At 33.8% G+C, this 144,179-nt stretch overlaps 1 protein-coding gene and 1 long non-coding RNA gene across 2 annotated transcripts; both read right to left on the bottom strand.

The window, feature by feature from the left end:
- Positions 1–22,532: 22,532 nt before the first annotated feature.
- On the bottom strand, positions 22,533–31,028 carry LOC143679373 (uncharacterized). Its single transcript, XR_013173698.1, has 3 exons — positions 30,870–31,028; positions 28,719–29,018; positions 22,533–22,726 (listed from the first exon to the last, which is right to left on the bottom strand). It is a non-coding gene; the product is annotated as an uncharacterized LOC143679373 (long non-coding RNA).
- Positions 31,029–34,693: 3,665 nt separating this feature from the next.
- LOC143679374 (uncharacterized) lies at positions 34,694–84,212 on the bottom strand. Its single transcript, XM_077155841.1, has 4 exons — positions 84,107–84,212; positions 83,819–83,895; positions 71,153–71,280; positions 34,694–34,993 (listed from the first exon to the last, which is right to left on the bottom strand). Exons 2-4 carry the CDS (start codon positions 83,830–83,832, stop codon positions 34,767–34,769), a joined length of 369 nt encoding a protein of 122 aa, XP_077011956.1. The 5' UTR covers positions 83,833–83,895; positions 84,107–84,212; the 3' UTR covers positions 34,694–34,766.
- Between the last annotated feature and the right edge of the window lie 59,967 nt (positions 84,213–144,179).

A 144,179-nucleotide genomic window follows, 5' to 3' on the forward strand; every position in this document is an offset into this window, starting at 1 on the left:
GGAAAGGAGACTAGAACCCAAAGGAGTCTGAGATATTTCTCTGAGGGGAAAGATTGGGCAAGAGTGGAGAAAGGTGTAAAACACAAATCTAGTTGCAAAGGAGTTCAGACTCAATGATGCCATTTATACAAAGTTTCAGAAACATATAGAATACTCCTGTGTATTTCAGGATATAAAAATATTTAACAACATGGGGCATTTTCACAAAGTGGGCAAAATAAAGATGTACATGGGAATGAAACACCAAATCTGTGATACTGGCTACTACTTGAGGGTAGGAAGCACAAAGCTTCAAATCCATTTCTAATATTTTATTTCTTAATCTTGGGTGTGGTTCCATGGGTGCTACAGAGGTTAATGTTAGTGTTCATATAAGTATTGCTAAAGATTTATTTGCAACTTTAAGTAGTAAATGGACCTCATCTCTAAAATCTAGATGAAGAAGTGGGTGAAAGGTCATCAGAAGGGGAAAGGGGCTCACTGATTTGGGAGAAAGGCCTTATTTCTACATTTAGTTAAGATTATTTAGATACTGTTTGTCATTAATAATTTCTTCTCCTAAATGGTATAAAATACCTCACAATATACCTTACATTAGCCTCCCTATACCATGAACTTCTCACTGGTTAGAACCTTGAGGGGTCTTAGTCACATTTCTCTCAAAGAACAACTACCTCCAGTAACAAGTGGGCCTAAAGCAAAGCTGTGAAAAATGGGGTAACACTTGTGTCCCCAGCTCTTTTGTCACTTTTTCCAATGCCCTCCTTTTCACTCTCAGGCACTGACTTCTTCTTCCTCCGACTCAACTGTCATCTCCAGATATCTAATAACCAGGCTGTCATATAGACGTGCCTTCCCTGGGAGCACCCCCGGCACAGATCTTTTCTTTATTACTCTACCCCTTGCCTCTGTTCAAATATTTTACTTCCTCAATCTCCTGACTTGAAGTGATACCTAGTTAATGATACAAATTTTCAGATAGGTTTTGACACAATACTATCTTACAATACACTTGTCTCTGAGAAGTCCTGTGAAATAAAAAAATGAATAAATAAATAAATAAAAAAGAATATTCAGAACTACAATTTGGATCATTTTCAAAGAAATATGTTTTTAAAAAATCATCAGATCAATTCTATGAAGAAAACTCAGAGCGCCGCAGGAAAGAAAAACCTCTTTCTATGACTAGACTCCAATACTATTTGAATATGATATAAAAATCAACAGCTAAAAGCAAAAGAAGAAAAAAAAACACAAAATATATAATACACATACATATTTCAATACCAAAGTATGGCAAGAAAATAATACAAGTTATAGAAAATTTATGCAGAGCATTTTATAATTTTTTTTTCTTTTCTATTTTGCATGGGCAGTCACAGGGAAATGAACCCGAGTCTGTGGCTGGGCAGGCGAGAATTCTGCCACTGAGCCACTATTGCACCACTTGATATTATTTTAAAAGTTGGGAATTAATAAGAACATTATATAAAACCAAAATCTTGTGAGATGCTTAGAGGAACCCTTAGATACATACATTTTCAAAAAAGATAGAAGATTTACAAGCTAAACATCAACTCAAGGAGATGAAAATAAAGTCTGAACCAACCCCCAATAATAGAAGGAAATAATTTTAAGGTAGCAGAAATTTTAAGACCTGAAAAGAGTAAGCAGTGAAACATCACTACCTACTCCATCTTTTTCTTCTTGGTGTTTGAACCATTCCTATGACAACAAAATCATTACCAAATATGACTAGTTCAAGAGACAAACACACATTGTGAGCCAAGTTTTTTGCTCCTTATGTTTAACAATATGTGTTAAATCTATTTTCATGTCATTATTTATACATCTATCTCATCATTTTAAAAGTTTGCCTAGTATTCTGTTTGATAAATCTACAAAAAATATATTTTAAATATTCTTGTATGAATGGGCATTTAGTTTGTTCCTAGTTAACTAATAGAATACAAACATATATTAGGGCACCATCCAAGAAAAATTGCTGAGTATAAGTGGATATGCAATTTTAGTTTTAATGTCTCCAGATTTAAACAAAGGTAGTGAAGAGATTTTATTTGTGACAGACGTATCCAGTATATTTGATATAATTAGAAATGACATTTGAAATTATCCTTAGTATTTGTACTGGTCTGAAAGGATGTATGTACCCTAGAAAAGCCATGTTTTAATCCTAATCCCATTTTATAAATGCAGCCATTTCTTCTAATCCCTATTGAGTACTGTTTGTTTGAATCTGTAATTAGATCATCTCCCTGGAGATGTGACTCAATCTAGAGTGGTTGTTAAGCTGAATTAGGTAGAGACGTGTCTCCACCCATTCGGGTGGATCTGACTTGTTTAGTGGAATACTATAAAAGAGGAAATATTTTCTAGAAATCTGGAGATTCTGAGAGAGCAGAACAAATTAGCCATTAGAAGCAGAGCGTCCACCAACCAGCGACCTTTGGAGATGGAGAAGGAAAATGCCTCTCAGGGAGCTTCATGAAACAGGAAGGCAGGAGAGAAAGCTAGCAGATGATGCCTTGTTCACCAAGTGCCCTTCCAAATGAGAGAGAAACCCTGACTGTGTTCACCATGTGCCTTCTCACTTGACAGAGAAACCCTGAATTTCATCGGTCTTCTTGAACCAAGGTATCTTTCCCTGGATATCTTAGATTGGACATTTCTATAGACTTGCTTTAATTGGGACATTTTCTCAGCCTTAGAACTGTAGATTAGCAACTTATTAAATTCTCCATTTTAAAAGCCCTTCTGTTTCTGGTATATTGCATCCTGGCAGCTACCAAGCTAGACAGATTTTGGTACTGAGAATGGGGTGCTACTGCAGTTTGCAAATACCAAACATGTTGGAATGGCTTTTTAAATGGATAAGGGGAAGATTTTTTGATGAGTTGTGAGGAGCCTGATAGAGAAAGCCTACAATGCCTTGAAGAGACTATTGGTAGAAATGTGGACTCTAAAGATACTGTTATAAGGCCTTAGACAGAAAGGAGGCAAGTATTATTGCAAATTGGAAGATAGGCAATCTTTGTTTTAAAAGAGCAGATAATCAGACAAAGTTGACTAGTGGCTTTGGCTGGAAAGCAGATTTTTAAAAGTCATGAATTTGAATATTTAGCAGAAGAGATTTCCAAATTAAATGTGGAAAGTGCAGCCTTGTTTCTCCTTGCAGCTTATAGTGAAATATGACAGGAAAGAGATAAGCTGAGAATTGAACTCTTGGGTACAAAGACACCAGAAATTGATGTTCTGGAGAATTCTGAGCCTCCACCAAGGGAGACCTCAGAGAATAGTGCCCCACCTGAGGATAAGGCCAAATGTGGAACCAGTCAGTCATTTCAGAAAAAGCCAGGATTGGACATGGAGCTATCCAGGAAGGATTTGTGGAAACTCCTTATGTCTGATGGGCATGATCCAAGGCTACTGCATAGAAAGCCAACAAGAGTGTTGTGGGATCTTTATAAAGAGAACCACTGCCAGTCAGGATTGAGAGGAACAGAGAAGGGACACATTGGAGGAAAAATAACTTCAAAGGCAAAACCATGGAAGCTGAGGTCTGAAGTCAAGAAGCCTCAGTCCAAGAGAGCAGACCCACCCAAACCCATGGAGAGGGTGAGTTTGCCCCAAAGGCAGAGAGTGGGCCTTCCACCTCATTGCAGTGGAAGAGTTGGCCTGCCTCAGACCTTGGAGAGGGTGCAGCACATTCCTTGGGGTTTGAGGAGAGCCTGGCTGCCACCACATGTGGGGTTGAGCATGTGCCCCAGAGATGGCAGAGAGCCCAGGTGCAGCCCTGATGCTCGGAGAGAGTGGAGCTGAGAAAAAGGTGGTCTCCCCAGTATCCCCCAAGGTTGCATTCAAAGAGAGGCAGGGCTCTGCATAGGCCTTTGGAAGGGGTGGGACTGCCACTTTCTAAAGCCCTGAAGATAAATGATCCTCAGACTTTGAAATCTAATGGACTTTGTCTTGTGGGTTTTTGAAACTGTATGGGTCTGTTGACCCCTGTGCTCCTTCCTCCCTATGGAAATGGGTATGTGTATCCTATGACTGTTCCTCCTTTGTGTGTTGGGAGAAAATAACTTGTTCTGAGTTTTACAGGTCCAGAGCCAATGGAGAAAATTTTGCCTTAGGACTGTCTATGCCTTTAAATAACTTTGATGAGGCTTTGTACTGATTTTAATCTTGTATTAATCTTGTATTTGAAATGTTACTGGAATGGTTTAAGGTTCTTTAATATTGTTATAGAATTAATGTATTTTATGTATGGGAAAAACATGTCCTTTTTAGGGTCCAGAGGGTGGAATGTGCTGGTTTGAAAGTATGCATGTACCCTAGAAAAGCCATGTTTTAATCCTAACCCCATTTTATTAATCCAGCCATTTCTTCTAATCCCTGTTAAATATTGTATGTTTAAATCTGTAATTAGATCATCTCCCTGGAGATGTGACTCAATGTAGAGTGGTTGTTGAACTAGATTAGGTGGAGACAGGTCTCCACCCATTTGGGTGGGTCTTGATTAGTTTACTGGAACACTATAAAAGAGGAAACATTTTGGAGAAAGCTGGAGAATCTGAGAGAACAGAACAATGTAGCCATGAGAAGCAGAGAGTTTACCAGACAGTGACCTTTGGAGATGAAGAAGGAAAATGTGTCCCAGGGAGCTTCATGAAACAGGATGCTAGGAGAGAAAGCTAGCAGTGAGGAGAGAAAGCTAGCAGATGATGTCATGTTCGCCATGTGCCCTTCCAGATGAGAGAGCCTGACTGTGCTCACCATGTGCCCTCTCACTTGAGAGAGAAACCCTGAACTTCATTGACCTTCTTGAACCAAGGTATCTTTCTCTGGATGCCTTTGATTGGACATATCTATAGACTTGTTTTAATTGAGACATTCTCTCAGTCTTAGAACTACAGTTCTACTAGCAACTTTTTAAATCCCCCTTTCTAAAAGTCATTTTGCTTCTGGTATATTGCATTCTGGCAGCTAGCAAACTAGAACAGTATCTGACTTATAAATACAAAAATGTAATCATCTTTGTATTTTTTCATATCATTCAGTAATTCATTGGATTTTTTGTATATATATACTTTTAAGCCTTCTTTGGCTCATAAAATTGGCATCTAATTGACATCAAGTGGTTAAGATGTATATACTAAAAATAATTTTGAAATCATGCCAAATATATCTGTATAGTAGTTTTCATAGAAAAGTTGCATAAAATTAATTAAAACTCTTTTTAAAATACATAATTCGCATTAGATTTAAGTAGTACATTGATTTGGCAGAATATGCAAATGAGGAGGTATACAGCAAATTCATATGTGTCACTTAATGGAAATAAATTTATGCATGTACTACTACACAGTATGTATATAGTAGTATGTACAGCATGTACTACTCTGAAATACAGTGAAGCAGATTAGTTTTGTCTATTCCAAAACTTAGTATAAATTGAATTATACAATGTAAACATTAACCCTGCTATGTGTGGTTTCTTTTGCTCAGATTCTTGTCATTCACACAAATTCACGGAGTTGCATACATAACTTTGATTCCTGCATAGTGTTCAACTGAATGAATATTCAATTTTTGTCTTTGTTCTCCTGGTGATGGACATGTGGGCTCTTCCCATATTTGGATTATTATGAATAAAATTGCTATAAACAATTTCAAACAAGTCGTTTTTGAGGACATATGCTCTCATTTGTTGTGTGTGTGCACCTAGAGACAGAACTTCTGGAGCACAACATAAGCATATGCTCAAGTATACTGGAAACTGACAAAATATTTCATAGTGGTCCTCGCAGTTTATATTCCCACAAAAGTATATGAGAGCTTCAGATGTTCCAAGTCCGCTCATTCATTTAGTTTTATCAGTCTTTTGAATTCTAGTCATTCCATAAGGGTATAGTGATAATTAAGTATGATTCAAATATTCATTCTCATAATATTGTTAACTAATGATGTTGAGCAACTTTGAGAAATGCTTTGAAAGTTTTCATTCATTTTTAAAATCTGAATTTTCCAATCATTTTTATCAATTTGTAGGAGTTCCTTAAATATTATAAATAATAATCATTTCAAAAATTCATTGCATTTACATTCTTCTACTCGGTGATTTGTCTTTCCAACTCCTTAGTGGTATTTTTGATAAGCAGATACTTTTTTATTTTTATTAAGTCAAATTTTTCTTTTACAGGTTTTGAATCCTGTCCAGGAAATATTCACCCAAATCAGTGTCACAAAACCATTCTTCTTTACTTTCCTCCCAAAACTTCACAGTTTAAAATTCCATGTTTAGATGGAAAAAGTTAGTTCAAGTTAAATTTTATGTATGGTGTGAGTTAGAAAAAAAGTTAATTTTTTAGCCATAGGGATATTCAGTTGTCTCACACCCATTATTAGGAAGATTTTGCCTTCCCATTGAATTTCATTGGTGTCCTTATCAAATATCAAGTGACTATACATGTGTAGGTCTATTTCTCAAATGATATTTTTCTATTCCATTTATCAATTTCTGTACACTTATGCCAACATCATATTCTTTTAATTATAGTATTTTATACTAAGTTCTAAAACCTGGTATTATAATTCCTCCAACATTATTTTCCCTCCTCTTCAATATTATCTTAGGTATCCCAGATCTTTTGCATGAAGAGTAAATATTTATATGCTTATATATTTAAATACCTCTAAATCTATATGCATATTTATATTTTATCACCTGGTATTCTGCCATTCATGAATATCATATTGCCCATTGATTTATTAATATATTTAAATATGGAAATATACTTCCTTTTATTGAACCATGAAAGAAAGACCCATTTGCTATGCTGAATAATCTTTTGAAAATCATCTGGCTTCTACTCTCTAATATTTTATTTAAAATATTTGTTCCAGTATTCACTAGTGAGATTGTTCTGTATTTCCAGTCTTGGCATCAATATCATACTGGCTCTGTTAAAGAAATTTCAAAGCTCATTATTTTTTTGCAGGGCTCTGAAATAGTTCAAGTAACATTTGGCATTATTTGGTCCTTCACTTTCGAATAATTGGCTTTGAAGTCTAATGCTTTTGGAGAATGTAACTCTGACAACATTGCCATTTGCTTCTAGACTAATTGTTCAGTTTGGATTATCTACCTCTTTCACTTCCAGTGGCAGAGAGAGTTCAAATAGTAATAGTAATACTATTAATTTGAATAAATAAGTCAAAACAGGATTTATTCTATTAATAAAAATGGCTTTACTGAGAACCAGATGTAAGTAACTAGAAAATAATATTTAAAAATTTCCATTCAAAGCATAAAAGTAAGTAACATCAAAGAATAGACTCAAGAAAATCTGCATAGTTACTGTATAAAGAAAGAGACAACATTAACAGATAACAAATAAATATGTTCATAAATGGGACACTATTTCTCTGGATGAACATCTCAATATGAAAAACTGTAAATTCTTCCAAAATTAGTGTAATCATTCAATTAAATTTCTACAATTTTAAATTACTTTACTTATAACATCATAAGATTATTCTAAGGTATATCTGAAAGACAATATATGCAGACATAGTCAATATGGTGTGAAAAAAGAACCATGCAGAAGAATTTGCCTTATACAATATCAAAATGTATTCTGTAGCAATGTTAATCAAAACATTGTGTTATTAAAAAACGAATAATCATAGAATAATGACACAAAATGGTATTATGAAAAAGACATTTTCTAATAGAGAAAAACTAATAACTCTTCATTGTTCTCCATTCCACATCTTAGAGATAAACACACATCTTTATCCTATATCAAAATATACATGCGTCTGTATATACATACATGTATAAATTTTTTTCATTTTTAAATGTTTTTTATTCTAAAGTACAACATATATAAAAAAATTTTCAGTGTAGATTTAAACAAGTAGTTAAAGAAAAGATTTCAAAGTTTGGTATGGGTTACCATTTCACATTTTCAGATTTTTCCTTCTAGCTGCTCCAAAACACTGGAAGCTAAAAGGAATATCATAATGGTGATTCAGTAGTTTGCTAAATCTTATCCTCTCTGTCATAACTCCTCCTGTTTTTCATTTGCAAGTTTTTTTAATTATATAGTATAACATATATACAAAAGCAAAGAAATAAAAAATCAATAGTTTTCAAAGTACTCTTCAACAAGTAGTTACAGGACAGATCCCAGAGTTGGTCATGGGCTATCATATGATCCTCTCATATTTTTCCTTCTGGCTGCTCCATAATATAGGAGGCTAGAGGGCTTAAATAATAGTTTTTTGTAGGTAGCAGAGTTTAGACTACCTGTAGACATACCAAAAATTTACTTCTGAGGACCTCCTTTGTTGCTCAGATGTGGCCTCAGTCTCTCTAAGCTCAACTCTGCAAGTGAAATCATCACCCTTCCCTTTATGTGGGACATGACATGGAGGGGTAAAATTCTCCTTAGTGATGTGGGAGATGACTCCCATGGATGAATCCAGATCTGGCACCGTGGGATCAACAATTCCATCCCGACTAAAAGTGGGGAAAGAAGTGTATTTAATAAAGTATCAGCGGCAGAGAGAATTCAAATAGTCGAGAGTCTACTCTGCAGGCTTCAGTTAGACCTTGCTACTTATCATAACCCCTAACCAGGACCATTCCAGCCAATCTTAAAGAACATCTAGGGCAATAAATAAGATTCCACAAGGGTTCCAGGCACTAGAGTAACTTTCCAGAAACCTACAACCTCCAGATAGTTCCATCTTCCTACCCCATATTAGTGACAGACCCTTCCAATATGAAAAATGTAGAACTGCCATAGCCCAAACACCCTAAAAAGAAGGATGGAAAGATCAAAGGTGATGGTGGACTTAAACTGAGAAAACAAGATTTAACAAGCAAATATGAGTGCTGAATCAATAAATTGATATCTCTTTTAGTCTCTAGTATTTTAGAGCAGCTGGAAGTAAAAACCTAAAACTGTGGAACTGTAACCCACATCAAACACTGAAATATGTTCTACAACTAATTGTGGTGCTGTGTTTTGAAATTTATAACTTTTTTGTATATATGCTATTTTTGATTTAAAAAAGATGGAAAAAAGTTGATTGTGATGAAAAAGGCATATTTTATGATTAAGAAAACTTTGAATCAATGGATATTGGAAATTCTACTCTTTAAGAGAATACCTATTAATAATATGACTATATTTCAAAAACAGAATTAGGTGCATACAATATAATTCAGAACTAAAGAACAACATTGTGAAAGAGAAGGTGGAAATAATCCCAGGCATATAAAAACAAATTAGTTAATGCTTAAAATGGAATAAGCACCAGCCAACATAGTCTAAGCACTAGCCAGTCAGGCACAAATAAGAGAGAATTAAGCATCATCACTAGTACAGAAATGACAAAGCCATCTTATCCTTTATATCTCATATTTTTGTGGTCCTTTATCTCTTCCTCTTCTTCTGGGAATCCCATGACGCCGATATTGGCATGCTCGATGGTGTCCCATAGGTTCTTCAGTCTCTGTTCTTTTTGTTGTCATTCACTTTTTCTTTTTTCACCTCAAGCTGAACAGCTTCAATTGTCTTGCATTAGAATTCATTGATCTTTCCTTTTGCCTCCTCCAATCTACACTGCAAACCTTCCATTTTTCACCTATGTTATCCCGCTTTTGAGTTCCAGAATGTCCTTTTGCCTCTTCTTTAGAATTTCTATATAATTATTTAGGTTTTTATTTTTTCATATATTGTTTTCCTGATTTCCTTTAGTTCTTTGTCCATGTTTTCCTTTAGTTCATTGATCATATTTATGAGAGTTGTTATAAGATCTTTAATCAGTTTTTAATTCCAGAGACTATGTTTCCTCCAAAATATTTTCCATCAAATTCTTCTTTTTCCTTATGACTAGTCTATATGCTTTTGTTTCCTTGTGTGCTTTGTGAATCTTTTTTAAGAATTCAACATTCTGAGTATTATGTGTGTTCAATCTAGATTGCTACTTCTCTCAATCTTCAGTCCACTAGACTGAAAACAAGAGAGGAAGGAAGGAAAGGAGGGAGGAATGCAGGGTAGAAAAAAGGGGGAAAAAAGCAGTGAAAGAGAGAGGGAAAAATGGAAATAAAAAAAAACACACACACACAAAACTGAAAGACAAAACACCCATAAAGTTTACCAACAAAATTAACAAGGAAAAAAAAGTATGCACTGCCTCATCTAGTTTCTCATGTGCTGGTGGGAAGCCAGATGCTGCTGCTTTTGAAACTGAGTCCTAGGCCACCAGTGTTTTTCATACGCCTCTGGGACCTGCCAAATTCACCAAAAATGCAAAATAGGTCAAATAAATGGGGGAAATAAAAACACCACTCTCTCTTCTCCCCTAAAAAATGAAAGAAGAAGAGAAAGAGGTGTTATCAGCTCTTTATGTTCTAGAAGATGCTATTATAAGAGCAAATGACATTGTTTCTGAGAGAAAATGAGGCTAGGGTCAGTGTGAGGGCCTCAGGGTTCTGCCAGAATAATCAATGCAAGAAAGAGAAGGAAGAAAACCAACCAATGAAAATGGGCATGGGGGTCTTTAAATCCTGGTGAAGTTGTTGGGAGGCTGGAAGCACTGCTGCCTCCAAGACTGAAACTGAACCCAGCTTCCAAACAGCTCTCTTAAGGATCCCTTACACCGGTTTCTGTTCTCAACCATGAATTTTAGAGGAGGAGACTTCCTGTGCCAGCCCCAGCTCTAGCCAACCTCTCCTGGACTCTGGGCCGATTTCCTGTAGCCATAGCTCTTTCCACTGCTTCGGCAGAGGAGCTGAGTAGAGGGGTCTGGTCATTGATTAGTGACTTCACATACATAAGCTAAACTCTTAGCAGCCTTTTGCTTCCCTGACAGCCCTCTAATTGTTCTAAATGTCCACTGTGGTTCCAAGGTTACCACCTAGTTAATTCCAGTCTCTTCTTCCAGTTCTTCCCTTGTTCCAGTGGAGAGAGTGATTTGTAAAATTTCCTACTCTGCCAATTTGCACCTGTGTTCTTTGCCCATCTTTTCAATGTATCTGTTCTGTGAGATAAGTAAAATAGCTTGCACAATCCCTGGCAAATAGTAAACACTCAGGACTTAGGTTTCATGTAGGAAATTTAGTTCATTTCAATACACAAAGTCTTCTGAACTTCCAGAGCACTTGGACTAAGTTCAATTAGATCAATCAAATGTATATTGATCATCTATTATTAGCAAATACTATGCAAAAGCATTCTACATTTTCATTTTATATTATTTCAATACTCTATGATTTGCATTTTCTCATGTACATTTACTAAAACCAATAAATCATACTTGATCCTCTTTTTTCTCCAACTCTTTAGTTTTTTAGAATAAAATTGTACTACTTTCTACATAGCAAGATTCAAAAAAATATGTATTAAAATAAATTTATCAGACGGGCCATGGCAGAGTTCTCCCCTGCCATGCCAGAGACCGGGATTCGATTCCTAGTGCCTGCCCATGCAAAAATAAATAAACTTATCATGTAGCATTTCTGCATTTTTTTTGCTTTGACTATTTAACTGTACTCAATATTTCTTTAGCAGTCATCTAGTCATATTAGGGGCAATACTAAATATTTGGTGGTGGTTATTTTATGTTTAGATTTCCAATGTGGATGATAGAATTAGATGATTTCACACTCCTTGACCTGGTTTCTCTTGTAACTAAGGATGCATTTTAGAAAATATTGAACAAATGTAAACTTTGGACCCAGAGATGTGGAAACTGGACCTTCAAATTGATTGGATAGTCTTTTCATTAATAATAGTATCCCATTCAATTTGCCAAATCTCATAGGGCTCAGAGTATGTATCTGGACTAAAGAATGTCTAATAATTAGTTAATTAGATTTTTTAAATTTCTATTTTATATGAAGATAATCATTATTTAATAGCATAAATATCTGAAGCTTTTGAAGTATTATAAATTTAGAAAACAATAGCTAGTTTTTTGCAAGTATGTTTTTTGTATATATTTGTAAAAATTTAAATATTTTATGCTTGCAATAAAATAAATTTTATGACAGATTTTTTCAAGTTAATTGATTGTAATATTGGATATTTGATAATAGATACTTTCATACTAAAGAATTGTTTCAGTGGTTAGCAGAAATGCTTATTTAAGTTTCAACGGGGAAAAGGTAAGCCTATGGGCAAAACAGATGCTTAGTGATAATTTATATGGATTAGTAATTTATTCCACAAGTGTTGACATGCATTGGAATATTTGTCAAATCATTCTTACAGATGGATTTTTCATTGGCATTTAGGGAGATTGCTACTGGCAAATGTATGGTGGCTAGTGTTAACGTCCCCACAATGACTCAGAGCTAACGTCATACATTATCTCTCGCTAATTCTAAGAATCAGTACATTATTCAGCTGTCACACAGCATGTCAGTCAAAATTAAAACACTTTATTAAGTGGTATCATTCCTTTATTTTTTAAAAAGTTTCTTGATGAGAATGAAGGAATAAGTATTAGCAAGTTGTATTAAGAACAAGTAATGGGAGGGGCTGATCAGTCTCGTAAGCATATTATTTGATACTGTGCTTTATTTTTTATGATAGATGTTGACATCAATGCAAAATATATCTTAGATAATGAAAAAATACCATTATTTTAGATTTCCTATATATGTATTCAAATTTCACAAGTCAATTACGAACAAATATGGTCAAAAAGAGTTTTTTTATGTCACCTGATTACTACTGAATGGTGTGTGAGAGTAGATATTCCAATATTTTTGAAAATAGATGGCCTATATTCAAATTTTATAGGATTTTTTTCTGTATATTATCTTAGTCATATTGATAATCTGACCTGATAATTTGTATAATGCAGTTCTACATTCTTATCTCACTGATATCTACTAAATAACGCATTCATATAAAGATCTTTTTAGGTAAGTTAACTAATTTATGTAAAATATTTACAAAGTTGCCTAGTACATAATAAGTTTCTTACAAACTTTTTATTTGCTTTTTCAGAAAGCAAATCTAAGATAGGAATTAGTGCCCAGGATGTTTATTACACAGTACTTTTGGGGTGAAAATTTGTGTAAGGGAGAATAGAATGAATCCTGCTTCATTAAGCAGGAATGGACAGAAGGACGAGCTGAGCTATGGTGCATTTTCAATAATAAAAGTGTTGATCCAAGAGGGAGTTTCCCTCAGAATGGTCCCAATTTGGGACTAAAATCCCTGCCATTGTAGCTGATCTTGGAGCTACAACAGTCTTTCTCCACTAACTATTGTAGATTCCTCTCATGCTCAACCAGAAAGTTTGATGGTCTTGTGGGCTTTACCACATGGCATGAGCTAAAACCCTCATTCCTGAGAGATCTGAGCCCTGGGTCACATGACTTTATTTCATCACTACTAATTCTGAGCCCACAGGATCTTCTTATTTCATCGGCACTAGATTTATCCATTAAACATCAAAATTGGGCAAGAAGAATAGCAAAAGGCACCAAAAGTGGCCCTCCTTCATGTTAAATACATTCTTTTCTGCCTCCTTACTTTTGCTTAATAATTAGGCTTAATTGCCCCTGACAAGACTCTGACCCCATTTCTTGCCTTTTGGGCCCATGACCATAATCAAACCTTGAAGTGCTCAGGTGACAATAGTATTTATGATTCAATTGGCTTTTGTTATATGTCCTGCTATGGAATGCTTCCCCTCTGGGATATAGAAACTCCAAACCCACAAAACTAAGAGTGAGTAAATCACAGATTCCCCAAATGAATCTCTCCCAGTCAGGCAACCCACACTCAATAACTATTCAACATAAGGGATAAATGCCTGCTACCACCACTCCAAATATGGAAAATTTTGAAAGGATTTTTCCACTATACCAGCCAAAGATATTGCTGAATGTGCATTACAGCTCAGCTTGTCTCTATGCCCAATTGTGCATCCTTACAATCCCTTTCACTGGTAATGATAATGGTAAGTGGGACTATTCCTGATTCTAGCTCTTGGATTTTGAACCATGTATTCTTCCTACTGAGACACATCACCATATAAAAGTCTTTGACATTTTGCATCCTGGAAAATGGATCCTGTTCTTATAAATTATTGCCACTGAGCTAGTACCTTGGCTACTGATTTCATTGGCTGCTCCAGTGCTCTATTAAGACATCCAATTCTGGATGTTATCGTATTGAAACAATCATTGAATATCATAGTCTTAGGCAAATTCCTGCATCTTCTTTGTGTAAAGTGTCCCTCTTGAGCTAACATGTTATATGAAATCCCATGTAGGAAGATCAAACACTCTGTAATTTAAGTCTTAAGAAATGGGTGCTGCCTGAGGCTCTGAATGCAGAAAATAAGCCATGTACTCAGAATATGTATTTAACCCTGTCAAATGAACTACTTCCTTTTCTGGGAAAGGAGGTAACACACATTCATTTTGCCTCCATGTATTATGGTCTCTTCAAAGGTTAAAGGTGCAATGTCTGTCTTTTTTGCTGGCAGGTTGAACATTGGAAGTGACAGACATTTTACCAGACTTGATAAATGAGAATCCATGCTGCTAGGCCAATGAACAGCACCAATCCTGCCACCATGGTTCACTTTATTATTGTGCCTTTTGTGCTAACTCTATCGTGGTCACTAACAGAGGCTAGCTACCAACAACTGATGAAGCCATTTTGTCTACCTAGTTCTTCAGTTCTTTTCCATGGTGGATTCTCTCTGGTCAAATTTAAGATGCAAAAGGAGGATTTTCAACTTTCATAGTCATTCCCCTATGTTTATGGAGAGAAGAGGAGGAAAAAGGAAGATGGTTTTATTCATTTGTAAAAATAGAAATATAACACTACCTTTCACATTTTAATTAACATAAAATAGGTTTTCATGTGTAAGATAGAATGGTTTACAGTTTTCTCACACCAGATGGAACTTCAATACTAATAATCTGAGACACACTAATTACTAAAACAAAGAAATGGTCTAAAAATTAGATAACAAAGATGCATATATTCAAAGGAAATGTTTTATTTTTCATGAATGCAAAAAATAAATAATGACAGTATATTTATTTTCAATGTACAGAGGCAAATGTCATGAAGGAGGCCTTGATTCAGAAAAATATAAGAAACAAATAAGCAAAAAATTACAGTTACATAATTGTAGAGGATATTTGAATCACCCAAGAGAAAATAAAGATATGAGCAAACAATCTGCACATTGCTATCATAAATTATATGTCTCCAAGGCAACTGCTAATCATCTCTTCTTGGACATTTCCTACATGGTCTGCACAAAGTCATTTACTAATTAGTCCCTCTCTCCAAAAGAATTTGATTAGTAAATTGTCTGAAATATAATTATATAAGCATTACTTAACTATTTAAAATCAAGATACAATGAATATTTTCATGGTAGAAAAAAATCTGCTTTAAAATATGAGTCCATAGAAAACAGTCAAGAAAACTGCATAATCATGGGATTTAGCAGCCTTATCAGTCAGCCTATTAAAATAAAATCGATGATCAGATGTAACCGGACGTGCACACATCCATGTATGTGCACCCATGTACATGCACCTGCACACATGCATGCATACATATATTGGATACTCTGAAATGTTTAGGTGATTCAGTGTACAATGTGATGATTTTTTTGTTTTTATTGGTTTGAACTTATATCACAAAACAAAAGAAAACAAGAACAATGCTTATGTCAATTTTTTGCTCTGTTTTACAAAATAAGATTTATGTGATTCTACTTTCAAAATGTTTTACTTCTTTAATAATCTCCCTTGTTTCCAACAATTCAGAGTAACTTTAATAACTATATTCAATTTGATATCACTCTTCTTTAATAGCCTATTTCAACAATGGGTTGCAAGCTATATACCATTCCTGCTTCTAATTGTTTTATACTATACGCATAGGTCACTATAACTAACTGGAGCTTTTTTTTTTTTTTTTTTGCATGGGCAGGCACAGGGAATTGAACCCAAGTCTCTGGCATGGCAGGTGAGAACTCTGCCACTGAGCCACTGTCGCACTGCCCCTAACTGGTCTTTTGAAAACACAAAGTGGTGACTATTACAAGAGCTGTCTGAAGAAACTTTCTTGCTTCTTTCTCACCTATCAGTCATCTGGGAAAGGATATAAACTAATTGTTATACCAGTCATTTATTCCTGAGCAAAATTTAAAAAATCCAGTTCACGTAAGTTATGTATTATTTATACAATGTAATCATCAAAACAATTTTAATCATCCAGAATCCCCTCTCAAATTGCTACCAAGAACTTGAAGTCATGAGTTCTAGTTAAGCTGAACACTCTTTTTCAACTGCACTTTCCATCACAAACTACTGTGAAAAAAATAAAGTGAGAAGGATTTGTGTAGTGAGATATGAATGAGTGTGACTGAAGCGCAGTGCAACACTAAGATGAGAGAACGATTTAGGAGGGAGGCTACTTACAAAGATATGCTGAGCAGTCAGACCAAAAGAAAGCCACTTTCAAAGATCATGCATGACTCAGATTCTAAGGGTTGTGGTGGCTCAGAGTCCATAACAGCTAAATAAGTTTAATTTTTTATCAACTCTGCCCAACAGTTATAGCCACAAACTTCGTGCCTTCGTAGGAAAGTAGTGATCATTGCCAAGTGTGTGACATAATTGATGGTTCATTGCTATGCACTATGTTATGAAACATGTCTCTGAATCATGTGTCAATGACAACAGGGAAACCAGAGAACAAGTTGCTTTTCCCCAACCTGCACAGTGGTAGCAAAATTATGCTGTACATGCGGTTAGTCTGAATTAAACATAGTGGTAAAATGTAAAGGACAGATCCCTCTATAAGTAAAAACCCAAAAAGTTTGTACCATTCACTGAGAGATAAAGAAGATTATAGGTTTCCAAGGGCTGGAGCAGGATTGTTGGGAAGTAATAGGGAGTTATTGCTTATTAGGTATAGGATTTTAATGTGGGGTATGGAAAAATTTTTGGTAATGGATGTTGGTAATTATACCCCACATTTTGAATATAATTAATGCTACTGGATTGTACACTTGAAAGTGGTTAAAATGGGAAATTCAATGTACTATACATGTTACTACATTCAAAATGTAACATTTTTGCCAAATACAAATGCAAACTCTCCAAATCAATCAGCAAGTATGGAATAAGCATTCCTTATCAATAAGTCATATTTTAACATCTTCTGGTAACATCTATATTATTTTTTATCTACTTTATTTTTCTCCTGTATTCAATACTTTTTATTTTTCAAATATTATCAATATTTATTCACTTTAAATCTATGCATTTTACATGAAGAATGCATTATATGTCATTTCTCTTTTTATTTTCTGTATATACAAGTTTTTAATATTGCAACAATAAATTTTGAACTTATTTCCCCAGGCAAATACATAGTATTTAAGTTGCATTTTGAATTTAATAGACATTTGTGGATTTGCCTTGTAGCCTGACAAAGACTTTTAGTGTTTGCTGTCTGTCCCCAAAATTGATCCACTGAATTCTGAGAATTAAGTGACCAAGCTACTTACAATCAAACCTGGGAAAACTGAAATGCATACTCTTGTTTTGGGCTTTCATAAAAGTTAACCTTTAAACTTATTCAGTAAAATGGATCAAAGCAGCACACCTACATATGCTATATTTTATTTCCCAGATCTGAAATGTCCCATTGTGTATTGTGTGTTTCTTTTAATGGGCTTATGTAAATGGAGCTGCAAACTGTATTTTACTTTGTAAGGGCTATCCTTACATGTCTCCTCCTTCACTCCCCACACAAAGGAATTAATTGTGATAAGCTAGCTATGCCTTCAAGTGTTTAATTGTTCCACTTAGTTTTGCAATTCATCTAACAATGTAGCATTTCTATTATTTTGCTATTTGGTGAAAAAAATTTGGTCTCTAGAGCTTCAACTTCTCCCATCCTACCATAATAACACCTAGTTCTAAGATCAAGAAACCAAGACGATTTTTCTCTTAATTGCTGAGTATGACTATTTGAATAGCATATTCGAGATGGAAAAGTACTCATACTCATTGGGTGAATATAGAGGCTGCATGGGGAGATGGAATCAATTCCAAAATTCACTTTGACTAGAAAATCATAGTGGTTTTCTGCTGAATCACAAGATATTCAGAAGTAGACCACTCAGAAGTAGATGGCTCAGAGACATAGCTGGCAATCAATCAAATATCTAGAATTATTTCTACTCTGAATGAATATTTAACTTGATAAAAAGGACTACTGGGTCTCTGACCTTAATCAAGTCTGGAGATGGATCAGGTGAAGGCTCATAACTTTCCAGTTAGATGACTCATGTACTCGTGCCTGTTCTGTTTACATTAGACCTAGATTTACGTGTTGATTATGCAAAAATAAAATCATGATCTTAAATGGTTTGTCATCTCATTCTGTTCTGAAAATCATAAGATTTATTAATCACCACCAATACCTCATTGTGCCAAAATATTCTAATTATGATTCCAGCCCTGTTGCCTATTTGGTAAATATGTCCACCTTTCCTATAGGTATGAGTGGCTGCTTCTTGGTTGCTCACACTCTAGGATTCCATCTTTCCCAGGCATATCAATGAATCCATTTGAAGAGGTCACACCTTCAATCTTGTCCTATATAGTATTATCATCACAGTTTTTCAAAGGCTTGTTTCTCATGTCATTGTGAATGAAATATTTTCTTGAAACAGCAGGCAATATTATAGGATGATAAAACAGGTTAAATGTAACAACTTCCTTCTAACGTTTTTATCTCCTCAAGTTTTGGAGGTTCTTCCACTCTAGCAGAAAGAGAAATTACAGGCCACACAATTTATATTATCATAGATTAAGTTTGAATAAACTATTCTATCTACTAACCAAGCAAAGAGAGAAAACCATTCTCAGCTGCATACACTAGGGTATAGAATTCATAATCTTTGGTAATTTTCTTAAGCTTTCATTTCCATAAGGCAGCTCAATCAAATATTTTGCTTTATTTCATTGATTTCATATCCATTCTCTCTTTGTTCTGAAGATAATAGTAATATAGTACCCTTTTATCTGTAAACTCTATTCTCGATCAGATATTTCTTTGTCCAATGAGTGGCAGTTTGAAATTTCAATGCAATGAGAAATTGTAGAAGTAGGGATAGAGAGAGATGTAATCTGTTGCAGATGTCTGAGAAAGACATCTTATTACAAAATAAGTAGGAATATCCTTAAAAAGAAAGAAGAGAGGATTCTTATACTGGGAAGGAAGGCCCAGTGGCATTGGGAGGTTGTAATAGTCCGCATCATTAAATTCCATACAGATGTCTTCATTTACTTAGCAGGGTTCAATTCGCCCCAACTAATTTTCAGATGAAAGACCTGGTGAAACTGGGCACTGAAAATGCATTATAACTCAACTACCTGCAGGATTAGACTTTGTTCCTGGTTTTGTTCACATACCTCACAGAGCTACAAAATAATAATAATAATAATAATAATAATAATAATAATAATAATAATAATGTAAGTTATTGAAGTCAGTCTGGTCTTCTGAGAATATTTTAAGCTAATACTTTCAATCTTTGAACTTGTCATTTTTTAAAACTCTAAAAAAATTGTAAGAATAATTCATTTACCAGTTCTTACATGCATTTTCACTCTAAGGCTTTATCATAGCAGCTATCATATTTGCTAAAGTTCAGCCTTCAATAAGAACTTCATTTTATGCTCCAAATATGATGATTAAAATAATTTTTTTTGTCACTGTATAATATGAATAGCTAATATCCTATCCACAAAGCCAAAGAACAGTTGAACATCTTCAAATCTAGCTAGATAACCAAACCCAGATCTCCTTATGGTTGAGTGTTGCTAAAAAAAAAAAAAAAAAAAAAAAATCATGGTACAATTATTCTATTGGTCAGGCTAGAGATGAAAATAAAATCCATTTGAGATAAATTTAGAATTATGGATTTATCTCATATTATTAAATAGCTTGCTGAATCATTCAGATGACTGGAGAAACGTATTCTACCCTGAGCTTTCTACTGATGAAGCCACACCTCTGAAATGGGTTTCCCTAGAAGTTACTACCTGTCACAGTTAGGAGTTGAAGAATCAAGAGTCCTGCCAAAGTAGGAGATTCCTGCTACAGCTACTGACTCCAAATCCATGACCATTCTGCTATAATCAGAAAGTTATCCGGTAAATTGGAAAGTTGGCAGCACCTCACCGCTTCTGGCATAATCTACAAAATGTATGCCTAGCACTGTTCCTTTGTCCCCATTTGTCTCAGTTCAAAAGCTAAATTTATTGGGATTCTATCTTACTGATGAAATCTCAAATCAAAGTAAGATTTTCCAATGGGTTCTGAAAACTAAAGTTTTTAGTGTTCCAGTTACTGCATATTAGAAGGTAATGCTGAATGTTTTAAATGAGATATTCTTAAATTATTTCCAAAATTTTAAAATCTCTCACCAACTAGTAGAGTCTTCTCATTTCTCTTCATTATTGTACATTCACACCCTTCCTTTATTTTAAATACTAACAACAATTTTCCTGAATTTTCTGGAAGTAAGAAAATTAAAATACACGCTCAATTCACTGAACCCCTATAAGACAACTTCAAAATTGATGACTTCACCAAAATTAATGACCTTAAATTTTCTGGAAGAATCATCTGAGCAAATTATTTGTATTATGTGCCTTAATTATTACACTGGATGCCCTACAACTCACTGCCCTATAAGTACTTTGGGGAAAGAGTTATGCCAAATTTCAATATGTCAAGCTGTGATTAATCAACTTTGTTCCCCAAAAGATTAAATTACTACTGCAAAAGGTCAATAAATGCTAATGATTGTTATCTGAGCTTAGAGCTATGAACAGAATTCTTAAAAAATGATTTAGAAAAAAGGAAAGTCATTTTGGAATAAATGAGTGCAAAGTTTGTTGCTTTTACTGGTAAAAACTTTTAATTTATGATTCAAGAGACAATTACTGAATATCTGCTTTTTAGAAGATGTTGTTCAATGAAGAACTGAATTACTCCTATGAAATAAAATTTGGTGTCCATTCTCACTGAAACCGAATGGAAAGAAATTAAAACTGCATTTTTTCAACCAGCATTTACTACTATTGTTCAACCAGCATTTACTACTATTTAATACTGGGGCACTAAAACGAAGAAAGTAGAAAGAAGATGCTTCTGTTGTTCAATAATAATAGACTTGAGAAATACTTTTGTTAATTCTCATCTATACTGTGTTATCTGAATAAGATTTTAAACCATTCCCAAATGAAGAAATGGGGGCTCAACAAGTTATTATTGTCACAAAGTCAGAGTTTTTTTTTTTTTTTTTTTTTTTGATCCATAGACTTTACACAGTACCAAGTTTACAAACTGATAAGCGGACATATCTTAGTACACATCAATAGAAAGAAAAAGGATTTTGAATGGCTAAATTAAACAGTGATTTGTTTTTAATAAAAACATTAAGGAAGGGGGCGGGCCGCGGTGGCTCAGCGGGCAAAGTGCTTGCCTGCTATGCCGGAGGACCTCGGTTCGATTCCCGGCCCCAGCCCATGTAACGAAAACGGAGAAACAAAATACAATAAAACAAGAAAATGTTTAAAAGATGTTTCCCTTTCTTCCTCTCTTCCTTCCTTCTATCCTTCCTTCCTTCTCTCTGTCTTTCCTTTAAAAAAAAAAAAAAAAAAAAAAAAAAAAAAACATTAAGGAAGGATATATAGAATATGTGGTGATTTTAAAAATGCCTAGATCTGTTTCAACAAGTAGAAATTTAGAGAAAAGCATGCACAAAGACAAGGCATATATGTGCATTGCACAATCAAAGGAGCAAAAGCTGTGTTAGCTATTGCTTGGAGAGATAAACAATGGAAATTTATTGGAGAATTCAGTTCCTTAATGATTGCGCATGGAAGTCCTGGAGGAAGATGGCTACCCTGAACCTATTCATAAATTCCAATGAGTTGATGGGGAGAATACCCAGGCTGGCTTCTAAGTTTAGGCAGTTCTCATGCCTGTGCAATGTGCATTTATTAAAATCACTAGTGTCAATAGTATTCCATTCAATAGAGATGGCATAAGATTTGAAACATGCTGCATGCATCAGCAACACATGACCTGTGTTCATCTCCCTGTAAAGTCAGAGACTTCTTTTCAGCTAGTTGTATTAAACACTGACACTTTTTTTTTTTAACTCTTAGGACTAGAAGAAGACAAAAACTGTGCTAGAAGTCGACCTTTATCAGGAGCGGTGTGCAAGTGAATGGTCACTGAATACAAGCTTTTGAATCGAAGTACTGTGTGCAGATAAGAAATACAGTTCTTTGCTATGTGGAACAAACCCTGATGACCAAAATACTTCCATTTCAGAGCCCTATTGATGGGGGCCATGTAAAGACCAATATCAATTGTGAAACATGCACACAACTGCTTTCTTACCTGGGGTCCAGAATGAAAGCCTCATCTTCTGAAAAGTGGAGTTCTGGGTAGGCATATTTTACTGAATTACCACCTGAGATGAATGCAGTTTCATCCATACAATTCTGTGAGTTTTCTGATCTGCCGTATCATCCCTCTGCATATCCAGGCCTCCTGCAAGGACCCAGTCAGTGAAGTGATTGCTTCAACTAAGCCAGACATTTCTGGAAGGAAAACACCACAGATCCCTCAGAATTAAACCAGTACATGGAATAGCAGCAGGCTGGCCAGTGATCCCTTCCTCTGAAAACAGCAGACTTTATTAAGCACTTTAATAAAGAAAAAGTATAAGATAGAAGAGAGAGTTGCACATTGAAATCTGTGATACACACAATATGACTTTGCTAACCTCCTCAGAAGATAGCAGCAGTTCATATATTTGCAGTCTAGAGTCTGCATTATAAATAGATAAAGGACATAAAGAGATAAAGGAAAAGGAAAAAGTGCACTCACACAGGCATACACAATCTTCCAATACCCTTCTGTTCCACCACCTTTGTGCTGTGCTTGTCATGCATTGCATTTTTAGATATTGCTTGTCCAAAACCATGGATTTATCATTACATTTTGTTCATTAAAGTCTAGATTCTCTAAGAAGTAAAAATTAGACATAAAACCAAAAACACTGCAGTCCTGGCATTTTGTAGTTGCCCATGTAGTTACATTTACTGGGATTTGTATTTCTTAATGTACTTTCAATCTACTGTCTAATGTCTTGAAGGGCCAGTCTAGTCAACTTCTTCAACTTTTCTGACCTGAGAATGTATTAACTTCTCCCTCATTTTAAATGTCTGTTTTTCAGGTTATAGAATTCTTGATTGGAATTTTTTTTTTATTTCTTTCAACACTTAATATTTTATCACCTGAGTTCTGATGAAAAAATTGATAATTAATCTCATTGAAGATCTTTTGTACATGGTGGGTTCCTACTTTTTTGCAGCTTTCAGGATACTCTTTTTGTCTTTGGCACTAAACAGATTTATATTAAGGTCTCTCAATATAGGCAACTTTGAGTTTATCCTGTTTGGAGCTTACTGAGCTACTCTGATGTGTCTTTTCATGTTTTTCCAACAAGTTTTGGAAGTTTTCAGCAATTATATCTACACATATTCTTTCTGGCCCTTTCTTTTTCTCCTTCTGGGACTCCCATAATGCATATATTGGTATGTTTGATGTTGTCCTACAGTTATTTTTAGGCTCTATTGATTTTATTCATTCTTTTTCCTTTTGCTCCTCAAGGCTGATAATTATAATTATCTTAAATTCAGGTTCATTGATCCTTTCTCTGCAAGCTGCAATCTGGTTAAGCCGCTCTGAAAATTTTTTACATTAGTAACTTTGAATTTCAATTCTTCAATATTTCTATTTACTCTTTTTGGTAGTGTCTATCTCTTTATTTAAATTTTATTTTCATAGAGTTTGTAAAAATAAATCTATCATATAATTTATCATTTCCTGATTTCCTTTAGTTCTTTGTATTTTCCTTTAGCTCTAGGCATATTTAAGAACAATTGTTAAAACTCTTTGTCTGACATGTCTAAAGTTTGGTCTTCTCATGGATGATTTCTAATGTCTTTTCTTACTTATTTGCATGGACCATCATTTCTTGTTTCTTTACATGCCTTGTAATTTTTTGCTGCACACTGGACATTTTAATATTTTAATGTTATATCACTGAAATTTAGTCACTGAGGTATCTGTTTCTTAAGCTTGTAATCATCCCATGATTTGCCTGAGATTTCCTTGAATGACAACAAGAACGACAAGTCAAGTCCCATCTCAGCCTTTTTCTTAAGAACTTAGCTATCATATCAATGGGTCTAAAAACATCTAAGGCAAAAGTATAGAGTCATCCTGGGCTTTTCTGTGCATGTGTCTTTTTGGGGACATATAGTGTGGCCATAGGAATGACTCCATTTAGATGTATCTGTATGTTTCATTTTCTTGTAACAAAGTCCTTCTTCCTGGTTCTCATGCTATATTGTGTGTCTTAATGTTTGTAATTCTTTATCCCAGTCAGCATACACTGGATTTAAACAATTTGATTGCTTTCTACAGAGCATTAGCTGCCCTGAAGGTTTCTTCTACATGCTCTAAGAAGTGAATATGGATGGATAAATCTCCTCCTTCCAGAACTGGAACTAGAAACCCACACTGAGCTGTGAAAGAAAGTTGTGAGGGGAAAATCCAACAACAGTACCATCATGTTTTCTTATGATTTCCAAATTGCTATTTTCTTGATTTAGTGCAAGAAACACAGTTACTACAACCCTTTAGTATTTCCCAGAGCTCTGCCTATTTCTGCTTACTGTTAACTTTTCTGTGGAAATATGGAAACCTAGAGCATCTCATTCTACCATCTTAGTGACATCATCCCTCAAACTTATAGGATTTTTTTACATTATATAATTTTGATGAACAAATCAAGGAAATTATAGGATTTTGATGCTATTATCAAGGTGCTATGCAATTGTTTGCTTGAAGGACAAACAGGATAATGGAAATTAACTGTAAATTTATACTATTAAACTGGGATTTCTAATGGAACTAATGATTTATTCAAAGAACACTTGAAGCAGATATTCAACCTAAAAGACTGTTAAAGAGGGATGATTAAGGAAATTTTGACTGCAATAAGTTTGGACCAAAGAATATGTTTAATAGACACTTAATTCAAACCCAGCAATATTTAGAGTATAATTGACTATCATATGTAGACAAACAGGGGGACTAAAAATACTTCTGATATTTCTAGCTTAGAAGAATGAAAATGTTTTGAATTGAAAAAAGTCTATAGAGGAAAGAAAGCTTTGGATAGGGATGATAAAAATACATCATTTGAGTCATATTTGGATTTGCTTATACAGATAGAGATATCAAGCAGGGAAGTCTGAAATTCATAAAAGTCAAAATATCAAGAGGCAGAACAGAACTTTAGACTTAGAAGCCATACATATAGTGAAGATAATGGAGGTGGTTAAAGTGAATAAAAATACTATGCAGAGTATTTTAAAAGGTGCTAAAAACAGAATTTTACAAAATTTCTATATTTAAGAATCAGGTATGCATATGACTGAGTGGGAAACTGTGACTAAATGAAGAGCAAAAGTAGAATACTAAGAAGTATTCTGAGTATGGTAAGAGGATTTTAAAAAGTGGGATAACAAGCACACTCACCACTTCTCCCTGTCTACGTGGGACATGACTCCCAGGGGTGTGGACGTTCCTGGCAGGGTGGGACAGAAATCCTGGAATGAGCTGAGACTCGGCATCAAGGGATTGAGAAAACCTCTGGAATGAGCTGAGACTCAGCATCGGGGGATTGAGAAAACCTTCTCGACCAAAAAGGGGAAGAGAGAAATGAGACAAAATAAAGTGTCAATGGCTAGGAGATTCCTGGTAGGGTCAAGAGATTATCCTAGAGGTTGTTCTTGTGCATTGGATGGATTTCACCTTGTTGTTCAAGTGTAGTGGAGAGGCTGGAAGGAACTGCCTGGGGGGGGGGGGGTAAAACTGTGTTCCAGTGGTCATGTTTCTTGGGGATGATTGTATGGTGGTGTAGCTTTCGCGGTGAGACTGTATGATTGTGGGAGCCTTGTGTCTGATGCTCATTTCGTCTAGCTTGTTGGCAGAAGAATGAAACATAAAGATGAATGGTGGGGGGAACGGATGTTAAAGTGGATTTGGAGTGGAGTGCTGGTGGTTGGTGAGGTGGAGGGGTGGGGAGTGTGGTTTGTGTGAATTTTTTCTGCTTTTTTTCCTTTTTCTGGGTGGATACAGGTGTTCTGGGAGGCAGTCATGGTGATGAATGTGCAGCTGTGTGATGATGTGAATTACTGATTATATATGTGAATGGAATGATCAAAAGTTACAAAAATTTGCATTTATTTGGTGTTTTTGGTATTATAAAAAAATAAATAAAATAGAAAGTGGGATAATTATTTTCTTTGAAAGTGCAAATACCATGGTGATTTGAATCTCTTAAGTTAGAATCAATAGTAGATTTGTAGGGACATTAAAAATCCTTTTCAAAATATGCTACTTAGAATATGTGACCCATAAGATATTCCACTCACATCAAAATGGAAATAAAAAGTCCATGCTTGAATTAGATTAAGAAAAACTACACTCTGTACTTTAGTTGGTGATTCCCTACATGCATTATCAGACACAGTCTTTAAGAAGCTCGAAAGTAGAAAACTACATGAAATTTACATTTAAATATAATACCTCAAAAATAATTTGAAAACAATCCTCTTCTTTTTTTGCATACAACCTATTAATACTTCAAAATTGCTGCATTAATGAATAAGTAGTAAATAACTCCAAGCTTAATACCATTTTTTATCATGCATAGCAATTGAGGGAAGATAGTTTTGGGATGCTGGTATTTGAGAAAGTTTTACTAGAAAGAGAAATTATGTAATGTGGACCTCACAAGGATATTTTTTCTCTAAATCAAGTAAATGAGAATGATTGGTTAAAAGGCATTTATGTAAAGAGTTCCACTGAGAAGGTAACTTGGCTGCTTTTTGCATAAGTCCGATTTACTCAATGTTTATTTTAAAGTTTAAAAGAAATACTTCTTTCATTAACATAAGTTATTATAAGATGAAGAGCTACAATATGGAAATTAATTTCAAGAAAGTATGTGAAGGAAGATTACTTTCATTTGTTTCAAGATATTGGCATGTATTATTTCCATTGTGCATTAAAAGGAAGATTAAAATTCCAAGTGAGAGAAAGAGTAACTAGAAAGAGTAATATTTATAGTAGATTTAAAGAAGTTAGATGTTTTTAATACCTTAATATTACAGAAGATCCCAGCCTTAGACCTGAACAGCGCTGACTCAAATTTTCCTATAAACATTTGCTTTCTTTTTCTGCATGGGCAGGTACCGGGAATTGAAAATCAAACCCGGGTCTCAGGCATGGCAGGCAAGAACTCTGCCTGCTGAGCCACCATGAATCGCCCCCTATGTACTTTTATTTTACTATTTCCCCACAATCTTTGATGTCATTTGCACTCTTCTAATTGGTCAGGTCAAAAAGTTCGAAGTCAACCATGTTTCCTTACTTTCTTCTGCATCCTTCATCCAATCTATTAAGAAATCATGTTGGCATAGTTACTGACAGGAGACACACAGTGATCACAAAGGTGGTTTTCCCAGGGCAAGGTGATCCATTGTATTTGGGATCTGCTGTATCTACAACTTCCCCACAAAGCAGGCACTACATAATTTGTGTTGGTGGGGGTTGCTTGCAGGCTTCCCCTGGTTAAAAAGAAATCATGTTTGATTCACCCATCCTCACCAGCCCCCTACCTAAAGCATGGTGGGAAGTTCTGGTATCCCTTGCCTGGACCACTGCAGTAGCCCCTTAAATCTTCTCTCTGCCACTTCATGATGAGGGAGAATACCTTATAACGTATTCTGAACCTTGCAACCTGAAAGATCTTTTAAAAATATGTCTTGAGTTCAAGATTCTCCAATAACTCCCCATTTCACTATTAATAAAAGAATACTTATAATGTCCATAAAATCGTTCCCAAGGCTCTACATCAGCAGGCTCTCAAGAGAGGGTGATTTTGCCCTCACTGGATATTTGGCAATGTCTGGAGCCTTTCTTGTCACATTATGGGTGCAGATAGGGAACTCTAGTGGCACCTAGTGGGTAGACCAGTTGGAAAAGCCCAAAAACGCTACTAGAATGCATATGATAGCCTTCTAAAACTAAATACAATCCAACCCAATAGTGTTGCGGTTGAGAAGCCCTGACACATTGGTGGACACCCTTTCTTTATTTAGATTCCATCTCCTTACTAATCCATCGCCTGGTCTTTACTCACTCCACATAGACACTCTGTTTTCCTTGCTTTTCTCAAACACTACAGGCCCCTCTTTTATTCACACATTGTACTAGTTTTTGCCTCTACCTGGAACCCTTTTCACCCAAATATCCAAGTACCAAATTCCTTTTATCATCTTCAAATCTTGTTCAGATGACATCTCTTCAGTGAGGCCAATACTGACATCATCCTTAACATGTTGATGGCCCCAAGACTTACAGTGTGCTTTCTCTGGTCTACTAATTGATTTTATCATAACCCTTAACATCTTCAAACATATTATATACTTAACATATCAATACACTTACAGTGATGTTTTGTCTTCTTCTGCCAAAATATAAGCTCCTTGATGAAGGACATCTTGATCTGTTTTGCCAGCTGATTTGCCCCAAACATCTTCCACAGACCAGGTACTCACATATTTTTTCAACATAAGTAATTTAGTTTCATTTCATTCCTTTTACTTCCAAATAAATTTAGAGTATACCTTCTTACTAGATTATATAAAAAGATGGTGATTTTTGTCTTTCATCTGGGTTGACTTGATTTGTGGCTAAACATATTCCAGCTTGTTTACTTTCACTTCTCCCTGCAAAATGATGAATTTCCTAGAAAAGACATTATAACTTGTTTTTCTCCAATGTTTACGTATGGGGAAAAATGGTCAAAGTTTAAAAACAAAGGGATTACTATTTTTTAAGTTCAAGCCAAAAAGATTAGAACCCATAAAACTTCTTTGTCAATTATTTAGTAGACTTATCCCTTTAAAAAGTCCAATGTTCTAAATCAATTGTCAGAAATTTTGCATTTACATATTTATATATCGGTAGAATAGCTCCATGTAGGTCATTGCTACTGCAGTAGGAGACAAAGCATTTGGATATTGGAGACTGATTAGCTGCTAGGCTGTGCTTGTTAACAGGCGGAACCATCAGTGAAGATTATATTTGCATATTTCTTTTCTTGTCCAGGTTGACACACATTTCTCTTTGCCTGTCTAATGCTATTATCATGTTTGAACATTCTTGTTCTGGGAATTAATTTTCCAAGGTGTTCTGTTTGCTCTACTTCTTCATCCTATTTTTGCTTCTTTTAAAATATATCTATATGATTCTGTCATTAACTAGTTAATTGCTCAAAATTGTGTTTTCTTTGATGATGTTAGTTTTTACTTTGAGTTTTACACAGACTTCTTAGAAACGAAATGGTTATGCTTTGATGAAAGAATGCCATGCTCTTTCTAGTATTTATAATTTTGCTATTCTCTTTGTGCAACTTTAAATAGCATGTTTACTACTCCCAAAACATTTATAATTTGTTTATTTTTCACCTAACACTTTCTACTCTGACTTCTACTGTAGGCAACTATACCTATACAGCTGGCATCAAACACAATATATATTAGTCCTTATAATTACTACCTACAGAAAATTTTTACATGACTATAAAAAATGCATCTGCAATGAAAATATGCATATGAATAAAAGTTTAAAATATGTAATTGATGCTTACACTTTAATAAGAATGTTTTCAAGGATATTAGAGGAAGGAAAAATGGAAAAGTGAGTGAGAGAAATTTCACTCTCTGATATATTCTCTCTGTTCCCAACACTTAACAATGATAAAGAAAATATAAAAGTAAAAACAAGACATCACACCCTCTCTGAAAATACAAAATAATAATCTCCTTTGATCAGAAATTTAAAAAGAATCTCAATATAATACCTACAGTTAAGGGCACCATCCTGTAGTGCTCTGGATTTTGAGATGGGCAAAGATGGTATGTTTTGATTCTTACAAGTTAAAGGGGACTAAAAATATTCCACTCTAAAGAAACTATTCCTAAGGACTGAAGAGGGTGAAAACAATGTTTTGTCCACACATGTTTAGACTAGATTGAGAGATTCCAACTCAAATCCATAATTTTGTAAGAAAAGATAAGAAATAGTGGTGGAATTGAGGAAGGCATTACTTAGATTTCCAGGAGGACTCCTCAGTTCCAAAAACTGCAGACCATATATTAGGAATGGTAAATAAAAATAAATTTATACCAAATGAATTATAGTATTTATGAAACATCAAGGATAAAAAAGGAAAAATCTTAGAATCTCCCAGAAAAGAACAGATTACATACAAAGAAGAATATCTGACTGAACAGAAATCTTTTAGAGTGGCACAGATGCCATGAACAATGGAGATGCATTGTCTAATTCCTGGAGAAAAATCCCTGTTGTGATCCCCCTCAGCCCCATCACTATTCCACCTTGAGCTTCTATAGCACCTATCATGTAGTATTTGTTTACTTCATTTTTAAATTAGTAAGTATCAAGTGAAACATTCAGTTTCACCTGTGTAGAGACAACTATGACATCAAATTTATAATTTTGTGAGGCATGAACTAGAGTACTGAAAAGGGAGTGGTAGAGAAGTTAAACTTTTACACTGCATGCGGCATGTACCTCTCAGCATGGCTTCACAGTTATTCTTTTGCCATTGCTTATGCTTTAGCAGTAGATGTCAATTTGCTTTGGGGATTTATCTCCAAAATCAGTAGGGAGATAAAAGAAATGCCAAGGTTTTACAATACTTTCCTACATGTCATGAGGCATACAAGTGAATAATACATCTTCTCTGAAGAAGGCAAGAAGTTCAGTTATTTATGTGACAATACATTAGAAGTGAAAAGTAATGTTCTAGAATTCAAATGATGTAACAGTCAAATTGCCGCTCACATATGTGTATGGATATTTACAGATTAATATTTATGCACATTCACACACATATACATATTCATCTATGTAATCTCTGTATATATAATATCTCTTTTTCTTTTCTGTTTTGCTATCTTGCTGGGATTTCTGAGGAGGTAGTACATTTCTTTGGTTTAAAAGCCTAATTTGTTGATAATATGATTGTGGAGGAAATTCAGAAATCAAGTACTCAGTGTAAATCTGAAACACCTGCAGATTCAAAGTTAGCGTTACCTCTTTGAGCAGCTGAGAAACCTGTTGATTGCTAAGGAGAGAATATGGATAATATATAATGGAAGAAAATAGTTTTAAATAGCACCTCTTTCCATACTAGTTCCAAAACAAAGAACTATAATAGTTATTGGTATTTATTCCTTGTTTTAATATGAATATTTGGGAGCATATATTAACCATTTTGTTTCTTTCCTCTCTCAGTCCCCTGCCATTTGACATGTTTTAATGGAGTTAATTGTGTATCCCAGGAAATTAAGTTACTGAAAATATTAAAGGGAGAATATGACTCAATAAGAATAATAAACAGCTATATAGACAGATAAAAGAACAGTGACTTTTAGGGAGACTGTTAGTGTGTTTTCAATTGTGCAAAAATGATTATTTCACATTAGGCAGATGAATAATTTTGCTATTGACTTTATTTGGAATTTAAGCGTGGTTAAATGTGGTGCATATTGCTGTCAAATCGGCAAGGGAGGAACCTTAGTGGATTTGAGGTGTGTCAATTTAGCTAAAGTAGGATTGAGCATTCTCAGAACATCCTTGACGGCATAGTTGCAGGTTAGTGTGACCCACAGGAAGCATTTTGCACACAATTGGATGGCAGAAGTAAAAACTCTGCGAAGTAGCAGACTTTTTAATGCTTTCTTTTTAAATGCTTTTTTATGTTTGGAAGCTCGGTACAGGGCATCAAGAGCTATTACAACCCATGCATGTTGCTTCTAATCTATAGCCTCACTAGGTCTCAACAACTCTGGGACTAGTCAGATGTTTCAGCATTTCAGAACCCTAGGCAGGCATGTGCCACACCCGAGGCAGCTGCTGGATCCACAGCCCCTTCAGTTTCTACAACTCCTGGGCCATGTGTGTGATGAAGAAGCACCAGCTGCTCCTGCGAGTTCTTTGAAATTCTGCAGATTATCAGAGAGCAGTGTAGGTTCCAGCTTGTCCTCTCAGTTTCCACTTGGTCCATGGTCCTCTCCACATTACAACCAGATAGTTCTCCAACTGCCCACTTTGATAACTAGATGCCAAGCACCAAAACAATAGCAAAAGTCAAACATGAATGTTTAACCAACTCTCACAATTGCAAAAAGAAAAAAAAAAGTCAAATCCTTATAATAAATCCCTTCATTTATCATTCTTGGTAATTCATCTTCTTTCATGAAACCTGACCGATACCATTCTTGAAGTTCAAATGGTGAAGTAACTATATTATACAATGAAGTAATACGTGCATATGTGTGTGTCTTTTGCTGAGTATTATTTGTTAATTGTTTTGCTAGACACTCCCAGAAGTTGGTGTGTCCCATGTTACTAGAATGATTCAAAGGTAAAATGTACTGGAAATATTATAGAAGAAATTGATAATTCAGATGCCCTTATATGTAATCTGCATGCCAACTGCACCTAAATCATACCTGGGCTCTGATGTTTGTTAAACTGAAAGTATATGAGTTAAATTTTTAGTTTGTCTATAAGAAAAAAAAAGGAACACAGAAAAAATAAATAGGATGCTATATAAAACTAATGGCAATATTAAGAATGACTGTTTCTTATAGAACTATAAGTAAATAATGAAGATATTTTCAATTCAAACTATATTAGAATCCCATTATAAGAAATACAACACAACAGAAAATCTCCCTGTAGAAATACGTGATGAATCTTTTTGTGTTCATTAGTTTTATATACTTAATAAAAATGTTAACAAAAGCATATATTAAATTCCATCTATACGGAAATATACTTTTGATTTTATGGAATGAAATAAACTCCTAATATGCAAAATACTAGCTGTAGAAAGAAAAATTTGAACTTAAAGGGGCACTACTAGTGATTCCTATCTGAGAACTGTGAAGTCATAAGTCAGAAGTTAATCATTGGTTTTGATCTTTTTCATCAAAAAATAATCTAAATATTTTCGTTAGAAAATGACAAAATTCTAAATATTTCTGTCTTGCTTAAGTTGTTTCACTTTCATGAACAATATTTTATGCATATTATTTGTCATAAACAAGATGCTGATATAGGTAAAATGGTGACAGACTATTACATTGAAAATGTTCTTTTCTAGCAGTATATATTTAACCAATTCCCATTCCCCAAAATCAGTGCATCACTATTGGGCCAATTATAAGTAGGAACATTTTGGTGGCCAACGCTCAAGATGGTCCTCACTCGCAATTAATTCTCCACATTGTAGCAAGGTTGTTCTGGGTGACCAGTACTATATGGCAGAAATGATGGTATGTGACTTCCATAGTTGAGTTAAAGAAACTAGAGCTTCTCTCTCAGGCACACCCTCTCTCACACTTTATCTCAGATTTCTGGCTTTTTTCGAAACCACATTACCAGCAGCCTTATGAAGAAGCTCAAGGAGAGACCAGGAACTGATGCCTCTTGACCACAGCTACACAAATAACTGCGAAAGAGAAACCTCCAGCTCAACAAACAATTGAATGCTACCTCATGTGAAACCTGAGCCAGACCTTGTAGGTAAAACACTCTGAGATGGCCGACTCTTAGAAACTATGGGATAGAATGAAAGATTGTTTGGGGGCAATTTATAATCCAAGAAAGGATAACAAATACAGGCATGTTTTTATTAGACTGCTGGGAGCCTGAAACTAAGAAGAAAGATTTCAATATAACAATTTATCTGGTCCGTGTAGGAAAATTATATTTATGATTAGATTTTCATTAACACTAGTGTCAAATAGGCAAGGTGATTATATTAAGATATGCCATATTTTTTGCTACCTTATTCTTATACTTAGTAATCTGAGTCCCAAGAAAATAGAACATTGAGCTAATCTTAGACATATTCCACCCTCAAAAATAGGTGGGAAAGTTATAAAAGTATAAATATACATTTTTACTAAAAGTGCAGGCAAGAAACAGATGAACTAGCAATCACAATTTCAGAGAAAGTAATTCATCAAAAATAGTAGTTTGCCTTTCATTAACTTTAGATGGTATATTAATTTATAGGACTCATTAAACATTCTTAAAAATAGTTCATTAAAGAGGATGCAATTTTATGATTCAATTTATAATGCAAAGTGTATATTTGGTTCAGTCAAACTAACAGAATTTAGGTATAATTATTTTTTGGTAATTGTTCAATTACTAAGCAGAAAAATATATTAATCTTTTTTGGTTTACACTGGATTATGATTGTTAATAAGTTTTATGACATTCTAAATTTTTTCTTGGCAATTGTATCAGTCTGTGTTAAGACTGAAATACAGAAATTACTCCAGTGTTTTCAAATAGAGAAGAATTTAATGCAGGAAATCAGTTGCAAGTTGTTAGAAAAACTGCAGAAACAAAAGGGAAATGAGATTTTTCAGAAGTTGGTTGGCTCCTTCAGCCCTTGGCAAGTCTGCCAAAGACAATGCCGCTCCAGCTGCTGCCTTTAAATCCTGCTGTATAGATCAAGAAGCAGGAGTTGCATAGAAGAGCTTGGGCTCCTACTTCTGTGGGTTTGCACTGAGGTTGCTTCCTCCTGCTTTCAATGCACCACTGCATGCTCACATCAGCCTTCTGTAGGTGCCAATGAGGTTGCATAAATGTACTTCTCAGGTTCCCACCATCTATGCAATATGGACACAATCTTGAACAAGAAGGGAGAGAACTGAGGGCAACAAACACATAGCAGGTAGAGCAATAGACAATTCCTAATGATTACACAAAGGTACATTTTGGATCATGAATACAGCATATATGTATGCACACATTGCTTCCGATATGAATATATTTACATCATTTCACATGCAAATGTGTCTAACCTTATGAAACTTAGACCTTTACTTATTTCTAAAATTTATGACATTCATCTAAATCTGGCTTTTTCCCATCTCAATCCCAACAGATTCCTTACTAAAGTGTGGTGGCTTGAAGCTAGGTACCCCAGAGGAGCATGATCTTAAACTTAATCAATTCTTGTGGGTGTAAACCCATTGCAAATGTGATCTTTTGATGAGGTTATTTCAGTTAAGGTGGGTGGCCCAGCTGAATGAGGAAGGGTCCTAATCCTACTACCAAAGAACCTGTTGGGAAGGTCACCGAGAGAGGAAGCCCCAGGGAACAGCCAGAAGCTGGAACTCAGTTGAACCGGGAAAAGAAAGGAGAAGCCAGGAGAAAATGAGAATGCCATGTACATTGCCATGTGACAGAAAAGCCAAGGACCAAAGATGGCTGACAGCTAGCCCCAGAATTCCAGAGTCTACCAGTTAAAAACATTGTCTTGATAACATCTTGATTTCAAACTTCTCCTAATCACAAAATTGTTAACTAAAAAATTCCCACTGTTTCGGTAATCCCATTCCATGGTATTTGCTTTAGCAATGAGGAAACTAAAACATCAGGGAGCAACAAACACATAAACAAACAAAAGCAAAAATAGTCACCAGAAGTAAATCACCTAACTTTCTAGGAAATTCCTATACATATGTCTTATCCACCCCCAATTTAGCATATGTATCTAAGATGATGAAAAACATGTCTTCTGTAGTATAATATTAACCCCAACACTTATCTCATGACCTCCTTCTCTGCTAAGATGTCACTTCATCAATTATCTGTTACCCACATGATCATATTAATCTTTGCCTCTATTATGATTCCCAGCTACATATAAGCACTTGAAATTTAGTTGCACCTTAAGAACTTTTTTTTAACTAAAATGCCACTTATTTATATGCTCCTCTATTTCCATCCTGAAATAGTTGTTGAAAATTTTTCCCAATCTCATATGTCCCACTTTCTCATTCATTTTTCATTCTCTGAACCAAAACCATTTACTATTACATTGAAAGAATTTTGGAAAACAGTTCACCAGTGACTTTGTTTTGTATGTTTTGAGGATTACAGGGGTTTTATTACTACAGCTTTCGATATATTGGTCCAATTCTTGTTTTTGAGGATTTCTTCTGCTTCTAAGAAAACACTATGCTGCTCGTTGTTCTGTGTCTGTGGATTTTTTTCATACTTTTCTCCAGATTTTACCCATTCCATAAGTGTTTTTGACTCTGAATGTTCTCTCCAAAAAATCTCACCTTATCTTGTAACCTCAGCTATTCTGTGCCAGATTTCCCCAAGCTAAATCTTGGTTGGTTAGTTTCAACTCCAGGTATCAAATTGTTTTCTGTGTATAAACCATCTGCATGCCCAGATTTACTGCTCAACATAATATAATAAGAATAATACTTCTAATTGAATCCCTTCATATTTTTGCTATGCTGGTGCACATCACTTCTAAATGAACAGCACCGCCATTGTCATAGCTGTGAAGATCAGACACTTCATGACAGCTCCATGATTTATCTACCCCACATGAATTGATTACTAAATTCTGTCTATTCTACCTCCTTAGTATTTCACTGAGCCACTCATTTCTTTACTTTTCCACTGCCAGTGGCCTTCTTCATGGATTACTTTGGCATGTGTAACATAATCCCTCTGCCTTCAATCCTTTCTTCTTCTGATCCATTTTTGCTGTTGTCACATGGATGATATTTATGAGAGAAAAAATATAGCCAATCACTCCCCTGATCGACTTTCTCATTGACCTTAAAAGGTATTTAATATCAAGTTCAAATTTATTAGCTCCAAAGACTGGCCTGGAAAGACTATTGCTTCTCTTTATCACCTTATTCTGTATTGTCTTCTGCATATCCTACATATTTGACTCATGGAAATAACTTGAGTTTCTCAAATGATTCATTCTGACCATCATCCAGGTTGCAATCTGACTTAACCAATCTCTTACCTTCCTTTTGTACCTGTATCCACATTCCCTGCTATTGCTCCAGATCAAAAATTACCTTTTCCTTAAATGCATCTCTGTCTTCCTCCATCTCCGGCTATAGGAGGTGCTTATCCATAGAACCTTGGTCACAAATCGACAATAAAATTTCTAAATTTTGTCGCAAATTTCTGGATATTTATTCATCTAAATTCATTAAGAAGAAATATTGCATATTATTGATCTTTGAATAACTCCATGGTCTAATAGAAGGATTAGAACACATAGATGAAAGAGCAACTGAAAGAATAAATATTTAATTAATGGCACACGTATTTATTGGTCAGTTCGTTAAAGCATCAATAGGAGAATGGTATGTACTTTAAATGTAGTGAATGGAATAAACTCTTGCAAACTCTATTTTTTCAATTTATTCAGATTTTGTAGAATTACATAGATTTGAGACTGATAGAGAAAATTTAAAGAAAACCAGTGTTCATATTTTATTACAGAAATGGCATAAGAAATAAAAGATTAAAAAAGGCAGCAAATTAGTGGAAATGCCAAGTGTACATAGATTAAATGCCTTTGATAAACTTCTGAAATTCACCTTAGAAAATATATCAATGTAATTTATATGGTAAATAAAAGCTATTAGTTTATAAAAACTGAACTTCCATATTTCACTAATTGTTAAAGAGTTTTCAGTTTGACTTCCAAACAAGTAAAAATCTTGTTTGATAATTTGTTTCAACTTTCCTTTACCAACATTTCTCTGATGACTGATAGATGGAAAAAGTGAATGCATTATTATTCATGTACTAAATAAAGCATGTTTAATTACAAATTTTCGTTACTAATCTCAAAGCAATTATACTTATTTGTATGTAATTTTCTTTCTAATTGCCTGAATAAATTAGTGTTAACACTACACTGTTTTTTTATTTCATGTTGCCTATTGTTTTCTTTCAAAATGTCAACATTCTGAAGATGCTTTTCATCGAAAGAATTTCATTTTCTCTGACAGAAATGATTATTTGGATTTTATTCTGCTTTCTGACAAGTTAAAAGAAAATGACCAACAATACTAGAGACAATTATTTTTATTTAATAGACTTTTCCAGAGATGATAAAAGAAAGAATGAGAACAATTTTAATAAATCAAACAAACTAAATATAAATTCATTCTTTTGTATTTCTAAATTGGTCTTAATGTTGGCATTTGGGAATGCATTTTTGTTTTTATTCAATGAAAGTGCTTTAATATGTAATAAATTTTTGACAGTAATTTAGTTTCAGTAGCATTTTTTCCAATATTTTTAGAGGATTAATTTTTGGAAGCTTTTTTTGTTAGAGTCATCCATTTCCAAGATCCCTGCGTCACCTGATAAGAAATATTATTTTAAGTGATATTGGAAAGTTCTTAATGGTCCATTAATTACTGCCAAATTGGAGAGATGAGGAAATAAGAGCATGTTCCAGTCAGCAAATAGTTAAACAGAATACGTGTTACAATAATCTCATGTAGGGACAAAAAAAAGTGAAATTCATGTTAAATATATTCACATTTAGACAGTTAATGTTCAGTGCAGAGTGAATTCAAAATGGTACTAATTGGTCAGAATAATTTGATCAGAAAAAGTTAAATCTAGAGTATTTTAAATCTAGAATACTATTAAACATTTCACTCTAAGCTGGATGTGGCATGTATATCAACATATGGTCTATAATTATTTTCTGAGGGAGGTTTTAGATTTACATAAGTCAATGACAAGACAGTTTAAATGATTCACACAGAATAGCAGAAACAAAAAGATTAAATAAAATGAACTGAGCCTGAGAGACCTGTGGGATACCATCAAGCATATCAATATACAAATTATGAGAGTCCTACAGGAGAAGAAAAACAGAAAGAGGAAAAAGAAATATTAAAAGAGACAATGGCAGAAAACTTTCCAAATTTAATGCAAGACATGAATATGCACATACAAGAAATCCAATGAATCCCAAGAGGGTAAATTCAAAGAGAACCATAACTGTACATATAGTAGTCACAGTGCCTAATTCCAAGGTCAAGGAGAGAGCTTTGAAATCTGCAAGAGAAAAGCAATGTTACATAAAGGTAATCCCAAGAAAAGTAGAAAATTCTCATTAGAAACAATAAAATATTTAAAATTCTGAAAGAGAAAAAATCTCAACCCAGAATTTTATATTCTACCTTTTGATAATGAGGGAGAGATTAGAAGTTCTCAAATAAACCAAAGATGAGCTAGTTCATCATCACTAAACCTGTCCTAGGAGCAAAGCTAAAGGAAGTTCTTCCAATTTGAAGGCAGTGAAAAAAAATTGCTCAGAGAAATAGAAATTTCTGGTAATAGTAACTACATGGGCAATTTAAAATGCCAATAATATTGTATTGTATTTTGGAGTATATAAAACCACTTTTGACTCATGGGTTCTAAAATGCAAATGCATAGAAAGCAATGATAGATGCATGGTTTTGAGCATACAAGTTGTAAAGGTAGAATTTGTAATAGTGCAAGAAAAAGTAGGAAGAATAACAGGACATAGGAACAGAGTATTTGTATGCTATTGAGGTTAGGTTAGTATTAAATCAATCATAAATGTAAAAGAGAATCTATGAAAAATATATGGAGAAGGGAATTAAAATGGTACACTACAAAAAATAAAATATGAAATTAGGCATTAAAGGAAGAATTGAGAGGCAGAAAAGGTACAAGACCTACATAAACAAAATAGCAACACAAAAGAAGAAAGTTCGAATTAACAGTAGTTACTTTAAATGGAAATGGCTTAAGCTTTCCAGAAAAAAGGGCAGAGATAAGAAAATGGATCCAATTATATGCTGTTTCAAAAGACTCATTTAAATTCAAAGATACAAATAGGTTCAAAATGAAATAATGGGAAAAACATGTCATGTCAATAGTAACTAAAAGAGAATCTGGGCAGCTAAACTAATATAAACTAAAATAGACTTCACATGAAAAGCTGTTGAATGGGTCAGTTCAATGAGAAGACATAACAATTATAAATATATATTCACTTAACAGCAGAGACCCAAAATATACAAAGCAAATATTGACATATTTGAAGGGAAAAATACACAGTTATACATTAATAGTAGAAGATTCTGAATACCACTTTCAGGAATGGATAGTTCAGCTCAACAGCAGATCAATAAGGAAATAGAAGAGTTGAATGATTCTCTAAATCAACAGACACATATAGAACACTTCATCCAACAGCGCCAGAATACACAGTCTTCTCTAGTGCACATGGATCATTCTCCAAGATAGAACAAATGTTAGGTAAAAGAAAAGTCCCAAAATATTCAAACATATTGACAGCATACAATGTATCTTCTCCAACCACAGGGAAAATAAGCAAGAAGTAAATAATAGAGGTGAACTGGAAAATTCACATATAACTGAAAATTAAATAATGAGCTTTAAAACCACCAATTGGACAAAGAAAAAAGATGAAGGAAATTAGGAAATATCTTGAAGTAAATGAAAATGAGAACAGAAGATACCAAAACTCATGGTCACAGCAAAGGAAGTACTGGAAGGGAAATGTATAGCTGTAAATGCTTAACTAAAAAAGAAAAAAGATGTGAAATCAGAGAGCTAACCTCACATTTGGAAGACCTACAAAAAGAAGAGCAAAGTAAACCCAAAGTAAGCAGAAGAATGAAATAACAGGAATTAGAATTGAAATAAATGAAGTAGCGGGTAAGAAAACAATAGCGGTAATCTTAAAAATGAACAGTTGGTTTTTGAAAGGATCTATTAATTCAACAAATCTTCAGCTAAACTGAAAAACAAAAAAAGAAAGAGAATGCAAATAAAGTCAGAAATGAAAGAGGACATCATTACTGACAAAGCATAAATAAAAAGAGTTATATAAGAAGACATTGTGAACAAGTGTACGCCAACAAATCATATAACTTAGATGAAATGGAAAAATTCCTAGAAACTGACAAAATACCAAAAGTGATTCAAGACGAAATAGAAGACTGTAACAGACCAATAACAAGTAGAGATCGAATCAGTCATTTAAAATATCCTGATCAAGAAAATTCCAGAACCAGATGGATTCACTGGTGAGTTTTATAACACATTCCAAGAATTAATAACAATCCTGCTGAAAGTCTTCCAAGCAATTGAAGAGAAAGGAGCACATTTTATACAACTACACCAACCTGATTCTAAAGATATAAGAAGGAAAGAAAACTACTGACCAATATCCATTATGGCATAGATGCAAAAATCTTCAGCAAAATTCTGGTAAACCAAATCCACCGGCACACTGAAAGAATCATATGCCATGATAAAGTTGCATTTATTCCAGGTATGTAAGGGTGGTTAAACATAAGAAAATTAATTAATGTTGTATACTACATTATTAGTATAAAGACAAAAACCATAAGATCATGTCAATTGAAGCAGAAAAAGTATTTGGCAAAATCCAAAATTGCTTCTTGAAAAAAAAAATAATTGACACTACAAATAGAAGAAAACTTCCTCAACATAATAAAGGGCACATGCGAATAACCACAGGTAATACCATACTTGACGGTGAAAGACTGAAAAATTTCTCAGTTTGGAAAAAGACAAAATAATCACTCTCAATTGTTATGCAACATTATACTGGTAGTTCTAGCCAGAACAATTACAGAAAGAAAGAAATAAAAGGCATCAAATTTGGAAAGGAATAAATATAACTCTTCTTATTTGCAGTTGACATGATCCTATATATAGAAAATCCTTAAAAATCTACTAGAAAATTACTAGAGCTAATAAACAATTCAGAAAAGTGGCAGGATACAAGATCAATAAGCAAAAATCACTAGTGCTTCTATACATGATAATATACAATAATAAAAAATCTGAAATGGAAATTAAGAAAAAATTCCATACATATCAGCTTCTTAAAAATTAAATGTCTAGGAATAAACTTAACCAAGGATATTAAAAACTTTTGCACAGAAAACTATAAAACATTGTTAAAAGGAATCAAAGAAGACCTAAATAAATGGAAGAATATTCATGTTCCTGGATTCGAAGACTAACTGCTGCTATGATATAAATTCTACCCCCCAAAATTTATAGATTCAATGCCAGTCCAGTTAGAATTCCAACAGCCCTCTTTGCAGTAATCAAAAATCAAATCATCCAATTTATCCAGAAGGGTAAGTGACCACAAAGAGTCAAGGCCATCTTGAAAAAGAGGAACAAAATTAGAGGACTTACATTTCCTAATATTAAATCTAATTTCAAAGCTACAGTAAGGACGCCATAGTATTGGTGCACAAACAGATAGACTAATGGAAGTGAATTGAGATTTCAGAAATAAATCTTTACCTCTATGGCTAAATGATTTTTCACAAGACTCCCAAGCATACCTAATGGGGAAAGAATAGTCTCCTCAACAAATAGTACTAGGAAAACTAGATATCCATTTGAAAAAGAATGAAGACCAACCCTAAACTGATATCATATTCAAAAAAATAAATAAAAATAGATCAAAGACCTAAATAAAAGAACAGAAACTATAAACTCCTAGAATAAAGCATAGGGAAACATCTTAAGGAACTTGTGTTAGCCAATAGATTCTTAGAATTTCAACCGAAAGTATGAACAATAAAAGAAAAGATAGATAAATGGGACTACATCAAAATTAAACACTTTTATGCATCAAAGGACTTCACAATGAAAATTTAAAGACAAATTACAGAATGGGTAAAAATATTTGGAAACTGCATATTGGATAAAGGTTTGATATCTGTGATATAAAAAGAAATCCTACAATTGCACAACAAAATCGCAATCCAGTTTAAAAATGGCCAAAAGATTTGAAATGGTATTTCTGCAAAAGTATATACAAATGGTCAGAAAGCACATGAACAGATGCTCAGCAACACTAGCGATCAGAGAAATGCAAATCAAAACCATGATGAGATACCATTTCACATCCATTAGAATAACTACTATTGAAAATGGAAAACAAGTTGTTGAAGAGCATATGGAGAAATAAGAACACTCATTCATGGCTGGTGGAAATGTAAAATGATGCAGCCTTTATGGAAAATAGTTTGGCAGTTCTTCAGAAAGTTAAGCATAGAATTATCATATTCCCCAGAAATCCCATTTCTAGGTAAAAACCCAAAAGAATTGAAAGCAGGGGCTTGAACAGATATTTGCACATTGCTATTCATAGTAGCATTATTCAAAATTGCCAGAGGAAAGAAGCAATTTTTGTATTTGCTGTGTCTATCAACAAATGAATGAATAAACAAAATGTAATATATATACAGAATATTGAATATTATTCAGTCATAGAAACAAGATCCCATTCATGCAACAACATGGATGAACCTTACAGACACCATGTTGAGTGAAAGAAGCCAGACACACAAAGGATAAATATTGTATGATTTCACTGATATGAAATCATTGGAATGAGCAAATTCATAGATTCAGAAAACAGAAACCAAGTTACCAGGGGGCCAAAGTTAGAGAGGAGAGATTGAGGAATTCGTGATTAATTAGCAAGGAAGCTACTGATGAGTATAGTGGTGATGATTGCTGGGTAAGTCATATAAATGGTCAGTGGCCATCTCCCACCTCTCACCTATGTCCCACTTTTTCCTTGTGTGCAGATATTGGAATATCATTTTATGTAGCAGGCTGGTAGAGGCATTAAATCTAATGGGATGCCTTGACCTTACCTTGAACTGAAAACCGGGAATAAGCAGTGAACACTAATATGAACTATGGACTATAGCTAATAGTATAATTATAATAATATTGTTCAATTTTTTATTATAAACAAAGTTACCTCATTAATCCAAAGTGTGAATAATAGAGAAGCAGATGTGTTAAGGAGGGTATATAGGAAACCTATACTTTTTGCATGATTTGTCTATAAACCTATAACTCTCTAATAAAAAATGAGGAGCAAAAATAAAAAGTAACAGCATATTACATACCTTATCTATTATCTGATTTCTTTTGCTAATGAATTAAATCGATTCATATGGAGGTAGTCAAATAAAAACATCTTTAATACTTTTCACCAATGCCTTCAAGAAATTTTCAGAACTTACTCCAATTTCCTGACAATAACTCTGGCACGTTTTATACATTTTCCAATTATAGATTCCCCATTTCCCTCAGCCTATTTTGAAAACTCCACAAAGCAGTAATGAAAAGAAGGTAAGGTTTTTATTTTTACACTATTCCTTCAGATAGTTTTTGCCCCTCTTCCTCCTCCTTTCCCTCTTCCCCCTTTTTTCTTCCGCGGAGCTCTCCCTCCACCTCCTTTTCCACTACTTCCTCCTCCAATCACTAATGGTTGTTCTAGACTTGGAGTGGGAGAAGCAGCAGGGGGGTCAATATATCTTCCTGAACCAGTGCTGTTCAAATTCGCTGTCAGTACCTTCTGTGTTCTGGTTTTGACTATTCAAGCTTTTTGTCCCTTTGATTTTGTGATTATTTAAGCAGCTCTCCTCCCACCCCCAACCCCATCTTTTTGTTTTCCAGAAATGATGATGGTAAGCTGGTTCCTCAATGCTTCTTTCTAATCCTTCATTTTATGGTTGACAAGCACAGAGCTTCTTTCTCATGTTGTCTTCACAGAAACTCCTCTTGAGAAGGGTGTTTCTAGTATAGCTGGAATTCAGCTGCTTGTATAATAAACCTAAGTGAAACAGGTACCCTCTCATTCTAACAAGTCTTCTACTCCTATCCAGTTTCCTGTAGTCTGACATAGCTCACATACCATAACCGAAGCACACATACCATAACCAAAACACTTTTTTACTTTGTCAAATTAAATATATTAATATTGTCCCTAAGAGTTAGAATATAATAATGTAACCTACATGACTATTGGCATTAAAGTATTAAGCATTAACACTAAGCTGCCAAAACAGAATTGTTTTTGCTATATTTTATATACATAGTGCCAGGTATCTATTTTCAGTTGTGATTGAAGTTTGATTCACAAAAAGCAGTGGGCTATACCTACTACCACATCATATATAATACAGAAGCTTCAGAAGGAGAGGTCAGAGAGAAAAAATTGTTGGAACCCACAAGAACAAAAAAAAAAAAACAACTTCTAAGTAATAGGAATAAAAGTAAAATTTAACTCTGAATGAAAGTGACTATTTAAACATAGTTGATAAACACTGGTATTTAAAACATGGACTTTAAAAACCATCTACTTCAGAGACGAAAAATTCTTCATAAACAATGGAAATTCTTTTCAAAGTTCAAATTTTACTGAAAATAATTTTTAACAGTTAAATTTCTCTGTGGCACCATCATAGTGCATTTAAATACATTGACCAATATCACACTTCATTTCATGGTACCAAATGAATACCACCTGTTTTAGTTTCCTACCTGCTAAAACAAGCACCAAACAGTAGTTTGGCTCAACAATAGGAATTTATTGGCCATGGATTCAGAGACTAGAAGGCTTGCTTCCTCCAGGTATCTACTGGTTGCTGGCCAGTCCTGTGATTCCTTGGTTTTACTGTTGCATGACAGTGCACACGGTAATGTTGTCTCTCTCCTCCATGATCCATTGACTTCCGAGGTCTTCCCCAATTTCTTTTGCTTATAAGGACTTCAGCTCTATTGGATTAAGGCCTGTCCTCACTCAGTCTGAGCACACAGTAGCTAATAGCATCTTCAATAATCCTATTTACAAATGATTTCATACCCAGGGGACCAGGAGTTGGAACCTTAACATACCTTTCATGGAGACATGATTCAGTACCCAATACCACCTTTTAATTGCATAAACTACAGGCTATCTTTCTTTTAAAATTTAAAACATAAATTAAAAAAAACATCAAATTACTTAAGTAATAATTATTTGTTTCCTTATTTTATTACTTATGCTTTTATTTATATTTTTTACACCATTTTCTTTTCTCTGGCCTGAAATTCATCATTGCAATTATGTAATCAAAAACTAAAATTTAAGCTACATCCCATAAGTATGGGAAAAATGAATACAGGATTTATATTTTTTCCCCATGTCTTACTTTCGGATACAGCCTCTTTACAGAATTTGATAGATCACTAACTTATTCCTTTAGTATAATTCAGCGAAAAGCAGTAATTGAGAGTCTAATTGAGTTTAATCATTTCAACAGGTAAGCATTGTGCACTTACTATGCACTTCAGTTGTTCTAAATCTTGAGAAAGCAAAGTTAATAACATGTTGCTTCTAACACAGAGGAAGCAACAGCCTAGAGGAGGTATGAAACAAGCTTTTCTTCCTTCCTGATCTTTTCATTCATTTATCTTCATTATGGGTGCCCTTGATAGCTCTCCACAGTCTGGTTGTTCTCAGAAGTAATTCAGAGGTAAATTAGAAGATATTTACCAAGTTAAAGGCTAATATTGCATGGCTCCTATCTTACCACTCTCCTCATTAGTCAAAATAGAATGTAGCAGTATCATTTCAATCACTGAGTTTACAGTGTCTCAATTTTGATTCTACCCATGTGTCTTATCTATTGAATAGGACTTTTACCTTGACACTACCTAAAGAGTTTCGGTTCTGATAACCCTCCTTGTAAGTCAGAATTCCTACAATATTTGTTCTTTCCTGTCCTCTTGCTGGTTTACTACAATTTGCTTCTTTTCATTGCCCTGTGACTGGAGCCTCCTAAAACTTGCCAATCTCTGAATTGGGAGTTTCTTCGCCACCAACCTGTAAGCTCATTGAAGAAAGGGAGTGTGCCTTAAAACTCTGTAGCTCCAAAATTTAGCATAGGTCCTAGTAAAAAGAAATGTATCTTTCTTTTTCAATGTATCTTAATTAAACTGTTGAGTTAATCCACGAATGGAAGTTTTCAGGTATTCCTGAGACTATCATGTGAAATTATGTCACTTCACTTTGATTCATCCCCTCATAGCCTGTGATGCTTTCTCAGATGTCAGGTGCATGTTGTTATAAAGGTTAGACAACACACCAGAATGTCAGACACTGATTTTCTGTACCTGATACTGTTTCTGTTTTTCTTGGATTATGCTCTATCTTTAACTTAGATTTTTGCTCCTTTCCAACTTTCTATCTTTTGCTTTTCCCAACTAAATATCCCTCCTTAAATATAACAGTGTACCAAGAAGTTGTATAAGCTTAATGTGATGATGTTAACAATAGCAAAATGAACATTATTTTGGGACAAAAGTGTGATAATTGTGCCTGGAGGAGTCAGAGAAGACTTCATAAATGAGAGGCTTCTTAAAGCTAAGCCTTGAAAGCTAGAAAGACAATTTTCCAGTTGTTTAAGAAAGTAGTTAACCAGCTCTAGGGATAAACTCAGTGAGAATAGAGAGACATGAGAAAGAAGAGCATATTCAGGCTATTATAATTAATTTTGTGTAGTTTTAGTGTGGAAATAATACAGGAGATGAAACTATAATTGGGTTAGGATTGTGAAGAACTTCGTGTAAAATGAAAAGAGATTTGAACTTTATCCTCTGCAAATGCTTTTGCTATGAGAGAAAAAAAGGATCCGATTTGTGTTTTTAGAAAGATGGCATGTGTGCTGCTGTGATGCTGGACCTGAGGAAACAGAGCAAAGAGTCAATGGTACGACGTAGCCAGTGCAGACCAAAAGGAAAACCAAGATGCCGTAGGCCTATATTAGGTCATATTGGAAAAGTACATACAATACAAGCAATAATTATTACTTTATGTTGAAGTATGCCAAAGAAAGGAATCCAATATTCTTTCACTTACTTATTCAATAGACCAAGTACCAAGTAAATTATTATATTCTATGGCTAAAGCGACAAACGAAACTGAAAAGAAAAATCTTGATCATATGGAGCTTAAATCTAGTGAGGGAGGTGGACATTAAATAAATAGTCAAAACAAATATAGGATGAAAGAATGACGATAAGGCAGTTTGTGAACAACACTGAAAATGTTACTGAGAGGTCCTGTAGTTGAAAACTGAGCATGTAACATTGCAGTAACAATTGAAAACTGAGCATGTAACATTGCAGTAACAATTGAAAACTGAGCATGTGACATTGCACTAACAATTGAAAACTGAGCATGTGACATTGCAGTAACAATTGAAAACTGAGCATGTAACATTGCAGTAACAATTAAAATGGTGCTTGTGACCTAGATAAGAGCACTTTTAGCGGATTAATAAAGAGAGAAGGGCAGGCCACAGTGAAGTGTGAAATGTGCAGAAGTAAAAGAAACAAAGAAAGATTAACGATTGAAGTTTGGGTTGAGAGCAGATGAAGGAAGTTTTCCTCTTTTTCTGTGGATAATTTAAAAAATACTTCTAGTTGTGCAAAAAGTTTTATGTAATTTTTCAAACTCTGAATTCCCATGTGATATTCCTATCAAGTTTACCACAAGGAACTTCAAGGGACCTACTAATTTGTTTTATTGAACTGGAGTTAATGGAGTTATTTGGCTATTCAAGAGAGTCTAGGAATCTGACATTGTAGAAAGTACTTGTGATCTCAAATTAGAAGATGTGGATTTCAGGGTTGATTCTATCAAATATTCTTGGACAGTGTTTTCAACTTCTTTGAACTTTAGTTTCCTTATCCAAAATATAGAGGTTCTATAATCTATCTCAAAAATGTAGTACAAATATTAAATATATGTTTTATAAAAAACGTTTAAGCTTGCACATTTGGTTCTCATTATGATTAGCAACAGTAGAACTTAGGAAGTGGAACTGGCTATTCAGGTTTCAGTGAGTGACAACATGTCTATTTTTCTGAATCTCACTTTCTGAACTTCAAACATAATATTTATGATGAGGTACTCATATCATAAATATCGATCAGCCTAAAAATTTGATAACTTTTCCTGTCCTTGACAAACTGTATTGCTCTTCAAATGTTTGCAAGTGATTTCTGTTTCGAATTGCCACCAGTACAGAAAAAAAAATCTGAAACCTATGAAACACTGCATGCCAGTTAAGTTCTATATGCTTTACATGTTTTCATTGCCACAATATTTTATTTAACTGGCTTTTGCCTATAACTGGTATTCATTTTATGATACAAATACATTTTTTATCTTATTCTGAATTTAAGGAAAGACGTTTAATAGTTCTAAAATATCTTTATTGCAAATAGAGAACACTTGATTTTCTTCATAAAATAGTCTTTGGGAATTTTCGATGTGAACACCTTATATCAGTTTCGTATTGCTCTTGGATACCGACTTTCTGATCCTTTTAACATCAAATAGAGAAGGAAACATACTAAAACACCATCACCTTACAGTCCTTAGGGGATTCCAGGGTAAAGCCTCATGTTGCAAGTACATTGTCCATCACTTATTTGAATGTTTGATCTTATCTTGCCTCTTCTTTAAAAAATAAAGTCAGGAATGGTTATCCAGAACTCTCCTTTAAGGCCAGGATATGGCTAAGATGCACTCACCTTTCAATAAAACATCACTTCTATTGTCTACGTAATTGGTATTTAGAGGGCATGGAGTTGTATTTTGTTTGTTTGTTTGTTTGCTAAAATCACAAAATATTCCTTGTTTACATTTTTGCCAAATAGTCCATCTTAACTGTATACTAACTTGTTCTTAGTAAAGGCTTTATTGAGAAAATTAATATTGAAAAAGAAGATTTACATTAACTATACCTAGAGAATTTCTAACATAAGAACTATGTAGCTAATTGTAGTAGATATTAGTTTTCATTTCTCAGATATTCAAGGCAGAATTGTACATTTTATCATTAAAGGATCTCTAAGCAGAGTTGTTTCCTTGCCCTACCACTTTATTATTATACTTTACTCTCTATCTTTGCATAGATCATGATATAGTGGTAAGAGCATGGGATTTCCCATCAGAGGACTCTGTATCTGAATGCAAGTGGGCTCTGACACTTTGTGATAAAGTTACTTAACCTCATATGACTCCGTATCTTGTCTATAAAATGGAAGGAAATGCACCTCACAATGTTCTTCTTTTTTATTATTTTTGTTCTTGATAATTAAATAAAATAATATATATAAATTGCCTGTTGTAAATTAGTATCTCAAAAAATCAATCATCTTCTCTCCATGATTTTTTATTGTGTTGTATTTTTTTAATGTAAATTCTCTGAAATCCTTTTCTGGGAGCAGGTTATTGTTAATATAGGTACATCTTCTATTAAAATCACCTCAAGAACAAGATGAAGAAGGATATGAGAGAAATTGTCCCTCATAACAAAGATACTTCACCGCAAATAAACTAAGATATGGATGCGGGCCATACATTATCTGCCTTCCGTGCCATTATGTTCAAAAGTCTCAACTCAGATACCTGTGTGTCTGTGACGACGTATATCTTGTATGCTAAAGGTGATGCTCAACCTGAAAAAGGCTGAATGGTCAGGTCATCTCAGAAAGTAGTGTGTGAACAAAAGATGAAAGGATGCTAGACTCTAAATTTCAACTTCAAAATGTTCATCCCTACCTTAAATCAAGTTACATTGTAGAAACTATATAATTCAATAAATGTTAGTGGTGGTGTTTGATATTTACTAGATATTGTGGCAGTTCTGAGGATACAGTGACCCTAATAGACCCAGAGAATTAAACCATTAACCAAGGGCTTGATAAACATTGAACAAAAATGGGAGATCGAACAGCATATATTTTCAGAAGTAATTTTACCAATGTAAACTCAGCTGTTTTTCCAAGTATTATTCTTCCTACTTTGTGATTTTAAGATTTTGTTGCCCTTATTAATCAGTAAGCAAAATATTTACATGCTCTGCACTGACTAAATGTCCTTCTGGGTTGAAAATATTTGTTTCAGCAAACCTAGGCAGATTGACTATAAATTGCTACAAGAAGGATTTTTGAATGAGCATCATGTACTCGGCAGTATTTGAGCACATTTTAACAGTACTATGATATCTATAATTCAGAAATGTAAACTGAGCATCACAGTTAATCAAGATCCTGACTAAACCGAATTATTGAGTAACCATTTTATCTTTTTCATTGAGAAAATTAATTTTTTTTGGCTACACGCAAACACACAACATATAAATTAAAACATTTGCAGAGGACTGTAAAGAACACACTGCATAACTCCATTTCTCAGGTGTGGCACACACTGGCATTCTATCTGAGTAACTTTCATTTCCAGATTATACCTATTCTTGGTGTTATTCAGAGAATTATAAGTCTATTTGGAGTTTTTCTTACAGTGCATAGTTAAGAGAAAGTTGTATCTTCAGCATTTGGTCCCTTTGCCTTATATTTTATGATATTATCTAATTATAAACTTGTCATTAGCTGCTAAATTTTCAGCATTTCGTCCCTTGTAGAAAAAATATTCAGGAGTTGCATTCTTTCTGCCATGGTTAATTTATGATATGGTAAATAGGCTAGTGAGGTCTGGGAAAAGAATTCTAAAGGGCATGAGAGAGCAAATATTGAACATGATCCATCCCAGACCCATAGCTCTTCCTGCTGCCCAGGGACTACAGAAAAGGCCCTGTGAGGCCATGCTACTATGTCTCTCTGTTGTGAAAAGGTGTTTGTTTCTTTAAAAAAAATATATTATGCAATACATATCATTATATCGTTATATCATTAACATTTAAGGAACCGTTCAAAAGGAAATTGAAATTTTAATCTTATTTACTTTCAGAAGCACATATTTTCTTCAGTCACCTATTTCCAAATAATTTTACCTGCAATCCTCTTAGACAATTTTGTTATGTTTAAAGGAAACCTTATTTCTGGATTTATTTTAACAGACTTCAGTATGCTGCATATTTTTCCACTGTATTGTGAAGTTTGTTTTTGTCAACATCTTTCTGATATGCAACTAACATTTTAAAAATATTTTTGTTTTGACCTACCAAACTCTCTCAGCATATATTCACTGGGATCATGTTATTTTGTACTGATATTGCAACCATACCTTTGACATCCCCACAGACTTTCATTGATTTAGTTTAGTTTTCTATTTGGAATGTAATTTCTTACAGCCTTGCATTGACATCTTCTGGGGAATTCTGTGATGGCATAAAGTTCCACACGTGAATAATAAAGAAGCACATATTTCCCCACAAAATATATACTTTCCCTTTGCAGGTTCAATAATATTATTTAACATATGTCTCTGATGTGCCAATAATTTTCTATTTATCCATTTATTTGCCTATCATCTTTCTATCACCTATCCATCTATCTTTAGTATATACATTTTTTAGGTAAAATTAATGTGAAATTAATAACCTACAGTTGAATGAGAAATAAACTTTGTAGATAGATTATACTATGGGAACACAGCATTGTCATTAATTTTCAAAAGAAAATTGAAGTTCTTGTTTCATGAGTTAACCCCAAAACTAAATTATCCAGATCACTCTCTTGGTGCCACTCTATATGCATGTTTGTTATTTTTGTTTTTAAAATACATTTATGTCTTAAAACAAATTTCTTTAGTCCTTTTTAATTTGATCAATCCCTGAAACACAACTATTAAAATGGACCTGTTTTCCATAGAATATAATGGACCACTTACCCTTTAATATTGCTAAATGTTTGTTTAGGAAATATCCATTGAAGATATAATTTAAAGATGGCTAATGCACTTGGAGTTATGATACCAATTCTCCACTTATGGGCACATAATTGAAGTTCTCTGTTCAGTACCGGAAACAGAGTATCTGTAAAATATCTTTGTCTTATCATAGCAGTTTTGTGAAACAAGGTGCATAAGGAAACATTTTGCGACTAAAAAAGACAGTTAAAGGGCGGGCCATGGTGGCTCAGCAGGCAGAGTTCTTATCTGCCATGCTGGAGACCCAGGTTCAATCGATTCCCAGACCTGCCCATGCAAAAAAAGAAAAAAAAAAAAAAAAAAACAGATTCATTTACGGTAGTAGTCAAATAAAATCTTATGTCTTGATCTTACTGCAACTAATTTCCACCTGAACTGGATATTCTTATGAATGTAGCAAAACCACTATCTTCTTGAAAGGAAACTATTTCTGTAAAATGTTTTATTACTTTAAAATATTGAGTATAATGAGTTTAAAATAAATCATTTATATGTTTAATTCTAAGCAACAGAAATATTTAAAACATTTGATAAGGATTTTCAGAAAATTGCACTTAAATTGTGACACACTCAACTTACAGCTTTATTTCAACACTCTTAATATAACATAAATATATGGTGCTATGATATACTTTTATAGAGAGAGTTATATCACATTCTCTGTGCACTATTATCCTTCTTATTCACAAAGTATGGATCAATTCTTTTTCACTTGCCAATAGCATTTTCTAGGAGAGCTTATATTAGTCATGCTCTCTAGTACAACTTCACCTGCCCTAGGTGTTGATTAGATTTTTCACTTGATGAGCTAGTCACTTGTTTGCTCTCAAGTTAAATCGGAACTTGTTTCCAATATAGCTTTATGAACTCTAGTGAATACTTGGATAACACTAGTGTTTTAAAACCTAAATAGTACATGATAAACATGTTAACTTATTCAAACATATTATATGTAACTATGTCTTTCATAAAATAATATTGAATTTTGTAATAATATATTTCATCAAAAATGCAAGCAGAAAGGTCTTTTATTATTAAATGATAAGCAAAATTCCATCTGGCTCATAAATTGATGTTGACTAGATATATATTTTTTTCCATACTTTAATGTACTATTTATAAACTAAACTATTAGTTTATAAGGTAAAAGCATCTGTAGCCCTTACTTATCAAATGATAAAACATACTTGCTACCTATAGACAACTAGTACTCAACAAAAATGGATTTAAACAAACAAAAAAATGTTAAGCAGCATATAGAGGGCCCTATGAGTAGTTAAGGGAAGCTATGCTGAAATTTTAAAAGACAGATTGATATTATTTCAGGGAAATAAAGAAAATAGGAAAGACAGATTTCTATGAAAATGGAAAGTGCCTTAGAAGAGAAAAATGACTGAAAAAACTTATAATGAGCCAAGAATCATGTAGAATCTAAAGTCCACAAGATTTAGATTAGTATGTTTTTGCTGGAGAAGAGGCAGTTAAGACTTGAAAGATTGCTTATCCTTATTTGCTGATTAACATTTCAATGCTAGGCTGTATTAATTGATTATTTTTCTTACAAAAAAATTAGAATCTCTGGAGATAGTTTCTCTTTGTTCCGTTGTTTAATTATTTTATTGTTTATTATTTACACCAATTATTCTCTGTAACTGGTCACTGAAAATCAAGTTGAATCTTTTGTATATGAGTCCATCCTCTAAGAAATAAAGTTGTCAAAATCTATGAAAAGGAAGAAAGATACAGAGAAAAAGTATGTTTCTAAGAAATCTCTCTCTTTATGTGTGTGTGTGTGTGTGTGTGTGTGTGTGTGTGTGTATTTATGTATATGTGGATACAGATACACACAAACATATGTATATATGTGTAAGTTAGTAACTAATTTATAATTATATATTTTATTATTGAATAATTATGTTGGAGAAATTGAAATTTGTTAATTAATATAAATGTATTAATATTTAATTCAATTTTAAATAAATTAACCAATTTAATTGAATTAAGTTTAGAAATTTTAATTATCAGCCAAAAGCAATGTAGATTTCTATAATTTTGAAGCAAAATCAAGACAGGGAAAGCAGTAAAGATGTGAAAAAAATGGTTTTCTTCATCTTTAATGACATAGAAGAAGGGAATACAGTAAAGAAGATAGAAAAAAATATCACAAAAGAATGACACTGTTACAGTGATGGAAAGGTAACAATTACCTTCAAAATATAGTTCAAGTACAGTATTTTGTGTTGCTTTAAACCATCCTCATATAAAAGCCATATAACTCAAGATCCATTCCTCTTTCCTCAGCTTCAATATCTGCCCAGAATATGATCCCTGTCACTAGTTCCTTGTGATGTGATCATCTTCCTGACTCTCCTACGAACATGATGTATTGGGCTGCCTGCTGGTGTTTAGTTATCTCCAGCTCCACTAATATTTACTTGCAGAGACAGCACCCTACTAGAGCCTCACCCAGACCAAAGAACTACAAGAGAGAACATTTGCAGTGAACACTGTTTTCGATGTAAACAAACTCCAAGCAAAACAAAGAAATATAAAAAACAGGGAGAACATATCATCTTTTATATCTATCATATCTTCTGATATTTAAAAACTAATGTCTTAAACTTCCTAGTTATTTCTTTAAGTATTTGGGAAAGTGTGATTGTATCAAATGTTGAGGAAGAAGATATTTACATTTAATAAATTATATTATTAATGTATATTAGCCTAGTGATGAAACTTTATATTAATTAACTGTTTTGATTATTACCTTAATTGAACTAATGTTTCCACTTCATATGTGTGCTGGCTTGAAAGGATTTATGTAACCTGAAAAAGCCATGTTTCAATACTAATCAACTTTGTGAAAGCAATGGTTTCTTCTAAACCTTATTCAGTACTATTCATTGGAAACTTGATTAGGTTATCTCCATGGACATGTGACTCAATCAAGTGTAGGTATTAAACTTGATTAGATGGAGACGTTCTCCACCCATTCTATGTGGGACTTGATTCATTTACTGGAATCCCACACAAGAAGAAGTATTCTGGGAAAAGCCGAGAGTCCATCAGTCAGTGACTTCTGGAGATGAAGGAAAACGCTGCCTGGGGAGCTGGAGAGGAAGATAGCAGATTTCACTGTGTTTGCCATGTGCCTTTCCACTTGAGAGAGAAATCTTGAACTTCCTCGGCCTTCTTGAACCAAGGTATCTTTCCCTGGATGCCTTAAATTGGAAATTCCTATGGACTTGTTTTAATTGGGACATTTCCACAGCCTAAAAACTGTTAACTTGAAACTTATTAAATTCCTCTTTTTAAAAGCCATTCCATTTCTGGTATATTGCATTCAGCAGCTAGCAAACTAGAACAATATGCAAGTATACTGAATCCCAGAAAAAGGCAAATAACTTATTCATGATGGCATAAGGTGCTGAAAGCTACAAAAACTCAGGTGTTTTTTCAAAGGATTCAAAATTGAAAACACTGAACCAAACAAATTCTGATTCTATGTTTGTGTGTAGAATGAGCCCATTCACAGATTAATATTTAGGAGGTTAAATTGTAAAAATGTTAAAAGGCTACTGATAAATTTTCATCTTTAACCTGAATGCCTCTTTATGTGGCAAATATGACCTTAATCAGAATTTGAATTTGGAAATTATCAAATAGATAGGCATTTATTAATCCATTTAGGACTAAAAGATTCTTATTCTAAACTAAAATGAAGTGACATTAAATAAATGCCCATTGAAATTTTATTTGATTTAATTTTCTATGGTAATATTCCCTCAAGGTTTTTAAGTATGTCTAGAACAAATTAAAATGTCAGTAATGTTTTTACAGAGGTAATTCTAATTACTAAGAGTTTTACAATGGCACATCCTTCACAGCCTTGAGAAAGTTATTTTAGCATTCCCTTATTCACAATTTCCAAAGGAAGGTGTTTTAGTTTCCTTGGTCGCTCAAGCAAATAACATGCAATGAGTCAGGCTAAACAATGGAAATTTATTCACTTGTGGTTTGAGGCTGGGAAAAAGTCCAAATCAAGTGTCAGCATGATGATACTTTCTTCCTGAAGGCTATGGTGTTTTGAGGGTGGTTGCTCTTTATCCTTGGCCCTTAGCTTGGCATATGGCAAGGCAAATGGTAGCATCGTCTCCTGGTCTCTCCCTTCTCTTCCAGGTTCCATTGATGTTCTGCTTCTAACTGCTCACTCTGTGGCTTCCTCTTTCTCTGAATTTCATTCTGCTTAAAAACGACACTAGAAACAGGACTAAGACCCATCCTGATTGAAGTGAACCATATCTTAACTGAAAAAACTCATCAAAAGCTCCAACTTACAATGGGTTAACACCCACAGGAATGGATTTGGTTTAAGAACATGTTTTTCTGGTTACATACAGCTTCAAATCATCACAGATGAGTTATATCCCTTATTTATCATGCAAATGTCAATAGAATGACCTCCTTTTTCCAACAGTTTATTATACTTTGAGATTGCTGCTTCTAAATTTAAATAAAGATCAAACTCTAAATCATTTGAACTACTATTTAAAAAAATCATTTAGGCAGGCTAAAAAGAAATACATTAAATTCTAGCACTGCTTACTTTAGAGTGAAGAAATTAAATATGATTTCTTATTTTTCATTTTTTTCTTAACTTCATACAATGAGCATTTGTTATTTTTTCCAAAAGAAAAATTTGGTTAATCATTAAAAGATTTAAATTCATGACCATGTAAGAAATCAGAAATGTTCTATTTTATGAGTTCAAAACTAAATGAGAGGGCAGGCAATGGTGGCACAGTGGCAAAGTTCTTGCCTGCTATGCTGGAGACCCGGGCTAGATTCCTGGTGTCCATGCAAAAAAAAAAATTAAATAAAAGAGTGTAGGCAATGGTGACTCAGTGTCAGAATTCTCACCTGCCATGACAGAGACCCAGGTTAGATTCCCAGAGCCTGCTTATGCCAAAAAAAAATTAAATTAAATGAGAGAGCTATTCGTGGGGAAAGGCAGGGGAGGTTGGCAGTGCAGGGAAGTGTCAAATTTAGTTAGTCCTCTAGAATAGCTAGTAAATATCCAGGAACTGTCTGGAACAGTGTTTGGGGAACACACATCATACACTCATCTGAAACAGCGGAGATCACAGCACAGAACTATAAAGCCCCAAACTGAGGAGGCTGGAACCTCTCCTTCCCTGGCATGGCAGTCTGTGTTGGAGCACCACCCTGTGGGAAAAAGAAGCAGTTTCTATATGAGCAAGGGTAGGTAGGACAACCAAGCTCCAATCATGGTTTTAATTAATAAATTTGGAACGCTGAATACAAGCACCCAGCACAGATAACTTCAGAGCAAGCAGAAAATGGAAAGGGACACTGAGATCTCCCCTGGAAGGAAAGAGTCAGGGCTGATGGAGAAATGAACAAACAAACAAACAAAGAGAACAGGTGCTTTTGGAATTGGCCAAGCTCAAAATACTGGAAAAGGGCTATACCCTAAGAAAAAGAGCACATAGAGCCCGGCACCCAAAGGCTCTTGACTTATGAACCTTCAGGGCCAAGACTAGCTTTGAAAAGGGATTCCTTTTTTTTTTTTTTTAACTGTTCTAAGTAGCTCAAAGCCTCAGATATTTCAATTGTCAGTGTTGACCCAAGCAATGGTGGAGCTAAGATAGATCTGAGAGACAAAGTAAGAAAATGAGTCAAGTGAAGAAGATAATCCCCTTAAGAGTGATTCTTTCCTAAGAATGATTCTTCCCTAAGAAAAGGAGGGTCCAGCTGAAATGGTGCCTCTCATTCAGAGAAATCAGACCCCAAGGGCTGGAAAAGAGAAACACCTTAATCCTGCCTTCTACATCGGTCTCTGTCTCAACCACACCTCTTGGAGGGACAGAATCTGCTGAGAATTAAAGGTGCTATGCCTCTTTATGCCAGTGGGGAATTGCAAACTGACAAGTGCCACCTGCTGGGAAAATCACAGAGTCTAAAGGCCTCAGAGGAAGGGAAGTCTGACAACCTGTTGGGTCTCATCATCAGGGAAACTTGATAGTGATCATACCCTCCTCCTGATGCCTGTGCCAGTATGGTAGGGGAAAATATGAATAGGGTTGATCATATCTGGGGAGACATTCCTCAAAGAAAAAAGAAAAAGTTCCACTTAGGCAGGGCAAAAAATAGCAAAACAAGAGCAGAGAAAATCTGACTAGTTAAACAAAAACTATGCCAGAAGTCTAGAATAAGCTGAACTGAACATCAAAGAACAGACAGAGGACAAAGGCAACCAACAGTAAAACTCCAGGTAAAAAAAGTGAAAATGGTCTCCAGAATAAACTAATCAAGGAAATCAGATGCTTAGAAACCAATCAAAATTATGAGTCACACAGAAAATGAGGTAAAAGGAAAAAAAAAAAACAACTAACACTTCAAATGAGATACAGGAGTTGAAACAACTAATTAAAGATGTTCAAACAGACATGCAAAAATCACATCAAAAATCAAATCAGCATGATGACAGAAGATATGGAAAAAGAGATAAAGACATAAAGAAAATGTTGGGTGACCATAGAGAAGAACTCAAAAGCTTGGAAAAACAAATGGCGTGATTAGTGGGAATGAAAGGCATAACAGAAGAGATGAAAACAAAATGAAGACTTACAAGAGCAGATTTTAAAAGGCAGAAGAAAAGATTAGTGAACTAGAGGACAGAACATCTGAAATCCTACACACAAATAGACAGATAGGGAAAAGAAAAGAAGAAAAAATAAATGAGCATGTTCTCAAAGAATTGAATGACAACATGAAGCACATGAATATAGTGTGTCCCAGAAGGAGAAGAGAAGGGAAAATGTGACAAAAAGAATAATGGAGGACGAAATCACTGAAAATTTCCCATCCTTATGAAATCAGATATCCAAGAAGTGCAGCATACCCCAAACAGAATAGATCTGTATAAATGTACTCAAAGACACTTACTAATAAAACTGTCCAATGTCAAAGACAAATCAAAAGTACAATGAAATATCATCCCAAATGTACTATAATAGTCATTATCAAATATATATATATATATATATATATATATATATATATATATATATATATATAAAACTACAAGTGCTAGAAAGGGGATATGGAGAAAGATGCAAACTTATTCACTATTATTGGGGATGTAGAATGGTGCAACCAATCTGGAATGTGATTTGGTAGTTCCTAAGGAAGCTCAGTATAGAGTTACTCTATGATCTAGCAATCCCATTACTAGACATATACTCAGAAGAACTGAAAGTCTGGACATGAACATACATCTGCACACCAATGTTTATAGCAACATTATTCACAATTGCCAAAAGATTAAAATAGCCCAAATGTTCATGAATGGATGAATGTATAGACAAACAGCTTTTCAAAAAGGGAATTTATTAAGTTGTAAGTTTCTATGTTATAAGGCTGTGAAAATGTCCAAATTAAAACAAGGCCATAGAAATGTCCAAATTAGGGCACCAACACGAGGTTACCTTCACTCAAGAAAGGACAATGAAGTTGGGGAATTCTCTCTCAGCTAGAAAGGCACATGATGAAATCTGCTAGCATTTTCTCCTAGCTTCTTGTTTCATGAACGTCCCCCAGGGGTGTTTTCCTACTTCATCTCCAAAGATCTCTGGTTGTGTGGGCTATGTCAGTTCTGATGGCTGTCGTGGCTCTTTAACTTTTTTCCAAATTAGTTCCCTCCTAAAGAACTCTAGTAAGCAGCCCTAACTTGAATGGGTGGAGACACAATTCCATGAAAACCATCTAATCAAAAGTTACTGCCCATAATTGGGTGAGTCATATCTTCATGAAAACAACAAAAAGATTCCACCCAGCAATAATGAATGAAGATTAAAGATATGGCTTTTCTGGGGTACACAAAAGATTCAAACTGTCACAGATGGTTTCTATGAAGATGTGTCTCCACCCATTCAAAGTGGAGGTGCTTACTGGAGCCCTCTAAGAGGGAACCATTTTGGAATAAGTGCAGAATGAACAGAGCCCACACAGCCAGAGATCTTTGGAGATGCATAAAAATATGCTCCAGGGAAGCTGTTGAAGAAGTCTGGAGAGAAAGCTAGCAAATATTGTTCTGTGCTTTTGCAGCTGAGAAAGAAATCCCAAATGCCATAGGTTTTCTTGAACCAAGGTATCTTTCTCTGGATGCCTTAGTTTGGACTATTATAGCCTTGCCTTAATTTGGACATTTTCATGAACTTGGAATTATAAACTCATAACTTAAAATTCCCTTTTTAAAAGCTGTTTGATTTCTGGTATATTGCATTCTGGCAGTTTACAAACTGAAACATGTGGTGTGGAATAAAACAATTTAAACCACTTAAAAATAAGGTGGTACAAGTGCTGAAGTAAATGTGGAGAGATGCACCTATTTACTTTTGATAGGGAAGTACAATGGGTGCAGCCACTCTGGAGGGCAGTGAGGTGGTTTCACAGGATGCTAAGTATAGGGTTGCCATATGATTCTGTAACCCCATTATTTGGTATATACTTGGAAGAACTGAAAGCAGGGACAAGAATGAACATTTGCACACTGGTGTTTGTAGCAACAATATTTATGATTTGCAATGGAAGGAGGTGGCCTAAGGGTACATGGATTGATGAACAGGAGGACAAACTGTATTGTATGAATACAATGAAAAATTGAGCAGCTGCAAGAAGGAATGAAGTTGTGAGGCATGCAACTGGGTGAATGAATGCTGAAGATGGTTGTCAAGTGAATGAATCAGAAATGTATAAACAAATAATGCTTCACTAATTGGAATCATTTTAATGTGCCAACTCTGATATTTTAATTCAAGAGCCTAAGTAATCAGGGGAAGGCTTATTGTAAAGGTTCCTAGCTTGTAAGCTCTTATAGCAGTCACATCTGTTCCTGAGTTGTAATAGTTATTCCTAAATTTTGAGATGCTGAGCTCTTGGTGTATAACTTGCTCATTCCCTGAAACTTCAGTTAGCTGTGTGACACCTGGAGTTCTGCAGCCATGAAAGTCCGCACTTCCATAAGGCAACTATTAAAAAGAAGCTGAAAAAGAGATCAGGCTTCAACTAGAGATATGAATGAAGCTGATCTGGCTAGGACTAAGGTAAATCAGACTAAAAGGTCAAGGGTTATATTGACTGCATTTAAAGCTTCAACTTCTGTATGAGACTAAAGGAAAAGATGTTTATCTGGTGCAAAATTCGTATTTTCTATAATGCACTATCTAATTTAACTTGTATGGCTAGTTTATTCGAATACCATAATTTTATGGAAACTTTAACAGGGAGTGAGATTTTGTTGGTTTGTACAGAGTGAGGCAGTGATACATCCCAGAGCAATCTGAGCAGAAGATAAAAAAAAAAGTATTTTCAAAACTCCCTTTGAGGGACTGGGGAAAAATGTGAAAATATTAAACTTTCCCACCTGAGGAATTCCTCATATTCTTGCAAACATTGTGGACTACCAATTTAATAGGCAAAGCCCTTGATCTGAGTTTTGCCTTTATGAAACTTATTCTTGCAAAGGAGAAGCTAAGCCTACTTATAATTAAGCTGAAGAGTCACTCCCAGAGAATCTACTTTGTTGCTCAGATTTGACCTCTCTCTCTAAGCCAACTTGGCAGGTAAAATCAGTGCCCTCCCTGCTACATGAGGCATGACTCCCAGGGGTGTCAATCTCCCTGGCAATGTGGGACATGACTCCCAGGGATGAGCCTGGACCTGGCATTATGGGATTGAGAAAGCCTTCTTGACTAAAAGGGGTAAGAGAAATAAAACAAAATTGTTTCAGTGGTTGAGAGATTTCAGACAGAGTCTAAAGGTCATTCTGGAAGTTATTCTTATACATTAGATGATATCCCTTTTTAGTTTTTAGTGTATTCGAATATCTAAAAGGAAAATCTGAGATTGTTGAACAGTAATCCAGTAGGCTTGATTCTTGACGATGATTGTATGACCATATACCTTTTACAGTGTGACTGTGTGATTGTGAAAACACTGTGACTGTCACTCCCCTTATCCAGTGCATAGGCAGATAAGTAAGAAAATAAAGACAGAAAAAAAATAAATAATAGAGGGAGATAAGGGGAATGGGGTGTTCTTTTTTATTTCTATCTTTATTCTTATTTTTATTTTTACTTTTTTTTGAAGTAATGAAAATGTTCAATAAATGACTGTTGTGATGAATGTACAACTATATGATGATACTGTGAACTGATGATTGTTCCCTTTGGATGATTATATGGTATCTCAATAAACTTGCATTAAAAATTAAATGAAAATACAAACTTAAATATAAAATGGATTGGAATTGGAAGATTAAAGATTTTACATATGGGTTTAGGGAAAATATATAAATTGTGCATAATAAAAGAAAAGACTAGATTCTGTGGCAGATATTTTTATACAAGTCTACCAATTTATTCATTTATTTCTGTTTGATATGCAATCAAAATTCATTAGGGCTTATCATTGTACTGATTCTAATAAGTTTCATTTTAATTCTTCTTTCCAAATATTTTTCTGTACTTTGTTTCTCCAATTTTAAATTACTTTTGTTTTCATTTTTGAGCAATGTCTACTCAATGTTCCAAGCCATGCCCATATTCTGTCTCTTCCTCAATAAGTTCTGTAATAAGACTTTGTATTAGCTAGGGTTTTCTAGAGAAACAAATTCAGCAGGAGATATCAGTAAATATAAAATTTATAAAAGTGTCTCATATAACCATGGGATGTAGAGTCCAAGGTCTATAGGACAGCCTGCGAGCTGGCAGCTCCAATGAAAGTCCTCAATGAACTCCCTGGAGAGGCTGGCTGGCTGGCTGATACAGAAAGAGTGATCATCTCTCCTGAATCTGTCTTAAATGCCTTCCAGTGATTACATTAAGCCTTACTCATTGCAGAAGACACTTCCCTTAGCTGATTGCAATCATCATTAGATGCAGTCAACGTGGTCATGATTTAAGTCCATAAAATGTTCTTATAGCAACAGACAGGCCAGCACTTGCCCAACCAGACAATGGGGCACTGCCACCTGGTGAAGTTGACACATGAACCTGACCATGACAGATCTCTACTAGTTTTATCCCTTTCTAGTAAAAATGCAAACGCAGTTTCCATCTTCAAATAGAAACTCAAGCTTTACTTTCAAAACTTCCTTTCTGTCTGCTTAGGAATCTGGTGACTTCTATAGTGATTTGTAAAACAAAAACACAGTAGATTATGCACATTCATTAATGTATAGAGCCTAGTGACAGAAAAGAAACAAACATCACAACATTAAATGATTTATGTATTTAAACATTTTACATAACCTACTAATCTATAAATTGAGGGTCATTTTTAATGCTAATGTACTCATTCGCTTATTCACTCATTCAGGTTGCAGTTTGGAAGGGCTATAGTTTATTTGGATAATGGAATAATGTGAAGAAACATTACAGGGTAAAGCTTACTATGACAGAGTTTATATAAGGATTCCATGGTGACTTTTCCAAATGAGGACAATAGCACAGGCTTCTATGAGGAGAAGAGTTATGAACCAAATATTGATAATTGTGCCTTATTTGTGTTTTGGTCTTTTAAAGTTGGAATTGGATCTTTGAGATATTTTTAAACAAAAAGTAAATGGTATGTTCATTTTAAAGAGCACTCTGGAAGCATTTTGAAGATTTGATTGGTTTTGGAAATAGATTACATTCGTAAAGACTAACTAAATGGTTCTGGCTGCAATCCAGGATAGATATGAAAAGTCTATTAAAAGAAGGTGTGGTGGCAGTGATAGAGAATAGGAAGCTGTTTTATGCTTGTAAGATATTGATGAAATTTAATGCTATCAGTAGTGAATATAAAACAAGAGTCTAGGCCCTCTTTGCATCATGAAACACAAATAAATTATTATATTTTATATAGCACATTGGGATAAACAGATATGTCTACTTATGGCTGTAGACCCAGTGAATAGGATAGTGATTACCAATATCCAGTTCAGTCCTTCATGGCAACCTCTACTTGAGATTATTTCTGAGTTTCTACTTATATAGCAGAGTGAATAAAATACAATAACTTTGAAAGTGCAGGTATTGAAGACAGCATCAGCTGATAAATTACGTTTTGGATATGTTAAATGAGTCAGAGTAGAGACAGCATGTAATTGGAAGTTTGTGTCTGAATTTCAAGAGGAAACCAGTAGTGGCAAGGAGACAGTCTTTTGGATTATCACCATGTTGGCAATAGTAAAACGGCTAAGGGCATGCTTAAAATCTTCACACAGAGAAGAAATGGAGTAGAACAAGACAGTGAAAGTATCCAGGAAACTAATGTTTAAGGATCCAGAAAAAGATAAGGATGCAAGAAAGAACACTGGCAATAGTCATGTAGAGAAATGAGAGGAAAGACTGATTATTTTGTTAAAGAAGGAAGATGAAAGATGAGTGCCGATGATGTTGAATGTACCAGAGAAATCAGGTAGTAATAAGCAACAACAATGACAGAAATTGGAAACAGAGATGTCATTGGTAATACCAGAGTGATACAATTATCTGTAATGGTATTCATTGTATTAAGGAAAAAATATGAGATTGGAGACAAATGATGACTCTAGACTACATTTTTAAGAACTTTTACTTTGTGGAGAAGAAAAATATTTCAGAAGCTATGCAAGGTAGATCAGGAGAGCTGGCAGTTTTTATGATTGATCACTTGTGTTTTTTTGTTTGTTTTGGTTTTTACTTAAAATGGAGAAGTATGATCAAAGTAGAAGGAACAAGAAGATTGGGAAAGGTTGACAAAAAATTGAAGAAAGGGCTACTGATGGAACAAGATCCAAACAGGCAGGGTGGTAGAGGCTGCAAAACAAAAAAATGGGGAAGCTACCCTCATCCAGAACAGCAAAAGCAACTTGATCTCAAACGGGAGGTTAGAGGGGATTTGGGGTTTCAATGCAGTTAATTATCTAAGTTGGGAGGGTAAAATATTGATGAAGTTTCCATTAAATCTACTAATTTGTGAATTAGGAGACAAGACTCTCAATTATACGAGAAGTAGCCAGTGAAGTCGGGACCTTGAGAAGAGAGGTGAAGATTTGGAACCAAGTAGAAAATGATTAAATCGCCTAAAAGAACTGCTGTCCTGAGAATTCTTGTGAGTTTAGACATCATGGCCATGTAATTCCAACTGTATTCAGAAGCAAGATTTTAAAAAGCAGGAAGTTTGGGTTTAAACAAGCAAATAATAAATTAAAAAGGAGTTCCCGTCAGAAGTAGATTGTTTGGAAGAAACATAAAGGAAAATGTGTTCTGAAAGTTACTTCCAGAAATACTTATTAAACGATAAGTTGATGTTTAATTACAATATATAGTATGTTAATATCTGTAGTAATTTTCACTCATGTTACTCTCACTAAAGGAACAGGAGGTATAAGCACTATTGTTCATACAGAATTTCAAAGTCATTTAAATCTGATTAAAAATAATCTCCTATTAATCACACTTAGTATCTAATTTCATGTTCTTAAGGAATAACCACTTCATTTATTATCAGAAAAAGTATACAAAATAAATTAAAACATAGCTTCTTAGACAATCCTTCCAGAAACTGAATTAACTCAGTTAACTGGACTGTCAGATCAGACTCAAATGTCAAAAATTGATATTTAGAATAATTTCAAGTGTAGAAATAATCTCAATGAGCAACCAAAGCAGACAGAAGTCTGGGATTGCCATTGCAGCTGCCATGTCAATTTTTAGCACAAAAGGTCATGTTCTGGTCGAGACCAGCATATGAAATATCTAACAATGTTTGCAGCTACACTGATTACAAAAAAAAAAATAATTTTGCTCATGAGACATCTCCATTTTGTACATAGTGTACAGGCCCTCTGCCAGGGAGCCATGCTTTTAAATTCATAGATTCTAGGTATGTTTTTATTAAGTAATTCAAACAGGTACATCCTGCTGAGAACATTCCATTAGATAAGGGACCTTTCACTAGCAAATACCAGTAATATGTTTTCAAAACGTTTGTCATTAGATTGTTTACCAGAGATTTGACCAGGTAATCTTCGTTTTTTCTTTCCTAGGGACATTCCTTCAGTTCAGGGAGACAATCATCTGCACGCCTGCTGCTAACCATTTGCTTCTTAGAAACACACTTCTCTGTTTGACAATTTCCCACCTCCAACATTCATTTAAATTTCCATCTTCACATGTGGAGAATTACAAAACCCTAAGACATCGGTATTTTAGCTGTGCCTCTTAGCCAAACTATAATATCAAGTAGCTTCCAGCTGCTTTCTGCGTATTTGCCACTCCAACATCAGTACAGTTAGGCTCTCTAGGAAAACAAGGTCCTGGATAATGTCAAGAATTACCTTACTGATAGTTGTGCCACTTTACTTCTGCAGCCTCTCTAAAATCAATCTGCCTTAGAGAAAGCAATTTTGTTTCCTTTCTTGTACACGCTACCAGTATCGGTGTGTGGATGTGGATGTGTTTGTGTATTTAAGTAATTGTGTGTATATGCTGTGTAAGTTTACGCTCCCTAGAAGTAACAGAACTAGAAGATAGATGTATGTAAACAGATATCCCATTGATGGTATACAACAAAGAGACAGCACAATATATTTAGGGAACAAACCCAGTTTTCTAATTTTTCAATCTGAAAAGAAAAAAATAAGTGAAATTAAGGTGTTCAAAAACCGTTCAAGGCATCCTATAGTCTCACATAATTATAAAATGCCTATATACAGGGCAATGCCCTTGTACAAAATTTAAACAGGAAAATGGGGAAAAGGCACTCACAGTTCTGCATTCCCCTACAGTAAAGATCAAAGACCTTATTGAATATACATTTAAATAGATCACTGTGAGATAACACTTTGAATTGGTTTTGCATTTATTTGAGAAAATCTTACCAAAATCTATAAACCAGCCAATAAAATGTCATGATGTACTGCAACACATGCTGCCAAGAGGCTCAACAAAATCATGAAAGACAACATCTGATGTTGCAATCAAAAGGTCATTATTTTCTTTCAATACAGCCATCTCAGCACTATGATGAAGATGAAATCCTGATTGAAATTGCTCAAATGAGTCAAATTGCATCATGTGTTTATGTAATTGATTACAACCTCCAACACTTCAAGCAGAGCCTAAATTAAAAAAATGAATGATGGTGTAACACTTTATCCACCAGTAATGAAGCTTTCTTTAGTACTTCTAGCTCAGTGTAAATTCATGGCTGTTTGAATAGCTGACCCAGAGCCAAAAAGGAAAAAAATTACTGTTTAACTGCCCATCAGTGGCACTACGTACAAGCAATACCCAGGTACAGGACAGAGGATTTATGTTAAGAATCCATCTCTACTCTCTGAGAACTAGACATTTTACTAATCCTGAAAGAGAACTGCTGAAAAGGGGAAGTGAAAGTTACAGATTAAAGACCATTTCTTAGAATCTGCTTTGATTATTGTAAATACTTCCCAGTCTACACTGAATTATCAGATTCACGTATTTATCTCCTCTGAAGGCTTTGAGATAAGGACATGTAAAGGGCATATTGTTAGATCTTAATGGCCCTTGCTCACTTTGGTGCCTGTCACAGATTATGGAGGTAGGTCCTGTGTCATTGACTTCAGAGGAGTTGTTGCCCAAGGCCATTCCAAGTTAGGCTTTAGAAAGAAGATAGAGACAACGTCAGGAAAACTTCCTTCAAGAATTGCAGCCATTCTAGGGAACACACTTGGATTTTCATTTATGCAAGCATCCCAGGAGGAAAAATAGGTTAAAAAATGTGTTTCTATGTAATAGTAGTAGTAGTAATATTACTACTACTAATAATAAGTATGATAAAAAAGTAATATTACTAGTAATAATAAAATGGTAATAACTATAATAGATAACATTTATGGAGTGATTATTTTTATCAGGACTTATTTAACTATAGATGAACAAAATTAACATTTATATCAAACCTACTAGATATATAAAATCATCTCCTAAAATGCAAAATGAGCCCTATTTTCAGTTTAGAAAACAAGCACACAGAGAAGGAATATCACCAATTAATTTGGATTTAAATACAAAAGTTTGAAATTGAATTTTGACTTTCTGGTACCAGAGTCTCCGTCACTGGTATAGCATCACTGTGCCATGTTTTCTATATATTTGTCACCTTTGTGTTTAGTGAGATTGCAAAATACACTTCAGCTCCTGGGCTGCATCTCTCTACTTGTACAATACTTGTGTTTCCTTTAGAAGCAGATGCAAACATTCATCAATCTACACATAATACGTAATGATAAAGGATGAATTCTTAAACGCTGTTAAGAATTATGCACATATCTATTAAATGGTGCAGCTGATAATTGGGTAAATATATGTGGTGGTTTGAAGCTGTATGGGCCCCAGAAAAAACATGTTCTTAAATCTAATCCATTCCTGTGGGTGCAAACCCATTGTAAGGAGGGCCTGTTGATGAGGTTATTTCAGTTAGTGTTTCCCATCTCAGTCAGGATGGGTCTTAATCATATTACTGAAGTCTTTTCAAAGAGAATGAAATTCACACACAGAGAGAGAAATCCACTCAAGCAAGAAGATGAAATCAACTAAACCCTGAAGAGAAGGGACAGACCAGCAGATGCCATGAGCCTTAGGAGCCAAGGGTCACAGACAGCCTATCTTCAGGAGAACAGCATCGCTTTCATGATGCTTTCATTTGGACTCAAATGTAAGGTAATAAATTACCATTATTTAAATGAAATCACTTCATTATATTTGCTTAAGCAGCCCAGGAAACTAAAAGAATATAGAAAAAACTTTCATAAGAAAAGAATTACAGTAGACAGTCTAAATTGTACCTGGATTAAATTGTCTGCCAATAACTATTTAGTGTGAAAGAGTTTCTCAGTAGCATTGAGTAGTAATGCAAAAGAAAAGGTATTTTCTGCAGTAATAATATCATAATAAGCTGTCTTAGCAGAATGCGTTATGATAGTAAAAATATTGTTGCACTCTATATATTCTCTCTTTCAGACACAGCATAATGATTTTTTATATCTAAATATGCAAAGTATGGCAAGAAAGAAACGATAAGATATTTTGAGCTAAAATAACAATGCAAGGATAATTTCACACAAAAAAATGATCACTAAACTTTGTGAAGTGCACAGGCTGGCTCATCAACTGAATTTTGAAGTGGCAGAATGACCTAGCAAATCACATCAAATGACAAAGAAACTAATTGTAATTAAAACTCGTCCTCTGGCATGAGCTAAGAGCTGACAAATGAAGAAGCATTAAAGTTATGTTAAGAGGTATTTTAATAACCCTGGGTCTAATAATGTTAAAACACTCTAATGACTAAATTTGGCCGACAGCTTTCCTAGTTCTGATGTCAATCACTCATCCCTTTAAACTGTGTCCACTTTTCCCAAGACTAAGATATACTAACTACTACTTTTTTCCCCAACAATTTCAAACACCTCTGTCAATGGTTATTTTACTTTTAATTTCTTTCCCATACTGATTGCAGATTCTGTTCTTTTCAATTGCTGTTCAGGTTTCACGACTCTGATTTCACATTTAGTCACATCATAGGTCGTAAAGCTGTGCTTTATTCAAAAGACCACTGAATTTAGGAGAGTATTTAATGCACTTTGAATCAGAATAACTGAGGTTGAATTTCCTGCTTTACCACTTACTAGATGAATAGTGCTGAAATTAACCTCTTGAATCTCTTTCTCCAATGTAAAGGAAATTTAAAACTAACTACATACACAGTTTCCTTATAAGGAAGAAATGTATTCATTTGTATGAGTCCTTTAGTTGTACAGCTGCAAAATATTATTTCTAATGTTAACTGATGGTTCAACAATGCCCAAAGGTATAATCAGGAAAAGGAGAAATAGAAGTATATGCTATAGGTTTTGAGAGGTAAAAAATAAGATAGTTTTTCATGTTCAATTCAACTTTTCATTTTACACAAATGAAGAGCTCATAGTCAGAGACAAAAATGGTATGTTCAAGGTCACACAAATACCAGACTAAGAGATTTTGGATAAGTGTCTTGAGTCATCAGCTTATATTTGTCTAAAAAAAATCCTTCAGGAGATCCGTGGAGGATATTGCAAACTGCTCAGCAGCCATCACCCAACCTTTGCCTAATCCTGTCTTCTTTTCTATTGTGACATTATGTTTCAGTTCGTTTCTATTCCACAGCCCTGGGGAAGATGTTACCTCTATTAACTAAAAGGCCTAGACAGACCTTAAACTAGAAGAAAATTGGAAAAAAAAAACCATCCCAGATGCTATTGAGAGCAGAAGCTCTCAGTGTTAGGGCTTCCTCACCCTGGTGTGTAAATACTCACCCTTGGCTGCACAGATTTGTCTCTCCCCTCCTGCAGGATGTGGGGCATGCAGAGCTGCCATGCAGTTGGCTTCCCCAGGAGCCTGGCCATGATGACATTTCTTCCCCTGTTCTTTTGGACCCTTTGTGCTGTGTAAGAGATAAAGCAGTTCTTTGCTGAAAGTTTCTGCTGTGACTGAGCCTGTACTCTCACCACACACTGTGTGGCAACTCGACCCACAGAGATACTGACCTGGTAAGCCCTGGTTATATACGGACAAGAAGGAACAGGATGAGATCCTGTTTTTAAATCAGTGCAACGCTGTTTTAGAAAACCACACCAAATATAAAACACTCAATAAAGAGACAAGAGCAGTGATATTCCAGTTCTGCCTTGTAATTGGAGGCTATGGAAAAGTCACTGGTTTGTTGCTCACCATTCTCTTTATTTGTAAAATGAACAGGACAAAAGAATATAATGCCCTTCAGCTCAAGGACTGACTCAATGGTAGATCATTTTCCATCGTCTGAGTATACTCAGCTTAAGCATTAGGCCTTATGACAAAGACTAAATAGTTTAAATCCCAGGTCAGCCAGGTTCTCTCCTGACCTTTGACAGATTATTTGGTATAAATTCTTTTCCCTAATATGGAGATACACATAGAACTTGCTTCATAAAGATGCTCTGATTTTAACTGTTAAGATATTTGAAAAGCCCTTTGCCCATAGAAAGTTCACAATCAGAATTGGCTGCTGTTATTTATCATGATTGTTATTATTAGCTGACACAGAAACAAAACTATTCCTCATATTATATCCCATATTAACTAAATGTCAAAAAATTTTCATTATTTGTTTCATTTGGGAGTTGATGTAATTAGTCATTAAAAGGATATTAATCTCATTTTTATCTATTTTTAAGCTTCCTTTTTTATTAGAAAAGCTTTAAGCTTACAGAAAAATCATGCAGAAAACAGTTTATATTAACACCTTGAATTATTGTGGTACCTTTGTTACAACTGATGAAAACATAATATAATTTTTCCATTAACCAGAGTCCATGGTTTGCTTTAGTGTTTGCTATTTATGTTGTACAGTGCTGTGACTTTTAAAAACATTGTTGTTCTAGTAACATATTAACTAATTAAGTCTTATAGAATCTCTTTATTCGTTAGTCCCAGAGGAGTCTATGCTGTGATTATGTTGAACCACCTTTTCTGTATGTGTTTGTTTATTTGTTTGAATTCTCTTATCTCTCCTTTAATTTGCCTTGAATAATTTTTCTCTCTTACCAGGTCACATTTGAACACACACTCTTTACTGAAGCATTTCTGATCCCTCTTTAAGCAAATTAACTGTTCATCTCTCTTCCAACATTTTGTATGTACCTTCATAATTGTCCTTATCAAATTATTTTATCAAAATTATGTAGCTCTCCGGGGAGAAAAACTTGAGCATCATTGTCTTTGCACTTTTGGGCCCCAGAAGAATTATTGGCATTACATAGGTCATCAATAAGCATCTGCTACATTTCTAAAATATTAGCGTATCAGAATATATTGACAGCATGTATTAAATTTCCTAGTTGACTTTAGCAAAACCCATACAATCAGTCGATAGGTATTAGTTTCTTAATAATCTAGAGAAATGCTTTAGTTTTTGAGATTATACCACATAAATAGACCCAAATTTGTGCTATATGTTCTACTTTGAATATGTTTGACTCTTTTAAATTCTAGTTTCAGAAATGATATACTGTGATAACTTTGCATTCCCTGTTCCTTCTGTCAAGAACATGTGTTTCTTTTTCCCAGATGCCCACAAGGTCCATTCCCTCACCTCCTTCAGATCTCTGCAGCAATGCCCCTTTTTTACAGACGGTTCTGAGTGCCACTCATGCTGTAGCCCTATTCCATGACTATTTTCCCTCCACAAATGTTACTACCTTCTAACTTGTTCAATTTGTTTCTTATTTGTCTTCTTGCTCTAGAATTGAAGGTCCCTGAGGGCAGGGACTTTATCTATTTTGATCAGAGCCTATGACCCATACCAGAAAACTGCCACTCACATGACAGGCTCTCAAAAAATATTTGTAAATATCTAAATCAATGAATATTCAAGGCAGGGTAGGGGGAAAGAACAAGAAAGGAAAAAAAAATCAAATAGTTCAATGTTACTACAGCCTAGGCTCTCTCAGGGAGAGTGATTAAAGAGAGGTTGTAAGAGTTGATTAGCATGAAGTGCTGAGAGTTCTTATTTTCATGTCAGCTAATAATAACAATCTCAATAATTTATAATAACAGCTAACATTTACTAAGGATAATTATTAATGGTGCATCATAAAGTAAATTAAAATGAAAAGGGAGTCCTTTGTAAAGATCAAGTGTATACATGGTATACATTCTAAAATACTTGTTCATTTTTTTAATGTATTCATCAGTCACCTTCTGAATACCTTGCAAGCCTAAAGCTTTATATGCATGTCTTTCTTCTCTGTATGGTAATTTACAGAAGATTGTGAACATGCATATACCAGTGCCAGCTGAATCTCATTGAGCAAATGCTCAATGTATACATTAATAACTATAATAAAGGACAATAGTGATGATAAGTTGCAAATGTTTATTATAATATACGGGGGTGCAAGACTGGTTCGGTGGTAGAATTCTTGCCTGCTATGCAGGAGACCAGGTTCGATTCCAGACCCATGTACTTCCCCAAAAACAAATAAACAAGCAAAACAAACAAACAAAAAACAAACAAGCAAAGAATTCAACAAATGGTGCTGCAATAACGGATATTCACATGGAAAAATAATGAAACGTGACCCTACCATACAGTGTACAAAAATATACATATATTATATAATGTGGCAGTGCAACTGATGGACACTTTCTATCAGGCACTTCTGAGCCATTTCTTCTCTAAGTGAAAGAACAGGGCAATGTGATACATGAGTAGTATTTCAACAGTATGTTGTTAGTCAACATTCACTGGGATTGCAAGGCAGTAGAAATCATACCTGAATAAGAATATTAAGATTTCCAAATACTCAACCTAAGTTTCTGAAATTGTTATTCTCAGATTGTTTTAATCTTTGATCAGATGCGCCTGGGTGTGCCATTCTAACTTTCAGTACGTGTAACATATCAAAGGTTGATGCTAAATAATCTTTCTTTAAAACACGAGTATGAAAACTGCATTGCAAATTGGGTAAAAAAATTGTTATTTTTGGTGGTATAGTGTAATTAATATGGAGGCTTTGCTCAAAATAGAAAAAAAAATCTGTTAATGTATTATAAAACCTAAAGAAAAAGCTGATGACACCTAACAAGAAATATTCACACTAAATTGGTATCATGATATTTAGCTAAATTATTTCAAAAAAACAGAACAAAGTAAACATATTAATTTTTTGACTGGTTTGTGCACTACTGTTTTTTAAATAAAATCCTCCGCCAAAATAATGTGGCACTTATTAGATTAGTAACGGAGAATATTGAAAGAGATGATATAAAATTGTCTTTATGTGATTCACCACAAATATTTATATTAAATGGTGTTCAGTCAACTGAAAGTCAAAATATATTTTAGATCCTGATATAGCAGATATTTTAATGGAGGAGGAAATGGTAGTAGATTAAAGAATATAGCAGTGCCATTTCAGAGAGAGACTTGTTAGGAAGAGGGAGGATTCAAATGTAAAATAATAGAATGGCGTGAGTAAGAATGTCACTAGATTAAAATGTTTTTGCTAACTTCAGACTAACATCATTAGAGCAATTGTATAGTTAGGCTTGTATCTACTACTTTGATGTCTTTGAAATTTTTAACTTTACAACCTAGCCAATAGTCAGAGGAGGATTTTTCTCTAACTTAGAATTTTCTTGCTTCCAGGATTCTGAACTCTGATAAAATTTATGACTATAGTTACAAATATATTATGCATGTGTGTACTTGTGTTTATCTATTTTTATCTTGTTTATCAAGGTAATATATGTCCATTTTTGAGACTTTGAAATATTTGTAAGTAAAAATATTAAAATCAACCAAATTCATCCCCCATAGTTAGTCATAGATAACATGATGATTTTACATGTTATAGTATATGTATATTCTATCACTCATACACAGTAAGGGGAGGACTCTCTGTTTTGTTCTCCATAATACTCAGTGTCCACTTTGTGCAAGGCACCAAAGCTGAGTTTACTAGGGGGCCCAGTCTGCAGTGATGTTTAATAAACACTTGCTAAATGACTGAAAGATTATCACAAGTATTGTTTTTTAACACCAAGTATTTTCCAAATGGTAATTTTAAATAACTTCATAATAGTCTGGTTTCTAGTTTCACCAGATAATGGAGTCACTCTGTGTTGTATACTGTTGATTTCAATTCTGTACAATTAGAAATAAGGCTATTTTATCCTTGTATATGTAACTTTCTTTTCCTTAGGATACATATCTAGATGCTGTATTATTTTATCAAAGAATATAGTGCATTTAAAGCTGGAGAGCTCTCAAAATCACTGTTTAGGAACTGTGCCTTACTGTTCATGTACATTTTAGTTTAGTAAAAAATTAAATATTAGGATGTCCTTTAAGAAAATGTTCCACAAGTTAATACAGGTTAATAATAAGGCATGCCTACAATGCATTCTTATTAAAGAAAAGTTTGTTTGGAATCACTTTGATCAAAAGTCACCAGCATACTAATTCAGAACTATTAGGAATCAACACCAGTTTAAGAAAATATCATTAAGCATCAATGGTATGTTGAAATATCTAGAAATTCTGCCACAGCCTTCATTTTATGGCTGGCAAATCTTGATACTGCATAATAATCATTTTTAATACCAGGCTCCACAATACTCAGATTTTTTTCAAATGTTCAAGATCATGTTATGTGAAAAAGTTTAATTTCATAAATGTGTAAAATGGAACTGACTAAAACAATGTAAAAACATAGGATGTCATGAGGGCAGATTCTGAAGGCTAAAAAACAAAACAAATATTTCCTTAGTCTTCATGTGTAACTGTACTATAGGAAAAAATTATCTAATCAATTTCTTTTCTAACCTTTCTAAAAGTTAACTCTAGTATTTAAATTTCAAAGTAATACAATTTAGATTATTGTAAAATGTCTATGTCATTTTATACGTCTACAGAACAAGGTGCTACGCTTAACTTTATTTTCTCCCATCTCAGAGAAATTTCAGAAAATAGAAGTTTAGGGGACTTTTGCCTTTGGCAAATCCCAATGACTCACAATTCTTTTTTGCCATTCCCATTCTTCCTTTATCAAGTTTTGATCTGAGCAACTTAATGTCCTAGCAATTGAGAGAATCAATTATTCAGAAAACCTAAATAGAACAGTGATACCACTCTGTATTTTGGGGGAATTTATATCTAATTCAGTTTTTTTTTCTATTAGAAAGGTTGAAATTTCTAGAAATTCTGCCATAGCCTTCATTTTATGGCTGACAAATCTTGATTAGTAGGTTTACAGAAAAATCATTCCCAATAATTAAGTGTTTGAAGTGTTTCACTTATACTCAATCATAGCAGTTTGAACGTACCTCTTGTATGTATCTTGGGTAGCTTTAAAAAAAATAAACCTCAAATCCACCGTAAATGTTCTGTGAAGTAGTCAGGCCATAAAGCATACTGCCAGTCCAATTTAAAATACTTTTCATAGAAATAAAAATGCAAATTATGTCAGATTTCCTTAGCCGCTAAGCAAGAAGAAAAATAACAAAAGTATAACCCTTTTTACACAGGAAGAAAAATGCTCCTGAATTTTGTGAAAATTGGGTGTTTCAAAAAATAGAATTTTACAATAAGTACATAAATTTACATGTTTTCTTGAGGAAAAAATAAACCATGAGACACTTAGAAAAGACTTATTGTAATTAGGTTTAAAGAAGCTTCATAAAAGCAGAAATATGGAATTGTTTCTGACTTTCCTACCTAGCATATAGACTCTACTTTAAGAACAAAATGTGGAGGAACTGACCTTCATCAAGTATGAATCTGTCAAACCACATTCTACGTTAAGTATCATTGTCCTTATTTCCCCAAGAGAATGCAGGTACTTGGGTTCAATAGCTTGTTCAAGGTCATGTCACTAGTGTGTGCCAGGCAAGGGCGGACATCAAGCCTGTTTTTATGCTGAAGTCCATGTTTTCTCCACTGTATTGTGTTGATGAAGGTAAAGAGAAAAATGATACAGGAAAGCAGTAAATTAGTTAGTGACTAGACTCTGTTATGTACGTACAAAATATTTTGCTTTTTCACAAACAAGAAATGTTTCCACATCTGTTGGATGATTATTTACGTTTTGTTTACATTTTTAAAACTTTATTTTGCAACTTTGCTTTGTATGTTTTCCATTTTTGTCAATTCTTCAAATGACGTACTTTGACTGTAGCTGTTCTACGTTTTTTTTTTCAGACTCCATTTCCCACTCATTGTTACTCATTTGCTAGAAGTGGCATTTCTTAATGGGGTTGAACTTGGGACTAATTATCTGGTTATTAAAGTCATAGCCGTACAGGGCATACCTACTTTGTTTTAATCATGCTCTGAAATTGTGAATTGTTAAACTTCACACTTAAATAAAGTAAACAAAAAGTTAAACAATTGCAATTGACTTTCAATGTTGCCTGATACGTCTGTGCTCTATTGAAACAATTAAAATAAAACCATGAAAAGAATTTGTGTGTAGGGATTGGATTTTCTTTTAAATTTAAGCATGAATTGTCTACTACAAAAATTATTTGGCTTTAATGTTGTATTACATAAATGAGAAAAATAATTATTTAATAACACATTTATATGCCAATTTTGTAAAAAGTACTATTTTATATATTTAAGAAAATGTTCCTGATTATTTTCTGAAATACATTACTTCCATATAACTAGATAAATATTAAATAGCTAAATATAAAATTGTATCATAATGTTGCCATGTGAACAAGTGCTATTACATAAATGCATGCAGCTTTAAAAGTTTATACTTGGAAGCACATAAACACATACATTTAGATGTATGTGTGCACTGTGTGTGTGCGTGTGTGTGTTGGCATTTGTATATACAGAGAAAAAGAAAGAGTTGAGAAATACCAAATTTTCATAATACAATGAACAGTACAAGAGTGCCACCTTCTGGGTTTAGTACTTTTAGTGACATCTTTTACAATGTCCATAGCATGCAAAAATTCTTTACGATTAATGATGTTTCTTGGTAATTTTCCCCTATATTTCACTATTCACTGTTTCCAATGTTGTTTTTAATATTACTAGTTTCTGAAAAATGCTTGGAATTAATTTTAGCTAATATAGCAATCTGTGTATCAGTATTACCAACAAAGCCAAACCAAAAAGAAAATAATTCAAACAGATATATGATATGTTAATTTACTTATTTTATAACTAAATTAATTGTTAAATCAGCTATAAATACGATTTTCCATTGCCTTGTTCAAAATATGATGACAAAACACCTTTTCTAATGGATGCCACTACTCTGATATTCTGAATTTATATATACCTGAATTTCCTGTCAAAATATTAACATTAGTAAAAGTAAAAACCAAGCATGTGAATATTTTACAATTGCATCTAAATTATCAGGAATAATTTAACATTGTGTGAAGTTAGAAAACTGGCCTTGGATTTCCAGCAGTTGGATATATGTCTTCCCCATTTGTTTCAGGGCTCCCTGACCCATCCAGAAACTGAATCATGATGTTCTTCCCCACTCAAGACCTCATATACCACAATCGAAGCTTGCTTTCAACCTAAAATCTAATCAATCTTGTTCAGCAGTGTACTAACTCAGAGTAGTATTAAATTTTGTATGAATTTTAATTATGCACTAAAGTTGTTGACCTTTTGTTTGCAATCATACCTCGGAAATACTATGGGTTCAGTTCCAGACCCCACAATATTTATGATAAAAGCAAATATCACAAGGAAGCGAGTTACACAATTTTGGAGTTTCTCGGTACATATAACGGTTAAACTATATTGTACGCTATTAAGTATATAATGGCATTCTATCTTTAAAAATGTACCTACTTTAATTAAAAATAGTTTATTGCTAAAAAATGCTAGCCATTTTCTGAGCTTCAACGAGTTCCAGTGTTTTTGTTGGTGGAGGGTCTTGGCTGCATGCTGATGGGTGCTGATGGATCTAACGTTTGCTGAAAATTGGAATGTCTATAGCAACATCTTAAAATAAGCCAACTATGAAGTTTGTTGCATGGATTGAATCTTCTCTTCATGAAAAATTTCTCTGTAGCACGTGATGCTGTTTGATAGCCTTTTACTTACAGTAGAACTTCTTTCAAAACTGGAGTTGATTCTCTCAAACATTGTGCTGCTTTATCAACTAAGTTGATGTGATATTCTAAACCCTTTATTGTCATTTCAACAAGAGTCACAGCATCTCTGCCAGGAGTAGTTTCTATCTCAAGAAACCATTTTCTTTGCTCATACATAAGATGCAATTCCTCATTTGTTCAGAATTTATCATGAGATTGCAGCAACCCAGTCACATCTTCAGGTTCTATTTCTAATTCTAGTTATCTCGCTATTCCCGCCACCATGTCAGCAGTTAATTACTTCCTCAATTGAAGGCTTAAACCTCTCAAAGTCATCTTTGAGGGTTGGAATCAACTTCTTCTAAACTCCTGTTAATGTTGATGTGCTTCTCTTCCCATTAGATAAGAATGTTCTTAATGGTATCAACAATGGTAAATCCTTTCCAGAAGGTTTTCAATTTACTTTGTCCAGAACCCTCAGACTAATCACTATCTGTGGCAACTATAATCTTATAAAATGTATTTCTTAAATAATGAGACTTGAAAGTCAAAATTACTCCTTGATGCATAGCTGCAGAATGGATGTTGTGTTAGCAGGCCTGAAAACAAGATTAGTCTTGTTGCATCTCCCTCAGAGCTCTTGGGTAACCAGGTGCATTGTCAATAAGCAGTCATATATTAAAAGGATTCTTTCAGAGCAGCAGTTCTCAACAGTGGGCTTAAAATATTCAGTAAACCATATTGTAAAGAGATATGTAAACAACATCCAGTCTTTGTTGTCCCATTTATAGTAGCACAGAGAGAGTAAATTTAACATAGTTTTTAAGGGCCCTAGGGTTTTGGGAATAGTAAATGAGCCTTGGCTTCAACTTAAACTCACCAGGTGTGTTAGCTTTCAACAAGAGAGTCAGCCTGTCCCTTGAAGTATTGAAAACAGGCAATGACTACTTCTCTCCAGCTATGAAAGACCTAAGTGGGTCTTCTTCTAGTACAAGGCTCTTTTGTCTACATTGAAAATTTGATTGTTGAGTTTAAATCTTAACTATAACTCCTGAATAGCTTGCTGCAACTTCTATATCAGCACTTGCCACTTTCACCTTGCACTTTTATGTTATATAGAAGACTTCTTTTCTTAAACTCATGATCCAAATTATGCTAGCTTCTAATATTCTTCTGCAGCTGCTTCAACTCTCTCAGACTTCATAGAATTGAATAGAGTTAGGATTTTGCTCAGGATTAAGCTTGGTTTAAGGGAATGCTTTGCCTGCTTTGATTTCCTGCCCAGACCACTAAAACGTTCTCTATATCAACAATAAGGGTGTTTCACTTTCTTATCATTCATATCACCAGAGTAGCATTTTTAATTTCCTTTAAGAACTTTAGCTTTGCATTCACAACTTGGCTACCTATTGTAAGAGGACTAGCTTTCGGCCTCTCTTGGCTCTTGACACGCCTTCCACACTAAGCTTAATCATTTATAGCTCTTGATTTAAAATGAGAGATGTGCAACTCTTCCTTTCACTTGAGCACTTAGAAGCCATTGGAGGATTATTAATTGCCCTGAGGAGAGGGAGAGGATGGGGAATGGCCAGTTGGTGGAGCAGTTAGAGCACACATTTATTGATTAAATTTGTCAACTTATATGTGTGCGTATTTTGTGGTGCTCCAAAATAATTGCAATAGTAAATCAATGATCACTGATCACAAATTACTATAACAGATATAATAACAATGAAAAGTTTGAATTGCCAAAATGTGACACAGAGACGCGAAGTGAGCACATACTTTTTTTTTGACTACTCAATCATTATATTGATATTTCTTTTTAGTCTCCAGTGTCTTACAGCAGCTAGAAGGAAACATCTGAAATGGTAGAGCTGTAACCCACATCATACTTTGAAATTAGTTCTAAAACTCATTTGTTAAAATGTACTTTGAAATTCATTATTTTTATATATATGTTGTATTTCACAATAAAAATGTTTAAAAAGGCATTATGCAAATCCTGTATGATCTCACAGATAAACACTATGATATGTAAACTCATAGACATAAAATACAGAACATAACATATGAGGATATTGAATATAGAATATAGGAGACCAAGATAAAGAATGGGGAGCGGTCGTTTAACGTGTAGAATGTTAAACTAAGTTGAATTTAAATGTTTGGAAATGGGCAGAGGTGAGTGCAGCATATTATTTTGAGAATGATTAATAGTGCACAATTGTGTGTGAATGTGATGGAAAGGGGAAATTTACAATCATGTATGTACCAAAAGGAAAGCTGGAGGTTAAAACATGCGAATGTATCACACAGTGAATCTTGCAGCTGATGATGCTCTTATTTAACTGTATAAATATTTTAAAAATCATTTCATGAACTAAAACAAATGTATGATATTATAAGGGGTAAATAATAGAGGGTATATGGGCAACATGTACCTATTGCAAAACATGGACTAATATTCTAATACTCTTTCATCAATAGGAGCAAATGTACTACAACAATACTATGGGTCAATAATGGGGGAGGAATAAAGGTTATGGGAGGATTTGGGTTTTCTTTTTTCTCTTCATTTCTTTCCTGAAATAATGAAACCATTTTAAAATTTATTTGGGGGTTATATGCACAAATATGTGATGATACTGGAGCCAATGAGTGTACACTTTGGATGGTACATGTGAATGTGTATACACATTTGGTATATGTGATTATATCTCAATAAACTGCATTTAAAAAGTTGTTATGGAAGGAAAAGAAAAAGGTAACTATCTCAACAGAGTTGAATGAGCACCTGATAATATTCAAACCCATCACTTAATGCTCAACAAGAGCTAATGAAACTTCCTTACCCTGAAAAAGGGTCTCTACAAAAGTCCATAGTATACAAGGTATAACTTTAGAAACATCCCTTTAAAGCCAGGAGCAACATAAACTGTCCACTCTCCTCTACTGTTCAATATGTGCTGTCAATCATGGCTAATACACTAGATTAGAAAGAACAGAGAGTGGCACGAGAAAGGAAATGAAAGGGAAAATTGCGATTTGTGAACACATACTTGAAAAAAAAATGGCACAAATGGACTGGCTTGAAGCAGGGTTGCCACAAACCTTCTCATGGCTGGTAGTGTTGTTGGGGATAATTTATCTTAATTCTTTTCATTTTGCCCAATTTCTTTCCTTCCTTCTTTTACTCTATGTTCATTATGAGTCTTGGGGAGAGGGGTGCATGGAAGTTTCCCTGAACCTATAAAAGTTGTACCACATCAGAAGTTTCCTAATTTGCACATAGATAAGAATAACCATACATATAACCATATCCAATATGCATAAGAAATTTTAACATGCCATAGAAAGTATACTATTTTTTTGTGGTAGGAGATATTTTAATATAATGTAATCATCCTTATCCACTATAATAGTAAAGCTAATTTTATGTAACTTATTTTCTATAGGTAGTTTAAGAAAATTCTGGTTCTTCTTTAGGAGCTTTGTTATTTCAAGACTCATGATACCTCTCCACTATCTGTGTAAAATTGTAATAAGACATTATTTTGAACATACTATAATAACCTTGTCCAGATTTCATACCCTTAAAACACTATTCATTCATCATGAATACCCAAAGGATAACCTCTCAACTGTATTCAGCTAATGAGTATATGGAGTGAATTGAAACAAAGTAAAAGTGAATAATGAAACAATTTATTACAATGGAAGAGAATTTTAAATGCTTATTATTTAAAGATCCGTAAGTATTTCAAATAACCAGGGATTGTGGTGGAAGAATCTCCCAATCTATTAATTGCAGCAAATGTCTCAGCAACAAGGTCACATTTTTGAGGCTCCTCTACTTGTTTTTTGTCAGACATCTCCCAATTATGTCAGCATTTGTCTCAAATATAAAATGAATACAATTTGTACACCAGGGATTTGAAAATTTCTAAAGAACAGAACTTTCTGTCTATAGATACAGGAGATTAGAAATTCTTGAACCTCATTAAAGCATATGTGGTAAGCTCTGCTTAAAGATACATATAACCATCATGAAAATTAATGGGAATTAAACATTCTATCAAAGGGACAAAAAAATCCTATTGACTCTCACAAGAGTGCTTGCCACAGTTTTCAGTAAAGATTTATATCACTGAAATTTCTTTCACAATTCCATACATTCCAAAATAAATATACTACTTAAGAAATTAACTAAAATCAATCCTTATATTTTGAGTGAGATAAGGCAGAGTATTAAATCATACAAAGTTAGCAGTCTTAAAAGCAGTGTTGATTAGTGTAGCAAGGTTTCCAAAGACAGAGACTAAGCTTTGTATATCTTATAAATGAGACATATTCAGACTCACCTAGAGAATTTCATGGTGAATCCACTAAAGACCTGTATGTGTGAGGTACTAAAACCTCTCTTGATAAGAATCTTTTCCTAATGGAAGAAAAGTTGTGCATATAAACTTTGTGCAGGAATAACAATCAAATATAGAAGGGAAGAACACTTATAATTGCAGCCTGACACGTGCTACACACCACACTTGTACCAAACCTCACCACTTCTTATCAGAATTCCAAGGACATGGTGCTATTCTCCTGGAATTATACCTAAATAGTTAAAGATCATCACTGAAATCTCTACATACAGCTAAAAGCCCAAGACTGCACAGCTTCGTAAATTTGCTACACAATTTGGGGGAGAAACATATCTGTTCCGGGGAAGTAGGAGGGCTCTTTATTTGGTTGAAACAAGGCAGCCTATTTGCCTTTGGAATGGTGTAGGAAATCTCCATAGCAACCAGGAGTCAATGATTTCATAAAACAATCCCTGCCAGGAGCAGAAGAGGAGGAAATGACAGATGCTGACATGCAGTCCAAATGACTAATGATCAGCACATGCAAGCTATCCCTGGAGAATTTAAACGTGACTGCAGTGTCCAAAATACTCTGGGTGGTGTTGAGCCAAGGAAACGTTGTTTAGTTATCTTTATCTGGGGCCTTGAATGACCTAGAAAAATATCAGGAAAAGTAACTATGAGACAGTTTATAATGGTTAGGTTGTTCTTTGGAATTGATTACTTCTCCAGAACATAATTCAATTTTCTGAAGTTGTTAGAATACTACCAAAGCTAAACTTTTTAAAGACCTCTCCCTGCTGTACTTTTTTTTCTCTCTGGAGAAAATAAGAAAATTGCTCCAATAGTGAATAAAGTCAGAGCTACAAGCACAATTGGAACCGTCACCTTCAACAGGAGTCCATATATTTATACCTGGTCTCCTAAAAGAGTGAGGTAAGAAACTCAACTCCATATCCCCAATCAGCTCAACAAGTGTGGGCTCATCTCTTGATTCAAATTGATAAATATTGTGGGAGTACTCGAGGCAGAATAAAGTATCAGAAAGGTAGGTATTTTCTTCAAAAATTTCTACATGTTTTCATTCTTTGAAAATGAGATAAACAAAATTTGAGTTGATTTTTTTAATAAAAAAGTTCCTGTAATTATTTGACCCCAAAAACATATTTTAGAATCAAAATTTTTAAAGATGATCTTTTCAGATTCCTATAATTGCTGTATACTAGAAACATTTTGAATATAAACTGATAAGTTATTTAACCCCAAACTAATTGTCATTGAAGAAAGAAAGAGCTAAGCCTGGATCACATTATAGGACAATAATGTCCTGTGCTTTGAGATTCATAGTTGAAACATAGAAATTTCAGTGGCTCAGAACTTTCAAAATAGAAGTGCTCTTTACTAGCCATCCACTCCAACTAGAAGGAGAGAAAGGAAAAGGTCAATATCTATTCTTTACTGAACTTTAAACATTAATTTAAGTTTCATGTTATCAGTGTTCTGAAAATTGGGCTGCCAGATCCATACTTCTGTTTGGAAAAAGACCAGGATTGTATAAGGAGGTATCTTCTACAGCCTCATCCCAGAGGCCCAATTTCATTTCTATCTGTCCTTCGTATTTTTATAGTGTTGGTCAGACCTATTGTCAATTACTTCCCACTCTGATGGAGAGATTAACACAGGATCGGAGAATTTCTGGAAACACCGTGGTCAGCCACTTCCCTGACCTTTGCCATTGCTTCTATTGATTATTCTGGGACCAATGAGACAGGCAGTACATCACTTTGATCAGAATCTTTTCTAAATGTTTCCTTAATGTTATCTCCAGACAATTAATAGTTTATGGTGCAAAATTAATGATCTTGAGGTTCATACTTATTCATTAACTCAAGAATGCATTTCTTATGCATTTCTCGTATTGAATCATACCTAGCTATACTGCCCATCATAATTGACCAGACAGCCTTAAAAATTTAAAACCAGGAGGCAGCCAACACAGAGAGAATAGATCCCATATCATCTGATCTGATGGACACTGGTATTGATAAAGTAATCGAATGAATGAATTAAATTAAATTTTCATAAAGATGATACACACATTATTTCATTTTAACATAAAATTCATTCATCAGATGTGTCTAATTAAAACTCTTTATTGAATACCAATCCCAAAGTACATCTATATTGCTAAGATACTAATCTACTTAAAAATGGAGAGATGTTAAAGACAACTGAAAAATCAGTCTGAATATAGAATCCTATAAAAAAAATGAGAGAAATTCCTTTTTCTTTCTTTTTTTTGAGAAATTCCTTTTTAATGATTTGCCTCTAGGGAGTCTCTCCAGAGTATTCAACTTAATTTATATCAAACAAAATAAATCTGATTTCTCCATACTTATGCATCTTCATTTTGCATATAGTTTAATTAAATCACATAAGTAACAATAACATGCTGAAATTAGCATAAAGGACTAATACAACAGATTCTTGCATGCACGCAAATCAAGAAAATAGCCCAAGAGTCGTGACTAATTAACATTGCTTAATCTATCACTACTATTATGTGGAAGTTAATTATGAAGTTCCTTATTATGTCTAATTCCTTATCAGAAATTTAAACAATGTGAAAAATGTAACTATCAACACTTATTCTTAAGTAATCCTCATTCCTACAGAAAAGTTAAAACCTCCCAAAAAAAACTTTTTCCAAAACTGTTTGCCCTACTATCCTTTGTTTATTCTGCTTAGTCCTAGCTATGACATCATCTCATGAACCAGAGTAGAGGCTGGATATTTGTTCCTCTAACCATACCGACTGGTAATCAGCCATTCTTCATTTAGCATCTGCAACATTGGCTAGCCTAGCTTCAGTCTTCTGTCTCTACTTGGATGAAGTTCCAGCTGGACAATAAGATGCACCAAGATATTTTAGCACCAATAAAACTTTCAGAATATTTAGAAATACAATCAGCACTCTAGAAACAAGTAACAGTGGTTCCAGATTTTTATAATCTAGACACAAATTTCATTATAAAATGGGATTTCTGGAACAAAATTTAAATGTTCAAACAATATATATTTGTTCAAACAATCAAGTCTTAAGGTATGAAGTCAGAAGGTCACATAGAAATCACCTTGGAAGCTCTTTCAAATCATGCAATCACAGATCTTATCCAACATATTTGATTCAATATGTCTGGGTTGGGGGATTGGTAGCTAGCTATTTTGTACCTTCTAAAAGCTTCTTTACAATTCTTAGATGCGCATCTTATGTATATATCTCTAACTGAGAAATGTTTGCCTATACTTCTCAGCCACATTTATTTGGGTGAAGGGAGTAGAGAAATAAATATAAAAAAAGAAAAGTAAAAGCAGTCTTGGGTTCATAATCACTAGAAAGTTGCTTCTTTGTGTGGCATTTAGAGTCCACGATATGTGAACTAAAATTGTAATTGGTAGAATTCTCCTATCAAGTGATCACTTGAGAGCAGTCTTCTTATTGCCTCAGGCAAGCAGGAGTTCCCTTGCAATGTATGACATTTGAAACATCTATTTTTGAGACATTTTCTTTGGCTTTCTTAGTTTTCATTTTCTTTTAACTCCTGTGCTTCTGCTACTTTAGTGTTGAATGAAGAGGATTCTCATGTTAGGTGAAAGATTCCATCATTTTCTATCTTGTGTCCTAAGATAGGGTCCCTCACGGTTCTCCATTACTTCACCTGAAAAGGTCCTCAAAGAGATTGGTGAAATAAACATTTCTTATGACATTTCTTTAGTCTCTAGTCTTTAATTTTTTTTTCCTTTCCCAAAATCTCTAATTTTCAAGTTCTTACTTTTTCAAGCCATGAATTACTTCGATCATGTCTGTTGACATGATAGATCCCCTGGCAGCAGGGCAACTTGACTGGAATTCCTGTTGTCTTTCATTGCTTCACCATATTCCCTTCTTACATCTGTCAGGTGCAAGATTTATTCTTTAAGCATTAGCCTTATTCCCTCTAACATTTTGAGACCCAGTATTCTTTGCTGAATTTAAGCATCTTGTATTCCTTTCTTTTCTTTTTTGACTGTCTAGGAGACAAAGAATCTTTAGACTGAATATATTCTTCCTTGAATTTCTGTTGTTTCCTTTTGAAATCCCTAAACTCTGTCTGTTGTTAGTATAACAGACTGTGAAGCATCCTTAGTCCTCACTGCAGTTTTCCTCCAGCTCTGACTAAATATGATTCCTAGAGTTGAGATATTTCTGGCACAGACTGCTTATACTTTCTGCTTAACCACTGTTTGCCACCTGTTCATTGATTTTTCCCTCCCCTCTGATTTAGGAAGATAACTCCTGACCTCTAAAACCCTATTCCTCTTTATTCATTGATGTAGTCAACTATAGCACTGGGTTTGAACCTATACTCAGAAGCTCTGAAATATATAACCATGATCAATGAGTGTCTAATCAACAAGCTAAATCCAAATTGAAAGCTTGAGAGAAATTGCTAGTAGGCCATAGGTTTTCAGGGAAGTTCGACCCATAATGGCTCCTTCTGTGACCTTGAATGTTATTCTAAACAGAATAAAGAAAGAAAAGATTTGTAATCATCAATAAAATACTCCTAGACCACCTGAAATTAGGAATTCAAAGGTCTAAATAAATCACACAGGCAAGCTGTGCTTTGCTGAGTGAGCTTGCCCTTGACCATATAAATTTTATTGCTTTTATAAAATGAAGTATGAAACAAAACTCCTGAGGTTTCCCAAATGAACCCTTCCTTTTATGCCTGAACCTGCCTGCATGGAAAGTAGTAAATGAGACCTGCAGTCACATTTGCATTTGAGTTCCAGAGACAAGTGGAATCTCATTCATTCATTCATTCATTCATTCATTCGATAAATATTTAATAGAGAAACAAGATTTTGTCTAAAGTATTCTGCTAAGCATAGGCTGGTGCTGCAATGAAGAATATTGAGATCATACATCCTGTTGTCTAAGAACTAATAATATAGCAGAGGTCATATTTAACAGAGGATTATGCAAAAAAATGCTCCAAAAATGTAGAAAGGAAGAAGCACTAAATGTGGGTTCAGGACATACCAATCCTAATGAGTTTCTCAAATTCATAAGCTTTCCCATTTACTGAAAATAAACCAGACTTTCCAAGAGAAATTTAGGTATATTTTGAGTGAATCTCCATTCTATAGGTTATTGAGTTTAGGGTAAATGTTCATGAATTATAGGGATCAAAGTTAATTACTCAGAAATCCGTTTACTGAATTCCTATGACTAGGCAGAAATTATTTCCGAAAACTGAAACAAATACTTTGGAGAACAGTATTTAGCATACGCTCAGTCATAACATGAACGTTGATTAAATCAGAATTAAAATATGTAAATGTTGAATTTCTTGTCAAAATATAATAAAATTTTGGCAAATCTTAATGATTTACAGAGGATTTGAACTAGAGGTAACAGTCAAATCACTTTTACGTTTGAATCCATGGTCAATAGGACACAAATAAAACATGCGTTAAAAACAGAGATAGAATATCTGCAATTCCTAACAGAAAAGTCATTTTCCCAAAGTCCCAATTTGTCACCTTTACATAACATTAATGTACAAAATATCTTTTGAATGTAGTAAATTACAAATGAGTGTTTAAAATGAAAATAAGACAAGGTATACCCTTCAGCTAAAACTAGCATTCTGTCCAGATTTCAGGTTGGATATAAACTTTTAAAGCCTGACTTCTGAGTTTGACACTAATTTCCTTCAATGCCAAACTAAATTAACCCTAAGAAGTAAAACAAGACTAAAAATAACCAAGCATTGTATTTTACTCTTCTATTACATACAGATCTTTCCTTCTAGGGCTAAAGTCTATGCCTTGTTAATTTTTGGATGCATATATTAAATAAAACTTCTTTCACACAACCCCTTACAGGCAATATATGAGATTTCCCACTTTATTTACAGATGAAGAAACTGCTTTAGAGAGGTTACCTGATACAATGCAGTCAGAGCAGATGTAAAACTAGGGTCCTGAGTGTCATACTTCAGAGCAGTACTTCTACCTCTTAGATAGGGTTTGCAAATTGGTGATTTATTAACTAAATACACTTTTTATCTGTACTTGGTGTACACACTGCACAAAAAAAAAAGCCTAAAGTAATTGAATTTGAGTCTCTTTAAGAAGATTTTCTGATTTGTCATAGTCCCTACTAATCCTGATTTTTGCATAGAAAGTCTAAAATATGGTACTTACTTGCACAGCACTAACCCTGCATTCTCCATTTCAGCTAACCTCTTTCACATCAGAAAGTAAGCTGTAAACTATATTTCTGCCCACATATCAGGCTTGGGCAATCATTGCTCTATTGTTTGGTAGCAGGTATTGCAGGCTTACATTCAAATTCCATTCCATATTCCTACTGTCCATGCATAGTATAGAACCAAGAAGGCTAAAAAGTCTAGTTCCCATATTTTCTTGTAGTTGAATTGTTTTTAGTTCAGAGAATCAGTTACATTTATTTAAGGCAAGATACATTTAATGAAGTGGAGGCAATATCCCTATTGCTTTTACTGTTTTTAATTTTGCTGGCAAAACCAGTTATGAAGGCTTTCTTAACTCAGTAACTCAGCAGTGGACCCAGGATCCTACCACAGTTTTGAGAATAACAAGAAGCAGCGTGCAAGGATCCACACTGCTCATGTGAAAGATGGTAGTTCCTGCATGGCTTTGGAGCCTGCAACAAAAGCAGGAGCTTTCTGATTATGTTTACTTTCTGATCATGGCAGTTGCAAGGTACTTTTAGAAGGAGTACTATCTTAATAGTCTGGATATACAGTAGCATTTTGGAAATGATTCCTTAAAAAACTAGAGTGACCTTTTAGTTTGCTAGTCTGCTGAAATGCAGATACGATAAAATGGGTTTGTTTTTAACAATGGGAATTTATTAATTTACAAGCTTATAGTTTGGAGGCTTAGAAAGATGTCCACATGGAGGACTCACAAGGCAGTGCTTTCTCACCTGAAGACTAGTTGCTGACAATCCTGGACTCATCTGTCACATGGCAAAGCACACGGTGGCATTAGCTGGTCTCTCCCTTCTCTTCCAAGTTGCTTCCAGCTTCTTGCTTTTGAGGCTTTCTCTGTCTTTGTCCTTTTAGAGAATTAAGACCCACTCTGAGCCATGCCTTACTTGAGTAATCTCATCCCAAATGTCCTACTTATGATGGGTTCACACCCACAGGAATGAATTAACTTTAAAAACAAACTTCCATACAGCTTCAAACCACCACAAGTCTCATTTCTTCAGCCATCTCATACATCTTTAGGCCATCGAACACTGAAAATATCGCTCCTTGCTTAGCTAGCAAGCATGGACGTTTTTCTTTCAGCCATTTTTGACTCTTACAATAACCAGGACTAGTAATGGGCACAGAATCTTACAAAAAAGGAATTTTAAATCGATGACCTTGCTTGATATGTTTTGAAAATATTCCACCAGCTTTCTTAGTTTAAGTTTAAGATGCTGAGTGGGATAGAATACAGATCTAAAAATTAGAATGGAAATTTTCACCATGCTTAATCCCCTCCTCCCTCCAAAACAAAACAAAATAAAAAAATAAAAAAAAAAAACATAAACCTCTATTGGCTGCAGAAGTCTCTGATAGGGCATCCAAGTCTGTAACCAGAGATATACCCTAGCATATTGTAGGAGGAGACATCCTCAAGTAATTGCACAGTTTTTCTTATGTATTTTGATATAAATGTATAAAATTAAGGTAGGAATGGATTATGAGTGTGTTATATTAGTGAGAAAAAAAGATAAATTTAGGTCAGGGTGAATTTGTATATATAGAGTACTTACTGTATTAAGCTCTGTTCTATATAGACCTCCTAACTCATCAGTATGACTGTCTTGGTAGAAAGTTTATAGACAATAAATTAATTTGAGTAGCAGGGAATGACTGAAACATGGGCTTAGGAGCAGCCCACATTAAACCAAGAGAAACTATAGCTTTTGCTCATTTAATATAAAGAGCCAATTCAATGACTTAGGCAGATACTTATGTTAGAATGGATTTTATCCACTGCAACTCCTTTTTTCTCTCTATGCCATGTGCTACTATTGAAATGGACTGTTGTATGTCATTGGGTTTGATGAGAATACCAGAGTAGCAGAGGTTAAGTGTTCATTTGTACTATCCATGGCTAGTTATTCTATGGCAAGCATCATTGGCAGCAAGGCTAGAAAGGAAACATAATGGCTTTAACCATTTGACTCACAGGTAGTGACTGGGTAACCATGGGTTTCCTGAAGTGAAGTAAGGAGATAGCCTGTGTAGGTCCAGATTAAAATTCTAGACCTTATTGCTTTCATCTAAATTGGATTCACTACAGTAGAGAGTCATAGCTCTTTCCTCAATTTCCATACTTGAATAAGTTTCTTCAATCTCAGATCTCTTGACAGAAAGAGAACTCTGTTCCTGAAAATAACTTGAAGACCCTGACAACCATAAAAATACATACTGTAAGTTTTCCTCCTTGCTTTCCCTTCCAGTTAACTTGTGACCATGTACCAGAATCACTTACAATACCTAAATCTCTCAGGAACAATGGTAAAGAGAGTCCCTCCTAATGTAATTCCTAAGAAACCAGATGCTTTAATATGATTCATGCATAGCACATGGGTTCATGTGGATCATGTGATAAAAAATAAATGTAGATCCAAGTCTATCTCTTATTGGGTCCAATGATTTATCATTTTGGTTAATTTTACTGTATCTTGAATTATACCTGATATTAACAACTAGCAGGATACTCTCATTGCCTCCTTAACCTTTTAAATAAAGAATAACATGGTAAGAATGATGAAGTGTAAGTATTTGAGCTCCTTACCAGAATAGGAAATGAAAAACTAAACCACGTCAATGGAAGATTCACACACAATATGTCAGATGTGAAAGAGGGTGGGATGTTTACTCCTATGACCTTTCCACTTCCCTTTTGGGCACATGCCGAAGAATATCCTAGAAAAAGGATTAGATTGTTTCAAATTAACTCAATGAACTAAATAAAATCCTTATTTATCATCATTTTATCCTCAAAATAATTTATTTTACAGCAAAATCTTAGAGATGCTCAGTCTATGCCCATGAGTAAAAGTGATCTTACCATTTGCCAAATCAAACATAAATAAGTGGATTAATAAAAAACTTTTCTAGGATTGCAGAATTAAGACACACAGCAGTCAAAGTGTTGTTTGACACAGACAAAGAGAGAGTTCTGAAAAGTGCAGGAAAAAAGTAACATGTCATGAACAAGGGAGACCAAATAAGATTAAGCACATATTTCTCATCAGAGAACCATGGAGACCGGAAGACAATAGGACAACATGTTCAATTGCTAAAAGAACACAATTGCTATTGAGGAATTTATATATAGTGAAGCTGTCTTTCAAAAATGAGGGCAAGATTAAGACAATCCAGAATAAAAAAAAAAAAAAAAAAAACTGAGAGAGTCTGTCCCTTCTAGACCTACCCTGCAAGAAATGCTAAAGAGAATTTTTCTGACTGAAAAGAAAGGATATTAGATGGTGGATTGAGGTAGAATAAAGAAATACAAACCTCTATTAAAGGTAGTCGTATGGGTAATAATAAGTGTCTGTATTATTTTGTATTGCAATTTGGTATATAAATCCATGTGGCAGTTTGAAGCTGAAATGTATCCCAGAAAAGGTCATGTTCTTTTTTTTCTCCAGACCATGTTATATTTTTAGTAATTTTATTTATTACAATATATATTTATATATATAATTATATATAAATTTATTTATTAAAAAATTGACTAAGATAAATTCACATACCCTATAATCATCCAAAGTGTATAATCAGTGGTTCATAGTATCATCATACAGTGGTGCATTCATCACCACAATCAGTTTTTGAAAATTTTCATTACTCCACATAAATCAGACTAAAGGGTAAAGAGTGATATTGAAAAAGAGATCAGACTTCAACTGGATATATGAATAAAACAGTCTGATCTCTTTTTCAGCTTATTTTATCAGTTGCTATATGGAGTGGTCCTGATTTTCATGGTTGAAGAACTCTAGCTCTGAGTCTCAGTTGTCACACTGATATTCAATTTTCTAGGGAATAACCAAGTTATACACACAAGCTCAGCATCTCATAATTTAGAAATCCCATTACAACTAAGGAAACAATGGGATTGTTGTAGCAGCTTACATTCTAAGAGCGTTGACAATAAGCCTTCCCATGATAAACTATGCTCTCAAATTTAATTCTCAGAGTTTGCACATTATAGTTAGCCCACATTATTGAGGTGCTATAGTGCTTGTTTTTTTCATTTCTGGCTTATTTCACTCACAAGGTCCATGCCTCACAACTATATTCCTTCTTGCCGCTGCTCAATATTCCATTGTATGTATACATCACATTTCCTCCTTCCTTTCATCAGTCAATATACTTTTAGGCCACCTCTATCCATGGTGAGCCATGAATACAGCCAGCATAAACACCAGTGTGCAAATGTCCATTCTTGTTCCTCCTCTCAGTTCTTCTAAGTATATACTAATAACAGTGTTGCTGGATCATGTGGGCAACCCTACACTTAGCCTCCTGTGGAACCATTACACTGCCCTACCAAGAGTCAATAGATACATTCCCTCTCTTAGCATTTTCTCCAGCACTTATTTGGTTCTGCTTACTTTTTAAACAGCTCATTCATACACCGTACAATTCATCCTAAGTAATTAGTCAATGGTTCCAGGTATAATCACATAGTTATACAATCTATATGAGGACATTTCTATTTCTCTGCAAAAAAAAGAGGAAGAGAAAATAATGGAGATGTTATTTTGATCCATTCCTGTGGGTGCAGACCCATTATGGGTCGGGTCTTTTGGTTAGATTATTTCTGTTGAGATATGACACAGCCCACACCTCATAATCCCCTCACTAGAATCCTTTTTAAATGGATAAATGGCACACAGAAGAAGCCAAGAGATGAATTAGAGAAAAAGCCCTGGGGGAGCTGAGAGAGGAAGCCACAGAAGTCAGAAACTTAAAGCAATGAAACCTAGGAGAGAAAGACATGCAGATGCCAGCCATGTGCCTTCCCATGCAACAGAAGTGTCCCATGTGCCAGGAGCCTTTTCTCAAAGGAGGCATCATCCCTCTGATGCCTAAATTTGGACATTTCCATGGCCTTAGAACTATAAATTTATAAGCTAATAAATCTCCAATGTATTTCTGGTATATTGCATTCTGGCAGCTTTAGCACATCAGAATACTCCACTTTTTACTTCTTATGTGCTCTAAAATGCAACTGCATAAAATGTAATGATAAATACAGAGTTTTGCACAAAACTCTATATTTAAATACACATATTATTTAAGCATATAACTATATATTATATATAATTAATATATAATTAAATATTGTTCTAGTTTGCTAGCTACTGGAATGCAGCATACTAAGAACAGAATGGCTTTTTAAAAGGGGAATTTAATAAATTGCTAGTTTACAGTTCTAAAGTGGAGAAACTGTTCCAGTTACAACAAGTCTATAGAAATGTCCTGTCAAAGGCATCCAGGGAAAGATACCTTGGTTCAAGAAGGCTGATGAAGTTCAGGGCTTCTCTCTCAAATGAGAAGGCACATGGTGATCACAGTCAGAGTTTCTCTCTCATCTGGAAAGGCACATGGTGAACATAGTCAGGGTTCCTCTCTCAGCTGGAAGGGCACATGGCGAACATGACATCATCTGCTAGCTTCTTCTCCTGGCTTCCTGTTTCATGAAGCTCCCCAGGAGACATTTTCATCCTTCATATCCAAAAGTTGCTGGCTGGTGGACTCTGCTTCTCATGGCTATGTCGTTCTGCTCTGTTCTCTCTGAATCTTTTTCATTCTCAAAAATGTTTCCCTTTTATAGGACTTCATAAACTAATCAAGACCCACCCAAATGGGTGGAGACCTGTTGTCACTTAATCCAGCTTAACAATCACTCTCAATTACATCACATCTCCAAGGAGATGATCTAATTGCAGTTTCAAACATGCAATGCTGAATAGGGATTAGAAGAAATGGCTGCCTTTACAAAATGGGATTAGGATTAAAACATGGCTTTTCCAGGGTCCATACATCATTTCAAACCAACACAATTGTAAATATATTTATAATATGTAAATAAATAATATTATAAGTGCAAACGTAATATGGGAATTGAGGGATATAAGACCAGTGTATGTTTGTGCTATTTGTTAATTTGATATCAAATAAAAAATCAGTTATAGATTTAGAATGTTAAATTTAAGCCTCAATTAACCACAAATAAAATATATGAAAAATATATACAAAAGGAAATGAAAAGAAACTCAAAATGGCACGCCATGAAAAATCAAAGAAATACACAAGTAGGCATTAACTGAACAATTGAGGGACAAATGGTATAAGACTTACAAAGCCAAATAACAAAATGGCAACAACAACAAAAAAGGTCCTGCACTATGAGTAATTACTTTAGAGTAAATGTATTAAACTCTCCAGTCAAAAGACATGGCCATCTTTATGATGCTTATAAGAGACTCGCCATAAATTCAAAGAAACAAGTAGGTTGAAAGTGAAAGGATGGAAAATATATACCATGCAAATAGCAACTAAAAGAGGATGGGATAGCTTATTAATATCAGAGAAAAAAGACTTTAAGTAAAAAACTTTCATGAGGGACAAAGATGGTCAATGTGTCCTGAAAAAGGCATCAATTCAACAAGAGTAGCATATATATATATATATATGCAACTAAGAGCAGAGCCTACAAAATACAAAGCAAACTGACAGATTTGAAGACAGAAACAGACTGTTGGAGACTTCACTACACCATCTAGACATAAGATCAATAAGGAAATAGAAGACTTGAAGGATATTGAAAAACCAACTAACCTCACAGACATATACAGAACATTTCACCTAACAACAGCAGAATGCACATTCTTCTTTAGTGCACATGGGATATTCTCCAGGATAGACCATATGTTAGATAACAAAATAAGTCTCCATAATTTAAAAAAGATTGAAATAATACAACATATCTTCTGGAAACACAGTGGAATTAAACTAGAAATCAATAACAGGAAAAGAATAGGAAAATCCCCAAATATCTGGAAATTAAACAACACTCCCTTAACCAATAGTGGATCAGAAAGGAAATAACAATGGAAATTAGGAAATGTTTTAAGGCAAATGAAACAAAACATCACAAAACTTACTGGATGTGGCACAGACCATTCAATGGAAAACTTAAAAGCTCTAATGATTGTATTTTATAAAGAAGAAAGGTCTCAAATCAGAGACTTAACTTCACCTCTAGAATAATTAGCAAACTGAATGCAACAGCACATTAAAATAATTATTTACCATGAGCAAATGGTATTTATTCCAGTTGTGCCAGGGTGGTTCAACATAAAAAATAAACTCAGTACAACAGATTAATAGAATGAGGGAAATAAGATGATCACCTCATCTCAATTGATATGCAAAAGGTATGACAAAATCCAACATCTTTATAAACATACTCAGAAAACTAAAAATAGGAACAAAATTCCTCAATATGATAATAGGCATTTATGAAAAGCACACCAGTAAATAATATTCAATTGTGAAAGATTGAAAGTTTACCTTCTAAGATCTGGAACTAGACAAGGATGCCCAATGTCACCACTGTTATTCAACATTGTACTGGAAATTCTTTCTAAAAGAACAATAAGGCAAGATAAAGGCATCCAAATTATAAAGAAATAATTTAAAATATCTCTTTATGCTGATGACATGATCTTATATATAGAAATTCCTGAAATTCACAACAAAGTTAATAGAGTTAATAAATTCATCAAAGTGGTTGGGTACAATATCTATATGCAAAAATAGGTGGTTTTCTATGCCCTGAAATGAACAATCTGAAGATGAAATAAAGAAAAATTACATTTACAATAGCAACTGAAGGAATCAAGTATCTAAGAAAAATTTAATCAATGATATAAAGGCAAAACTAAAAAAAAATTACTGAAAACAATGGAATAAAATCTAAATAATTGGAAGAATGTTCTATGTTCATGGATTGAAAGACTAAATATTGTTAAGATGTCCATTCTACCTATTAGGTATTTACAGATGTAACCAATCCCAGTCATAAATTCAATAGCCTTATTTGCAGAAATGAAAAAGAAAATCATCAAATTTATACGGAAGTTTAGGGACCCCTGACAGCCAAAACCCTGGTCAGAAAGAACAATGTTGGATGACTCACACTTTCCAATATTAAAACTTCTTATAAATGTGTAGTATTCAAAACTACCTGGTACTGGCACAGGATCAATGTAATTGCATTGAGTGTTCAGAAATATACCATCACATTTATGGCCAATTGATATTTGAAAAGGGTGCCAAGTCTACTCAATAGGAAATGAGCAGTCTCTTCAACAAATGGTGCTGGGAAAACTGGATATTCATATATAAAAGAATGAAGATGAACTCCAACCTCATACCATAATAAAAAATTAATGGAAATGGACACAATTCTAAATATAAGAATGAAAACTTTAAAACTTCTAGGAAAAATCAGAGGGAAGCCTCTTAAGGACCTTGTGCTAGGAAACAATTTCTTGGACTTTGCACCAAAGTAAAGAAAATAAAATATAGATACATAGGACTTTATCAAAATTGGAAACTTTTGGGCATGATAGGACTTTTTGATGAAAATAAGAAGACAAGTGACAAAATGGGAGAAAATATTTAGAAACCTTAGATCTGACAGAAGTTTAATAGAGTATTTAAGTAAGTGCTACAATTCAACAAAAAGAACAACAAACTTATTGGAAAAAAAAATGGGCATAGAACCCAAGTAGATATTTCTGCAAAAAAGATATATAGGTTGCAAATAAGTACATGAAAAGATGCTTACCATCATTAGCCTTTGGGGAACCATAAAGTAAAATTCAATGAGATACAATTTCACACCCATTAGAATGACTACTATAAAAGAGGGGATGTAAAAAGTCTTCAAGAGGATTTGGAGAAATAGGAATAGTTGTTGGTGAGGTTGTAAAATGCTGTAATTTCTGTGAAAAATAGTTTGGTATTTCCTCAAAAAATTAAGTATAGAATTAAACATGACCTGTCAACTTCTATTCACCCAAAATTATTGAAAGCAGGGATGCAAACAGATATTTGCACATCACTGTTCATAGTAGGGTTTTCACAATTGCCAAAAGATGGAAGCAACCCAAGCATCCATCAACAGTGAGTGGATAAACAAAAAGTCATATATGTATATGTGTATATATATATATATGTGTGTGTGTGTGTGTGTGTGTTTGTATATATGTATAATAAAATATTACCCAACCATGTAATGGAATGAAGTTTTGATACATGCTACAACATGGATGAAACTTGAAGACATCATATTGAGTGAAATAAGCCAGACATAAAAGGACAAATATTATATTTACATTTTTATATATAAGTTCATATATGTAATTATTACTATATGCAAATTCATAGAGTTAGAAATTAGAATACAGTTACCAAGAGCTATTATGGGATTAACGAATGGAGAGTTAATGCCCAATTAGTAGAGTTTCTGCTTTGGTGATGGCAGTGGATGGTGGTGATTGTAGCGCAACATTGTCAATATAATTGACAGCACTGACTTGTACACTGGAAAGCTGTGAAAATAGGAAAATTTAGGTTTTATATGTTACTGGAATAAAAATTAAAACAAAAACATGGGTTTCTACAATGTAAAAAGCGAACCCTAATGTAAATTATGAACTATAGATAATAGTATAATATAATAATATTGTTTCATCAATTGTAACAAGCATACTACACTAATGTAAATATTAACCAAAAGGAAAATATGTGTTTGAGGAGGTATAACTTGGAGCTCTGTACTTGCTTCAGGACTTTTCTGTAAGCCTACAACTTCTTTAATAAAGAAAAGAACAAACAGTATAATATCCTCTTATTATCTTCTTAATGTCCATGGGATCTACAGTGGTATTTTGCTTCTGATCTTAGTAATTTAATTTTTATTTTTATTGATCAGTCTTGTTAAATAATTATCATTGTAAAAATATTCTTACATTTCCAGCAATAGTGATTAGTAAATGTTTTCTACTGTATAAACTTTCTGCCTTTTTAGTATCTGTTTTTGAACTTTATTTCTTGCTCCTTTGCAGAAATGGAGATGGGTGCTAAGACCATTGAAATCCAATCTTTCCTATTTCTTCATATTATTTTTTTTATGTTTCACTAAATATTACAAGATCATAAATACTTTAATTTCATTTATCCTCTCCTTATATATTTTACTCTTTTGAAGACATTATCGTCATCATCTAATAATTATAGTAAGTAAATATTTATTTAATGCATATACATCTACTCTTTGCCCTGTCCAGGGCTCTTCATTTCTTCTAAAGTTACTCTCTATCCACTTACAAATATTTCCTTTACTTTAATTATGTTAGTGCAGCAGTAACAATTTTGTCTGAAGATAAGTTTACTTCAACTTGTTTTTTAGAGAATATTTTCACTGGACTGTAGATTTTGAATTTGGCAATTAATTAAATTCAGCAGTTTAAAATGGCACTTTATTTTCTTCTTTTTCCATTGTTTCTATTGAAAAGTTATGAATTACTTTATTGGTGTTCCCTAAAAAGCAGCACAATTTTGGATAAATGAAGGAGTGAAAAAATTAGAGGCCATATTGCTACAACAATCTATCATGAAAAGACTCTTGCCACATGGAATTTTATTTCTTCTAGAACTTTTTGTTTCACAGTTTCTTGAAGTCTTTACAATTATAAACTTGCAATTTGTTTTTAATTTGATGCTATCCGCTGTACTATATCTTGAATTGGGCATTCTAATTTATTTTGTAGTTTTATTTTGACTGCAATCCAAACGAGCAATGAAATATATGCAACCCAAATGTCCACCCACACTGTGGCATAAAGTAACATTAGCAAATCTGAAAGATTTTATAGACACATCAATTAGGATATTTGTGGTTAGTTATTAAACATATTAAAACTTTGCATTAATTTAACATATAATTCTGGTCAATGCTGATTCCTTAGTAAGTGTTAATTTTTTTTTAATGAAAATCACTAATATCAACACTTTGAATGCTAGACTGAACTACAAGGAGTTCTATTTTAAATAGGATAACTCCTCATAGAATTCCAAATTGGCATCAATTATTCTCTAAAAACTGTAAGAAGTAACTATACTTTAATACTTTTATAGAGAATGCCCTAAAACCATGATTGCTGCCACATATGCTATCTGCCTGATTAGTAATTTATTCCCATTGGTTTTTGAAATGTTAGCATAAATTCATTTTATTTAAGTCCTGTAGGTAACAGACAGTGAATAAGTTGACTGTCAAATTTTATGTATTTATGGTTATTAAATATGTTTGGATGAAATATATACCTATGTATTTGAAAAACTAACCAATAAACCAAATAAACCAAAATGAAGTGAGAATTAATCTAGCTGAAGTAAGGCATACTGTGTCATAATTATAGGCTTGTAATTATGGTTCTCAATTACAAAGACCTTGTCTACCTAAAACATAGCAAGAACTATTGAATATTAATTCTGTCATTTCAGTTTCCCAAAACTCACTTTCTGCCTTTTACACACTAATCCACGTATTTTTAAACAGAAAGAGAAACATTCTTTCATCTTTTATAATGATTTCCAATGACTAACAAACTGCATGATCCCTACATTTTAAACTAATTTAAACATCAAGATGTAGATTTAAAATACACTTGCTATATTTTGGAATGGGAAATAGTATAGCTTTCATGTTTACTTAATCCCTACATTTACTTTTCTTACATGAAACTCTGTACTCCCCTATGCAGTTTAGTATGCTATTGACTGCATATATTTTGACTTTCAGGAAAAGTACAACATATTCTGAAATAGAGTGCAGACTATAGAAATAACACTGTGATTTGATAGCTTTTAGAATATAAATTATCTACTGATATTTATAGTGGTTCTTATCCTCTTCTAATTTCAGACAATTTATTTTTATGCCTAGAATCATTTGATTATTCCAATGTTATTTTTTTAAGTGTCTATATATTGTGTCTGGGGTGGATGCGAGGAAAAGAAAGAAGCATAAGAAATTGTCTCTGTCATCAAGTGTTCTGATGGTACAATGAAAAGCATTAAATGCAGATATTAAATTTCCAAATATTTAATAGTTTTTGATGCTATCTACTGTACTATATATTTGTAGTATAGTGAATATTTAAGAATATTTGTTATTGAATCACTTCTTTTGTGTGTTATATTTGGAGAACAATAGAATTAATTGTAAGATTTTTTTTATCATTATTACATGTTGCTATTTATTTTCATCAAAGTTGAAATCAGCACAAACTGATAGAAATCTTTTCAAGGAATAATTGGCCTAATCATAAATCCATTTATCTTCAAATACACTATTAGAAAACTTTCTTTAAAGTATAAAGGATTATTGAAGAACTAAAATCACAAATTTGACAGGTAGGAGAAACCATGAATGGAGACTTAAAAACCATCATCCTAAAAGGCATTATTTCTTAACTTAATGAAAGGCAATTTAAACTTAATCCAATTGCATTAATTAACTTTAGTCTGGGGGATGTTTGATTAAGAATCATTTTTGAACTGAACATTTTTATACTCAGGAAAAATATGATGATTTTGTAATATCCTCTCATTTTTTAAAATATTGTAAACTGGTTTATTTTGGATCTTTAAAGAGGTTATATTCTAATGACAAATGATCCAATTTCTGCATTTACTTGTAGAAATTATATACATATTGCTACACGTGACTTTCTACAAACAAGAATTCAAAGGTTGGTTTTGACAATTTGAAAATACATATCTTGGACACGTTACTTAAATGCTCTGGTACTCATATATTTTATCTATGTAAAAGAACAATAATACCTCACTCATGGAACCATGCAGAAAAAAATAAGGTATCTTCTAATAAAATCCTTTGCAAAATTTTAGGCACACGTAAGACGTAGTTATTATACATATACATAAAAACATATAAATATGTATCACCATAAAATATTTAGGCCATACACTGTATCATCTCTGTCATCAAGAATATGGCCAAATTTACCATTGTAGCACTAGTGTCACCTTAGAAAATATGTACATGAGTGGGTGTGACTGTTACAAGAAAACTAAATTTACAAAAAGTATCAATGGGGCCATAGTTCGCTGACCCATGGTTTTAGAAGGAATGTTACAAGAGTTAGTGTCTTCTGCTTAAAGTGAAATGACTACCAAATCAAGCTTTCATGTACATTTACTGTCAATAAAGCAAAAAAATGAGAACATAATTCACATAACAGCATGACAGAATTGAAATAGAGTAGAGACCATCTTCTCAGGATAAAACAGGAAATACAGTCCCTAGGAAACAGACAACAGGAAAAAAAAAGAAGTCATGTTGTTAGACTGTTTAAAGAGAATAGTTTAAATACTTGAACTGCAAATTTGTGCAATAGTGAACAGGGAAAATGAAAATGGAGCTCATGGAGATAATTTATGCTTTTGAATAATTTCAGAAAGATTGAGAATTAATGTCTTCTATAATTGATGCAAAATGAGCTGATATAAAAAAGTCACCTTTCAACTGATTTTGACATAGAATATAAATAAAAGTACATGGTCTTGCTGAGGTCTCCAAAGTATAAAAAGTAAAAGAGTCATCAGGAGTACTAGGAAAAAGATATTTCATTTATTCCAACTCTGTATGTATTTTATCAATTCCCTAAGGAGTGTTTCATCCCTCTCTTCTCTCTTTGTTTCTACCCTGTGCCTTTATGTTGTCAGACCTTTCACTTTGCTAGGAGACATCATCATATGACATGGAGGTTTAATGTCTCCACAGAGCAGACAGATGGGTCTTTTTGAAAGTGTGAATTAGATCATATCCTTCCTCTGGACAAAACTGTGCAATGGTTAGAACAAATATTAGAAAATATTTTTAGCTGTAAAAATGTTTTTAAAAAGTTTCCAATGTTTTAACTGGCCTAACAGGCCCTGCCTCACATTACAAAATTTCATCTAGTCACCATCTTTATCCTCATCAAACTCCAACCCATGGCTCCCTTGAAATGACAAATTCATTTGTAAGTCTAGCAACCTCTATGTTACCAGCTCCCAATGTCTGAAATACCCTTCTTCTAAATATTCTTCACATATCTGGCTTCTTATTTTAATTTACTTAGACCACTCAGGCTAAAGATCGTCCTAGCACATCACTCTTTATATTTCTTTTTATAATTTATCGCAACTTTATATATCTTTCATCATTTATTTTATTTTTGTTCTTTTACCCTTCAACCATATATAGCATTCTGAATGCATGGACTTTAATTTTGTTATTTTTTAATTGTGTTTGATCTTACTTGTTGCCATATCTCCAGATCTCAAAACAGTTCCTGCAGAGTAGTTATTAAGTAATTTTTGTTGGAAGGAAGAAAAAAGCAAGGAAATATCCCCCTAATCCTGGAGAAGATAAAAGAATAAGTACTGTCACTGGGATCCAGTAGAATCAATACTAAAGAAAGACTGTAGGGAATGCTCAAATTATTGCAAAATTTCAAATTAATATCAAAACATGCATCTAAATATATTAAGTCAAAGAGGTAAATCTTAGTGAATAAAATATAGACATTGGAATATGAATTCAGAAGACAAAATTCAAATACTGAAGAAACCTGTGAATGCAGTGATTATATAGGTATTCCATTGATGCATATAATCATATGGGATTCCTATCGCTAGATATCCTAGAATAGTGTCTGTCATCACTCATATTTTTTTGCTATAATACTCTAACAAGCTTTCATCAAACCATTAAAGTTGTGACCTTATCATTGCTGTTATTCCTGATGATTATACTTTGACCTTTAAATCTAATTAAAAACAATTCTTATCTGATTTTATTCTTTCAATTTCCTGAGTAGGCTTCTGATTTTATCTCTGAATCTTTTGCCTTATGTTACACATGTCCATGCACACACATGTACTTACAAAGCACTTCAAATGGTACCTCCCATAAGATTTTGGACATTTCAGCTCGCAACACTTAACCCAACAAACTTCTGTTTACCTACCAATTGACGTGCACTTGTTGGAAAGTGGGAATTGTAAATGAAGGGAATATCATCCCATTTCTGCACTAAAGAAGGTAATACTCAGTCAAAAGGGTAAGTATATAAATTATCACCATGGTGTATTATAAGGAATATAATAAAAATATGTACAAGGAAGGAGTATGGGGAGGATGAGAATCAAATAAATAGATTCAAATCAAACTAATTCTGAGTTGTGGTAGGGTTCTCAGATAAGATGCCTTCTTGAAGTTGATATTTTATCAAAGTTAAGAAATGGGGGTAGTCGCCAGTTGTTTAATAAGAAGGACCAACACCCATTCATGATAAAAATTCTCAGCAAGCAATGAATAGAAGGGAATTTCCTCAACTTGATAAAGAATATCTACGAAATACCTACAACCAATATCATACTTCATGGTGATAAACCACATGCTTTTCCCCTAAGACTGGGAACAAGATAAGGATGTTCCTTCTTACCACTCTTCCTCAGCATCATACTAGAAGTCCTAGATAATGCATTCCACAAAAATTAAATAAATGATATACAGATTGGAAAAGAATAAATTAAACTGTCTTTACAGATGACATGACTGTCTCTGTGGAAAATTAAAAGAATTTGACAAAAAAAATCATGGAACTAATATACAAGTATACCAAGATTGGCTATATACTAGATATAGTCAAGGTTAATATGCAAAAGTCAATTGCTTTCATATACTATCAATGTACAGTGAAATTCTGAAATTTAAAAAATAACACAATATACATTAACAGCAAAAACAAACTCCAAAATTCTTAGGTATAATTTTGTCAAAATATGTATAAAATCTATATGAAGAAAACTAAAAAAAACAAAAATAAATAAACAACACTGATGAACTAAATCAAAAAAGATGTAAATAATGGAGTGATGTTCCATATTTCTGGATAGAAAGACAATACTACTAAAATGTTATTTTTTCCCAACTTGATCTATACTTTCAAGAAAATCCAGCTCTAAATCTCAGCAACTAATTTGTGAATATTGACAAACTAACTTTAAAGTTTATATGGAAAAGCAAAAACCTGGAATAGTTCATACAGTGTTAAAGAAGAAAAAAATGAGAGAAGAGACATTATTCAACTTCAAGCCTTACTATAAAGCTAGAGTAATCAAGTCATAGTTGTACTGTCCAAATAATAGACAAATGGATCAATGGAACAAAAAAAAATGGAGCCCAGAAAGAAATGCACACAAATATAGTCAACTTATATTTGACAAAGGAGCAAAGACAATTCGATGGAGAAAGGACAACCTTTTCAGCAAATGGTGCTAGAACAACTGGACATCCAAATGTAAATAAATTAATCTAGACACAGACCTAGTACTTTTCACAAAATTTAACTAAAAATTCATCATTGACCTAAATGAAAAATGCAAAACTATGAGACGTCTAGAAAATAACATAGGAGAAAATCTAGCTAACTTGAATTTGGCAATGACTTATTAGATAAAACTCCAAATTTAAAATTCAGTTGGATATTACTAAAATTATAAACTTCTGCTCTAAGAAAGACACTGAAAAGGGAATGAAAAGACATACCATAGAGTGGAAGAAAACATTTTCGAAGTATATATCTGACAAAGGACTTGTATCCATAGCATAAAACGAACTCTTCAAACTTAAAACCAAGAAAATAAACAACCTAATTAAAAAATAGGAAAAGATATCTGAAGATATACCTCACCAAAAACAAAAAACAAAAAACAAAAAACTTGCAAATGGCAAATAAGCATACGCAAGATGCTCAACATAATATGTCATTAGGGAATTATGAATCCAAACAATAATGATTGTGTAACTTTTACAACATAAAACTCAAAACATTGACAACATTAAATGCTGGTGAGGGTGTGGAGTAAATGGGAACCCTCTTTCAGTTCTGATAAGAATGGAAAGTGTCACAGCAAATTTGAAATGGGAAGGAAAGATACTTCCTAGCATCAAGAAAATGCAATTACTGGGTGGGCCATGGTGGCTCACTGGCAGAGCTCCTGCCTGCCATGCCGGAGACCTGGGTTCAATTCCCGGTGCCTGCCTGTTTTAAAAAAAAAAAAAGCAAAATGCAAATACAAAATCTCTGAGTAATGGAAAAGGTTGGCTTTACACAAGAATGATCAGAAGGTCAGTGTGGTTGGAGAGGGGGATCAATGGAGATTCGACTCGAAATGATGTTGGAAAATGTAACAACTGAAGTGGGCCTTTGTAGGCCATAGCAAAAAAGGATTGAGTTTCATTCTAAATGTAATGGAGAATAGTTCAGAGATTTAAGCAAAGGGGAGATATGATCCAATTTCACATTTTGTAAAATTATTCTGGTTTCCATGTGTAGAATGGTTTGAAATGTGTATGAGTGGAAATAGAAATAGACATTTGGAAGCTAATGTAGTACAAGAATTCAAGGACAAATGGTGGTGACATGGACTGAGATATTTTCAGTAGACAGAACAATAAACAGATATGATATTTATCCTAAGAATAGATTTGAGAGAAATGCTGATGGATTGGATACAGGGAAACTGGAAGGAAAATTTAGGGTTATTATTCTAGTTTAAACAATTTGACAGTTTTATAAAAATTGAAGGAGAAGCAAGTATGAGGTAAGCCAGCAGTGGTTAAAAATTGCGCTTGACACATATGAAATTGGAGATTGCTTTGACACCTCAAAGTAGAGATGTAATTGGGCAGTAGGATATATACGTGGAGGAGTATATATCCTTTCTTAAAAGGAGTCTATATTGGAGAGATAATTTTGAGTTTCCATAATATGGATGGTATTTAAAGAAATGGGAAATGATGAAACCACCTAATAAGAGAAGGTTGCTGTAGCTAGAAAAGAGTTCCATTTTCATAACCTGAGGCAATGCATCTTTTAGAAGCATAGTGTAAATGTTGGAGCCAAGAAGAAATGTTTGAGAGGAAATAGTGAAGAAGGCAGATTAACAGATGGGTGAGGTTTCATAGAAACTGAGAAGTGAACATTTCAGTAAGGAGATAGATGTCAACTCTGTGAAAACTGCCTGCCAAAAGACAGAATAAAAAGAGATCAGAAAAGTAAGCATTAGATTCTTCAAGATGAAAGCTCTTAGTGTCCCTTAAAACAGATACTTTTGCGGACTGTTTGGACAGAAAACACACAAACCAGATCATAGTAGGTTAACAGTGAATGGATCTTGAAAATTCAGCAGCCAGTCCAAATCACCCATTTGAGAATTTGTTTTGTTTTATTTTGTTGTTTTTATTTTGCAGTGGACATTTCAGAACTTCTTTGAATCTTTGTGGATTGTATTAAGGAAGAGTCAGAGCTTGATAACGTAAAAGGGGAAGCAAATGCATGAAAAAAGGAGAAGATGCAGGGATCTATGGCACAAGTGAGAGGAGTGGCTATTGATAGAAGGAAGGACACATCATACAAGCAAACAGGTGGCAAGAAGGAGAAAGAGGCTACAGATGGAGGTGATGGGGATAGAAAGACAAGAAAAGTTTGTACTTAATGGATTCTATTTTCTAAATGGTGTTAAAAGAAAGATACTTGAAAGAAACAGAGTGAGAAATTCTGTAAGGGGTTAGAAACTGGAAAACATTGAGTTAATTAGAGGGTTCCAAAAGGAAAAATCATTAGTGAACTATAGTAGAATTGTTAGTGTTAAGGACCCATCTGAGATTAATGATACTGCATTGATATAAATGCAATCATCCTGACCCTGTTTATGACTGGACACAGAACATATTGATCTCAGATTGTTCCCTTCCCTTGACTTGACAGGTGTTTTAGTTTGTCAGGACTGTTATGACAAATGCCACACAGTGGGTTGACTTCAGCAACACAAACTTATTATTTTGGGGATTTGAAGACTAGAAGTCCAACAGTAAGGTTTTGGTAGGGCTTGATTTTTCCTAGATTCTGTAGAATTCCTACAATCCTCCATCATATGTTGAACTCTTTCTGTTTCTGTTTCTCTGATTTCTGCTGACTTTTGGTTTCTGGTTTCTATAGATTGGCTGCATATGGATTTCCTCTGCTTAATAAAGAATCCAGTCATATGCATTAAGGCTCTTCCTGATGCACTGTGACCTCATCTTAATAGGGTCTTTGAATATGCTATTCACAAATGAACCCATACTTTAACTAATAATATCATCAACAGCTCTATTTGCAAATGGGTTCACACACAATGGACCAAGAGTTAGAACTTGAGAATATCTTTATGAGAAATGTGATTCATTCTCCAACAGGGATTACTTTTGTATGGTCAATTTTTATAAACTCTCCTCCCTTCGTTTTGCTTGTGTGACAGAAAAAGGAGAAAAAGACTAGATTCACGGAAATGAAATATCAGGAGGGATATGAAAATAGGTTAAGGTGATAAGAAATTTCCCATAGCAGAAGATGTTAGAAGCAGGAGAAAATTAGAAGAATAACAATCATATTGACCAGGGTTGATACTTTGTGGGAAAGATGCAAATTAGGTTTTTTCTTTCTTTTTTTTTTTTGTTTGAAATAAAGGGGTTCCCAGAAGAGGAAGAGTGTTTTTTTTTCAAAATGTTGTTATGGTCTACACACACCCCTTCATGCAATTAACAAGTGAAAAGATAGATCTTTAGGTATGAAATTACACTTGGTTTTTATTTTTACTTTTTGAGCATTACATTCCTTAGAAAATAAAACATGAGATCAACAAGTGGAAAAGTAATTGCCACCAGGACTATTATTTTTTTCTGAGCAAGTAAACTTATCAGAAAGAGACATACACACAAGGTTTGAAGACGTTTCCTGCTAATTGATTAAAATGTTCTATCATAAAATCGGAGAGTAAAGTTTAGAAGAAAGTGATAGTGAGAAGAAAGAATAGAGGCTTAAAGAAAAAGAAAGGCACTGATATAAAATGGTAATGATAGGAGCAATAAACAACTCAGCTGAAAATGAAAGCAGGGAGTGTTCAGAGAGTGAGATATTTAATTTGAAATTCTAGAGGTCTATGAAATGTCAAAGCCCATATGTGGCTTGGAATGGTTAGTTGAGAGAAGTGAGAGAAATGCCATTGAAGGCCAGGGTATTGCATTTTGAATCAGAATGTTAAAACCACAATATGGTTAAGGAATGAAAAAAAAGCACTTTTAGCATGTGAGTGTGTGTGTATGTGTGCATATGCACAAGTGTATATATTTAGCTAGTTATTTTCCCTTAACCCTGAGAGTTCTCCTTCCTTGTCCCTACATGGAAAATATTGTAGGTCCCATGTCTGTTTTACTCTCCTTTAAGAAGGAAATGTTAAGAAGGAAATGCTAAGATCATGTTTGAGTTGCAAAACCTAGCATTCACTCAAAAATGCGAATATTCAGAGCAAGATATTGAACAAAATTCTGAAACTTGAGATCACATCAATGGTTTTCCCTCACCTCAGAGCATCTCCTAGTAGGAATCCTTCAGTGGGACAGAAGATGTGATTTGCATTTTGTATTTATCTCCTTTTTGCTTTATCACTCCCTTTCTTCAACTTATTGGACAGTTTCCAATTCTTCCTATGCTAGACCACTGCTACTGTCTTATTTCTAAACTCTCAAATGTTGCAGATGCTTGTGAGTAATTTTTGTCTCGTGGTTCATTTTCTTCTTGGATTCCTAGAACTCAATATGAACAGATTACCCTTTGTTTACATAGTCCTTTGAGACTCCTGTTGCATCCACTCAGATCTGGGAGTTTTTTGTAGCTTTGTGAATCTGAATAATTTCCTCCTGTGTTACAGAATCTAAGATGATACAAGAATGACCAATTCTTTTAGGGTCACATCAATACATATGAAATATTCTAATATCCTTATCATATTAAACTTTGGGAATACAGGCCAATCCCAAAGAAGCAGTACCTTTTTGATTCCCATTGTAAAGCAATTTTTCATGTCACATGGCAAATCACTGCAGCTCAATTTGTCATGTCTCCTTGGTGGTAACACCTCCCAGTCTAAAGGGAGCTACACCCTGTTTCTTACATTGGGTGACAGAATACTATGGAATTGTCAGTGTTCCAGTTTGTAACCTAGGCTTTGAGTCCTTCTCTACATCTGCTCTCTCTTAGAACCTGGCCACCATCATAGGAACAAGCCTAGATTAGCCTGCTGGAGAATGAAAGAAAATAAAAAAGAAAACCCAGTTGTAATAGCCAGACTTTTATTCATAATCAGACTACAGACAACCAAACCATGTCCAGTGATGTAATATGGAATAGCCAAGATCAAAACTTCCTACATACCCGCAAGCACAACAATAAGCCCAGATGAGATCAGAAGAACCACACATCTAACTCATAAACTTGTAAGTGATAATAAATGCTTACTAATTAAAGCCACTGAGTTTTGGAGTAGTTTCTTATACAGCTTTAGTCTAACTTGTACAATCTATTATTTATTGTTTAGTTTTTCAAAGAGGCAGACAAACAAGCCACCGCTTATAGGAGCCATGTTTTAAGTATTTGTGGAGCTCAACAACAAAGAGGAAGAAATGGAGCTCAACAACAAAGATTTTTCCAAAGTTATCCTCGTCATAAAATCAGTTTTCACTCTCCATCAAAATTGTTTTAACATCTTCAAAGTGGGTGAATATGTCAAAAAATCAGAGGAACTGTTTTCAGTAATTTCCTCTGTAGTCAGCTTAGATTCACTTATCTAAGAAACACTTTGGCATTTGTTTCCATCATCTTGGAATCTCAAATGACAGTGCTTCACTCTAAATGCTGTCTGAATAGAGATTAGCCACATAGCTATATGTGTCATAAAGCATGGTAAGAGAAGCAGCAGTGGAGAGGAAATCTAAAAGAAAAGAACTATTAACCAGGGCATCCCAACATAGATGCAATGAGAAGTTGATAGAGTCTTAAAAAGGAAGGAGCGGAGATTTATGCTTTTCCTTCTTTTGTTTTGTTTTCTTTTAAAAGAAATGTGGGGAAAGATTTGGAGCTGTGAATGTAGGAAAGAAGAGAGTATCTATCCCAACTATGCCCTAAGGTGTGTAAAATCAAAATAAATAAAGGGAGGCGATAAGAACAGCAGGAAGGAAAAAGTGCTTTCGCTTTTCAAGGAATATTGTGATCTAAGGCTATAGCTTGGTTGCCGTTGAAGTAAAGTAGAGAAAAAATGGTTAGGAATGAGCTTAATTATATTGAAAATATCTGGTCCCAAATCAAAAGTTTCAGAAAGACTGAGATGGTTTGTGTCAGAAGGAATTTGGCACTGGGTAAAGTAGAAAATTAAATAATATTGGGTGACTTTGGTCAATGAGATAAGCAGAATATGAAGCACAATCGAACTAACTCAGATGCAGAAGAAACAGATGGCTTACTATAATATTATTCATAAATACTTAACTGAGTGAAAGAGTGGTTGGCGATATAGCCCTTTGCTCTGGCAACAGCAGACAGCATTTCTAGTATTGTGACTATGGATATAACCACTCCATATAGTGGCTAGTGTATCTAGAAAGATAAATAGAAATATTGCAGGTGAGTGCACAGGAGAAGATATCATAGAGGGTAAAAAGAAAGTAAAAAAGTAAAGAATTATAAAACAGCACATGGTGTAGTTGCAACACACTCTATTAGTTCATAAAGAAAGGGGGATTAGCAGAGAGAATAAATAATTTTGAAAACTTTAATCTTAAATTCCCTTAGTTGATGTCTTATTTGCTTTTCATAGTGTGAGTGTAGGATGACATTAGAATATTTTAAATTAATTTTTCTTGAGTAATGTTTTTTCTTTCTATCTCATTTATTCCAATTATGGAATAAATACATAAATAAATAAAGCCAGTGTCATTAATTAGCTATGAGAAAAGGACTCATAATTTCTACAAGAAATAAGTTGGAATAATGAATGAATGTTTTAATTCTCAGCAATTACAACAGTCTGAAAAATAAAGAGATTTTTGTATGTAATAGCTAGATACTTGGAGAAGAAATGGCTTGTTTTAACTTCTTAAAGAAAGTCACTGTATCTTGGGGCAACAGGTCCCGTGACAAAGAATCCAATGGATTATTGAGTCAGAAGTAGAAGGCTAGAATTCCTAAAATTTAACTACAATGTTGAATAGTGGAGTATATTCCATAAAATAATTTTATTTTCATCCAACCAGTAAGGAACATCTTCCTACTCTGAGGAGGTGTTTTGAGATGAGCTGAGGAAAAGTGCCTAGCACTTACATGCTCTCAGGGTTTTTTTGAAAGAATCACAAGCCCAGTCAGATTGTGAGGGCACCGAGACAATATAATGCTGAGGTCATCAGAAGAGGAATCTGCAGGCATGGATGACCTGTATACAAAAACCCTCCTAATTATCAGGGAGGAGACTGCTTTACTTGGACTCTGCAACAGCACAGTGGAGGGCATGACAAGGTGGCATATGTCTAAACAGAGAAAGACTGATAGCTCTCCCTTCTCCTCTCTCTCCCAGACTCTTTAAACTCTAATAGAACATGAAAAAATTCTTAGAAAATGTCTCTAACCACTTTTCAGAGGCACAGAAAATATACTTGAAAGTCACTGTATCTTGGGGCAACAGTTCCCATGACAAAGGCTCCAAGATGGAAGCCCAAAGGTGGGAAAAAGTTAGTGTGTCTCAGAGGCTCTGCAGTCTGGGACAATTGAAGTGGAAAACAATTCGGTAGGGGATGTGGCTGACTTGTCTTTAAAGTCTTTTAAAATGTATTGGCACTTGTTTTGTGGTCTAACTTTTGTTGTAACCTGGGGAACGGAATGTTCCATATGAATTTGAGAAGAATGTGCAATCTGTTGTTTGGGGGTGGAGCATTCCGTGTAAATCTGTTAAGTTTAGTTGGTGTATTGCGTTTTTCAGTGCCTCTACTCCTTTACTGATCTTCTGTCTACTTTCATCCATTACTGAAAGAACTATTCTTCCTAACAGTTTTGTGAGTTTTTACTTCATATATATTTGGGAAAATGCTGTTAGGTATCTATATGTCATAATTATTGTATCTTCATGATGGGTAACTCTTTTTCTCAATATATAATGTCCTTTGCTTCTTGTAACTGTTTTGACTTGAGGTCCATTCTTGTAATAATACAGCCTCCCAGTTTTCTTTTGAATACAATATGCATGGAACATCTTTTCATACTTTCATTTACAACCGATTTATCTCTTTGTATCCACAGTGAGACTCTTGTCGACAATGTATAGTTATATCCTTTTTTAAAAAAAATCATTCTTTCCACCTCTACCTTTTAATTGGATGGTTTGACACGTTTAGATTTCAAGTGATTTTGCTGAAGAAGAACATATTTCTGCACTTTTAGTATTTTTAAATAATTTTTAAATTATTTTCACTCCCAAATTACTCCACCACTGTTTTCTCTCAGTTTAATTGATGTCTTGTCATCTATGGTTTTTATTCCTTTCTTATGTATTTTTTCTGCATTTTTTTAGCTGTTTTTGTTCTTGTTTCCTAAAGGATTCCAATTAACTAGTTAAATTTATAATAATCTATTTTAATTTAATACCACCTCAGCTGCAATAGACAATTTTTATAAATTTCTGTATCTCCATCCCTCTTTCTTTACGTTGTTATCATAAATTACATATGTATACATATTGTTTCTACCACAGATTTATAATACTGTTCTATGCATTTGTCTTTTAAATCATATAGGACAATAAAGGTAACTCACAAACCAAGAATACAATAATAAAGGATTTTGTATTTACCTATGTAGCTACCTTTATCAATTTTCTTTATTTCTATTTATGACTTGGAATTACTGTTAGTATCCTTTTGCTTGCACCTGAAGGACTCCCATTGGCATTTCTTCTAGGGCAGACTTATCAGTGAATTTTCTTAACTTTAGCTTATATTGGAATTTCTTAATTTCTCCCTCATTGTTGAACAATAAGCTTGCTGGATGTAGAGATTCTGGCTGTCAGTTTTTATTTCAGAACTTTAAATTTGTCATCCTATTACTTTCTTGTATCCATGGTTTCTGCTGTAATCTTATTGAGGATCCCGAGGAAGTGAAGAGTCACCTCTCTCTTGCTGTCTTCAATATTATTTTTTTGTCCCACAAAAATCTTAGGATCTGTAAGAGTCTTTTGACACTTTTTTGTTTGTTTGTTTGTTTTGAATTTTGACTCTAAGATTGCATAATTTCTTTAATCTATTTTAAAATTTACCAAATATTTTTTCTGCCTTTGAAAGTCTCTAGCGTATTTTTTCATTTTAATTATCATACTTTTCAGCTCCAAAATTTCTATTTTGTTCCTTTTTTATAATTTTGGTCTTTTATTAATTTTCTTTATTTGTTAAGACATTTTCTATGTTTTCTTTACCTTTTTTTCCATGGTTCTTTAGCTCTCTGAGCATATTTCAAACACTTAGTTTAAACTGTTCATCTGGTAAGTCCAGTATTTTTGCTTCCTCAGTGGTAGATACTCTCTACTTTTTCTATAACTGGGCCATAATTTGTGGTTCTTTTAAAGCTGCATGAATTTTTGTTGAAAGTTGACCATTTTGAAAATTCACATTATAGCTCAGAAATTAGCTTCTTTCCTTCTCTCAGGATTTATTTTAGTTGTTTGCTCCAGCTTATAGTTGTTTGTTTAGTGACTTTTCTAAACTATACATTTTTGGCGGGTGCATGGTCCAGGAATCGAACCTGGGTCTCCTGCATGGAAAGCGAGCATTCTACCACTGAACCACCCATGCACCCTAAACTATTTTTTGTAGAGCCTATATTCTTTATCATGTGTAGTTTCTAAAGTCTCTGCTCCTTTACTTTGTACTCAGCTAGCATTTCAACTGAGATTCCCTTTAGTGCTTTAGGGGAAAGAAAAGGAAAGAAAAAAAGAAAAGAAACAAAGGAAGGAAAGAAGCAAGGAAGGAAGGAAAGAAGGAAGGGGTGGAGGAAGGGAGGGAGGGAGAAAGAAGATAAAAAAAAATGGGAAGTAAATTAAAATTAAAAAAAAAGACCCTCCCCCACCCCCACCAAGATTTGCAGATTGGCTCTGTGCTAAAACACTCCTTCAATGCTCAGCCAGTTCATTTATAACTAAGATTTAACCTAACTTACTGCTTGCATTGAAGCTAAAGAACAGTAGCAGGTAAAAGCTAAGGTCTTCTCATGTCTTTTCTGAACAAGTGTCCTTCCTTGAGCTTGCTTGTGGCTTTCGAAGTTCCCCTATATACAGGAAACCTTTTCAATGCTCTAATTCTCCAAAGAATGTCTCTGCCCATTTATTCCTCCCAGGCTTTTAAAAAACGGCAGAATTTTGTCCCAGGCAGCAGCAGGTTACTCATTTGCCTTCCATTAACGTGGATGAATGCTCACCGCTTAGTTGCTTTTTTGGTCTGAGAGGGTTCTGAGTTATGTGGAACAATGTCAGTCCTTCAGACAGATCAAGACAGGTCAAACCAGACAAACACAAATCTTTGAGAACCATTTATCTCTGTGCCCTCCATAATCATGGACCAAGGTACCTCATTAGGAACATGGGCTGTTGTCTTCAAGAAAGCCACCAAGCCGGGAAGGAAGCGGGTCAAGGGCAAGTAAAAATGCCACAAAGTTCTGAACTTTTTAAGTTGTGTCTTTCTTGATTCAGCTTCTGCTTGGTTGTTGTAAACATTTGACTGTTTTCCAGATTTCAACAAAGTTGATTTGATTGGTTTTTGCTCTTTTTTTCTGGTATTTCCGAGAAGTAATGGATCACTGTAACTATCTAATCTCCTATTTCCTCTAAGTGTGATTATGTAAAAGTATATATTATACAGCCTCCTTTAAGGGTGATATTGAATATGGGATAAAATTCAAAGTACTACCAAGTCCTCTTTGACTTCATATAACTTGCTGTCTGACCTAGCCACAAACACCAATATTGTTTTTGTTGTTTCTAGAAAATGTCTTGCTTTCTAGTCCTTTAGATTTACATTTGTTGCTCCCTTGCCTGGAAAGCTCTGTTAGCAGATTTTATTTTCATACGTGGGTCCATTTCATCAGAATGTTCCTTATCCATCCCATCAAAAGTAAATCTACCTTTAATCTATCTCAGGCAGTGTTTTGATTTTATTAAACCCCTATCTGGTAGCAGACTGCTAAATTTTCATCCCAATTCTGAAATTTAGTAACTTTATGACTTTGGAAAGGTGAGCCACCTCTTTAGCTGATTTTCCTTATATATAAGTTATGCATAATAATTGAATATGATTGGGATATATTAAGGAATAAGTACAATGAAACACTAGATTTCTTGCCACAAAAGAAGCTTCAAAATTTTCCATGGTGTTTACAATTTTGTTCTATACTCTTTACTGTGTATAAATGAATTCTTCATTTTTTTATATATTTAATAGACAATCGGAAGGTAGGAATGATGATAGAGACTTGAAACTAATTTTCAATTTTTTAAATAAGTATGTTTTCTTACATAAAATGGAGCACAAAAAGTCATAGTTTTCTTATCTATTAGGCTATTATACAATGAAAATTACACATTAGCTATGGATGTTGTTTCATTGTTTTTAAAATATAGGAGAATTAAAGGCATTAAATTAAATAACTAGGCAAAATGTTTTCTTTAGACTTTAATATATGTCCTATAGTGCTTTATAATTATTTTCAATAGCATGATTTCCTCGTTCATGAACCAATAAAATCAAATCAATAATAGACTGAAAGTTCTTTGACGACTCTGGCTTCTTTGGGCATTTATATAAAGGCTGCATAATGGCTTTTGCTGTAATTAATTGTCCTTTTTAAAATTTATTCGACAGTAGTTTATAGTATCTGATGGATAATAATTATACTACACAAGAGAATGTTTATGTTTGTTTTTTCAGTCAATTCTTAAATTAACTCAGTTATACAAATTCCACTAAGTTGCATTTTCATAGGAAGGAGCTTCATCCAGGATTTCAATATATCAGTGTCCTCTCTCATTATGTCCTTAGAGACTCCCAGGTTGAAACTTCTTTTTTTTTAATGTAGAAAACAGCTAGACTATATAGTCCTCAATTATTTAAAAATCTCTACAGAATTTCTAGCCATATGAAAGCATTCCATTTATTGACAGAAAGTCATACTTCTCCATAATTAAATTATTCCTTCAGAAATAAAATAATTAAAGCATTTGGAAATAACATTTTAATAACCCCATAAATACAGCAAATAGTTTAAAACTGCTTATAACAAATGATGCATGATTAGGAAATGTAAAATAATTATCATTTTCAAACTTGCATAAAATGTTACAGATTAAGTACAGAAAAAGTTACAGGATAAAAATTTACTCTTATAGATTCATTGTTTAAAAAATTACTTTTCCTTTATTTTAGCTATTGTCATTTTTAAAATAAACACTGAAAAATTATCTGAAGCATTAAAAATATTCAAATATCAAACTGTCACATTTCTGTAAAATGTATTTTGGGAACTAGAAATACTTTCAATTTATTGATGAAGGCATGCATCTCATTTCCCATTATCTACAGTATTTTATCATCTATAAATAAGACAAGAAGTTAACAAAGATATGATATATAATAAAACAAAGAAATGGATATATAAAGCATAGAATTGTATGCTTATACTCATATTTGATATGAGTTTGCTTACTTACATGCACTGTAAAAATAAAAATATAGCAGACATATTTAAGCTCAAGATGAGTTTAGGATTATATATGGCAATAAAAATACTACTATTGGGAAAAATTTTCCATAGCTTTAAATGAAGAGTTTACATTAAAGACAATGATTTATATTTTAAACTGAAACTGGCATTTATTTATTAAAATTCTAGTGTATACAAATATGCTACTATTAAAATTGAAAGGAAAGAAGTAAAACACTATTTTAAAATTGAAGAATTTAAAAATGTAGTAGAAAATAAAATAAATATTGGATAAGCCTAATTTATAGAAGAATATAGTATGTTGATTATGAAAAATTGGAGATAAGCCCTATAAAACTTCAGTGTTTAAAGCATCAGAGTATACTGAAAAATCTGCATGGAAAACAGTATAAGGTCCTTGGGGGAGTGGTATTTCAGGTAGGGCTCAGAGTATACAAAGTGTTCTAACAAGCACATATTTCAAAGGAAACACATTTTACAAAATGAAATGGAACGTGATTCAAAAGCACCGAGTATGTTAAAGGATAAATAAATGATGCAATTGGCTAGTGCACAAGTACCCATGTACTGGTGATTTTGACCCATTAAATGTTATCGATCAAAGAAGCTTGCTTGCAAATGTCCAAGGTGATGAAACTCATATGATAAAGGAAGATGGAGATGACAGTAGAGACAAGAGCATGTAGAAGGTCCAAGGAGAAGATGAAGACACTGAGAACGGGAATGAGCGTATGGATTTTAAATGTGCCTTAGGTTAGTTATTTTAAGACCATGCAGACGATTAAACAGGAGACAAAGAGAACTAGGTATCGTATATATTTATAATATAGTTGCTTAATGCAATAGAAGGGCAATCAGGATATTCAGGAAGAACTTCCATGGGTGAAAAGATGTCGAATTTCTATCAAAATGTACTTGGCTTTGATTGCTGGTAGAAGGTGGTTGAGACAATGGCTAAATGATGCTAAAGGAAGCAGGATGGGAGAAAAACTTGAGAAGTGTGGTTGGCATCTACTTCACTAGCTCCTATAAAACTAGTCTCAATGTGTTCTGATAGTGATAAGAGACAAGGAGAGCAGAAGAGGCAGCAGGTTGCCATTATCATTGCAATCCTAGTGCTCGATAAGCTTTTGTTGTTTTGAATTTTCAAAGAAGATAAACCTATTCATGAGGCTGGGATGACAGGTAGAATGAGCAAGTTAACTGATTTATTTGTATGGACAACCGCCATAACAGTGGAAGAAATGACAGGCATGAACATCCTGCAATAATTTAGCAAGAATGAAGTCTTCAAAGGTGAAAGCTGGAGAGAGAAATTTATTCCTACTCTTTTTATTTCACTTGATGCTCTCTTCCTTAGCAATATTATCCACTTCCTTTGTGTCAGTCATCATTTCTGTGGAGATGGCTTTCAAATCTCAATTTCTAATCCCATCTATTCCTCAATCCCAAACCTTCATTCTTTTCTTGCAGTTGAATGGGAGTCATTACCATGTTTTATAATCAGGAATACAAATCTGTAAGTCTGCAGAAGGCTGAGAAGGGAAAAACATTTCAAATTGTCCAGTGGGTTAGCTAGCATTTTTAAAATGTGCAGGTATTATTTTTTACTACCGTCTCTCCATGTAGTGGAGAGTAACAAGGTGAGTGAAATGCAGTCATCAGTTTTTTACAGTATTAAAAATTAAGTACAATTAAGCAAAATTAAATCTAAGGAATACAGGGCTATGCCAAAAGAGCAGGAAAAAAATACAGAGATAGTTGGGAGAAAACATTACTAAGGAAATAGTAAAACACATGAACGCCAATGTCATGGAAAGTGAACCTTCATTTCTATGTAGTATTGAGCCCAAAAGCATTATGTGGATTTAACACACTTAGGAAAAAATAGTAATGTGTTAGCCATCAATGAAAAGGAGTATTACTAGCAACGAACAACTTTACATAAGATAGAACCTTATTCCCCATATTACAGTAAAGTAATTTGCTTATTATACTCCAGGAATCAGATACATCTTGTGACCTCCCAAGTGAAAGTACAAGCTGGAATCTGCGAAAGAGTAAAGAGTTGAAACAAGGGTACATGGTGATTCTCCCACCATTATTTCCTTATCACTAAATTCTGTACATTCTGGTATTTTTGATACTTGAGCAGCCCAAGTCCATTCCATCACCTGTCTAGTGGGTTCATTTATCTTGATCCTTCATGAAGAGAATTTTTAATTAAGAAGTCTCTGCCCTTATTGTATCTAATAAGAGTTCTCCTGATAAAATGTCTGAAAAAGCACATAACTACATAATTTGCTTTGTATTTTTAACAAAGCAATACTACTTTTTTATTTCTCTTAGTATTTATCTTTCTCTTTCTCCTTCTAAACAGAATATAAGCCCTATTGCATCAGGAAATTTCCCTTAATTATTCATTATTTTTCACTAATAAACATCAACGAATGGGGATTTTTGCTGGACTTGGTCACTGCTGGACTCAGTGTGCAGATGAGTCCCTGGCATTAGGAAATATTCAAGAAGCACAACTTGAATAAATGAATAAGTAAGTAACTAGAACTCTAAGAGGCAAAAAGTAGACATGCAGGTATTTATTAAATGAGTAAATAAATCTCCATGAATGTTTAAATGTAGGTGACAGAGGAAGAAGAAATCACAAAGATGAAGCAATCCTTGGGGTAAATGAAAAGAATAGTAGGAGGTGGCAGAATTCAGAAGAAATTCTTTAAAAAGAGGTAGTTGCCAATAATTCAAGTGCTAAAGAAGATAACAGCTGAAGTATTGGATTGACCAATTGAGAGTCCATTTTGAGAAAGCAATCTCAGTAGAATTGCCAAGTGGTAGAAATTTGTTACTTAGATTACAGATATAAACACAGAAGTGATCCACCGATGCTATTTGTCTATCTTCACCCATTCTTATCAGGATGGATCCTTATTAATTACCACAAATTAAACATAAAGAAAACATTAATGGGGAAGCAGCTTACTTCAAAATTTTATAGGCCTGCTTTTTGCCAATTTTTTTTTTCTTTTTTGCAATGTACTTAAAGCACTAGGAGAAAATTTTTAAAAGAATGATATAAACAAATCTCTTTCTTGCATGGAGCTGGCATTCTAGTAGGGAGCAGAAATTACACATAAATAGGCACATAAATAGGAAGTAGGTTTGTGAGAAGGGTTAAAAAGGAAAACTAATGTGAGAGTTTCTTGGTTTGATCCCGAGGTTATTTAAAAGGAAAGACATCCCTGAGAAGTTGTATTTGGTCTGAGTTTGGAAGGAAGAATAGAGATTCTCTATGCCAAGAGGGGGGAAGGGACAGCATATGTCAGAGACCATAACTCATGTAAAGGCCAGAAATTCAAAGGTGTTTGGCATTTGAGAAAGAAAAAGAAAGGCATGATGGCTGAAGCACAGTGAGCAAGATGGAGTGAAGCCTGGGATTTATTTGAAGATGTTGTGAAACCAGACTATGTAAGGCTTTATGAACCATATTAAGAATTGCAGCATTTATCCTAAAAGCAGTTTGAAGAAGTGAACTCAGTTCACATTTTTTAAATTGACTCTCACTGTAGTGGAGTCAAAGGATTGGCATGGAATCTCACTGATAAGGTGAGATCTTCGAATAGGGAGAACAGAAATTCCCAGTTTGTCAGCGACTATGTCTATGTAAGTTTTCCTGGTGTAATTACTCATATCAGTCATTTTGCATTCAAAAGTTTATCATTTGAACAATAAATTAAGATAGCCAATATAAGAAAACTTTTGTGCTTGCCAAATAATTAATGCTTGAAAATGGCATCAGGGATGAATTTTAGATGCATTTAAGAGTTGAACTGATTGGGATATGTATTTAAATATGGGAATGAGAGAAAGGATGAGTCTGGGATGATTTTTATGATTCTAGAAATGAGGGTGATTCTACCTACTGAGAACACTGGGGTGGAAAGTGGAGGAGACTTTGATGCTGGCAGTGTCAGGAGTAGGGAAAAAGAGGGACACTAAAGATGGATTCAGTTTTTGACATGTTGAGTTTGAATGGTCTGTGAGACATTCTAGGGGAAAGATCAAGCAGACAATAAATAAACCTAAGCTGTATTTCTAAACAGCAACTGAAAATGAAGTATGGTTAATGTTTCTATGAGAGAGGTCATTGGCAAAAACACGGGCCAAGAACCGATAGTGAAGCATAGGAGTATGGAAAAAGAAACTGAAGCAAAGGCTTACTGGATTTTTATAAGGGCTACTATTTGCTTCTGCATTCTATTGAGCTCTATGATTTAATGATAATACAAATTGTGTTTAGTCTCTATTAAATTCTAATCATTGTAATAGACATTGTAGCCACTGAGAAAAATTAACCGATATTTTGGCAGTTTTTATACCTGTTGAATGAAAATGTTGACCTTTATTTTTGCCTGAAAATGATATTATCTTGGCACATTATTTATCCAGAATTCTCAGAAAACTATTTTAAAAAGGATTTTCTCATTTTTTGTGAGAATATGCATTAATGTTTGCGATTTTCTGTTTAAAAAATTGATAAATAAAACATTTTTTTATGACCTGCCGTTTATTCCCTACGATGATATAAAAGGATGTAAGGAACACAAGGGACATACTTTAATAGGCGTTTTATGGTTATTCGGCTCATTTTACAGTGCATGCTTAAATATTTCTCTGAAGAAAATGCTTGCAGTCAGAATCCTGATGAGTAAAACATCCTTCATTAACATGAGCACATACATATTTTCTTTATGTGCAACTTCAAGGTAACCAAATTGCTGAATTTATATTTATAAGGAAAAGAATTCAGCAGAAGAAAAGTAAACACATTGCGTGTAAAGCCGATAAATAATGTTTCACACGGCTGCTGTTTCACAATTTTGGAAAAGTCGTTTCATGCCAAGGTCACTGCGTGTGAAAGTATTGGCATCTTTACTGAAACCCAGCACTTCTTGCCCAGAAAAGCAGTAAATCCATCTAAGAGAGTGACTGGGAGGCTAAAGCAGGGATACAACATCTGTCAAGTAGTTTGTGCATCTGTCCTATTGAAGAGGTTTCTCAGTTTTGAAAAAGACAGTGTTACCAGGCTGTATGTGGGAAAAAGATAAGCAGTTGCAACAAATATTTAAATGGATGGCAAAGAAATTTAAAGTAAAATTATGTTATACTTTTTATGTTCTTTTTTCTACCAAATATTGCAATATAATTAGGAGGAGGACTCACCATTAGCTGAACAACCATAGCCACGAAGTGTTGAATAATGGGTCAACGTCACCTGAGAAGTGAGTCTGTGTATTTGTCTTGACATTTTAAGTAGTTTTGACTAGTGCTCATGAGAACACTTAAAAAGCTTGCTTACAGATATGTATATGACATAATCCTGAAAAACTGATAGTAAGATGGAAGGCAGTATTACATTCTCAGAGCTCATAAAAGCAGAAAACAAAATGTTATTGGAAAATAAGCCCATACTTATGTAGGGAAATTTGAAAGGATTATATTACGTACAGTATTCAGTTTTGGAAAGCTATCTGTTCATACAAAATGAGGCAACTTTGCAAGTTAAAGGAAATAAATTGCAACTAGGAAGTCTCAATTGACTCCAAGCTCAATATGCGGCATCAGTGTGTGACATTTGAAATATTTTTTCCCATAAAATAAATTCAACAAAAGAGGAGGAAGTGAATTCACTGTTTAGTGGTAATATTATGTGCAGGAATTTATTGCTACTCCTTAAGAGAAGCATTGTTTAACAATTGGTTGTCTAGCAGCATTTTGAAAACCCTAAACCTGTGGGGCATAGAGAAACAATGAGCGAATATGGTTATTTACCACAGAAAAGAAATACCATAATAATGCATTGTTTCATTGTTCAATATGAGAGGCTTTAGTGCATAGATTCTCAGAGATGACAAGGTAATTTCATTTTTTTGTCCTCATTTTAGAGGCACATGATTGGGTGATAGGTTGCAATTCAGATAAAGTAGGCGATAGAATCATAAGAGGAAATATTTTAGGATAAATGGGGGAAAAATTTTAAGAAAGATGGAATTATGTATGACGGTAAATGTTAAGAGTTTAGGAAGCTTTTTTAAAAAGTTATAAAAGTCTTCAGTATTACATCACTGCTGACTTTTAAGAGAGGGGATGTAAGTGATACTATGACAGTAACATGAGGTATATGACTTAAGGCAAATTCAGTGGATATTGAGAAGGAGCTTTGGAGTTTCACACTACTAAAAGGATAGCAGGAATTTTGTGTATCATTTACAGGCACAGCAAAAATAAAGATTTTTTTGTATTTAAAGATAAAGCATAATTTTAAAATATAAATCTTTGCTTTTCTATTCAACAAAAATGGAAGAATCTCATTTAAATCTTTCTCTCTGATTGTAACTAAAATCATTGAATAAAATATGAAAGGAACTACATGACTTTGACTGAAGGTGGACCCCAACACATAAATGCATAAAAGCACTGGGAATACCTAAGATTCCAGGAGAAACCCTAATTTTCTGGCTACCGTAATCTGTAAAAATGATTCCTGAGGGCCAGAGAGTATGGAGAATATCCTAGCTAAAAGAGAAACCATTAATTCATGCCATTGGCATCCCAGAAGAAGAAGAAGAGAAGACATTGGGCACTGAAAAAATATTAATGATTCAATGGCCAAAAACTTCCCAAACTGATGAAAGATATATATGTACAGATTCAAGACTAGTCAATCCCAAAGGATAAACTATAAGAAAACCATTCCCAGGCAGATGCAGATGCAATCCATACATCATAATGATTTATTATATCTCTATCTATGCATCTGTCTAAGTACTTGCTAAAAATCAGAAATCTTTTTATATGTATATAAAATCTTGAGAAGCCAGAAAAATATTGCAGATTACAATTAGTAACAAAATTTAAATTTTTCATGGATTTCTTATCAGAAACCATGGTGACTATAACAGTGGAACAACATCTTTAAAGTGCTGAAAGAAAATAACTGTCAACCCAGAATTTTATATCCAGAATTATACATCAGAAATCATGGTAAAATAAAAACACCAGATGAAGGATAACCAAGAAAATCATTGCCAATAGAACTGCCCTGAGGGAAATGCTAAAGGAAGTTCTATAGGCTGAAGAGACTTGATGCCAAAGGATCATCTATATGTCTACAGTAAATCCAGACAAAACATAACATTATACATAACTCTGAAACACTGAGTGTCAAAAATATCTGCCACCTGGAGAGGATGTGGAGAAAGAAGCATTCTGTCTACTGTTGGTGGGAATGTAAAATGGTGCAACTGTTATGGAAAGCAGTTTGTCAATTCCTCAAGAGGATAAGTATAGAATTGCCATATGATCTAGCAATTGTGTTGCTAGATATGTATTCAGAGGATGTGAGGGCAAGGACACATGGACATTTGCACACCTATGTTTATAATATTATTTACAATTGCCAAGAGATGGAAACAATCCAAATGTCCATCAATGGATGAGTGGCTAAACAAGCTGTGGTATATACATATGATGGAATATTATGCAGCTGTAAGACAGAATAAAGTCACGAAGCATGTAACAACATGGATGGAACTTGAAGACATTATGCTGAGCCAGAAACAAAAGGACAAATACTGTATGGCCTCACTGATATGAACTAACATTATTGAATGAAATTGGAGAATTTCAGTTAAGAATACATGTTATTAGGAGATAGAAATAGGGTAGAGATTGGGTAATTGGTGCTGAAGGGATGTAGATTGTGCAACAAACTGACTGTAAAAATTCAGAAGTCGATAGCCTAATATTACCTGATTGTAGCACAACAATTTAAGCACACTGACTAAAGCTGAATGTGAGAATGATAGGAGAAGGGCTGGGAGCATGTATGAAACCAGAAAGAAAGATAGATGATAAAGAGTGAGATGGTATAAAGTAGGAATGCCTAGAGTGGTCAATGATGGTGATGAAATGTACAAATTAAAACTGCTTTTGCATGAGGAAGAACAAAGGGGTGTCAGTGTTGCAGGGTGTTGGAACTAGATAGTCACCCATATTTTAAAACTTCAACTTCAGCAAGAGGCTAAGAGGAGAAATGTTTATTTGGTGCAAAATTTATATTTTGACTAGTGCATTTCCTAATTTAACTTGTATGATCAGTTTAAATGAACAGCATTAGTACATGGAACCTTGAATTAGGGCATGAGATTTTGTTGGTTTGTCCAGATTAGTGTGATGCCCCAATAAATTCCAGAGTGATTTTAACAGTGAATAAAGAAGTATTTGCAAAGTCCCCTTGGGGGAATGGGAGAAAGTAGGAAATAGTCAACTTCCCCATTTGGAGAACTCCTGATATTCTCACAAGCAGTGTGGTCAATAGACCAAGCCCTCAATCTTGGGGTTCACCCCTAAGAAATTTATCCCTGCAAAGGCTGGGCTAACCCTACTTAAAATTAGGCCTAAGAGTCACCCCCAGAGAGCCTTTTTTTGTTGCTCAGATATGGCCTCTCTCTCTAAGCAGACATGGCACGCGAACTCACTGCCTTCCCCCTCTGTGTGGGACATGATTCCCAGGGGTGTGGGACTCCCTGGCAATGTGGGACAGAAATCCTGGGATGACCTGGGACTTGGCATCAAGGAATTGGGAAAACCTTCTCAACCAACATGGGGAAGAAAGAAATGAGACAAAATAAAGTGTCAGTGACTTAGAGCTTTCGAACAGAGTTGAGAGGTTATCCTGGAGATTATTCTTACGCATTATATAGATATCTCTTTTATAGTTTATGATGTATTAGTGTGGCTAGAGGGAAGTACATGAAACTGTTGAGCTGTGTTCCAGTAGCCATATTTCTTGAAGATGATTGTATAATGATACAGCTTTTAGAGTATGACTGTGTGATTGCAAAAACCTTGTGTGTGATGCTCTTTTTATCTACGGTGTGGACAGATGAGTAAAAAATTATAAATAAAAATAAACAAATAAAAGAGGGAACAAAGGTTAAAATAAATTGAGTAGATTGAAATATAGTGGTCAATAAGAGGGAGGGGTAAGTGGTATGGTATGTAGGAGTGCTTTTTTTTTTTTATTTCTTTAGCTGGAGAGATGCAAATGTTCAAAAACATGAACTTAGTGATGAATACACAACTATGTGGTAATATTGTGAGCCACTGATTGTAACCATGTCAAGAAGGTTTGTATGCTTGTTAAGATTTACAATAAAATATTTTTAAAAATCTGCCATCACCACTCATATTTAACTGATTTAATCCAAGTTTCTTCCTTACCTGTACCTCTACTTACATAGCTAACCATGGAGAAGCCATGGTACTCGGCTATCACAACCTTTTGATGATCCCATTTAATAATCCCAGGTTTTGAAGATATTACCTTAATATCACAAGAAGCAACCTTTCCATGTCCACATATAATTTTTGGCACCTCACATATATATTTTTTAGGATATTGCGGTTAATTCTCCTCTAGTCTGAGAAATCCTTTCATTAAAGGACTTTGCATTATCTACCTCTGTTCACTCAAAAATTTATTTTTAACATAGCAGAAGTAAAAAGCTTAACATTCATAAGAACCATTTAAAAAGCTTGTGAAAACAGATTTCTGGACCTCATTCCTGGAATTTCTGAATTCAAATGGCTGGGGCTTGGGACTGCAAATGTAGTTCAGGGGTAGTACTCTCCCCTCCCATGCGGGTGAAATGGATTCGATTCCTGACCTGTGCACTCCCCGCCCCCCACACACAAATAAAAAATACAACAAATGGTGCTCCAATAAAGGGATAATCACATGGATAAAGAATGAATGTGACCTCCACCATACAGCATTCAAAAACAAGTCTGGGGCTTTATCCTAAGCAGTTGCTTTTCTAATGAGTTTATAGTAATTTTGACATGGTTGGTTCATTGATGACATTTTGAAAAGATTTGATTTGAGAGAATGTATTGGTGGTGCACAGATAGGATTGTGTGATGATTAGGTTCTGGTGTCAGTTTGGCCAAGTGATTATGCCCAGTTGTCTTGTCAGGCAAGCACTGACCTGATCAATGCTGCAAAGATATTTTGTGGCTGGTTGATACACTGGAAGGGTGGTGTATTAAATCATCAGTCAGTTGATTGCATTTGTGGCTGATTACACCCATGATCAACTAAGGTGTTTGTTTCTCCCACAATGAGATAATTCAATCAGTTGAGGACTTTTAAGGAAGAGGAGAGATTCTTTCACTGCTTCTTCAGTCAGTGAGACTCTCTTGTGGAATTCGTCCAGACCCTTCATTGGAGCCACCAGCTTCACAGCCTACCTTACAGATGATGCACTCGTCCATTCCCATGGTTGCATGAGACACCTTTATAAGTCTCATATTTACAGATCTCTTCTGTTGGTTCTGTTTCTCTAGGGAACCCTGACTAACACAGATTGCAATGGTATTATAATAAAGGATTTACACAAATACCTGTCCTTAATAATTGAGCTTAGATTTGATATTACCCTAAATCATTTAAAATCTGACATGCTCTGGGAAAAATACAAACTGTGTATGTTATTTCTTAATTTCTTTAGCAGTTGGATGTTTAATTTTTCTTTATTCATTAGCATTCTTCTGTGTTTCATTTTTTTGAATTTCAAGCCTAACAAGAATTAGAAAGTCTAGTATAACTAATGCTATATATCTTTCAACTACCTGATTCACCAATTATTAATATTGCTTGCAATTAGCATTCTCTCTGTTCCCATCTTTGTCTCTCTATGCATATGCATACACATATCTGTGTACAAACAGAATATACCAATATATATTTTTGTTGAATGAGAAAATAAATACCCAGCATTTTGTTTCTAGGATACTATATATATATATATATAGTATATATATTATATATATATATAGTATATATATATATTATATATATACTATATATATTATATATATATAGTATATATATAATTATATATATATACTATATATATTATATATATAGTATATATATAATTATATATACTATATATAATTATATATACTATATATATAATATATATATAGTATATATATTATATATATATAGTATATATATATTATATATATAAATTAATTAATCGAATAGATCTCAAATATCTCATTTACATTATCTATTTTTGTTTGGTATCTAAAGTTCATCCATGTCACTTCAGTCTAAGGAGGAACTATGCTCTGAATGTTTCTTTTCATTATTTTCCATTACTGAAAGGGGAATATGACAAGACGAGATTGAGTAAATATGGCATTCTATAATATAATAAAACGGTGGCTATCATTCTATTGACATGACATGATCCCATTTGTAAAAAATATTTTCACTTTTCATATATGATTTTTAATTAAGGGGACATTTAATATTCCAAAGTATGTTTATAAAACATATCCAAAACTATGCTAGTTTAGGTTATGAAAATGATAAATAAAGCAGCAATTGAAAAATACTATTATTGCTTTGTTCATAAATTGGGTCTAGGGCACAATGAAAATTATTAGCCTTCCTTTGAATATTTTGGACTGCAGGAATTTTTTAACTTCATCAGAGTATAATCACAGAAAATATTTCTTGAATAGGTTTCTCCTTTTAAAAAGCATGAGTGACCAACCAGCAGTTCCAATTCGTTGGTTCACATCTGTTCAATTTAATGGAGTCATGACCAATGAATATTCACAATTTGAACAGATGCCATACAATTAAGGAATGGAATGGGGAAGAACAGCAGTGCACATATGAAATACAAGAAGAAAATATTCTGCTCTACGCGATACTGATAAAAGGTCTTAAATTATAAAAAGACACCTCCACTTTGACCTCAAGATTTGACTTTAATATGCAATAAATTTAAATTAACTTAAAATATTCCATTAGAATCTAATCACTAGGCAACCACTTTACTTGTCCTTGTGCTTATAAAATTATAATAACCAGAAATATTAAAAGTTTAATAAAATATAAATGTACAGAAATTAAAGGCAACAATTCCAATAAATACTTTTTTATTCTCTATATTCTTAAATATAGGCAAGGAAACACTAAATATAATTTTATACACTTTCTTAGTTAAAATTTCCTCATATAATATGTACGTTGGATTTAAATTTGGCTGAATATTTGTGGTAATTTTTGTTTTTCATGTTATTTGATTGATGATAAACAGTGCATCCTTATTTGATTTGTGTTTTTTCATTGCTAATTGTTATGAATATTTCATCAAAATTCTACCAATTGAATTCCTTCTTATGAACTGCTGTGTATAATTTTTGCATGTATACTTTTTCTTATTGGCAGCATATCATGATGAATAACAAGAAATTTTTAACTTTTCAAGTTTTTACATTGTTATATTTTCCATCCTTTGCTTAACTTTTTGGATATTCAGATATTTTTTTCACTTCATTTGTATTAACTCTAAGACATCTTTTCTTTAATTTTGATTTATTTGATATTTAATATTTTGATATAAATATTGCTATATTATAAATGTGTCAACATTTGGAAGGTCAGTATAATTTAGTGAACCAATATTTTCTAATGACCAATGCTTGATGTGAAAAAGTTATGTGTAAGTAAGCAATCCCCTGTACATTATAGGCCAATAATTAAACTGTAATAGATCATGAAAAACTTATTAATAAGCTTTCAGATTCTACATTTCAACTAATTTGTAAAAACTGTCACTTCTCAAGTTTTGTTGTATGTTAAAGAAAATGTCCACAATTATCTAAAAAGACTACTAAAATACCCCTCCTTCTTCCAAATACATGTCTATGTGAATTAAAACTTTCTTCATCAATTTCAATCAAAACAACTTTAAAAAGATTGAATGGAGAAACAGATATGAGAATCCAGCTGTTATCTAAGAAGCTAGACATTATCCATATTTGTTAAAAATGTATAACAATGCAACTTTTCTCGATCAGTTGTTTTTTTAGTAAAATTATTTTTCATAGAAATTGTTATTCATGTTAATGTGTAATGGATATATTATTTTTCATAAATAATAATATGTTTAAAAATTCTTAGTTTTAATTTATAATAGGTGTAAGCCACATAAATAAGAGTTTGGAGGCTCTTCAATCATTCAAAAGAATGTAAAGCATTTCTGAGATAAAAATATTCAACACTCCCTGTCTCATGTATGCCTTCTACTGATGAATTTTCTTAGTTTTGATTATTCTAAGTGATCTTTATTTTACTTTCATTGTAGGATATTTTTTAATGGATTTGGAATTCCAGTGGGAATTTGTTTTGTTTTAACCCCTAGAGAGGCACTACACTTTCTTCAGATTTCACTTGTTTCTATCGAGAAGTCATTTTTCAAAGTAACTACTGTTCACTAAGGAAAATTTACTTTTTTTTTATTTCCAAATAGTTTTATTGTTTTCACTTCATGATTCAGCAGATATACTGTGATATGCCTAGATATGACTTTATTTTTATTTATTTACTCTAGGTTTCCAGTTGTTGGGGGATCTTGGTCTGATGCTTTTTTAATAGTTTTGGAATGTTTTCATTAGGGTATGTTCAAATATATGCAATAAATGCATGTGCACATATATATAATAAGCACATATTTGTGCAAATGTTTTATATAAATATAAATGGACTTATGGGTTATAAATATTTATGCCTATACATGCATTTTCTCTGCCAATTTATTTTGAATGCTTATTTCATTCTATATTCAATTTTCTTTCATTTCTTAAATTTTCTAATTTAAAAACAATCTTCAGATAATTTCCTTCTTATATTTACTTTATAATTCTGATTCTTCTCTTTTAATAACTTAATTAGAAATTATAGCATGTTATATTTACTATTGTAGTCCAAATACAGTTGATACATTTAGTCACATTCTAGACAATTTCAAGAATTTAGAGCTTTATTTACCCCTCCACTCTTACATATTTTTGTCATGGTAAAAATTACTCCTTGAATCTCAGACCGACCTATTATAGAACTCTATTTTATCCTGAGGTAAAGCCCTTAGAATGACTTTAATAGAGAATTTGCTGTTGGAAAGTCTTTCTATGGCGTATGTCTTCAAATGTCTTTTAAGACACTTTCATTTTGGAAAGGTAATTTCTTTGTTATGGAATGTTCAGTTGGCAGTTAATTTCTTTCAACACAGTGCTTTCCTTATTGTTATTTCTTACCTTGCTGATGTTTCAGTGTTATCATACATTCTACCTGATATTCTTTTGATGTTATTTGCCTTTTTCTTCTCGCTGTGTTGTATCCATTTTTCCCCACTGATTTCTGGAATTATCTTTTGATGCACCTGAAATACATCCAACAATGCATCCTTAAAAAATCTGCTAGGAATTCCTTAGGCACTTTAAGTATGTGGTTTCTTAATAATACACAATTATAAAATGTCATCAGTCATTATTTCTTAAAATACAGCTTTTGTCTTTATCATTTCCATATCAGGCTGAAATTCCAATTGTACAGATGTTTGAGCTGTTTATTTTACTTAACTCTTCATTTTATTTTTCTTTTCTCTTAACTTCCTTTAATTTTCTCTAACATGTTTATTCAGCTTTGTGCTGGTTTGAAAGGAAGTATGCTCCCTAGAAAAGCTATGTTTTAATCAAAATCCCATTTCATAAAGGTAGAATTCCTATTCAGTACTGTATGTTTGAAACTGTAATCAGATCATCTCCTTGGATGATGTGATTTAGTCTAGTGATTGTTAAAATGGATTAAGTGATGACATGTCTCCACCTATTTGGGTGGGTCTTGATAGGTTTACTGTAGTCCTATAAAAGAGGAAATGTTTTGGAGAAAGAAAGAGATTCCGAGAGAGCAGAGAATGCAGTAGCATCATGAAGCAGAATCCACAAGCCAGCAACCTTTGGAGATGAAGAAGGAAAATGCCTCCTGGGGAGCTTCATGAAACCGGAAGTCAGGGGAGAAAGCTAGTAGATGACGCCGTGTTCACCATGTACCCTTCCAGCTGGGAGAGAAGCCCTGACTGTGTTCACCATGTGCCTTCTCACTTGAGAGAGAAACCCTGAACTTCATCGACCTTCTTGAACCAAGGTGTCTTTCCCTGGATGGATGCCTTAGATTGGACATTTCTATAGACTTGTTTTAATTGGGACATTTTCTCAGCCTTAGAACTGTAGACTAGCAACTCATTAAATCCTCCCTTTTAAAAGCCATTCCATTTCTGGTATATTGCATTCCGGCAGCTAGCAAACTAGAACAAGCTCCTTCACAGAAAATTTCTCTTCACCAGTATTCCAAATTATGAAAACCTCCTTTGCTCTTTCAAATTTATAATGAATTTATCCTTTAAGTTTTATCAATTATTCTTATTCTTACCTTTAGGTTTATTTCGTTATCTGTTGAATATATTGGAAACTTTTATATTTTCATGCTTCTTTCAGGTTTGTCATTTACTTTCATAAATGTAGCAGAGCAAAATCATTTATAATTTAATTCAGATATTTAGAGACATGAGGTCTTTGGTAATCTGTTCCTGCTATCCATTTTATGTTACTTCTTGCTCATGGTGCATTGTTTCTATTTGTGTTTTATTTTTTTCTTGTGCTTCTTAAGTGATTTCATTTTTTTTTTTTTTCCTCTGAAGATTATTTATGGAAATACTCTGCGGCTTTGTCACAAGCCTTCTCTCAGATTAAGAAACTTATGCTAGCAATTTTATTGTACCACCAAACCCAGGTCTCTTCAAACAGTATTTATGACCTACGAGTTTAAAATGGTTTTAACCACAGAAGTATAAATGTCTGATGTAATTCCTCGATGATAATTTATAGTTTTATTTTCATAATTTGTCTAAGAGATGTAGTTATTTTCAATGACAGTGTTTGTCTTAATGAGATAGCTAACAGTACCAGAATTAAGTACATTACTCATATTTTAAGTGCTTAAAAACGATTTCATTATATATTTGATAATTCCAGTATCTAAAATTTAGAATAAAATAGGAATCTTCCCATTATGGTTGATGTGGACCTATCACTTATAAATGTTTCTCTTTTGTTAAAACTTTTGAGTTGTGAGCTACATTTGGCCAGATTTTTATCTGAAACTCTAGAATAAAGTTGCATTTCTCCAGGAAAAACAAAAAGTGTATTCTCTCCTATTGTAGACGTTTAGATACTTCTGGGATGGGGTTATCACAAAGAATGACCCTATGAGAATCTTTACACATTTCTCTTAGACACATACTGAGGGAATATGCTTATTCATACCATATGCAACCGTGACAGTTTGAAGCTCTAAGTGTCCCAAAAGATCAGATACTTAAAGCTGATCCATTTCTGTGGGTGTAGACCAATAGTGGGTGCAACATCTTTGATTAGGTTACTGAGCTGAGGCCTGCCTGAGGTGGGTCTTAACCCTCTTCCTGCAGTCCTTTATAAAAGATAAAATTCAGAGAAGTACACAGAGGATCTCAGAGAGAAAAGGCAGAGAAGCTGAGAAAGAAGAACATATGGAAAAAACCCACAGAAACAGAGAGATGCCATTGAAGCCAGACCTGAAAATGTTGAAACCAAAAAGAGAAAGGAGGGGCCATCAGACGTTGGCATGTGCCTGGCTGTGTGACAGAGTCACTGAGGATCACTGGTAACCAGTTTATGGAGTGAAAACATTTCCTGTTTATACCCTGATATAATTTTCATGGCCTCAGAAGCGTAAATTTGTAAGTTAAAGGTTCATTGGAAAAACCAGTCCATTTCTGGCATATTGCACTCTCTCAGCTTTAGCAAATTAAATGAGCCATATGAATGTTCAGTTTTAATAGATAATGTCAAGCAGTTTTTCAAAGTGGTTTAACCAATGTACATTTGATATTCTCTTTTATGAAGTAACAATTCAATTATTTTGTCCATCTTTGTTTTAGGTTGTAAGTCCTCATCTTAATGACTTGAATTTTCGTACATGTACACTATAGATAGATGATAGCTAGCTAGCTAGAAAGATAGATAGAATGACACATACATACATGTTACGGAAAGTAGTCTTTGGCAGACATTTGTTTCAAATATATCTAGTAGAAACTCTTGAGGAATTAAGTTCTTTGTTTCATTAGAATCAAATTCATCATATTCCTTTTCATGAATAGCACATTTTGTGTATTGTTTAGGAAAACTTCGTCTATTCTATCTAATATGATGAAGTCGGTGCTCCATGAGCATCCATATCAATTTCCAGGCATTTCAATAAAGAACAAAGAAAAGCAAGAATATTTTTCAAAGTCCTATGTTCTTCTATTTTACTCTGCTTCCTTGATTCAAATATGTACTTTCTTTACATTCAAAATTTCCTGAAATTAACATCTCACAGTTTTTGTCAAAAGAAATCTGAGAGGTGAAGGAGAAAATCATTGAGCTATTAAGTGCCATTGCTGCCATACAGGATATATCAGTATGAGAGATACATCCATTTAATTCTTTGAGATAGTTACTTGCATTATTATTTCCACATAAATAAAATTTTGTATACAGGTTTTATTTTTAAATAACATAGGCTGATGGAAAAAATTGTATGCATAGCACAAAGTACAGTGTAGTATAGTATATATATATATATATAGTACAAAGAACTTGCATTTTTCTGAAATATTTGGGAGTATGTTACCACCCTGAAATCCAGTCACCCTTAAATAGATCATGTTTCTTATAAACTTGCATATTCTCCTATATAGCAATAACACAAAGAACAAAAAAGAAAATTAACGTCAATTCATTACTATCATCTACTTCTCAGGCCCCATTAGTGATATGCCAATTAACACAATAAAATCCGTTGTATCAAAAAGACCCAATTCAGAATCACGTTTTATTTAAGTATACCTTGTTAGACTCTCTCCCGTAGAGAAAAGATCCTTAAACTTCCTTTGCCTCTTAAGTCTTTAATACTTTTGAAAAATTCAGACCAGTTCCTGTTTTAGAATGGCTCTCAATTTTGGCTTTTTCTGATGTGTTCCTTTATGAGTAGATTCAGGTTTTTCATGTTTGAGCAGAATGCTATGTAAGCAATGGTGTGTTCTTCGCAAAGCATCTTATCTGTTTGCCCAGGATTTAAATCTTTCCAGTGATGATGATGTTTGCTTTGACCACTTAGATTAAAGTGGTTCCTACCAAATACCTCTAATGCAAAATTGCACTTTTTCCCTTTATAAAAAAGTATTTTGAGAGCTGATAATTTGAAATTATGTAAATAGCCCATTCCTTACCAAATGTTATGTTGCTATTCATTCATTCATTTGTATTTATCTATTTTATTTATCTATATCAATATGGGAGTCATTATTTGCTATTTAAATTGATGGATATGTCATTCACTATCACTTATTTTAATGCACAAATTCATCATCTAGAGTTAAGAGCCACTTCAAGTTGGCTTATGTATCTTCTGATATACCTACCTATTGTTTTGAGCAAATCATTGCTCTCTGTTTTAAAATCTGTTTCAAGCTTGTATACTTTCTCTGCCCCTGCCTTGGAATTAGCAATTTAGCCAAGGATCTCTGGCCCCTGGAAGCTGAGACTCATGTTTAGAAATCATGATTTGGATGCTTGTGCTCATTGTTATGGAAAGCCCTTCTTTCTGACTTTCTATGTATATATGCATACACGGTATGCACGCATACACTATATATATATATATATAATTATACATATATAAAATTTTATATATATATATATATATATATAATTTTCTATGCCCATATAAAATGTCCCGAGGCTATCAGATCATAAACATTTTCTTGCAGTAAGTTATGGAGATGGAGGTTTCACCTACATAACATAATCCTTCTCTGAAGGCCTGTGATTCATACTGCTGTCTTCCTTTTTTTTTTTTTCCTTCTTCTTTTTGAAAATTTTGTATGCTCTCTATATTTTTGTTTTTCAGAGCCAATCCTCTTTTGGAATATCCTTACTTTAGCTGATATTCTTAAGTATTGCGACCTATTTTGCAGAAGCAGAAACATATGTTGTTCCCCTAAACCCCGTTAAATACATCAGCTTGTTCACCCTTATCTTGTCCTAAGCCTGACAGTTTGAAAATGTGTTCCCACAGTACATGGAGTTTCTGCAAGGAAAGCAGAGACCTAATATGTCTTATGAACTTGTGTCTTGCAGTCAATCATAGCGAGCTATAATCATCACCAGTTGTGGGTTGAGTTTGCCACATAAGAAACACTCATTTGTTGTGGCTTTGATGTCATTCAAAATGAAATATGTCGTTCATATGGCATCATTTATAAATGATTAAATCCTGAATTTAATTCCACTTACAGACTTGGGTATATGAATTCTCCATAATACACATTTACACAGTTTTTTTTTTCCTTTTTTTAATTGATGGTATATCTATTATAAATTTAATCAGGATGTTTCATGAAATCCACATCTAAATATTGCAGTAGGCTTAAGCATAGAAAAGACTTATTTTCACATGCTCTATTTCTACAGTGTTTTTCTAATGGCAGAAATCAAATAAATCATAGTGTTGAAAAAGCAGAGACAAATTAACAATCATGTAAAGTATTTTCTGTCAAAAAACACGTAAAAAAATTGAAAATTTATTTTTTGGTGTTCAATAAAACAGAGATCAAAGTCTTTGGTCTAAGATGACTTAACCATGCAAAAATTTAATGTAACTCCAGATCATTTATTTAGATGACCATATTAAGTGGACACATATGGGAGTAGGGGCAACTTTAGGAGGAATATGATTATTCAGAACAAGTGTTTTTCAATTAAATGGATAAACATGATTTTGTTGCTGTAATAGGAATAGCTTTGTTATGTGATATTCCAAAGCCATTTTTATTCTTTTCATTATTATTTCATTTGGAAAACAAATGAAAACAAAACCTAGAATTTCATAAGATGAGAAGAGCTGAAGTTTCAAATGACTTTTCAATAATATTATTTTGAAATTATTGAATTAAGATTATTGAAAAGAATGAGGTAAAATAAATTTTAGAGACTTTTAATTGACCAGGTAAGATAAATGAAAAATGCTGCATTTTTCTAAATTTAAAAATCAAAACTGATACTTTTTTTTTGGCATGGGCAGGCTCCGGGATTGAACCCCAGTCTCTGACAAGGCAGGCTAGAATTCTGCCACTGAGCCACTGCTGCACTGCCCAGCCACCATGGCACTGCCCCCAAATTGTTACATTTTTAAAAGGAGATACTAAGAGTAATTTTTAAAAGCCCAGCACTTTTGAAATGCATTCAACTGAGAATAATGTTTTGTAAATTTCCATCACCCCTCCTAAATATTAGAAACTCTTAAGCTTGTGTGTATTAGTCAATCATTCCTTTATTAATTTTTCCCCTGCTAAGTCTAAATGGGTATTTTGTGTCTTCTTTGGTTCAGAATAATAATTAAATATCATTCAGACTTAAGAATTTCCACTTTAAACTTACCCAGTAATCTTTCATTTTGAAAATAATCTTAGTAAGAACCAATACGAAATTTTAAGAACATTAACCAGTTAGTCAAATTAAATATTTATAAGTTATTACAAATTTTCTTAGGAAAAATAAAGATTTATTTTCTTTGCCATCACCCTGAGTAGAGATTTGGCGGGTACAAATCTCACCTAAAGAGTTAGAGTAATACCTCAATCACATTGGCATTCTCAATTCTGACAAGTCATCCAGATTTTATCATACAAGATGTAATGTTTTATAATACTTATTATAAATAGCATAAAATGTGCCTAAAGTCCAAATATTGCCTTTTTCATGGTGTGTTAGTTAGATTCAGTTGTCAACTTGGCCAGGTGAGCATACCTAATCTTGTTGCTGCAGACATAAGCCAATGGTACGTGAACCTCATCTGTTGCCAATTACATCTGCAGTCAGCTAGGAGGCGTGTCTGCTGCAATGAGTGATGTTTGACTTAATTGGCTGGTGCTTAAATGAGAGAGCGCAATGTTGCACAGCCAAGCAGCTTGGCATTCCTCATCTCAGCACTAGCAGCTCAGCCCAGGCCTTTGGAGATGCAGAAAGAAGTCACCCCGGGGAAAGTTGTTGGAACCCAGGGGCCTGAAGAGAAGACCAGCAGAGACCACCCTGTGCCTTCCACGTAAGAAAGAACCTCAGTGGAAAGTTAGCTGCCTTTCCTCTGAAGAACCAACAAAATAAATCCCCTTTTATTAAAAGCCAATTTGTCTCTGGTGTGTCACATTCCAGCAGCTAGCAAACCAGAACACATGGTTTCCATGTTAATCTTTTTATATTATCCTTCATACTTATTGCCTTGCTTAGCACATATTCCTTATTATATTTCTACATTTCGTTTCTTAAAGCATTACTTGTTTAATTCTCTCTTTCAAAGTGTTCACACCCCCTTATATTTAAAGTGCATAAGACATCAGGTATCTTTTTTTTTTTTTTTTTTTTTTAAAGGAAAGACAGAGAGAAGGAAGGAAGGATAGAAGGAAGGAAGGAAGGAAGAAAGGGAAACATTTTTAAACATTTTCTTGTTTTATTGTATTCTGTTTCTCCGTTTTTTGTTACATGGGCTGGGGCCGGGAATCGAACCGAGGTCCTCCGGCATAGCAGGCAAGCACTTTGCCCGCTGAGCCACCGCGGCCCGCCCATCAGGTATCTTTTTATTTGTTATTTTATAATTACTCCCTTGCATAAAAGAAATAAATATCTGTATCCAAGGAAATCAATCATTTCAAGAAAAGTGTACTTCTGGATGTTTCCACCAGAGGGATGTACCTTTATGCTGCCTGCTGTTCTCCAATTTTAGAGATTTATTTGTTACAGAAATAAAAAAATAAACATATTTCAAAATCACAGACAACTTTAGGGAAAAAATAAGTAAATTATAGATATTGTACATAATTAGTAGTATAATGAAAGGAAGGTAAATCAATAAAACTTGAAGTTATTATGGAAAATTCTACTCCAATGGGCATGTGTTCCATCTTACCTCAGCGACTCTTTCTCACGGATATAATAAGGTAATTATTACCAAAAAATGACCCACCTCAAATATCATCCCATTCTTAGACCATCTGTCTCATCTTCCCAACTCCATTACAGCTACTTCTCCAAAAGTTCTTTCTTTCAGGACCTCCAATTCATTGACGCAACCACTAGCTCACTACTCATCACTTTCCATCACCCTGCACTTATCCAAACCTTTCATAGAGCTCAGCTTGGATTTGGCTCATTCTTTTAATCACTCCTCTGCATATTCCCTCAAGCCTTCTACTTCTCCCTCCTTCTGCACACTCATTTAGTAAAGCATAAATCATGATTAAATATAAATCTCCATCTGTTAACACCCTTACATTTCAACGTGATATGGCTGTGGATAACAAAGGCAGTCTTATTGCTAATAACACAAAATTGATGAACACAATCTAAAAACAACCTGGCAGTTTTATCCCATTCCTGATTAAATGCATTTTCCCAATCTCCAGATAAATATTGTCAGTTTCTGCAAGAAACTAACATTGTGCCTGTTTGAAACTGTTGTGCACCCCAGCAAAACCATGTTCTTTAATCCTGATCCAGTATTGTTAGGTGGGATCTTCTATCCCTGGAGAGAGATCTCCACTCATTCAAAGTGGGTTACTTACTGGAGTCCTTTAAGAGGGAAAGATTTTGGAAAAAACTTCAGAACTGACACAGAGACATTTAGAGATGCAGAAAGAAAACAGCCCCTGGGGAAGCTGTTTGAAACCAGGAGCCAAAAGACCAATAGACTCAAGTCACATGCTTTCTCAGATAGGCTTTTCTTGAATCAAGGTATCTTCCTCTGGATGCCATGGTTTGGATATTTTTACAGCCTTAGAACTGCAAACTTTTAGCCTAATAAATTCCCTTTTAAAAAGCTGTACCATTACTGGTATAATGCATTCAGGCAGCTTTAACAAACCAAGACAAACACCGAAAATGGATTAGGTATATAAGAGAATTACTGCGAAAAAACACCTTTGAGGGAAAAGGGAAGGGAAAACAAGGGAGACTGAAGACAATCAGACTCAATGCAGGTCTAAGCTCTGAAAAGGAGAGGGGGAAGGAAGGATAACTGAGTGGGAAAAAGTATCAGCTGCCATGCAGTGCTATGGAATACATGGTAAGGTGACAGAGAAATCCTTAAGCCAAAGTTGCCACCTTCAGTCTCCTTTCCTCGAGTTCTCATTCAGAACTCCAACTTCTGGAGTAGCCTATGGCACAGTCCATACCCCTGCCGTGCATCTATGTGCATTCCCTACATGATTTCACTAAATTCCACTGTTTCTCATAATATTTATATTTGCTTGGGATTTCAAATGTATTCATTCTTTCAACTGCAACCCAGTGCTCCAAACTCACATTCAACATTTCTAATGACCTGTAATATATAATTCAACTATAAAAAATAAATAATATATTTAATAAATATAATTGTAATAATTTTACATTATATGGCATAGATTATGTATAATTATGATAGCGTATAATGTAATATACAATGAAGCACATAAAAATTATCTCAAACATTCAATGTTCAAAATAGTATCTTGGTTCCCAAAGAATGACCTTCCCGAGCTACCAGGTGATCATTAAAACTTATCTGCTTGTATTCTTGTAAGCTTTTATGTCACTACTCCTTTACCCTAATCAAAGAAATACTCTGATTTAAAAACTGCATGAACACCTCAGTAGAAATCTTTTCTTTCTCTACAGCTTTTACACTCTTGGTAACATTTTATGATAAATTGAGGTCTTTAGCACCTGAAGGCAAAGTCATCATGTTCATTTCAAAGTCTGTCATCTTCCTCAGAGATGGTAAATTTCATATAAATTAACTATTCGACAAGCTGTCTTTTCAGTATCATATCTTTCTTATTTTTATCTTATCCAACCATAATCGCAACTTTGAAATCATTACCCAGAATTTCTCCTCTGTCCTGTCTATTGCTGGCTATCCATTTACAAATGTAAAGATTGATAGTCTAATTTATTATATAATAATTGTTTACTTTTTAGAATTGTTAATTAATTTAAAAAGTTACATATCTTTTTTCTTTAAAGTCATGTATCTTTATAAAATTACTATCCCTTATGATATCTAATTTTATAGGAAATGTAATTACATTTTTAAACTCAGAATATAATGGGTTAAGAAAAGTAGGTATATAAAGCATGAGTTTGAAATATCTTCTTATATTAGCATATATTTTGATTGAATAAAGTTATCAGGAAAGAAGTTCTAAGGTATGATTTGCTTCTTAAAAGCATGAGACAATACTGTAATTTGAGAATAGCTACTGAACACTTTTAAAAGCAAAAATACAAATGCTTCCATGGTAACAGGACACATTTACTTATTGAGAAAAGCAAAATTGTGAAGGGAAATGAGAAAAATATTTTGATCCTTTGAAATAAAGAATGTTGTGCTTCTTTCAAAAACGATTTAAAACATCTTCTGAAATTAAAGAAGAAGTTGAGTTTGGGAAAGAGTTACTTTCATGTACTTGCATATCATTCAACAAGCACATATTATATAAGCTAGACATTGCTTTTTTGATGAAATAGATATTTTTACATTAAATATACATAAATCTTTTTAATACTAAAATCTCTTCCAATAGGGTTAGAGTTTGTGCAAATGAAAATGCTAATTTTTTCATCTTATAGAATTCTAGAAATAATGGCATAGTAAATATTTGGCTTTCATCCTTTGCCTAATTATCTATCCTCACCTGGAACAGGTTCCCTGCGCCCAGTCATAATGACTTCCAACACTCAAAGCTATTTCCAGCCTAGGTGCATTTGCACTGTATCCTCTTGCTGGAAATCTCTCCCCTGGGCTCTTCTTATGGGTTGCTATTTTATATACTTAAAGTTTCATTTCAAATATGACTTCCTTTGGTTGGGTTTCACTACCATCTAATCTTAATTGTCTTCTCACTATCAAGCCATTTGGTATCTTAAATGCAATCATACTTTGTTTAAGGTGTTTGTGCATGTATATCTGTGTAAATATGATTAGTCTCCTCTGCTGCAATGTGTGTCTACACTATATTAAGGGTTTTTAATCTTAGAAGAAGCATATTAATTGTTAGTTGTGTAAGAAGAATAAAAACTATTCTCATAGTTTTTAGTTCATTTTTTAATGCCATAAATAGTACAGTATAGTACAAGCAAATGTGGGATATGTACCTGCATTCACTGTTTTCCAATGGCCAATAAAAGGTTTTTGGACCCACTAATTTAAGATAAGAGATGATTCAATAGTAACGACCCAAAGTATTGCTACTTGGGAACATTTAGTGATAGATTCTGTAAATGAGGACTACACTTATAGTTTCAGGAGGATTCTTTTCCTAAAAGCTTTGGTTTACAAACCCCTGTAACATTGTCTTAGAGACAAGGTTAACATTGGTGAAGAGAGAGACTCCAACTACCAAGTAAAAT

The sequence above is a fragment of the Tamandua tetradactyla genome, chromosome 4 (genome assembly GCF_023851605.1).
Source record: "Tamandua tetradactyla isolate mTamTet1 chromosome 4, mTamTet1.pri, whole genome shotgun sequence".
Classification (NCBI taxonomy): domain Eukaryota; kingdom Metazoa; phylum Chordata; class Mammalia; order Pilosa; family Myrmecophagidae; genus Tamandua; species Tamandua tetradactyla.

Excerpts from the sequence above, each read along its gene's own strand:
- LOC143679374 (XM_077155841.1), bottom strand. Across the intron at positions 34,994-71,152 it reads ACAAATCTGTGCAGCCAAGG|ATGGTGGGAACCTGAGAAGT; the intron begins GTGAGTATTTAC and ends CATATTGCATAG.